We start from the raw sequence: 144,179 nt of genomic DNA, 5'->3' as shown, positions 1-144,179 counted from the left end.
GAAGAAATCCTTTCTATTCTTACAGCAGAGTTTGTACCAGCTCATCTTTGTGGAATTTCTGACTTACTCTAAAAGTATAAAAATGAAAATGCAATCAGTGGAACTGGTTCTTTGATACAACAGGTTAGAGTTTGCAAGGCCAGCTGCTATTTCTCATATCTGAGGTAGCCAGGTAAAGACCAAATAAATACGTGGAGTAATCACTCAGCAGAGAGGAGCTTGCATGGAGTGGAGAGAAATTAATTCTGGAAGAAGTCTCAAGAAAAGAAGACAGAGGCAATCAAGCCATGATTCTTTTAAGAATCACAGATTATCGTTTTGCAGAGCGGTCACAGTAAATCACTGCTTTCCCCAGTAGATATAGTGATATTAGGGGCTATAAAATTCATCTAAGAATTATGAGAGGCTAAAAATGAGGCTCCAACAGTAGTTTAAAATGATAACCTGAGCCAGACCAAGGTCTTGAGATTATGAAAATAAGAATTAGAAGGGAGGATAAAGCTGAATTATCAGAATTTAAATATAGAGGTTATAGAAGAAGACCTATTACAAAAATCATGCTCAGGAAATATTTCATACATCCAGAACATAGAAATACTGACCCTGATAAGGTATGCTAGACTTGAATCTTATGTAAGAAACCACTATTTAGACTTATCTTTTTTAACCTCAAGATTCTGTGTTTGAGGGAATTATTGTTGGCTTTTTTTGGGAAGCTAAGGTCTGTAAGTTGTTTGCAAAAGAGATTTTTTTGGGACAATATATTGCTACACTTCTATCTTAGTTTCCCTTTTGACTGATCTGCCTGTCATTGTGGCATTTAAATTCCATACACAAAACAAAAAAATCCATGCAAACATACTTAGATGGCATAGACATAGGGAATATACATGGGAAATTATGCCTTTCTGTAAGCAGAAATGCAATACAAAAATATATTTAAATGAAAAAAAATTATGGATCTGTAATTATAGGATTTATCATGTTGAAAGCTTATAATTTTAGACATTGGACTATACATAAGAAAAATACAATCTTGATTTCACATTGCAATATCTGTGAGTGGTGTTTCTCATGTCAGTATCTCTATTCCAATGTGTAAGACCTTTGATCTGCAGCATTTCGGTGTGAAACTGGGTAAACTTTGTTTAGGACAGACATCAACCTGAATGAGCAGCATATTTGGAGTCAGATTCCCCAAAAAGGGTAGAACAGTTAAAGTTATGGCCTATATAATGCGTTCAGTGTAACTGCTTAAATATGGACAGATACTTATGAATTTGCAGGAGAGAGTTATTAGCTCTAGATCTTATTTTAGATTCTGGTCCAGTTTATTAAATTTCTGGCCAGAAATAAATGCATGGTTTAGATCTTAGGGATTAATCTTGCAGATATGTAATGCAGGTTTAATTTTATCATATCTGAAAAAAGTTTTAAGGCATGTTCATATTATCAGGCTAAGGTTCCCTGGGCAAGGCAAAGCTGACTTTCTCATTGACTTCCAATTGGGATCAGCAGAGTCAGAATTTGCATTGGTATCCATGATATATGAGTTTATATCCTTGATATAAACCAAGGAATACATATATGTTTTCAAGTGTCCTTTAGGGGCTTTCAGACCACTTTTCTGTAATCTCGTGTTCTGTTTCAGACCTTGCTTTCTGGCATGCTTCTGCTCTAAAACCAAGATGCAAAAAAGTTTAAAGGAAGTTGTAGCCATCTCATTTGCAGTCTGAATGATGATAATAATGGGTCAGTGACCAGAGGAAGAGGGCCATGGTTCTTGTTCAAAGGGGATACACCTGTGAATAACATCTTAGTTGGCACATCCTTAACAGACACCAGATTGCTGATATCCACAGCTGATTGCAGTTCTAAGGCTGGAGGAGAATTAAGGCTCACTACCCCAAGGAAGATGGGGCTTCTAAGAGTGTTTTTAGGAGGATTGTCATGATTGTTTTTTTTCTCTAAAGTCAGTAATGAAGGCGATACAACTTTAACACATTCTGAAGTGTATAATAATGGACTAAATCAGGAGACATCTTCTTCTTCTCCTTGAGCAGGGCCAGCTCTGAGATCAGACCAGGTTGCTTGGAGCTTTATTGAGTCTGGTCTTGAAAACCCCCAGACTTCCTAGGTCTCCTAGGGAGTGTCCTACTAAAGAACACTTCTGTGAGGCAGCAGGAGCTGCTGAGCTGGTCTGTGTGCTTTATTGTGGCAAGCAGAGAGCAAGAGAAAATCGCTTTCCCAGATGCAGTTTTCAAGAACCAGGATGAGAAGGTCCCTGAGAGGGAAAGAGAGGTGAGTTGAAATCTGCTTCTGCGCATTCTGTTTCTAAGAGTGGTGGAAGCTTGCGTGTGGAGCGGCTGTGGGACGTGATTATTCTCTGTTGTGGTACATCTGCTTTCTTCAAAATAATTTTGTGATAACAGCAGTGTTTGTACTGTCAATTTCAAACCAATGTAATTGAAATACCTAACATTTAACAGAGACTTTAGTGGTTACTTGGTGTTAGAACAGTAAAATTATTTTTATGCAGAAAAGATAATAGGCATCTGAGTGACAAAAATCACACCAACATAGTAAAGCTAGCTGATCAGCACTCAGCTTTTAAAACAGTTGAATGCCATTCTGATAACCATAAGTTGTTTAGCAGGTCTACTGGATGGGGCATAGATGGTCTTATAACTGTATAAGTTATTATTATCTTTTAGTAGTGAGAAATGTACCAAGGATGTAACACAAAAATTTAGATCCTAGTATTGTGTCAAAACATACATACAGTACAAATAATCCTTTCAGAGCCTTGTGGAAGAAAATTAAAGGGCTTAGCAGACTTAAAATGTGCTAAATGAAGTCAGAAGTCAGTGAACTTGAGTGATGGTATGGCCACTGTACATGTTTAGAAGGGAGGCAAAGCTACCAAGCAATCTCTTAGCCTGTGAGAAAAGCTGGAAAGGCCAAACGTACATTATTTCTTTAAATTATTTTATTTTTTAACTTTTTTATTTTTCCTCCAGCCTATGGTTTTGGCAGGTTGAGTTAGAATCTTCTCCTCAGGCAGATAAGTTGAAGTGCTTTCATTGCAGGATTCCACTGACACATAAGATGTACCAAAATCTCTTTGACTGGAAATAATGATTGATGATGTGCTTATTTGGGACAGAAGTTATGATGTGTTATAAAAATCTATGCAATGCATGCCAAGCAAAAACAAAAAAAAGAAGCCTTAAATTGAGTGAGAACTAATATCCAATTGGGATGAGTAAGACTGGTTATTTAGGAAACCTACCACGATTTGTGTGTTGTGACAAAGGAATTTGACTGAACATCAGTAAGGTAACTGGGCAAGTGGAAGGACTTCAAAAGAGAGAGGCCACCCAGAAATTCACAGCCCCATTAATATTTCTAAGCAAACATATTCCCTGATTTTTTATAAATATTCCACTGGGCATTTCGCTAGGGGATGACAGTGAACACTCCTGTGATTACAAGGGGAAAGGCTCTGGGGACAGCCACAGAGGGGCTCAAACTAATTTTTTTCTGCCTAAGAAAGAGTCCAAAATGAGACAAATTCATGTGGATTAGAGGCTGCACTTCTGGAACAAGATGATCTGGGGACATATCCTTTTGACACACAGATTTGACTGTGATAGAGCAGACTGCAAAATGCAACTGCTGGTTATCGGATTGACTTGGGAGTGGTTTCATGTACAAATTTATAAATCACTTGAGATAAAAACAGACCGTATTACCACAGGAATCTATGTGATAGAAACTGCTCCACAGATCACCCTTTTAGCCTCAGAAAGTGTCCATTTATCACGAAATTGATAAAATAAAAGCCTTCCATTTGAAAAGGGCATGATTAGAATATGCATGATTATAAGAGGAAGCATGGAGTGGTCTATGAGGGCTCTTTTCAGGGAGATCCTTGCCTAAGCATAGATTTTTGCAAAGGTGTTGGAAGTGAAATGGAACATGCTGAGATCAGGAGGGTGTCACTAGGTAGTGTCAAAATGTCCCTGTGCTGACTGTTGGAGAAGTGCTAATGGAATTTTAAATAATCTTTTCTGCTCCTTAGGTCTCATAATGTGTAGCTTTCTTTGCTCCAAGGACCTGAGTACATTATCAGAGTTCAAGTATTAACAGGTTTCTAAGAAACAGAATGCTGATAAACAAACAAAAAGTTGAAACAATAGGGAAATCTTGCTTGCTTTTGATTCATCATTTTGGATTACATTGTTTTTTAATGAGAAAGGTATTGTTAAATTTAAATTGCTGTATGTTACATCTCAGAAAATAACCATTTATGAATCTGTTGTATGTTCTCCCTTCCCCCCCCATAGGATTCCAGATGAATTAATAACCAATTGTGTTCAGCAGTCCATAAATTTCTAGTTTTTTCAGCCAACCTTTTATGAATATTTGCATGGGTTAGCAGAAATAGTTTGGTTATGAGAATATATTCTGGAGCATTTAACAAATTTATTCACATTGAGCACTATTGCAAAACATCATACATCTTGCTGCTCAGAGATGATGTTAGAGACTTCAGGGCAGAAGAACAGAGGTTTCAGTGCCAGAATGTAATGGGTTTCTTGAACCAAAGGTGGTTAACTGTGGTTAGCCAGAAGTACTATACATCAAGAATGACAGATAGGGCAGAAAACAAGCTCCAAGAATGTACAATAGTTGCCATTAATGTCTCAGAGCATTTTTCAGGCAAATCCATGGGACTTCTGCTGAGGGAATAAGTTGATGATGCCCTTTCTTGTAAGCACTCACGATGGTAAATGCTCTCAGAAGAGAATTTCAGGAGTCACTGGCTTTCTGTTTCCTGAGAGCAAATATAAAGCCAATGCAGCCCTTAGAAATGGAAAGCCACAGGAATTGGCTCACAGAAACCTCCAGAAGTGATCCCACCTAAAGAGTTAGTTGGGCAGCCTCATGAGCCTCAGAGTGCATGGCAATGGTAAACCATGGGGAACACAGGTGATTACTGCTAACAGAGATCTCAAAGTCATCGCTGCATGATTGTGTATGATCGTGGGGAGTTCTGAGAGTTTATGCTGTCTTCTTTTCTATGGCTATTGATTGATTCCTTACTAATTGCTTGAATTCTTCTATGGTAGTTGTTAGTTTGGGCTGAAACTTTTGCTTTTCTTATATAATTTTCCAAGAGTAAAAAATATCTGGAGAGTAAGGGGATATAATTTAGCTACTAAATCCAGTGGCTGGGTCTTTAATGACCCAGCCCATATCCTATGGCTAATGCCAGAAAATACCAGCTCTCCTTTGTGTTACATTGCAAGGCCTAAAATGCTGAAAGAATATTTTCTTTCATTGAATTAAACAATCTTTCAACAGCTCCTCAGATAAGTCATATAAGCAGTGATTTTATGAACAGCATTAAAGGCTGAGATGCTCACTTTGCAGCTCAGAATCTTTGCCCACCTTCCAGACTCTAATAGGGCTCTTTTAGAGGGTAATCTACCGGTGCCCACTCACAGAGTACTACTGGTGTCATGTTACCACAAATATTTGTGTGAATGAACTCAGTAATTCCTCTGGCACTTCACATCCCTTTTCAAAGAAGCAATGTACCTATCTGAAGAAAAAAAAAAAAAAACAGTCAGATTTAACTCTTCAGTGGTGTTTTGTCTGTGGCAGCTCTCAGATCCAAATATTTGCTCTCAGGCAAATGACTTTGCCTAGAAATATTTAAAAAAATTTTCAAGGTATATTAGGATGTAATTATTACATGTCAAACATTCCTGGGTTATTGATCAGTATTTTTAATGTAATGAGACAGCTGCAGGATTTTCCAATAAACTTGCTTTTAAAATGTGCTTTCATGGTCTACTGCAGAACTCTGAAGTCTCATTCTTTCTGTATGTGTATACATTCACCCTTAAAGAAACACTTTATTTAAAAATAAAGGTTAAGCCTCACATTCTAGTCAAGAACTGTAGTCATTATAGTCCTAGAAAACAAAAAAGTTCAGGTTGTATTTTCTGCTTGTAAATAGAAGTGATGAAGTGGTTCCACAGTTAAATTGGACCTTCTTAATTAAAATACTTTTAATTTACTTCAATTAGTTACTTAAGACTCTTGATGACTTCTCATTTTTTCATTATGAGCAGTGGGAAAGTGACTTTATAGAAGCCCTTGCATGTCTTCCCCCCCCCCCCCCCCATTTGTCTCTTTAAGGCTGAGGAGCTATAGATTTCTTCTCAAACATAGGCTACCCCATGCTTCTAATTCTTCTAGTAATCTCTTTTTATACTGTTTCTAGTTCTTGGTTTGGTTATTTTGTTGGGATGTTTTTGAGAAGAAGTCAGGAGAAGTGACTTCATAATGTTCTTTGGTTTTGAGAGAGGTGTTTAGAGAAGCATGTTGGAGAAGGTAATTGTACAGAATCCCTCTATTCTCCCAGTGCCTAGAGCTTACCTTAGTAACAGAAACTCTTTTATCAGAAATGTCTACAGCAGAGACTAATGCAAATACTCTTATCCAAGTCCCTGTGTAGGCCTGCAACTTTCAGAGCAAAAGTGGCTGGGTATAAAAAGGAAGAAAAGATCAAGGACTCCTTAATTTAGAAGGATGAAGCACTGTGAAACTCTGACCTAGGAAGTACATTCTGGATTAGAATTATAGTTGTTGTGACCTTTTTTTTTCCAAATGTTCCTTGAGGCTAGTGGGAGATGGTTCAATGGCTGAACCCAAAATAAATAAGTATTTGCAGTCGGCCCAAAATCAAATTTTTGTGTGAATTTAAACAGCCATTGCCAGTAGGAGTGCTCAAACCCTTATGGAGAAAATGCAGTTTCTACAGTCTGATCTCAACAGCAAAGGTTCTCAACAAATATTCACCTTTTGCACCATATGCTTGCATGACCCATGGTAACCCCACATCCTGTTGCTGTGGATAAGAATAAAGGCTTTCCTATACGTGTTTTCATTTTTCCTGTTTCTGAAAGAAATGGGATGTTGTTTAACAGCAAATCTAATTTGGATGTGATTATTGCTGTTGAGAGAATAAGTGCTGGCTGGCTGGGTAGGAAGCCAGAAAAGGTTTCAGGCTACAAGCAAAGAAATCAGCAAGATGGGATCAGCAACTCCATGCCCTTGATTAAAAAAAAATACAAAGTTTTGAGAGAAGGTCTCATAGGCATAAAGACAAGACTTTTGCATGTTGGATACTGAAGTGAGTATATCACTGGGTTGTTAAAGTCCCAAAGGATCTGTAAGAAAGCGGGAGAGATCATAAACATTTGGTGTTTGCAATGAGATGATACAGTAAGAAAGGCACATAACTCTCACTTTTTTAAACTTTTGTGTATCTGCAAAAGAAGCAAGGGTTTATAGCTCTTTCTGAGGAAGAATGTTGCTTTGTTCTGTTCACTATTACCATCCAGGCTGTGCTTGATCTGAAGGTTGGGAAGAAGGACTGAGGCACTGTGTTTACAGCAATATTGCAGCTGTATCCACCTCTGGGCAAAGTATGAGAAAAGTAAATAAACACAAAATAACACAAAACGTGTTGAGGCTGAGGGGAAAGAACATGAGGGAATTGGGATATAGGCTGACCTTCCCAGGCCTCTCCATCCTTGTAGAGTACACTTCTGGAAGAGCAACCAGCCAAGCATAAGATCTTAGGCCCTGATAAGTAAATTATTTAACTCCACCCTGAAATTCCTCAGATTGCATGCAGTCCCCAGGTTCCTTGGAAATTTTCTTTGGCATAATTTTTAATGACAATAGAGAACAAGTGCAAGACAAAGTGAATGCAACAGAAGACTGGCAAAGTTTGCAGTCAACAGTTTGTATAATCTGCGTGATTCTGAAAGTCACATTTGACTTTATCTCAGAAGGGTTTGCTCTGAGTCTGTTATGATCCCTCAGAATTTCTCACACCTCCATTGTGTGCTAATATCACTACCAGCAAGAGCAGTAATTTATTTGCAAATAAACCATGGTCTGTGCAAAGCCATCAGCTGTTCCTGTACATGTCTGGAGCTGTAGTATGACTGAGACCTCTTCCCCAGTTAAGTTGAAATGGAGGGTGTTCAGTATATCTCTGCTGGGACTCTGTTGCTTATAAAAATAAGAAAGCATGACTTATTACAGAAATTGTCATTGCTGAAACACATTCTTTAACTTATAAAAGTTATCCAAAATTCACCATTGAAATTATTTAAGTAGCTCTGTTGAAAAGCCTTTTCCTTTAAAGATTTCAGGCCAGAAAATTGGATGCATTTCTAATATTTTTTTAAGAAAAAGAAAATCCTCTACAGAAAGTATCCTTGTGAAAAGTTGTTGGTTTTGTTTGTTTTCCTTGCCAAATCCCCAATTTTCTATCACATAGTTTCAACAAATCTTTTTCTGAGAGCCCAAAGACCAAGAGAGATCAAATGAAATCTATGAAATGCTCTTAAAATTGAGAGGAGGGGTAAAATCCTACAAAGAAGAAAATGTTAAGTTGTTTGGACCACAAAAGAATACTTGGGGTGATTACTAAGATTTGTCTGTGTCTTGTTGATTTGCCCTGAAACTGCTAAACAGCTAATGAAGCAAAAGTTCAACTCAAACAGTTTAATCTAGCGCTGACGGAAAAAATACTTGGAGTAAAACATTTCAATATAAAATGGCTTTTTTCCAAAACCAGAACTTTCAGGAAAAGCTTTCAGTTTCTTCTAAATTTTCTTTTTTTTTTTTTTTTTTTTTTTTCAATTGGAAACAAATATTTTGTTCTTCTATTAATACTTTTTTCCTCCCTCCCTGTACCCTACTTTGTTTTGTCTCTGAATGCAATGTAAATGCAATGTCTAGGGACTCTTCATTCCTGAAATTTTCTTTAAGATTTTCTTTTCTTTCTTGTTTATTTCTCAGCTTTGAAAAGCCTCCAACATTACAAATAGAGAAATATTTTAAAATTTGCAGATTAGATTTTCTGCTGAATAAAATTAATGTTGTCCAGAAGAGAAGAATGGGCTCAAAAATTGAAATTTAATTTAAAATTTGACAAAAGCTTCATAGGTCAAGCCACATATGAAAGAACAATGTCAGAATGTTTTTTGCAGGCCATCAGATTATTCTGTTTTCCTGAAGATTGCAGACCATAGCATGTTACCAGTTATTCCTGCTTGAGCTTTGTTACTGTGCCCAACAAATGTGGGACTTCTGGTAGTGCTTGCAGACCTCCCTTTGGTTTGTGAGATTTCAAAGGCTGGCAGATGCTGTCATTTACCACTTGAAACTTGACTGATAATCTTGCCACTGTGCAATAAGGACTGGAGAGCTATAGGAGTGCTCTGTATTTTCTTCAAACCTCACAAAGCAACATTCAACAGGAATGGCTGATTTTCCATGTAGACATACCTGGGATCTTTCAGAAACACTTGGTTTTGGCACCAGGATTTGAGGCTGCAAAACACAAGGGCCTGGGTAGATACTTTGACATTTTGTCTGTGCTGAACCTCAGTCTGCTGCAGGTGAACTCCTGCCTGAGGCACCTTGGGTCTCTGTACAGCTGTTCTCACTGTTGAACAGAGATATCTTTAGATACAAGCTTAAATATTTTACTGACTCAGGACCTCGGTTAATGTGAGATATCCGTCAGAGAGGTCAGTGCCTCTGGGAAGGCAGAATCAACCAGCATAATCCACAGATTGAATGGAAATGAACATGAATGCTCACTGCACATCTGGAGCAGCACCCCAAAGAAGGACAGCAAAAAACTGCTGGTCTTGGGTGAAAATAGGTGTCAGGCTGTGGATGGGTCAGGCTCTCCCTGAGGTCTTACTGCAGAATCTCCAGGTTGGCCAAGTTTCCTCACCTGCCAGTTGGCAAGCACCAGTTCCATCCCACCATGATGGAACCACTGGCATTGGTGTAATAAACTCTATTCTGCTCCCCCTGGCTGCAAATAACTTAGGTGCTCTTCCTTGCTGCTTTTTATTTGAGAATGGATGATGGAAAGTCTGGGAGAAGAGTCAAGGGGTGCTGAGATAAGAGTCAATGGAACTGGGTTATGATTATGAAAGAAACAGGAAAGATTTTTTGTGATATCCTGAATTTTAAAGGATGGGTGCAGGAAAAGTGTGTCAAGAGAAGGCAACAAGTAACTATGAGATTAGGAGGAAGTCCAAGAATTATTCTAGATTTTGAGCAATATGCAATCAAGGATATGAAGGAAAATTCAAAGGAGTAAGTGAATCAAACAGAGGAGCTTTTTGGTAGCTTTGAGGAAGGAGGAAAAATATGTAGGAGAGGAGAATTTAAAGCAGAGAGGCATAACATAGGAAAGAAAAGTAATGAATTGAGAAATGTATGTCAAATTTGATTCAGAAATAATAGCTTTGAGTAGGTGTGAAGAGAAGGAAAAAGATCACAGAGGAAGTAGCAGGGGCTGCAGAAAACACATGGAGATGGGAAAAGAATCAGGAGCTCAGAGAAATGTAACAGTGAATTGAGGAGAGGAGTATTTTGAGGTGAAAGGCATGCAATGAAACAAATTTTTTTCCCTTTTATTTTTCCTCTGTTGTTTGTTTATTCCACTGCAGACAATCTCATTTTTCCCGCCCTGTCCATGCTGTTGTACCTCTGGCTTTGCTGGCTTGATATCCATCCCTATCACTAGGGGATTTGGTGTGCAGAAGCTGGAAGGATGGGACTGTGCACAGTGTCATCCGTGTGTGCTCAGCTAACAGCACAGGAATCAAGCCTAGACTGACTCTAGAAATCAAGCCATGCCAGGGAATGTTCCTGAAAGCTGAAGACCACTTTTTGCTGTGACATTTTTAGCATGGATGCTGGCCACACTGTGACCCAGGTCAGGTAGCACTGTCCTAGATGATTCCCAAAAATGTCTGGGGAGCTTGTGCATGCCAAGGGCAGCTCCCAGGAGGCAGCTTGGCAGGTGAAGGAAGTGAATGGGATTGAGGCAGCCTGTTCTGTGCCAGATGGTGCTGTGGGCCAGGGAACATTCCTTAGCACATTTAGTTTACTAGCATGGATGCAGCCAAAGAGTGCATTGTTTCTTCTCTTTAAAAGAGAGGATGCAGTTGCTCCTTAGCTTGGAACAAGGTCACCTTCCTTTAGATAGAAAAAGGTGCAGAGTTAGAAGCCTTCTGGAAGAAGCATGTGAAAAGGAAGAGACAAGGTACACACAAAAGTGTAGAAGCACCTCCAGGCAATGAAAGAATGGGAAACCACAAAACTAGAAGAGCAGGTATAAATCTGGGGTGAGGAGGGGAGCTAAACTGAAGCTAGATATGGATATGCTGGATGTGCTGGAACCATTGCCCACCCTGATGAAAATATCAGGGCTGTATTTGTAGAGGTGAGAGCACATGCAGTCTTTTCTGTGCTTATAAGCAGGCAGAACATCAGACATGGGAGTGGACAGTGCTACTTGTTTATCATCCTCTGGAATGCTGGTATTTCTTATTTATCATCCTCTGTAATGGCTGTATTCAAAGCACATGTAGTGAATGATGCTGCTGTGAGCAGAACATGCAGTCTAGAAGAAACATGGATCTAGTGGGAAATGTGCATATGCTGAATCTGAAAATTGGCAGAGGATCTGATGAAGGTACTTGGATGTTAGGTACAACTAGACCTGGACGTAAATACACAGTTTTCAGGTCATTCTTCACTGCCTAGTAGCATTAGTTAAAGTCCAGATGTTGATGAAAAATGTTTTATAAAATTATAATTAATGTATTTAAAAATGTTTTCTTTTTTACTGACTTACCTAAATTGTACCCCTGTACCTAGATTCAACCAGTCAGCTAAAAGAAATTATTGTTTAAAAACACCTTTTAATGTGAATACTCTGTCAATGAATACAATCTTCTGTTGTGCCAGAAGTGTTGCTTTGCCCTGTTAGCAAGGGGAGTCCTGCAGGAAGATCCTGCATGTTTGCAGGACATTGGAGAGTTTAACAATGGAGCACATGCAGTGCTGTGATCTTGTCCAGTGAAATCCTCTGGCCTTGCGCTCTCCATCTGTTTCCATTCAGGTCAAGAGCACGAGCTCCTCATTTATTACTGTCTGTAATCTGCATGACAGGAGCACTGAGAGGCCCCACCTGAGATCAGCTCCTGCTGACTCTAGGTACTGTGCAGAGACTCATGATTACTCAGTTTATAGCACAAATGGCTGGGACAAAACCAGGGATGAAGCAAAGGGCTTCAGGTGGGAGATCAAGAGCTCCAATGAAGCAGATGAAGATGAAATCCTGCCCTCATGTCAATAAGAATTTTGCCATTCATTTCCATGTGACCTGGATTTCTACCCTGGCCGACTTGTCCAAAACTGTAGGGGAAGTCTGCATCAGAGACAGGAATTGAGCTTTGAGTCCTTGTCCTGTGACATCACCCTTCCTGATGAAGGGTGATTAGATCTGCACCATGCATGGCTCTCTCAACAAAATTAATGGAATTTTTGCATGTTGAGGGACTAGAGGCTTGATCTGTTTGCTCCTTGTACATCTTTTCCCTTCACTTCTTGGTAGAACCTCTGAGTTCTGACTGTGTGAGATGAGTAAACTCAGCAGGTTCACAAAGAAGGCACATATGAACCTTCTGCAGCCTGAATGAGAGCTTAAGGTTGGAAGGAATCCAAAACCTCAAAAGGAAATTCAGCTGAAATGACCAACTTTTGCCTGGTTTGGGGTCAAAACCTAGGGAAAACAACACTTCAGATGGTTTCTATATAAAAAAACATGAAGCCACCCAGGTTTATAGAAAACCACTTCAAATTTTCTTACTGTGCAGCCAGGTTCAGAAAGAAAGTATGGAAAATTGAGTAATACTGCTCAAGTTCCAGATTGATGGCACAGATTCAAAATATTTTAAACCTGCTGTACTCTAGGTTCATTTCACTTTCAAAGCTTGGCAGGAATCCAGCAGCTACCTCAAATGGTATAGTACCAAGATACTTACCAGACATTTGTAGTCTTCTCCACCAAACCATTTGCTAAGCTTTCTTAGCCCCTTTTTTTTTTCTTTTTTTTTTTTTTTTTTTTTTTTTTTTTTTTTTTTTTTTTTTTTTGGCATTTACATTTAAACCTCAGGGACTTGTGTTGATCCTACCAGAAAACTCATGACTTCCATGTGTTCCTTGGAGTTTTATTCTCAAGAATTTTAATTTTAGACAGGTCTGCCCCAACAAAGGAGACAAAATGCTAAGGTCTAAACTAAATACAATACAAGAGTTCTCCTTAATGATATGCCATCAGCCCACAGTGCCTGTAAAAGACAAGACTGTAGAAATGCAGCAAATCAGTAATTTTGGTAGAGCTAGACTTCATGAAGACTTGTTCTTGCAGCACTTGATAGTTGTCAGCTTCATCTTCTGTACAGAGCCTTGTTTTCATGGTGAAATTTGAGACAATGATCCTTACTGTGGACTAAAAATATGTTTGCTAAAACTTAATGGTGTTAGATAAGGGTCTGCAAACAATGATATATTGGCCACTTACACGGAGCAAAAGCCTGGAAAAGAACAAACCTCTGAAGAGAAAATGGTCCTGATTCAAATCTCACTGGAAATTTTTGCACTGCTTTCCTCATAGAATTTGGGTACTGTGCTTAAGCCTGAGCTAGATAGTCACTAGCTTAAAATTAAGTCAGGTGAAAAAATATGTTTTCAATAAAGCCTTTCTTCTTGGGAAAATCTGCTAATGATGAAACTTGAATGAAGCATTCAAAACAAAAACTAAGAATTTGAATTCGCTAGATGTATTTAGAAGTTCTTTCTTTCTGAAAGCCTATATGCACAGATGTGCTTGAAGGATCTCAGGTACAAGTTTTGTTACCTCTGGTCCCAATGCTGCCTGTTATCCATTATGAACTGAGAAAAACTGCCCTCCACAGCATCTGAGCAATGTTCTTATCACAAAAGTGATCCAGGGTAGCATCTTTAGTCCATGAATAAGACATAAAAACAGGAAACACAGAGATAAAAAGTAGCTTCTCTCTAAGACAACACATTACACTCTGTGTGATTTTAGCAGTCCTCTCGCTGCCTTTAACCTTCTCTGAACCAAGAACAAGGTTTTCATAGAAAATCATTGCTGTTCTCAACTCTACTGAATTTAAACTTTGCTAATGTTAGCCATGACATTATGTGAATAGCATTCCTTGTGCTAGTCTCTTTTATAAAGAAGAGAAACAAAATTGAAATGGACAAGAAAAAATAAGAAGGATGTAAACTGCAAGTAAACTAAATAACACCTAATCCATGAAAGAAGAGGGTCCATCTTACACCATTTTACTTATGTTTGTTTTGTATCAGATAATACAGAAGATTGTAGGATACAGATGTCCTAGGGAATTACCTGCAATTAAATCCTACCACTGCTGCAAAGGAAGAATTTTGTCCAACCAAGTGATAAGTGCTTAGATAAGAGAAGTTCTGATTTCATTTCAGTGCTACCATCTGGTGGGCAAAATGCAGACAGCAAAAATCCCATTGCTGTAACACTGGAACATTCTGATACAGTGAGTTTTTGTTTTATTTTGTGAAGGAAACATAAGATATTATTAAAACAACTTGAACATCTGGTTTGGGGATAAAGTCATTTTGCAGTGTTGCTGCCAACCCTCAGGGCCAAGTGCAAAGAGAACAGCCTTCCCTTCCAGACTCTCCATAATGCATAACACCAAACTAAAATTTCATGTCCAACACAAATGAAGAACAAAATATACTGTAGCTGTAGCTGTACACATCTAGGGAAATTCTGCTGGTAGCTTGAAAGCCAGAGAATTGTATGAGATTGAAGCTGCAGAATTTTAAAAATGAACAGCAGGGAAGAGGAGTCCTGTTTATTTTGTTATGGGTAAGTTAAAGACAGAGTTACATCAGGCATTTTGAGGAAAAGAAATAGGGAAATCACTGGGAAATCTATGTGATTATTTATTGAAAGGATCTGTTAGGACACCATAATGAAGAGCAGTGCTGTTTTCTTTGGTGCAGTTAGAACTTACATTGTGAAGGTGGAAATAAGGGTCAGAGCTGATCTTCTCCAGCTACTGCCTGAACTTTTGAGATCTGGAAGAAAAGGGAATCATTGTTCCAATTTTGTTACTTACTTTCAAACGAATCTAGCTAAAACCCTCAAATATTTATGCAAGCTTCTTGCCTGTTAAGATGTATGTAACTGTCATAACCATACCACTTTAATTTTCACAAAACTTTGAGGGAGTTTTTGCTGAAAAAACTTCTTCAGGGTAGAAGTTCTGGTTTCATTTAACCTTAGTATGGCTGAGATTTTACCCTTGGCATTCTTCAGCTTTCCTACACTGTCATTTTCTCAGATGTAAGTAAAAACTAGCCACTGATGTTTCAAATGCTTCTAGTCCCAACACAAATGCTCTTTTTGGCTATTTGCCTGCATGCAAAAATGAACTGTCTTTTAAAAAATGATTGAAGTTGCATTATACCATCAGGGATTGCTGTCACTTTTAACCTGGCAGAAATCTATTAAAAGGATACCCAGCTAGCAAAATTTAATCATTAATGAGGTTTTTGAGCAGGTGTGAATACTGGTCTCTTAGACTGATAGATTCAATCCTTTGATTTAACTTGGCAAGCTTTATATAAAAATCTTCAGTGATTAAATGCTGATATTGGTGTTTTTTTGTGTCTTGTTAATCTACTACTTCAGAAGGTCAGCCAGTAGGTGACTTAATGTCTCTGAGAACTTCCACTAATAAGTACAACAGTAATTCATGATAATTTCAACCTTAGTAAGAAGGTTCACAGAGATCTGGTCAAGCATTCCAGAACTCCAGCTTCATCAGGAAATTTGTACTGTGGTTGAATAAGAATAAATAACCTTCTCTGAGATTTGTCTCTTATATTGTTCTACTGAGCTCCTGCCAGTCTGTCAACTAGAACAAATATCCATTTCTTCCAGTATAGATTAAAGTGATTTCTATTTTTCCCTCTACAGACTTGGCCCTTGACTTAGAAGTGATGGAGATCAGATGCAAGAAATATTGAGATGTGTTACTGTGTTATATGTAAAGAAACTGAAATTATTTTTTGTCTCTCGATAAAAAATATTCCTGAGGTTTCTGAGATTTAAGCCCCTCTACACATTTAATGATGAAAAGGTGAATAAATAATAGAAATTCACAGATTTTAATTCTGGAAGAGCAGAAAGAGCAACTTGTGTTCATTTAATCAGATTTCCTACAGCAAGTATTTCAGGGGAATATGGAAGTTTGTGGAGTCTGTGGTGTGTTTTGGTTTCCTTTTCTTTTAAATGCAAGTTATTCTCTTTTGAGATACCTCTTTTTTGCAGTATCCCAGAACATCAATGATTCAAAGATTGCTCCCATTAAGACCTTCTATGCAGAGGAAATGACACATCCTAGCTCAGAGATGCTGCTTCTCGCATACGAACTGTTCTGTATTTCTTGAGGAGCAACACTATCAGAACATTTTTTTGCCAAATGCAGAGCCTAAAAGGAGCTCTGGGAGTTTGATACAGTGCACTTTCCCTTTGGTTTAAAGAGTTAACCAGGCATTTATTGTCAGAGACAGGCTACTGGGCTTGGCACAGCTTCTCTGGGACTGTGTGTGTGTTTATCAGCGCACTCATGTGAGGCCCAGTTACTGCTTTCCTTTGTGTCAAAACCTCCTCAAAACCCACGAGCCCAAAAGAAGATGTATTCTAATGTTGCACAGAGCAGCTTGGCTGCCCCTCTCCCTGGACAGAGACCTCAGAGGAATCTGGGGCTCAGGAGAAGCTCCCTCAGGCCAGAGGCCATATCCCAGCTGAGTGGTACTGGCTCTTGCATCCAGCTGAATTCAGAGTTTACCATATCCCCCAACTCTAATGGAGATGAAATCTTCCCTGTTTGAGAGGCAAATGGTTTTGGATCCCCCTTTACTGACCTGTATTGAATCTTTCCCTCTCATTTGAAGCTTCTCCTCTATGATCCCAGCCATAAATGATTCCCTAGAAATTGCTTTATTTACGATATTTCTTCATTTTGATTGCTGTGGTATCTTTCAGGAGGAGATCTAGTTCTGATTTGAAAACTTGACCTGAAAAATTTCCCTTCCCCTCCTCAACATTCAGTAACCCTACTACATATGTGTACATACATTTATTTATTCTTTGGCTTTGACTTAGGACAGTACATGTCCAGGGAAAAGACATAAAAACATGGCCAAAAGAAAAGGATGAAAAGAAAACGGCAAGGATTTCTTACTCAGGCTTTAGTGCCTTTTGAGGAAAATTCTTTTTGACATTTTTTCACAGTTTTTGGCTTGTGCTTTGTGGTAGTTTGCAATAACCATTTTGAGGTAAATACTTCTCAGAGAGCATGACTGGAAAGATCTCCACGTCACGATAAGGCACTGGTAATTCTGTAGGAACAATATTCCTTTGAGATGATCTAGGAGGTCTGCTGGGTTTTCTGTTGCATCACCCCATTTTTTTCTGATGACCCACACAGATGGGTGCATGAAGGTTGTCCTGGGCTCTGGTCTTCCATAGAAGGCATGATTGTCACCACTGGAATGACCTGCTCCTTAATGAAGATTTTTGTGGCCTTCATGATTCTCTTCACTGCAGACTACTGGCCTTGCTGTTAGTTTCTATATCATTAGATGTACTCATAGAGTAGCTTGCTTCCTCCACAAGGGATCCAAGCTGATTTTTAAACTGAGAGTAGCAAAGATGGATCCCTGCAAATTCTATGTATTTTTTGATATGTCTAGCAATACTAGATTTGAGAGAGGCAATTTCCTGTATTTAATGTTTTAGCATGCTGAGTGGTGAAGTAATGACTATTTTCAATAGCAGAAGTTGTTTTTTTTCCAGTGGAAGCTCATTCCCTTTTCATACAGCAGCTGCTTCCTACAGAGCGACTTTGGGGCTGCAGACATCACAAAGAGGTATTGAAAGTGACAATGGCTGGATGCGCTTCAAGTACATCGGAAGAGAACCCCACTGGCCCTCAAAGTGCCTGGGATGGGTGGCATGGGATTAGAGGATGGGCAATGATACTCCTATTGGATCTGAAGCTGGATCCCAAGAGTCCATCTGTTCTGGGCTCTTTGTTGCTCATCCATGCATTAGCAATAATTTCGCATACATTCTGCCAATTCCCCAGGCCTGTCTGTTTGTAGGGCTCCTTCCGCCAGATTTTTTCGCCTGTCTTCTGGAGCCCTTCTCTGGGGGATCCCTCCCACTTCCTTTATGTCAGAATGGATAACAAGGCACTTACCTCAGTGAGCCAGCAGAGTCTGTCCAACCTTTCCCTGCAGGCTTCGCCTCGGATAACGAGGGGGATTGTCTCTGGCAAAGACTAATGTCTTGTGATACAGCCCTTTTAAAAGCTGTGGTGAAACAGGGTTTACAGTGATACTGGCTATTGAGAATTTAATTTCTCTGGTGCTGTTAATAGAGTTGTTTTTTCCCTCCTTCAGCTTTTTGTCTCACAGCAGTACTATCCATTCATTTTATGAACATATGAATCCTTTCATGGCCAGCAATGACGTCTGGCACTATAATATTTGATCGTGGACAGCAGAAGAGAAAGTGAAAATGTAACCTCCCTATAGAAATTTCAGAAACTTCAGGGGAGATGTATAGCATATACAGATTAGAGGAGAACCTTCCTGCAGAAGTGGCTGGCTCTCCAGGCTTTTGTTATTGGTGCAGTATAGAATAAATGGCACTGTATCACCATTTAACTTTTTGTTGCTGTATTTTGAATAGTACCACAGCCTAATGAGTGAAATTCTTGGATTTCAGTACCAGATTTTTTCAAGACCAAGTAGACTCTAGTGAAATTGATTTTTCATTTTGTTTTTTTCCTTTTCTTTTCTATATTATTAAGCTATGGAGATAAACATCTCACCAGACCTATGGAATACATTCTAACAACCATTCTGAGTTTTACGTTACACCTCAGCTCTATTGATGTGAGGGGGTAAAAAAGCCAGTCTGTTTTAGAAAGCTTGGTAAAAACTGTTTCGGACTTCACTGGACCTGGGATAAGGATGATGAGTATGATGAGTATATTGTATTCCCAGTGTAAATCCTCCTATATACCTATGTTTGTAGACATAGTGCCTTCATTTGTACCATAGGATTACTCAACGAATCACAGATAACTGCAAGACAGACACCAGACAAAACTGCAAGCAGACAACTAAAAAAAAATAATAAATCAAAAGACCAAATCATAGACAATACATTTCTGTAAAGGCAAGATAAAGTTCAAAGAGAGAGCTCAGACATTCATTTATGAGAGATTTATGACTGTACTAGAGAAATATTTAAATATTACAATTCTCTTGTTTATGGGCAAAATAGCATGTTCCCATGCAGATAAATAAAATGCATTTCAATATTCTTACACTAGTCTTTGTTTATATGAGTTTATTCCAGAATTCAGGCTTCAGATAAGGATTTGCTACTGCAAATAACTAAAGATTAATCCTGATGTCGGTGTTGTTTCTTAGAGGAGTAGAAAGCAGATTTATTGAGAGCAGTGGAGCTGCTGTTGATGGCTTCTTATCTTTGGTATTACATTTTGTAATGTGTGACATAGATGAAAGCAGTGCGTGGAATGGATGAATGATATTTTAATATTTGGTATGAAGCAGTTAGTAAGAAACATATTTTGTATTGGAAGGTGGATAATTTTAAAGTATCCAGCCTCATCTTCAGTGCTTCTGTTGAATTATATGTCCTTCTTAAAAATCTGGTTTTCTTTATGTCTTTTTCATTGTTATAGGGAAAAACATTGTGGTTTTGCCATTAAGAGTTGTGGGGTTTCTTTTCAGGAAAAAAGAAAAGGTGTTGTTCTGCTCTGTAAATCTGAATGCTGTGTTAAAGAGTGGGTTGGAATGTGAGCCCTTTGGCTTTGCTATGGATTAACAGATAGGGAAAAACCTGCTCACCCCTAGTGCACAGAAGGACAGCTGCTACTCACTGAATGTGATTGCCTGGGCACCATGGAACCTGGAGGCTGACAGCCAGTTTTTAATCTTGGCTCATATTTACATAGGAGAAAACACCAACAGCCACTCAGTGAAACCGTGAACAGCAGAGAGTGGGAATTGCAGGGAGAGGAGCACCAAAGCTCCCCTTACTCTTACAGAAACCTGAAGCCTTTCAATTTCCAGCCTAACTTTAGTCCTAGACAATGTGCAACCACTGACATTGTTATTGTCTAGATTTTCAAATTCCTTCTCTCTGTCTAGTTTTATACTTCTTGTTTGTTGAACTTCTAATCACTGGGACATCCAGCAGCCTTTGATTTGCTGGGCTGAACCACCAGCTGGTTTAGGGCTGCTTCTACAAGGCAGGTTCTGATCAGCTGTGTGGCCATTCCCTGTACCTGCTTCATTTTCAGCACATCTTTGCCACATGTGGGTGGTCGGAATTGTATTGTGTTCAGAGGGGAGGCTTGCCAAAGCTTTCTGGAATGACAATAATGCTTCCCTTTCTTCAGCAAAACATGCTAGAGTCATAGCTGTCATCTTCTTTGTGGCTGCATTTCATTAATGACTAATCATCAACCTCTTCCCCCTTCTGTCCTGTTAGAGCTGTCCTAACAAGATCTGTAGCTATGCACTGTGGCTAATAAAATTGATATTTCTTCTTTTGCAAGACAGTGCTTGGATATTCCCATAAAATTTTCAAAGGGGAAGTTGATTCTCTTCACCCTTTTTAGGCAAAATTGTCTGCTCTCTCTGATCTCAGTAGCCACAAGATTCTTTTAATAAGTGTGGCGTTTACAGGTAAAGAGTTGACAAGTGAGGCTGGTTTTGTGGGTTTTTTTCCCCTTTTTCATGTTTTACTGTGATTATGATGAGAGATCCAGGGATTATGATGACCAGAGTCATCCTATGTCAGGTGGTCCCACATCCTCTTGATTCACAGAGAGAAAGAATTTGATTCACAGAGAGAAAGGATTCATCAGCTGGATGGCAGGACCATGTTTTTTCGGCAATTAACATTTTCCTTGGCAGTGGCACTTGGCAGCTGTGCTCATGGCCAGGGCTGGAGCCTGCCCAGCCCTGTCTGCCTTCCCTCACTCCAGCCTGGAGGAGCTGCCTGGACCAGGGGTCAGTTAGTAAGAAATACTCACAAAATCTGGCAGGTGTGGAGGAACAGAACAACAGTCAGGGGTCCCTTTGTTCTCTCAGTAGCACACATCCTGAGGCTCCCTGATATCCCAAATCACCACCTGCTTCCTAATGGGACCCAATGCCCATCTCTCAAATTGTTGCCTCCAGAATGCATATTGAAAAACTTCAGAGATCATTGAATCATATAATGGTTTGGATTGGAAGGGACCTTTAATGGTGATTTAGTTCAACCCACCTGATGTGGATCACATGTTGATTCACCATCTCTCTGGGAAACAAATTTAAATCAGCCTGTGTTGTTCTCTATGTTGTGGTCATGATAGTCACCATAGTTTGGGACATTTGAGTAGTTGCTGTGAACTTCAATCAATAGGATGCAGTCCTTGATTCCTACTTGATATAATATCCCAAGGCTGTATCTCCATATTTGCAGGGATGAAGTGTCCATGTTATTTCAAGGATTCTTGGTTCTTCACAAGGAAAGCAAAGTCAGTGGAGAGGCAAGCTGGATCTTGTCAGTTCCTAAAAACCTCCTTCCTAAAAACCTCAGAAGAGCTGCAGGCATTTCCAGGGTGCATCCCAGCCTGCTGGTATGTATTCTTCTCTAAAGAAAGTAGAGAAAAGCAAGAGGAAGCTTCTGGCCAGAATATCCAACAGCCCATGAAGCTAGGCCTGAAGATAGCAGAGAATCGGCAAAAACAGCATCCATTTTTCCTTGCCTTTGCCTAACACTTAACTGGTTAGAGGATTTTAAGAAGCCTGGATAATCCTCTGCCCCTGCTTCCAGTGTTAGAAGCTTAAAACCCTAACAAACTAAGCCTAGTCAATGACTTCAGAATGGATTAGTTGGAATGCTCTAGGACTTACTAGAACTCCATTAGGAATACACAAGGAATAGAGTTTATGTCTTCACAGCCTATTGATACATTAATGCTGCTACTGCTACTACTATAAACACCAAAATCATAAATATTACAGCTGATAAAATATCTGAAGGACAACTAAGACTGCTATAAAATACCGTGTATATTTTAGATAACACTTCATTCAATTGTTACTCCACGTTCACTTTCTTTGGGCATTTGCTGTTGACATTGGTTATCTTGTCACTGTAGCCCAGATTTCTCTGTGAGGCACAATTCTCTGCCTTCGTCTCCAGAGTAATTTGTTTTGATTTTCAGCTTTCCAGTGGGTAGAAAATATGGCCATCAGCAACAAGTGACTCTTGCATGGAAGACACATGGGTCTCTTTTTTTTATTTTGGTAAGACCACTTTGGTGCCTTAAGGTGGCTTTACTGCTCTGCTCCCAGCCCTGTGATCCCAGAGCATTTCGTCAAGTCTCTCAATGGTTTCTCCATCACCAGAGGGTCTCCTTCTTATGCTGTTCATAGCTCCCAAAGGGCTGTTTCTCAAGCTAGCAATAAGGCTGTAAGGTCTTTCCTTTCCTTTTACCTTGCTGCCCTGTCCAATGCAGGGACTTGAGCTGAGTGCTGCAGCATTCCTAAAGTGCCATCCTCTCTAGTCCAGAGCCCTTCCCAAAGGCTGTGGAGCCAGGTGTGAGGCGTGTTTATGTCCCTGGGCTGCTGCACAGTAGCCTTGCTGGAGCTGGCAGGCTGGCCTGCACCATAAGTGTGCTCTGAGAGGCAGGCAATTCAGAAACTCAGGAGCCACTTCTCTGTGTGCTGGCCACAATTCCTGCTTCCCCTGCCAATGTGCTTATGGTTTGGCATTTGTAGACACACCACAGCTGTCCAGTTGATAAACTGACACACTCTGGGTGGCCCTCATCTCTTGAGATTTTACAACTGCTGTTTGCTCCACCAGACATGAATTGGAGTCTTCCAAACTCTCCCACAGAGACTTTCCTGGTACTTTGGTGTCAAGTTCAGAACAAGAATCTGGAGCAGACGTTTTATTCCTAGTAACACTTGTTTTCCTGCAGTGCTGCTCTCTTCAGCTAACCAGTGCCTGTGATGAACACGTGTTTCTGTTCACTGGTTCCTCCTGCTCAGCAGAAGTCAGAAGTTATTTACAGAACCTTGCAATCCATTAGCCCTCTACCCTTGAAGGAAAAAGGTCTGTGTATGCACAGTGAAGCTCAGGATTACAGATCAAATGTGCTGCTGTGTGTATACATTTATATGACCCTTGTGGCTCTTTCTGGTGTTTTCTGCATGCTCGTTGTCCAGGTTAAAGAAAGAGGCATCACCTACTCATGTACAGTAAAATAATATTGAAAAGTGCCATATGTGTAGCAGTGTCCTTGAGAAATACAACTGCTGGGCTGTCTGCCTGTAATGTGAATTCTGTAGCAGCTTTCAGGGAATGGTATTTGTCCCTCATACAAGTTTTGCTTTACTCACATATTACTCCTGGAATATGTGGTTACTTCATCTAGTAAAAAAGGCAGGAAAAAAATAACACCAAAAGGAGGTGATGTTTCAATGGTGGAGAAATTAAACAGTTTTATGTTTTAGTGGCCACCATCAAAATCTTGTCAGGCTGGTTTTTTCCAGCTCCACATCATGGCATTCAGGTAGCAGTGAAATGCATTTATAGACAACTCTCATTTAAAGCCAGATTGATACCATGTTTGGAGCAACTGTTGGCTTGCAGAAAGAAGGAAAGGTATTAATTTCCTTTTGCTTCTGCAGTAGATTCATTGAAATGTGTTGGCTCAGCTGTGTGCAGATATGCTGATGTAATCAAGCCAGGTGCATGCACAGGATTTTCTAACAGGAGGTGGAGATGAGTCTGGATCATGTAAAGAGGAGCTGGAGAACTGTGCAGGATGTTTAGAGGTCACAAGGATGCTTAACATTTTGTATCACACAGGTGAGGAAGAAAGATAGCACAGGTGTAGAGTCATTAATGCACTAAACAGCAAGAAGGTACAAGCTGGGCATTTCAAGGTCCAGAATTCCTGATTAGGTATGGTGCAGGGGTGAGAGGAAGGGACTATGCTCCTGAATTTTGATAGAAAAGGTTAAAGAAGCTGGGCTTCTTACAGGAATTGTAGGGAATTGAGTAAGGATTATTTAGGGAGCATTTTACTATGCCACTTGAACCCAACCAGACTTTTCAGTAGGCAAACATTTATTTCAAGCAAAACACACCCAGAAGCAGCTCTTATAAAATCTATGTGGTTTTTTTTCCCCAGTTGTTCAATACTGCATTCTAGTTGATTGATTTTCAGAAGAATGTATTTTTTCTTTGTCTTCTCAGGAGCAGAGAGATGGGGCAAGGGTGTACAAGAGGACAGGCACATAAACAAGGCTGAATTTGTAGAGAAAGCTCTCCAGACTGATTCTTGTCACCAGAGACTCATACACCATTAAAATTCCTAGATATCTTCTCAGATATCTTCTCAGATTGTATAAGTGAAAAAGACATTACATAAACTGCCAGCATTCTTCTCCTTTTTCACTTTGAGAACCACCCTTGTGGGACAATTGCAAGGAATTTAGTGGGGTTGGCTCTAGTAAATTTCTGTGGATAGCACTCTAAAAATACAGACTCAAGAGGAAGCAGTGTTGGTTTTTTCTGGTTTTGTTTTTAAACAGTTACAGAATTCTACAAAAGGGATGCAATTTTTAAAAAAGCCTAAAAGTAGGTTACTGTGAGAAACCTTTCAGCTCTCATTGCATTCTGTTCCACTTTCAGCATGAAGGAGGGGCTGGCAGGTATTTTCAGTGGAAGAGAGTATGTGCTTTCAGTTCTCACTAAATCCCAGCTGGATTCTGTGTTTAATCCACAAAACTTCCTGTGACCTGATAACTGCAGGTTACTTCAGTTTTGCATTCTTAAAGAGTTCACTGCTTTGACAGGGATTGTTATTCCATCCCTACAAGAAATGGCATGCTGCTGAGTGCAGAAACTTGCATGTCCAGCTACAAATCCACTGAAAGAGCAGTTAAACAAGGAAGTTAGTCATGTTCCTCCTTGTTGGTCATCAAGGGTGGCCATCACAAATTATTATCACCTTTGGCCACCCCAAGCAATAACTCCCTGTGTTCACCCTTTCTTCTAGATCACAACTGCTGTCTCTTAATATTAGTGGTATTATCCCAGTAGCCTGGGATAGGAAAAAACCCTTTTTTTTTTTCTAGTTTCAGGAAAAGTTTTGCAAGAAAAAAAGAAGTCTTGCATGAAATCCAAATCCAGTTACTTTAGTTTCCAGGTTATGTGGAGGTCTGAGGTTGGCTTCTCACAAAGACCTGGGATGCAGGGCAATGTGTGGTCTCAGACATAGTTCTGGCACCAGGTCACACAGGGAAGCCCTGGCTCATACCTGTCTCTCTTCAACTCTGTCTCTTGTTCCCCCCTGGGGTTGCTCAAAATGAACTGACTTATGCAATGAAAGCTGACCGAGGTCTCTGTTGGTAAATCCAGTGTTACAGGCCTTTGCATAATAATTCCAGGATCAGTCTTTCCATCTTCCAAGAAATTTGATAGCTAAAGATTATGACACCTCTGCAGAGTGACTTTTCCAGAGCAGTGACCATTCCCTGTGAAAGTTTCTTCTGTCACTGCATGTCTACAGTAACTTTGGAAACAATTTCTTCTCTCCTTTTTAACCTACACCAGTTTGGTGTTACTAATGCTGCTTCCAAGGTCAAATCTATAGCAGTATTCATTTTCATGAGGATCACTAGTAACCCCTTAAACAAATGACCTCATAAATGACACTTTTGGTCAAAGGCTTTTTGGGGAGAACAGTACCATAGACACACGCACACACTCTGCAGCTGGGAAAAAAAGGCTCTTCTCAGCACTCTATGTATATTTTTTGTGGCCAAAAACTAGAGTGGGAAAGGAAAAGATAACATCTGAGTTGGGATGACCAAAGTACATAGAGAGAACAATTTAGTCTCTTAAAACAATGCAAGAAGTTAGATTCCAGTAGTAATTCAACTGAAGGCAGGAGGTTGGGCTGGATCCAAACATCTATGCAGTCCCAGTGACCCAAGCTATCACATGTGATATACCTCACTTCTTTATTTGCTTGTTTATTCTGAATGACTACAAGGGCACTGGATGTGATAAAAAGTGGACAATGTCCTGAGTTCAGCTGGAGTGAGTTAGAATATTATCTTTCTGGAGCTTCTCCCTACAGTAATGATGATACCCGTTTTGGGGTTAATTTTCTGTTGAATAAGCACGTCAGGTTTTAAGGCACTGGTCCAGACTGTAAACAAGTCAGTCTCTTTGGAGCCTGCTTTGGCAGCTCTGCTGAGGTTGCTATTTGTATTAAAATATTTGCTAACCTATTCTTCATAAAGCCAGGTATGTTTCCGTGAAAAGGAGAGGCAATGTTGACATCTGTGCTCCTGCCAGCAGCAGCAATCATATTACCTTGTTATCTCAGCTAGCCCTCCCCCATGCTGGTGCCCTAAATAAGGGACTGCTGAAATTCTGACCCGGGGCTCGTTACATTTCTGCTCCACACACAGTTCTGTGTGTCTGTGCAAAATTCAGTCCCACCATTTCAGTGGCACTGGGATCAGAAGAAACCTTACTGCTGAGAGAAATCAGTGATAGAAAACCCTGGAATGTAAATTTTAGATGAGCTAGATATTTTCACATGTGGCTGACAAGCAATTTAAAGCACTAAGGAGAGTTCAAGAGGGAGTAAAGTGGTCCGCATAGATATATGGATACTGGAATAATTTGGATGCATTTAGGATACAGTATAGACAAAGAATTCACCTCACCCCTGAAGTGTTTGGGGCTGCATTTTGCATTTTGGCTCTCAGGTCGTGTTAAGTTTCGTGTAGTGAGTCTGACCCCAGCTCTCACGGATGATTGTCACGGCTTTGTTCACATTGCGAGGTTGGGGAGCGGAAAGAAAACAATCTAAACAATGTAGGACCACCACAATTACTTCAGTTGTTTTTATAGGCTGCCCATAAAATTGTGGGCACTTTTCAGACACAGAAAATTACATGGACTTGGACTTAGATATTTTAGCCTAAAGCTTCAGCCCAGTGCCTATGCCTTCCTCTTTCAATGGTCCCATTGTTGACAGCAGTAGATCTAGGGTAAAATGCAGGAAGTTCAGGATTATTATTTATGTTCCAAGATTAAATGGGGTGTCTACAGAAGAAAAAGAGCTTGCTTCTGGGGACAGAATGTTGCTGTCCCTTTTGTATAAATGTGCAAACTGAAGACATAGTAGGCTTTACCTGGTTGAGGGTTTGATCCTTCCATTTGCCATTGGGTAGAATAGATAGTGATAATTTTCCTTTCCTGTTCTCCATTTCCTTTCTTTTGATACACACTTCAAAGTCTAATGAAGATATGTGAAAAATATTTGATGCTGTGTACACAAAAAAGGAGTTTAGTCATGTACTCTGGTGTTTGATTCTTCAATGATGCGCTACATCTATAAGGCACAGAATTTTTTCTTTGAAATAGGTATGATTTTTCAAAGCTGGCCTCATCCTGCTCCCACCAAAATGACATGTTAAGGTTTCCTTTCTCTTCAATAGGAGCAAAGATACATGATGAGCATATTTGGTAGCATTCCCTGTCAAGGAATTAGGACTAAGGATTGCTGCTGGGCATATCCTGAAGTGGTTTATCAGCTGATGAAATTAGATGCGCGATCACTTTACTCAATGCAGATGGGTCAATTTATATCTGACTCTTTGTTCTGGGGATTCCTAGTGACTTACTGATATAACTATGAGGGATTAAGTGTACAGGCAAAATTAATTTTGTGGGAAGTGGTGGTATGCTTGTTGTACCAAGTCATATTGTTGGAAATCCAAACAACCTTCAGGGCATTTCAAATCCGTTCCCCATTTCACACCTGAGGGTTGATCTATTTTTCTGAAGACATGCTTATTCTTTTCCTAACATTAGTTGTACTGATGTGAGATACTAGCTTTCTCAACAAAGTTAGATATGGGGATTTCTTCAAGATGTGATTGTTTGTTACCCATTTTTCTCAGGTATCAGTCTCATACACAGCTGCCTCGTTTTTTTCACTCACTACTGCTGTTAATTGCAGCCCATTTTCCTCTCTCCTTCCCAGTTCCGCCCATTCCCATCCATTATGGTTCCCTTTTGGTAATCATTATGCTGAACTCCTTTTAACTTTTTTTCCTTATTTGGTTGTATGAATGGGCTTGCTCCATGAAAGACAAAGTACTCTGCAGTATCTTTATTACGTGTTTTGGTGGTTTTTGATCCTCATGTCATTATAGGCTGAGTTACTTTGATATGGATCTGGTCCAACTTCTGAGTATTTTGTTGGTTAGCATACTCTCAGTATTAAAAATTACTTTTTCCTTTTAAAATGTCAAGCTTGCCATATTTTTCACATTTTATTTTATTCATTTTTCTTGACAGTAGGTCATGTTAGGTGCTTTGCCACCTCTGCTGCTTCTGTCGTCTCCTAATGTTGAAACTGTCTTTTACAGAGGCTATTTTTCTTATCTTTGGGCTTTCAGACTAAGGTCTTTATGTGAGGTAATTTTGTTTTCTTCTTTCTCTGTCTTCTTTGCTGTCTCTGCTTCTTGTCTTTTGGTTTGGCTTTGGCTTTTGTCTTTCTGTTTTTTGGCTCAGATGATCAGTAGTAGAGGCACAGTTATTGTGAGCTAGCTGAGAGAAAATACGAGATGGAGAAGCTCTTCCATAATTTAGCTTTATGAAAGATCTTCCATTTTAAGGTTGATTTTGAACCCCACCCTGACTTTGTCAAGCTGAAATTAATCCACCTGAAATTGCACAGGGAAACTTCTATGTCAAACCACAGTTTTCCAGGAAAACGTGACTGATACTAGGCAAAATATTTGGGAGATAAAAAAATATTTTACAAAGTGGGGTGATCTCACTTTTTGGACAATTTCCTGATGTTTATTTTAAAGAAATGTCATGACTCAAAACTATCTCGACCGAGAAGCTCCAAACTTGGGTTACTTTATTGTCCCTGGCAAGGATTGGTACTTTGGACTCGCTTTGGAAGGTGGAGGAGGGGGGAGTGTTTATAATTTAGATATTACTTACAACAACGTCTACATACATTAGAAACACGTCAGCTTTCCAAATACCACATTCTGGCTTGTGCATTGTTTATAAACCACAGACCCAGGAGCCTTTGTGCTGTTTGACCAGTGTGCAGCACCACACACTCCTTTGGAAGCACATAGCCAAAGGCTACCAGATGCCTGAACAGTTGCTATTCTATCCATTGAGCAGGATGTGAGATGCACTCAGTTTGAAGCATCTTCTGATCTCCACGGGAGCTTCTACAGAGTCTGTCAACTTCTTGGGCATCCTCAGGATTGTGCTGGCTGCCTCCCTCAGTGCCTCTCAAACGTGAGGTCTCACTGAGCTCTCCTCTCAGCCCACTGCTTGACTGGGAGCAGCTCCCTGCATTAACTGTGGCTTTTAAGAAGCACTCAAACATTTCTCTTAAGCCCCAGAATGCTGAAATATGGGCGTTCTCTAAGGAAGAATTGAGTCCAAGGAGAAAAGTGTAGTTGAAAGGGGGATGTGGAAGTGCTTGTGGATAAAAGGATAATCCTAAAATACGGTAATTATCTGAACAGCTCAGGTACTGGCAAATATCATACGGAAAGTACAGAATTAGGGCAAACTGAACCTAAACACCTTGTTAAAGAAAATGACTTTTTTATGCCTGAATTTTTGTGCACTTAAAGACAACTTGTTTTGATATGGAAGGTCTGCACAGCCTCTAAATATTCTGGTCCAGATTTCCTGGAGTCCCAAGCCTGCTTTTTTTGTCTTGTTCTGCTCTTAATAAAACTGATGTAGGTCAGGCAAGTACTTTATTAACTGGTATTAGTATGGCACATACTAGGACGTCTTAGGAGTGAGTTTTGAGTGAGCTGTGATTCCACTGAAACGTGGAGGTGGCAGACTTGGCCTGCAGCTGCAGATGAGTGCCAGCAGGGCAATTCTGGTCATGGGAGCAGGAAATTCAGCAGAGGCTGCAAAACTCTCCCAAGATGGGCAAATTAGCCCTGACTAAGCTCCTTGCTGGCACAGTGAGTCAGCTACCGGTGTGCAAGCAAGGCAGCTTAGGTTAGATAAGTTTACATTGCAAAACCATTCCATCTGCCACGTAGAGAAATGTTGAAACGTTTAGAAATTCCTCTAATAGCAGTACCTTTATTCATTATGAGTCTGGGAAATTGTACCACCTAGTAAAACCATAGTCCAGACTTATTCAGTGTGTGAATAGTCGCAGTAATTAACTCAATCTAGTGCAATCAAATCCATTTCCAAAAAAAGAAGACCACACACCTCCAAGATACCAGTTTGAATGCCTCTCTTTTGAACATCCCAGTGATCAGGGGAAAGTAGTGAACCTGAAATGCTTCTTTCTGAAATCCTCTGTAGAGCAGTGCACTGACAAGGAAAAGCTGTCCTGTTGTGGAATTCGTGCATTTTGCTATTTTGGACCCAAGACCTCTGTTCCACTCTGGAGGAATGAGAAACAAATTTATTACATTAGTGAAATGGGCAATGGCTGCCTCTGCAGTAGAGACCTTGTGTACTCCAGTGATTAGATTAGGGATAAGATGTCCAGGCAAAAGCTAAATGGAGCTAATAAATTTAAGTGCATCTTCTGAGAAGCACGAACTACCTTTTGCTCTGGGAGGATGAGATTTTGACTGGTTAGGATTTTCTAGAACACTCCATTTCCTTCAAGTAGAGCATTTCCTTCAATATCAGTCTCAACTGTGTTTGCAACCAACAGCAAAGGCACTCTGGGGATAAAGGATCATTTTCTAGAGAAGGTTTTGGTAAAATGAGGGGTCTTTAGCCAAATATGACAACAGTCAACATAGTTCCTTGTGTACTTCACAGTTAAGTAATCTTACTGAAAGTTCAAAGGATTGGATTAAATTCCTCTTGGATTTCCTGTGATAATCTCAGTTGGATCATCTGCTCCTACATGCTAAAGTTCAACAGTGTCTGAATCTGTTAAAGAAAAATTACATTTATTAGACACAACTTTTTTTTGCAAACCTTCCTCATCTGACTGGGAGAACATATGCTATTTAAAGGGCTGTCTTGCAACTAGTGAAAATTTTGCATAGATAACAAAAAAAAAAATGTCAGATGGGAAATAATGAACTCCATTAGCCCTTTACAATTAAAAAAAAAAAAAGGTGTTTTTGGGCTGGGTTTCTCCCTTCCCATGTACTAGAATTCATTTAATTTATACTGCAAATTCTATGGGGTTTTAGCAAAGGTTAAATTCATCTTGCCTTGCAAAACTGCATGAGAAGTAGTTCGGTGAACTTTAAAGAGCAGAGTCCTTGGATATAGACTTGTATTTCAGGAGATGTGGTTTGTGGGTATTGAAGGATAAAACATCAATCAAATGGACAGATACTTCTTTTGGGCAGAAGAATTATTCTTTGAATTTACTCTTTGTATATTTATTGGCAACCCCCATTAGCTATTTTTAAGGACATCTACAGTTTGGAAAGGATGCTATATATTTGTTGTGTTAAAATCTAAGTGGGCAAGGACTAATTGTTCAGCTAATATAGACTAACATAACATCACTGATAATAATTTTACTCAGCTAGTTATCTCTTCTGGTCTCTGTGAAGTAGTTGGAAATTCTTCTGTCAACTTTAGAAGAGCAGGTTTTGCTCTTTTAAGTGTTCAAACAAGTATATTTAGGAGTTGTGATGCTGGTGAGTGCTTTGAATTCACATGATAAGGAAAGTTTGTAATGGGTCGTTCCTCGTGGTGAGAATGCATACATTATTATTTTGTTTGGTTTATTTTTATAGAGTACTTGAGGAGATATTAATGAATTTTTATAGCTTATTCTATCTTATAGCTTAGCCTTTAAGTTAAATGAGAGCAGTGACCTCTTTTGGGCTAGGTCAGAGTTTCTCTATTTCTAATGTAGAATTTCTCTTATAAAGATTTACCTCTATGACAGAGGCAAGGTCGCTAATTCTGTCTATTAACAAATATCTATTTTACTTGAGCAAGGTTAAATGACTGATAATGATCTGTGTCATAGCACAAATACATGTATGGAAGGAAGTTTGTGCAGCCTTCCCTGAAAAAATGCCTTTTCAGATTTTTTAAGGATTCATCCAAAACTCAATAGGAGAACCCTTCAGTGCCATTAGAGAGGCAGAAACATTTCCAAGAAAAAGGAAAATTTGAAAATCTGCATTTTCAGCAGTGACTATTACTGGTTTTTCCTCAGTTTCAGTGTTCACAAACAGAGAATTCAAAGGAAAATTTGGAAGAAAAATCCAAATGCAAAGGGGCCCCAGTTTTCTGCTTTCCAGACTCCTCTTTTGAAGTGCCTCCACCCAGGCAGCTGAAGCACTAGTCATTTTAGAACTCTCCATCTCATTCTTCTCTTTTCCTCATCTTTTTCTCTTTTTCCCTTCTCTTTTCTATTAAGGTCAAATCCTGCTTCTCCTGATGCCAATAATAAAACTCCCATTGATTTCAACATCAGCAGGAAATATGCAGTTTGTTATTTACCACAACCACCACAATGAATCTCTGGGAAGAATTCATTTATATTCATTCCAACAATGCCATGAAAAATGGGCCCTTGCTATTTTATCACATCCAAACTGTTGCTCTAACTCTAACATCCTAGCTGTTGCTAACAAGTCAGTGATGATTTGTAAACCAACAATTTATGGTAACCACATTCCATCCCCATTATGATGTGTGGTTTGGAAATGGAAAAGTAATCAAGACCTCCTGTTAAGAGACTTTATTTCAGTTGAGGTTTTCTGTAAATAAAAGCATTTTGAAAGGATCATTGCTATATGATTCTAACTCCAAATTGTTCATTTGATCTGGGTCCCATCTATGCTCCAAATTCCTGCCAGGCTCAGTCTGTCAGGAGTGTGAGATCCCCAACAGTGGCATGAGCATGCTGGCAGAACTGTTTTTATCAGTGCAAGTATTTTCACTCAACTGGATAGTTTCACCAGACTGGAACAGCAGTTCCATTTCTTGGAGACAGCTATGTCCATTCCTTGGAATACTTCGTAATACTTTATCAGCACACTGTAAGGGTACTCTGACATAAATAAAGGCCTCCTACTACAGTTACAGTAAGAGATGAAGGGCTGCAGTCAGCCCCATGGTATGATGTGATGCCCCAGGGAACAAAGAGCCTGCGTAGCTTGTGCAAGACTTTGTCTTGGTTGTAAGGGCTGTGGGCAGTCACCATGACACTGAGGAGGACTTTCCAGCACTTTGGTGGGAGACCACCTAGAACTGCTGGTAAATAAACTCAAACAAGGGAATTTTCTTCCAGTATTACATTTTGGTACCAACCAGGTTGAAAACCTTCTTTTGATTTCTTTCTCTGAGACACCAGGAAGCCCAGCAGCCTGGCTTTGAGGCTAGAGACACCTTGTTTGGTGACCTGCTGAATTAGAGAGCAATTTAGACAGTTTAGAGAGGGCCCTACTAATCAGCCTTAACTTACGTGATATGATGAGAGAGACCACACTTATTAGGAGGTAAAACTCTCTTCCTACCTCTTTGTCTCCAGCAAAAATCACTACTTGATTCAGTTACATATCCCAGAATTGAGCATAAGTTGCTGGGGTAGGATATCACCTCAAAGGCTTTACTCTGATTTTCTATTGAACAGGGGACTGCACAAAAACACTCTTAAAATTTATTTTTATTTTGTGACCTAATTCTGTGAAGAGGATTTCAGCATGTATGGATCCTCATGAGGTGTTCATTTCCTTTATTTTAATAATGACATGAAAATGAATAGATATTTTGTTCTTAAATAACTTTCTAAGTAGTTCTCTCTGTATCATTAAGGGGAATTACGTGTTCTAAAGGGAAATTTACCTCATGTAGTAAAGCAGACTGAAAAATAAGACACAAATGCTAGCAGGAGAACTTGTTCACCGTCAGAAACTAAGCATAGGTCCATGATAAAATGGATTAATGGGCTTAGCTCTGGTTTAATGTGTTTCTCCCACTTGCGACCCTCTGCTGTGAGTAGAATGTCTACTTGTTTGTGATGGCACAAACAAAGCAGTTCCTGAACCACCATTGCACTGCTGGAATTTGGTTTTGAGGAAAAGCAGTTTGTATAATGCAGGAAATAATAATGGAGGGAATAATAATGGAAAAGTATTTTCCTGATCTGTCACAGTTATGCTGCCAGGTGTGCTGTGTAGCAGCAAGTGGTGGAAAGTCAGAGAAGGTTTTAGATGGGACTGCCTGAAACCAGTAGCAGCAGTAGTAGTGCCAAGGACAAAGCTGTCACTTAATGTAGTTTTAGAAAAGACCTCAAATATTTCACTAGAGAGATGCCCAGCTTATTGTCCTACAAGCTGCTGGACATGGATTCTGGTGGGCCTTGAGAGGACAATCTGTCACACTCAGCAAGCACCCGAGTGTGATGATAGGGACCACTGCAGCCCAGGCTGGTTCATCACCCCGGAGCAGCATTTGATAATATCTGGCCTCCCCAGCTCTGGAAACAAGTCAAAATCTCCAGGCTGGCTTACATGATTTTATCCCTATCACTCATTCTTTCCACACAGCCCTTTGGGGCATGGAATAGATATCCCAAATAGAATGGATAGATATCCTCAAATATTTATTCTTAAAGATGTATCACGCTGTTCTTTAATTAGAAAGTTAGCGAGCAGGAAGAAAATTGCCCAGATTTTATCCAGCAGCGGGGAGGTGTCAGGTGGGAGGGCAGGAGCTCAGCCAAGCCCGTGTTGACACCATTAATCTGATGCTGCGCTACCACCTTGTGGGCAGAAGGTAAATAGCGCGGAGGGACGGGCACAGGGGACACGGGGACAAACACAGCACCATGGGCACCCTGCTGCCCAAGGACGGCTCAGCCTGCATCCCCCAGCCTGAGACACCTCGGGATCAGCCAGGAGAACCGAGCAGACTGTGGAAATCTGCTGGAGCTCTGAAGTGAGGGATGCCCTGCAAAGGGATGCGGCAGTATGGTATTGCTGCGGGATATAAAGAGAAGCAAGTAGGATGAAATCATGTTCCCATTATACTGGAGTACCAATGCCTTTATATAAAGGAACTCTTCTGATCTGCCTGCTCTTAACCACGATCCTCAGAGCTCCTCACAAGTTTCTTGACTGGCTTCCACCTGCTAACTGCACTGACAAGTCCCTTGGCAGTGTGCTGCCTTGGAGTACCAACACCTCCGTGGTCTTCTCTCCACATTCCAGGATTGCTGCAGCTCTCTTGAATTTCTGTGCTGTGCTTCAGGGAAGGATAGAAATAAGAAAGCCACCTAAAAGTCAAGTTATTGAATATATTGCTAATAAGAATATTATTGGTATCCTCTTCATCCCTTCAGGATTTAGTACCCCATGGCACTTAACAGATTCCAAGAGAAGATCTATTCAAAACATTATCTCCCTGAACATCTGAGACTCTGCACAATCAGATGTAATGTCTGATGTGCCTCCTCACACCTAACTAGAGAGGGATTTGAAAAACAAGTGTTTCTCTGACATCTGTTATGTGCCAAAGACTTCCCTGGAATTGTTCAAGGAACAACTCAGCCTGGAACTTAGTGCTGTGCTTTAGTTGATATGGTGGCATCTGATCAAAGGATGAATCTTGGAGGTCTTTACCAAACTCGACCTGGCCCTTAGTGCTGTGCTTTAGTTGATACAGTGACAGCTGGTAAAAGGCTGAATCTTGGAGGTCTTTACCAAACTTAATGATTCTATGATTGGCACAAGTTAAAAGCTTTTGGGGAACTGAGCCTCCTGTTAGTCAACAGGCCAGAGTTCCAGATTTACGTCAATGCCACATTCTGGGGCAGGATGAGATGCAAAATCTTACTGAGGGTTTCCACACCCAAAGAACCTGTCCAATAAGCCCAGTTAATCTGATGTTACAGAATAAGTAACATCAATTGCTCTTTCTCAATTGCTCTTCATTTGGAGCAGTCCCCTTCAATGGTAAATTAGGTGTTTGCTGGAGCGAGCATGTGAACTTGGTTCTCCAACATGACTAGAGGTTGCCTTAGTGGAAGGCAGTAAAATCCTTTCTGCTTTCCTTCTCTCTCACCTCCCCCATCCTCTACATTTTCATAAGACAGTTTGAGCATTTAATCCAGTATTGCTACTTCCAAGCTCAAGAATGATCCATCCTGGCAGACAGGAAGCCAAGGAAAGACGCCATGAGGCCTGTATGGATGAAATAGGAGCTCCAGACAAACCTCAAACACAAAAAAACAAACATGCAAGAGGTGGAATTAGTTTCAGATCTCCCATGAGGAATACAGACACATTTTATCGTGCAAGGATGAGGTTAGGGAAATGAAAGCCTAGCTGCAGTAGGATCTGGTAAGGGATGTAAAGGAAAACAAGAAGGGCCTCTAGGAGTGTATTTACAGAAAAATAAAAAGAAAGGAGCAGGGGAGTGGGACGTAGGCTTGCTGCTGAATGAGACCTGGAAAAGACTGATGACTTTTTACCTGGAGGTATGGGACAACCAGAATCTTGGTGAAACAGTGCACCTGATGATGATTAGCCCCAGGCACGAGGGAGATCCACCAGCTGCAAAGTGGCTTGGCAGAAAGAACCTAGTGGTCTGTGAGTGCTGGGGGACAGCAAACTGACCACAAGGCAGGAATCTGCCCTCTAAGCAAAGGTGGCCAACAGCACCCTGGATGGCAGGAAGATGCAGCACAAGGAGTCAGGAGAGCTCTCCTTTGTGCTCACCAGTGTTGGAACAATGTCTGGAGTGCCACAGCCACAAGGATGAGGACAAAAACATACAGGGGCAAGTCTAATGAAGGAACATGAGGATTATCCATGGATTGGAGCATGTGATGTACAGGAAGACACTGAGAAAACTGGGACTGTTTTGAGCCTGGGAAAGAGAAGGCTCAGTGGGATCTGAATAATCTGTATAAACACCTGATGGAGACAGTAAAAAGGGTAGATACTCTTCTCAGCAGTATCCTCTGAAAGGAGTCGTGACAATGGGCACAAAAACGAAATACCTGAAATTCCTTTCAAATTTTATTTTTTTTTTTAATTATTGTGAATGGTCAAATGCTAAAACACATTTCCCTGAGAGTTTGTGTAGTTCCTGTCCTTGGAGATATTCAATGCCTAGGTAGATACAATACTGAGCAACATGTTCTAGTTGACCCTCTCTGTGTAGGGTGTTGGAGTAGACAATCTCCAGAGGTCCCTTCCAAACTGTGATTCTGTACAGTGACACATTTATTATTCCAGGCACAGTTCTGATAGGAGCAATGCTTCTGTGTACAACTTCATTTTCCCTTTTTGGCAGAGACGAAAACCATTTCTATCTTTTGATTCTGCTTTCAGGATAACATTCAGCCCACAGTTACTGTGGGACATGAGTGAGTGCTCATGCTCTCTTCAGCAGTTTTCTGTGCTCTACTTCTCCTGTTGCCCAAGGAAATGTATTGAAGCATCACAGCTCATCTCTGTCCCCAGCTTGTCCAGCAAGGACATGGAAAAGACCAAAATATAAATTATTTTTTCATGTGGCATAAGCACAGGGTATGCCTGAGGCATGAAGAGCAGAATATGCACTGCAGGCACTCTTCCACTCCAGCTGTGTGTGAGAGTGGTCCTTTAATTCAGGAACAGATCACACACCCCTCACTCTGCTCCAAGCACAGCTGCTCAGAACTCCCATTTTTCCCACCTGCTGTGCTTTTGCTTTTCTCTTCCACTGACCAACGGTGTGAAACAGCAGAGCTGCTGTGGAGTAACAGGTTGTGTAGGACACATCTTGAGGATGTGCTAATTTCATCTACCGAGATCTTGTTAGTGAAAGATTTTCATGTCATGCTCAAAATAACTCCTTTGCTGAGGGTGGAAGTCTGTTAATGTGACAAATGCTGAACCTGTTTCTCTGCAGAGAAGTTGCTAGCAGAAGACTGTGATGGTGTTGTAGGAGGAATTCAGAGTAAAACAGCTCTTGGTGGTTTTTGTTGGTGCCCTCAGCTACATGAGCATCTTCTTCCTCACTTATATGAATGCTGCTTTTTATGTAAAAAATATTTCCTCTCGCTCCATAGTTCCTAAATGACACAATTTATCTTGCTATGTGTTGCACACAAATATAAACAGGATTTCACAATATCAAACCTGTTATATTAGAAAACAAAAGACCTGAACTTCCTTGCCTAAATTCTCAGGCAACATAGCACACCATTAGCATAGCCTAAGACAGCTCTTCTGAAATTCTCTTGTAATACCACTTTTTATCAGCTTAATACAGAACTAAGCCACTGGTATGAATCATACAGGGCCCCACAGTCCTCTGTAATAATTTTAGTGTCTTCAACTGTTAGTCAACACTCTAAGGCTTTGGTAAACTTCTAGAATGTGAGGATGAATTTGCAGAAGTTCATCAGGAAATTCTTTGTAGAGCCCATATTTTCCATTTAAGCAGTAAAGAGTGATGTATTCTCTAGCTTTCTGTGCAATGACATCATTGCTTCTTTCCTTCATGTTTTCAGCCTAGCTCTTGGACAAATAGAGATGTCAAGGCAATAGGAAGTCAATTTTCTCCATGATTTTTTTCTTTTCTTAATCTATCTTTAGCTCCATTTATCAGAGTAATATAGCAGTACAGAAATTAATGATGTATCACAAAGTACAGAGAAATTGCCCACACAGCCAATATCATCAGAAGGCCAGTACCACATTAGGAATGGGCTGGAATTATTCCCGAACTGTGTATGCACATGATAGCAATATTGGATGACACATTTGTCACAGAAAACCCACTCTGGTGACCTTCAATTTGTTTTCTGCCCAAGGATAAGGATTATAATTGGAGGAAAGTTACTAAGCAACAGTGGCTAGCAAGTTTCATTTACAGCACTCCTTCCTCCCCATCCTCCCTGCAGCTCACACAGCATTTCACAAAGGGGCTAAACCTCAGATTCAGTTGCAAAGCCTGCCTTTGTAAGACACCAGAGACACAGGAATAGAGTTAAATAATTTTGTTTACTCAGAGTTAAACCAAGAAATATGAACTAATTCGAAAGTCAGAACCAAATTGAAATGTCTGAAGTAGAAGAATTAAACACTGTACAAAATTCATATCATCATCCAACACACATTCCATTTCTAACCCATCAGTTTTGGGATTCATTCAGGAAATACTTAAAACAGGCCTTTTTTCTTTTTTTCCTTTTTCTTTTCTTTTATTTTACAGGTTCTAGTGAGACTGTTCCTAACAGCCTTGTACAAAACACATTGATCATCTATGTCATCTTGTGAGATATTGAAAGACAGCATTTGTTGATTAACAGATTGAAAGATATTTTCCTTCTATGAATTCATTTTAATTGTCTGTTTATAGCAGAGTATCTAAAGTCTGCAGTCTACCACTTCAAGAAATATTTAATAATAGTGACAGTTGGGGTTTTTTTTCTCAGTAAATATAATAGGAAACTACTAAATCTGCACAGTGATATGACTGTAAATGGATCCTCTATTTTTACTTCCACATTTTAGCTATTAGCCTGCTCAACAGAAATTTAGCTGCAGAATCTGAGTCTGCAAGTGAGATCAGTCAGACTGGCTTCACTGAAGTCAGCAGCACATCCTGTTTTATTGCCTGCCATGCCCAAACTCCACAGCTCCAGCAACAGCTGAAACAGAACACACCATTGTAAATGGCATGCAAAATTGTTTTAAGGCAGGATTCTTCTAGTAACTGTACATGCCAAGGGTTAGGTGTTATGTTTTATATTTAGGTGTTTATGTTAAATCTATCACAGTTAATGCTGTGGAAGATATACCTTGAAGATGAACACCACTGGTTGTGGATGGGAGCAGAGATTTGGTTTGGATACATCAAATAGTAGCTGTCACTTTCTTTACCCAAGTGTAACCATTTTGCCAGGTCTTAATTGCCTCATCAAGGTTTGGTTTGTGTTTAAAACTGTCCATGTGTTGTTCAAGTTCCACCCAAAACGTTGGGAAAATAATATTGAACTTTCTCATGTTTAATGAGCTAATTTTCCTCTTTTGCAAGCACAAATCAAAGGCATCAATAAATAACAGTATAAACCAATGGAAATAAAAAAGCTCTTGACAAAATGGTTAAACAGGGTAAAAGACAGCATCTGGCATACAGTTACAGCAACAATAATTTTACCATCTTCTGAGAGGGCAGGGCTTGGCCAGCTGCTCCCTTTTCCTTCCTAATGCGACCTTCACTCTAAATTTAGGATTCCTGTGTCTTGCAAGGCAGCAAGGCCTTGTCAGCTTCAGCTTTCAGAGAATTGTAGAATCATAGAATTGTTAAGGTTGGAAGTTACCTTCAAGGTCATCCAGTCCCACTGTAAGCACTACCATTGTAACTCCTGAACGAATAAACCACATCCCCCAGTGCCAGATCCAGACACTCCCTGAACACCTCCAGGGACAGTGACTCCATCACCTTCCTGGGCAGCCTCTTTCCATGCCTGGCCACCCTAGCAGGGAACAAATCTTTCAGATATCTAGTCTGACTCTCCCCTGTCTCAGCTGAAGGTCATTTTTTTGTGCTCTCACAGCAGGCACAGCAGAAGGAAATAACACCCACCTCCCTGCAGCCTCTTTTCAGGGAGTTGTAGACAGTGATGAGGTCCCCCCAAGCCTCCTCTTCTTGATACTGAACAATATCATCTGCCTTAGCTGTTCCACATAAGGTGTTTTCTAGACTCTTCACAAGACTTTTTGCCCTTCTTGTTTGTGTTGTTTTCCACACACCACCTAAAAACCTCTTTTCTAAAGATCTCTTTTTCTGTTCTCTATCTTTTATATCCCATGTTGAAAGTGAAATGCTTCAGATAAAGCTAACATTCCTCTGGCAAGGTTAAAAAATCATAAGTGACCTTGAGTCCTTCACACTCTAATAGGTACAAAACTGTGTCCTTTATGCTAAAAAACTCCTGTTCAGACAGAAATGTTTCTCAAATATAATGAAACAGCCTATGCATGTTTCAGGCATATCTATGGGTCCTTTCTGTTCCTCATGCCTTTGCTCTGCCAGTTGTCAGCCTTTCTGCTCCTTTTCTAGTCTGCCTTTCTTTCCCCTGGGGAGTTTGTGTGGTGGGAGAGGGTGCCAGAGCTTTGCTTTCACTTTGGGCCTCAGCCACCAGCTTTACCCAAACCTAATGTATATTTAATATGATGCAGCCAACAACTTTTTCTGCCAACCTCTGATCATGTGCCAGCTGAAGAATGCTGCAAAGTAATGTCCTCTGACTAAATCTTGAAGCCCACGTATAAACTCCTGATTAGTGGTGGCTGAGATTACTGGGGATGTGTGTCTGTACCCCTCTGTTTCTGTGCCAACTGGAATTTCTCCATACTGTAGGATATCTAAGGAAGCAGGCTCTGGAGAGCCTTCTGTTTTTGCAGTAGGTGTGTAAGGCAAAGCTGCTGCAGAGTTTTTCCTGGTAGCTTCATTTCCTGACTCCAGAAGTCGTGTAACACTTCTGTGCACGGTGAATTGGTGGCCATGATTCACTGGGGGAGTTATGGCATTTCAGGATGGCTGTAAGGAGATCTTCAGGCCTGAAGTTGTACATGGAAGAATTTAGTGATGTAGGTTTCTTTAGGAGCACACTATCTTTTTCATGGAAGCTTGATTTGTTTTCTTCTTTCTTCATGGCTCAGCAGAGACAAAGAAGACTGAGGGTAATGAGGTTTCCTTTCTTGGAAGGTTTTTTCCTTTTTTCTTTCTCTTTTTTTTCTCTACTCACCCCTCCTTCACCTTATCCCCTCACCCTAGCCTTTCTTGAAGTGGTTAAGAAGGGTTTATATTCACCAGGTAGTACAAAGATCAAAATGCTAAGGGAACCAGAGGGAAGTGATTGAGAAGGTCTTTCTGAGGATGACAGCTCTGCCTTGTAATACAATACTATTTCTCATGGGAGTGGGTGGGAGGCCAGCCTAAATTTCCCCTTGCTGTCCTGCCAAATTCCCCAAATTGCATAACTGTGTATTCTCCTAACACAGTGGTACCCTTGGCATCACTAGCAAATCTGCAGGGAAGCAGTGAAGCAGCTGGAGGCTTGAAGGTGGACCAAAATTGGTAGAGGACAGACTTGGTTAGCCAAAAAACAAAACAAACCCAAACCCACAAACTGAATTTACTAACTCTCCCATGTATAACTGAAGAGCACAATACAGATTTAATAACATACACTATTTGGTTCTAAATGCACTCCATCTAGGAAAAATAAGTTTATCGGGATAAGCAAAGGGCCCACAGGGAGTTCATCAGTTCAGTTTCAAGTCACAAGATGTGTTTTACTTGGCTATGGAACCTTTTTTGTGCAAGATTAATATGAAACTGCTGAAATGCAAACTGACAAAAAGACATATTTGTACTGGTTGGTGCTTTTTCCTCTGTGCCATTATTTTCATCCGGAGGCCCCATCGCTGCCTTTCCCATCACTGCTGCCTTAGACTGACAGGAGGATGAGGTACTTGTTGGCTTCTGCGAGGAAATGAAAGAATGACTATTGGAGGAGCAGAAAATGATCAGTGTAACTCCTAGGGCTGTAACCCTGAAGGCTTTTGTTTTGTCGCTCCACTGAATCAAAAGAAAAGAATTTGGACCTTCTTGGGGGGGAGTGTCAAACATGGCTAGCCTGGGGTAGGCTTTGCCTGAGCAAGGAGGGAAAGATTTACATCCTTTGGAAAAATATTTACTCATCTTAAAAGTTCAGGTAGCCAAATCCACTAATTCTGCAGCTTCACCAAGTTCCACTGCAGCCTGCCTCAGCCCTGTGTGCCAGCTGACCATCACTAAGGCGAGGAAAAAGCAAGTATACCCACAGTGGTTTTGATAATCTTGCTGATAAAATTTCCTGTGTGCAGCACCTCAAACAGGCTCAGTGCTGTCGCTGGGACTGCTGGGTGCTACTCAGCATGTGTAAGGGTGGGAGAATCTGGCTCCAAAATGGTTTCTTTTTCTCTCCTTGCTAAAGGACCTGGAAAAGACAAGGATGTGTGGGCGGGCCTGGAGTCCCTCCAAAGAAAGTGTGAGGCCTTGGGCAAAACAAATCCATCAGGTCTCTCATTTCTTCCAAATATAGGTCTGTTCTGAGTAATAGCCAAACTCAAGTCTAAATTCCACATTCAGCCCTTTCAGAGGGAATACATGAAAAAGACCCTATGGCCCAGAGAGTCCGTCTATAGAAAATATTTTGATAGCTCTTCCGCTCTGGCATTATCTTCCACTTAAAAAGAAAGAGAAGGAAAACACACAGAACTGGAGCACATGATTTAATTTTCACTGTAAAAGGACTGATTGATGAAAATAATACTTCTGAAAACAATCTGTTGTGAGCTATCAAATATTTTTGCCTATGCACCAATTGGCAGGAAGCAGACAGATAAATTATTACAATATGTAAGGAAACAAATTGCTCTGAAGAGGAATGGTATTTGTGTGTGTGTGTTTATGAGCAGGATAAGTAGAATTAAACCCATAAAAGCGTGCTGAGAGATCATCTTCCATCACAGCAGAAATATACTGGAAGCAAAGGAACTCACTTCAGCTCTGTCCCTGGCTGAATTTCTAGCAAAACAGGGTTTATGATATGCAAGTGTTCTCCTGGAGTAGAATTTTTAAACAAATTAAAATAAAAAAGGAGATTGGGATGTTCCTGCTGTTAAGAGGAAGGGGGTCTCACGGCCATTTTTGCCAAGATACTTCAAAATTTTTCAGACATCACCACATTTTAATAAAGAGGAGCAGTTGCAGCAGATCCACAGATCCTGAATATTGTTGCTCATGGGAAAATTTTTGGAAGTGCTGTAGACATGGAGCTTTAAGAACCAGCATTCTATTAACTTTCAATAAGACAGTTTCTATAGAGCCTGACAAGTGGAAAAATGACAGTGAGATAAGGTCTGTATGAAATAACAGCCTGTGGATTGCTCTGTGGTGTCTGTGTACGTGTTCCTATCCCACAGTGAGAAGCTCAGGCAGAGATGGTAGCTCATTTTCTGATAACTCCTTTTCCATCAAAAGCCAAACCACATCACATTTTCCCCAGAGCTCTGTACACTGGGTACTGGGTAGCTGGTGGGTAGCAGTGGACAAGGCAGCCACATGCTAAATACAATTTTGAATAAATAAGTAGAGCTCCTAAGAGGCACAGGATAAATATTCTTTTACACTTGTAGATAACTATCACCCACCTTGAGCCATGAGATCCACATTTTCCCTTCTCATGCCTGTAACCTGCATCAACCCCATCTGCTTGCACTGCTGCTGAGAGGAGAGGGAACCCTTCTGGTCTGGAGCATCATCTTCTTTTCCTCTATTTGTGCATTGTAGAGGAAGGAAGGGGACTCAAACAGCATGAAAGTCTGGATTGGGCAATAATAAGACTGATTCTGGGAAATGTGACCTGTGGAACATAAATAAATTCCAGGTACATCTCAGGAGCTGGAGAGGGAGACAAGACAAGTTGTGGAATATACCAGATATTTTTTCTATTGCAAAGCTATATGGCTGCTAGTTGTTGATCTTAGGTTTTCCACCAGGTGTTCCATAGATTTGACCTTTTGATCATTACTGCAATCATCATGACATCAACAAGAGGCAAAGATTTCTAATGGTATCCAGGGGAATCTGAATTCCATGAAAAAAGCAATGGAAGCTGATTTGCTAAAGGGCTTTTTACAAACCTTTCCTTACACAAGAATTTCCTTCCCAGGAGTTAGATTTCCCACTCAAATTAAGCATCCTTGTATGTGACAGAGCCTTCCTTTTCTTTCAATGAAGGTACAAATATTCTGTGATCTTAAATATGACAAGAAATTATCTTGTTGTATTCCAAGGCTACTGAATGAGTACTTAATAGTGAGCAGAAGTGCTCCTCTAACAAACTCTTGTATTTGCATATTTTAGGGGACCATTCATAATTTGTGGGCAATAGGTGATGCTAATTACTTGCAGCAAGGAGCTAGCCAGCCTAAGAAGTTGTGATCATACCATTAAGGCAGCAAGTACAATGCTGTGTGGATGAAAAATTACTATGCTGTTTTCTACATAGTCTGTTTACAAGTTATCTGTTTTGTGACAGATAACTTGAAAAGGTGGCAAGGGAAGGAAAAAAAACGGTAAGAGTCCCATAACACATAAGTATGCTCATATCACCTACCAAAAATTGGAGTAAGGCTTGTTTGTGATTGAAGCATTCTAAGCAGGAGCTCATTATTTCATCTAAGTCAGCAGCCTAAATTACAGTGGAAAGATTACCTGAACTGAGCTGGTCTGTGCATTTAAGATTTCTGCCTGCGAGCACAACTTCTTCACTAAGCCTCCAAGTGCTAGCACCACCTACAAGTATCTCAGTGGCAGGTGAGATGTACTGCTGTGGTTTTAAAAGAGGTTTTCAATGGCCAAGCAGAAGTTTTCCAGCTCCTCTTTTATCTGGTGGAGTGCCCTCTTGACTTTCTGTGGTGTGTTCAAAACCTCTATGCTGCTGGTGAAGGGGTCGTAGCGCAGAGCAAAAGGCTTCTTGATCCTCATGGCGTAGCTCCTGTGGGGAGACAGGACAGAGCTTCTGCTTCAAAAGGAGCAAAACCTGCAGGACCTCATTTCTCAGGGTGCACTCATGGAGCAGAGGCTGCTGTGACACCTCCCCACTGCTTCTGCTGAGCTTTGCCTGGTGCAGCACACCCTGCCCAGGGCTGAGCCACTCGCATCCCCAAAGTTCTGCAGGGCCTGGTGTCAGCCTGCCTGGCTGAGTTTGAGCCCCTCACAGCCCCAGATCTGCAGGGCCTGGTGTCAGCCTGGCTGGGTTTGAGCCCCTTGCAGCCCCAGATTTCTGCAGGGCCTGGTGTCAGCCTGCCTGGCTGGGTTTGAGCCCCTCACAGCCCCAAGGTTCTGCAGTGCCTGGTGTCAGCCTGCCTGGCTGGGTTTGAGCCCCTCACAGCCCCAGATTTCTGCAGGGCCTGGTGTCAGCCTGGCTGGGTTTGAGCCCCTCACAGCCCCAAGGTTCTGCAGTGCCTGGTGTCAGCCTGCCTGCTGGGCCCCGTCTGTGCTCTCACCGCTCTGCCTTCACACAATTCAGAGTTATTACAACCACAAGCTGAGGAATGCAGGAGCACAGCATGTCTGCCGCCTTCACTTCCAAGAAATAACCTGGAGCAGCTCTTTCTGTGTTATATTCTAAAAACCTGTTGATACTAGGCATCCTGGGCTATATTTCTGTCTCTATTAAAAGAAAAAACACGATTGCTTGCCATTTTCTACAATATTTCCATTAAGTGCACGCTGGTAGGAACCCCCTGTACTGATGTTGCCTTATGTTTTCCGTGCTGACAGATTCTTGTGCTTTCAGTTATTTTGAGCAGCCTTGGCTGTGCAACTGCTTTGAAAAAAATGTATGAAAAAGCTCCATGCCTGAGAGTGGTGTATTCCTTGTCCTCATACGTTCTTTGCAGGTTTGTCTGAGTCAAAAGCTTTGCAAGTCCTCTCTCCTCTGCCAGGGAGTTCTCACCCTCATTTTTACACATATTAAAAATTTAATGTGAACATTTAGATTTAAGATGATGAGCCTACTTAGCCATGGCTATAGCCCCAGCAGACACTGCTTCTGGGGAAGAGGAGAAGAGAGTAGGGAAGAAGTCTGGCTCAGGCTCCCTTCCTCTAATAAATTCCTCATTTCAGCTCCTGCATGCTCCCCAGTAGCTCCACAACCAACATCCTGCCTCCAGCCAGAATTGGTCATGTTGTTCTAAATGTTGGAGATGAAGGCCAGAATTTAAACTCTGCTTATTTATTTTTTTTAAAGGAAAAAGAAACAAACATCCTTACTGCACAACATCGCACAGTTAAGGAAATGTGTTTAGAAACACCTCAAGCTACTTTGAAATAATGTTATTTAGGTTGCAGACACCTACTTTGTAGAAATTAGGTTGCCCGTGAATGCTGATTCTGGATTCTTGTGCAGATATAATCAGAGCAGAAAGGCAATCTTGTTTTCAAGCCTCCTGCTGATTCTTGTTAATTCCAGAGACTGCTAGGAAATTTCTATGTGACCTTGGGTAAATCAGTTCTTCACGACCTCCTGTTTGTATGAACTAGCACATAGGGTGGGATTGCACTCTCACAGCTCAGTTACAGAATTTACTTCAGAAGGTGCTAAAATGAAGCATTGTTAAGATGAAGCAGGGGACAGGGCATAGCAAAAATAAATTCTGACTTTCTGTGAATCTTTTCTGAGATAAGCTTTACTTTGTGGTACAAAAGCCACTATGCAGGTGCAGTGAGATAGCCTGGCATGGTTGTTGCAATAGTTTGTAAATAGAAGTATTTGAGATTAAGAATCAATCCAGTGTGCGCCCCTCAATGAAAATACCCACAAACACTTTACTTACTGAAGCTTGACCTTGGCATCTTCCAGGTTTTCTGCAATGAAATAGACAGGCTGGAAGGCTTGATCCTGATAGGGGTAAACTGCAGTCACTTCTGGATCAAAAGGCTTGTACTCTGGCTCCTTTGACAAAGCATACTTTGGAGCAGGAACAACACCAGTTAGAGCAGGTGAATGAACAGAGAAAGAATTAGTCCCTGCTGGGCAGTAAAATTCTCTTTGGGGAATAGTTAGGGGTAATAGAAAGTCCTGTTCTTTCATATGTCAGGGCTAATTTTCATAATTAGCAGTTATTAAACCAAATAATAAACATTTTTTAAGATAAAAGAATATATATATATATATATATATATATATATATATGTATATATGTATATATATAGCCTGCATTACAGTGGTGTACAACTGGATAGCACAGCCATGTCCTCTGACAGGGAGGGAAGAGTCTATGCCACCCCCAAAATATAAGTATCCAGAAGAAAAAATTATCATGCTGCTTTTTTTCAGATAGTGTCACAGAAAGTTCACAGTCCTGTCTAGCATTACTTTAGAGTCCCCTAGCCCTTGTCACAAATTTCATGCTTCCTGCTGCAATGAAGATCAGAAGGCAGAATGTTTCTGGTATTGTATGCACAGCTCCCAGGCCAATATAGCAACCTAAAATCTTCCCTGAAATCCAATATATAAATGAACACTATACTGCATCTGTACATTTGTATTTTTGAACCCATAGAGGTTCTTCTATATGTTTTTCTCCAGCTCTCTTACGTTGTCCCCCCCAGGCAAATATGAATTTTATAGAAGCCACTTCTGTCCACACTGCAGTCAAAGGTGCATCTACATAGTCTGTTTACAAATATTGGAAATGCCTTTTCAACCAGCCACCAGTTTTACTTGCACAGAGTCCTGGGAAGGCAAGGAGCTCATCCCATCAATGTTGAGACCCTTTTTCTCACCTTCAGACTGGACAGTGGGCCCCATTCACCTAGGGATATTCCTTTAGTACACACCTTCTCTGACATCTGTCTCTTTCCCTTTCTCTCTTCTTCCCCAGCCTTCAGGAGACTCCCTTCACCCTTTTATAATCCAAATGTCAACTCTCAGGGTGCTACTTGTAAATAACTGGTAACAGTGGGTGATGTTGCTCAATTCAATCTTCTAGTTGGAAAAATTCAGACAGTGCTCCTAAGCACATATTTAGACATTTCAATGAACTGGTGCAGAAATAAATACCAGGCTTTAAAAAAAAATACAAACAAACCCAAAAAAGCAAAACCCCAAAACTCCAAAGAATATATAAAAGATGGTGTTTTTCTTGCTCTTCATTTGCAGTGTGTAATTGAAGAGTAAACCTTGGATAGCACTCATACAATCTAAGATAGTTGGTATACACAAACACGAGGCTGCTCTTAGAATCTTAGAAGCTCTGGGGAACGAATGGGAAAAGATTTCAGTAACTCAAAACCTGACAAGGGTGCCACTATAGTGTCAGTGTTGAAGCAGGACTGAAATCCCATTGATTTCAGTGGAAGTTCAGCTTGAAACCGGATGGCCTTAAAGGCCTCTACAAGTTAAGTACTGGGTGTGCTGCAAGAAAAGCATATGTAGCACTGAGTGTTGCCAGAGTTGTGGTATGAGCCATAAGATTTTACAGTATGTAGGACAGAGTCCAGCTGAGTGTTAACAGAATAAGCATTTGGGATAATGTAGAACAGCTGACAGAGTATAGTGAAATAAACAGTGCAATACTGAGAGCTTTTGGGGAGGAATTCTTACAGTTCAGAGGAGGCAAGTTTGGCCAGCAGTCAGACACATTACAACTGCACAGTTTAGACTTGGGGATGGTTATCCCTCTGATACCTAGCTGCTGTTACTAAATGCTTTGTTAGATAACAGGGATTCAAGTGCAAGACTCATGCAGAGAGTGCCTAGCTCTTCCTCTCCTCCTCTGCCTTACCCCCAAATTATGCCCTGAGTTTGGGAAGGATTAACTTATGCACAGAAAACATCTACCTGAAGCTGACTTCAAACTGGTAGGAGTGGGTGCTGTGTAGAAAAGGGAAATGTTTTAGACATTTCATGGCCAGGATGTGGTTCCCTTGGTTACAGTCACACACCCACAGCCAGTCAGGCCAGGCTGCAGCTCAGGGATGTTCCCAGGCTTCTTGCTGGTGCTAAGTTCTCATATAACATCAGCTGGATGACTGCTGCTTGCCCTCTGCCACTGGTTAGTTGTTATCTTCTTGTTTTAGTAACTCATGGCCTTATTCCCTCCTTGGTGGCTGAATTTTTCTGCTGCTCCTGGCCTAAAAGTCTTCAGGTCCAAGGAAAGCCCTCCCTGCTGCAGGGTGCCTCCTTCAACACACAACCTACACTGAGATTCCTACAGGATTTGCTCTTTTCACTGCCAGCAAAGTGCCAAAACTCCACTGCCTGTGCCAAATATGTTGATCAGCTAAAAGATAGGGAATCAAGTCTGGGACCTCCATGCAGGAGTGTGTGTCTGGTCCCACTGAGAAGGCTGGCAGATAATTATTAGGTTGGATAATGGCTTTCTGCCAAGCAGCAACAAAACTTATCTAGAGCAATAAACTCAAGTCTATCATGAGCCTCACTGTCTTCCAATCTTCATCTTCTCTGACAGATGTGTCTAGACACTGCTTTATTTCTAAACAGGCACTGCACTACACATTTTCTCTCTTCAGCTGTAAAAGAAGCAGCTGGTACAGGTTTGCAATTTGCTAACAGGTGCTCAGGCATTGGATCTCACCACTTCACCCACACTGCCAGTGCCTACACTGAAGTTAGAATCACATGCACAGGCAGACTAGAATGAATAAATGGAAATATTTCTGTATTTTGGCTTTGTTCTAAATAAAAATCAATGATATTAAATCAGCTAAAGAAGGAAACTTCAGCACTTAAATTTATAGATATAATTAACTTGTGTACAACAAATTTCAGGAGCTCAAGGTGACTTGCACAGAGTAAGCCATTGTCCCAGGAGATGCACAGTGGACCTCACAAAGGGATTCTGCAGAGTGCTTGACCATCTTCTGATTTAGGTGTTACATACAAGAAGAACATGCTGAAAGGGGGATAATCCTATTCATTACCTGTTGAATATGGATGCTATCATTCCTGCATGTATTTTCACTGATATGATGGATGAACACAGAGATAGACCCAGCTTTATCAAAAGTTTATCCAGTAGCTTTACCCAATAATTTCAAGTGATAAAAGTAGTGACAAAAACCTGCCATTTTTTCAGCTCTGGAACAGTTAGGTCTTCTTTTCCCAGCTCAGAGGTAGGGAGTTTGAGATTGTAATTTTTTGTTCTATATAGATAGCACAGTTTTGTGCACAAGCAGTCCTCACCTATGATTTTAACCAAAAGCAGAAGAGCTTGTTGGTGCCTGAGGAGGAAAAGGGTGGAAATAGAGAAGACAGAGTACAAGTCTGCTGAGTTTGACTCCAGACACCAAAAGTGAGCATTTCTGATGAGATTTTTACCTTCATTTGAATAAACCTTAATCAGAAAAAGGAAGTGACCACATCAAATGGATTTTGTCATGCATATTGCTATGAAAGCTACATAAATATCAGCAATATGATTACCTCTGCCCTTTAGTATCCTGTTTACATGTAAATGAACTTGATTTAGAACCATAAAGTATTAAGCCAGGCAGAGTAGAATAAATTTGGCCTTGAATTGTGCTTTGATTGGACATTTCTGGTTTTAATGGGTAAATGAAAACAAGTTTATGTTTCCTGTTGGTTGTCAGTGAATTGTGAATTTAAGGAGTAGTGAAGGATTCCCAGATAAACTGGGTAGTTTCAGCAGCACATAGTGTGAAGTTGATGAGCAATCAGGCCAGGATCAGGTTGCTATGTAGAAAGAAAGTCATGTTTATTCCTCTAGAGGGCTAATGAACATGCAGATCTTTCAGCTTATCAAGAGAGAAAGCTCTCCACAGAGTTACCTCACAAACATCTCCAAATTGCAAGTGTTGTGAGGAAAAACAATGCTGAACTCAGCAAGTGGTAAAAGTGAAGGTTGATGTCTGAGAAGGTTCCCCTTTCCCTGTGTTAATTTCAGCTGCCCTTCTGTGGGGATTCCTACTTGAAATGCCTTGAGAGAAATCAAAATGTTGTCTTTTCCCTCCTGTCAATTGACTGGGAAGTGGGCTGACCTGTACACAACTGGGAGGGTTTTGTAAAATGTTTATTGTCATGACAACCCAACCATCTCCACTTCAAGAAGTCCAAGCTATGCTAATCCAGCCACAATTCCATGTGAATGTATCATGATCTGGCTGTTAGGCTGCTGAGTTTATGTGTTAAACATGAAATATATCTCCCATGAAAGAGAAAAAAGGTTTCTGGTTTATAAAAATGCTTGAAAGGAGTAGTATTTATTTTCCTTTGGCTCTTACCAATTTAAAAAATATCATCCAATATCTGCACAGCTTGAAGGATTAGAGCCCTGCTGATAACAGTTTAGGGCTTCTGCAATTAAAAAGGGATCATCTGCATCAGAAATCTTCAAAATTAATGAGAAATTAATATTTCTTCTATCAGCTGTTTGGTCAAAGGAGGGGAAACCCACTTTCTGTAAAAGTGTACAAATCCTCTTTCTACAGCAAACATACCTAAGCAAGGCAGTATGAAACCTGTGCTCGCAGATTTTGATCTATTTAAAACTAGAGCTTACATAAGTTCTGAAATGTGTTTAGGAATGAAAAATGCCATAGCAATTTCTTTTTATCAGTGTCCATGCTATTTCCTGTTTCTTTGCACTTCATTTGGTCCAGTCAATCGGTGCCTTTCTGGTTCATATGTATGTGAATGACAATAGCATGGAAAAATAGCCAAGCGCATAATAGGCATAATATTGCCCTCTAGTGAGTAATCCAGAAAGGAACCTGAGTCCTGTGTCAAAGTCAGCTGCATCACTACTGGCAGAAGCAGGAAGAAACAAATCTAATATTTTATGGCATGGTTGCTTCCATTGCATTTCATCTTATTAGATTAAAGACAGGTACAATACCACAGAAGCTTTTCCCCTGTGCAGTAGCTTTTGTGAAGGGAGAATTATTTCTTTGCAAAATAAAAATCTGAATTTTAAATCATACTGATTTTTGTAGACAAACATAGTTTGCTTTTACCAGAGTTCAGGAAAGTGGATTATAGAGATCTTTCACTATTTCCAGCATTTGACACATACCATCAGCTCCCCATAAGAGGAAAGCAGTCCTGCACCATAGGCTTTGATCAATCCATTTTCCTTGCAGAGGCCAAACTCCACAGTGAACCAGTAAAGCTGGGAATAAGAACAACTTGTGAAAAAGAATCTGAAAAGGCAGGGATTTTTAAGCTTCTCATCTTTCCTTTAATTTTATTTTATCCTCATTTCTTAATACCGTTGTGTCTTCAAATATTATAGTTGCATATTTTAAGAAAATAACTTTTTTTCCCTCAGCATATAACACACACTAAACTAACATGTAATTTTTCAGAACTTGTTGTCCCACTTAGAAAAAAAAAATAAATTTCGAATGATAGTACATGGGTAAATAAAATTATATTCTTTTATTTCTTTGGAAGATGTTACTAATTACCCTGCAACCCCTTAGCCCAGAGCCTCAGTGCAGTCAGTGGAAGCTGTCAGATTTCCACCACAGTCCCCAGAAGGACAGGAAGATCCTGAGAGAGGGTTCGATACCTTTACAAAGGTGCTTGAAAGGAGAGCGTCCCTCCTCCTTTGTCTGTGTGATCTCATTCAGAAGAATTGAAGGATGCCTTTTTCCATATTGTGCCAATTATATCTTAGTCATGCTCCAGCAGAAAACAAAGATACCTTTCTCTGGACATGTCTTGTGATAAAAGCATCCTTAGGGCCACACTTCCCTTACCTGCTGGACAACACTGGGATGAAAGGAACTCTTGGCTCTGCCAAGCTTTTAGTGCTTCCCTTACTATAAAATCTGAGGAAAATGACAGTGGAGGACAAGTCCTGGACACAGCCCTGGGAAGCTGGATAGGCATTGTGCAAAGGGAAAACATGGAAAATGAGGCATTTCAAGAGTATGGCTTTGTCTCACAAATCTTCAAGGTTCCTTTAGAGACACAGAGCCCTTTTCTGCCTCATACAGGTCATACCTTGGCTTCATAGGTATGGCATTCTCAGGAGCCCGCTTAAAGAACCACAGACAATTTGTAAAACTATGTAAAGTTTTATACTATTCTGTCTATTTTTCCTTTTTCATACATTGTGCCTCTTTCTCTCACCCTCTCTTACACACCTTTTCATTTTGATGAGTTAGTTTTAGCCTTCAAATTTATCACTGAAGAAAAAACATGCCAGGATCTTTCCTTCTGCAAGATCCTGAGTTTCAGAAAATAATTATGTGTTTGCATTCTGTTAATAATCTTGAATCTTATTATCTCACAATGAAAAGGCTTTTTAGTATCTCTTCATTTTGCAGGAGGCTCTTTTGACTGCAAAATGAGACATGGGAGGAGATGGAGTGTGTTAAGAGTGTTAAAAATGTATTAGTGGCACTCTGGATGAGAAGGACACTGGCAGTTTCTCTTCTCTGGTGCATGGATCCACCTGTTTAGAGAAGTCACAGGGCTGAACGAAATAATGGCATTTCAAAATTTGTCTTACAAATGTTTTAGACCATAGCAACAATTTTGAGATTCTTTAGAGAAACTTCTAAGCTAGTTACCAAAATTCTCCTTATGAAGAACAGGGAATGACAGGGACTTTGAGAGATAATCTTAGAATTCATGTTGGACTTTCATGTCAGGGTAATGAATACACTTCAGGATCTCCTCTATCTTCACTTCTTAGAAAAGGATCTCAAAGAGTAAGCCTAGATTAGGTATAGAAATATTAAACATTTGACTATTGGGATGTTAATCTAGAATATGTTTATTGCTCAGAATACCTGAATGGCACTTACAAAATTGTATTCTCACAGACCCTGAACCGCAGGGAGCCCTTTAAAAGGTGCACTTGTTCTACCTCCCCAAACCCTAGATGATGCTAGGAAACTTTCAGCCATGAGACCCTTTATCCTTCTGATCTTAACCTTATCCTTGTCTAGGCCTGTTCAGGTCAGGATCAGGAGGTGCTTGCAGAGGAATGCTTTATAAACCACAGGCCTTAACCCAGTCTCACCAACTCCTGGGGAATGATGCAAGTTCTCTGGTATTTTTTAACCCTGGCAAAAGCATGGGTTGGCATTTTTTAACCCTAGCAAAAGCATGGATCTTAATCCCTCTCTAGCCTCTCTAGACCCAGGTAGTGGAAGAGGAAATGTGGAATGTCACTGTCTCCTCACATCACCAGTCCAGGACCTGGATGAAGTCACAAAGGATTCAGCACTTGTTGCAATCTTCAGAAATAATGATGGTTTTACTTATTCCTAACCCAAGGATGGATATGTGCAGATGGATTTTAGGTGAGCCACAACCTCCTTCCTGAGTGGGTGAGGAACTTCAGGAGTGACATCCTCCTCTCATTTCCTACCTGTACTAAATGAGGTGAGAGTAAGGCTCCTCTCCTCCTCTGAAAAACTCATCAGGACTGGTAAATGGGTGCCATTATCAGAAAAAAATCACCTGGCCTCCAGACAGCTTTCAGAACAAGTTAAGATGGCAGTAAGGGGCTGTACAAATCGTTTTGATGGTTGTTGGGAGCCTAGTGACTCAGAACTGAATGGCAGTACCTGCTCCCAAATTGCTTTTAAGTGCTCACCTGTTTGGTGAGGTTAATGAATGTGGAGTGAACCAAATTGTGATGTTTCTCTGCACCTCGTGTAGGAGAAAAAACAGGTATCAGACTGGGTATCTAATGTTTTAGGTGAGTCTGGAATGTGAGTTGGGACCATCCTGTGTCTGAAATTGTAAAAACCTTAGCTTAAGAAATGTATTCTTATAAAATCAAGAAATGCAAGCATTTCCTCAGGTGGAATCACACCATTCTGGGATCCCCCAGAGGGACTCCAGTCCCTGCTCCAGCACCTTCCTAACCTGTGGAGGAGAGGGGACAATCCTGCTGATGCTCCCATTTCTGCAGTCAATCTGAGGCACAAAAAGCCTTCCCTGCACAGCAAGGGATGTGCAGGGAATCGTTTGGGGTTTGCCTCTGATATTAAACTGCCATCTGTACTTACTGTGGCCAGTTTCTCAATCTCCTCTTCAGATGATCCAAGAGAAGCCAGTCCAATATCCTAAAGCAAGCAAGCAAGCAAGCAGACAGTGTTACACCAGTGTGATTATTCAGCCCAAGGGAGAGAAAGAGGGGAAGGGGGAGGGCCCCATCATTTCTAGCATGAATAGCATGAACTATTCATTGTTTTTGTCACCCAAAATGACCTTCCATGGCTTCCAGGATGCCTACCTCTCCCTGGCCCCCAGCTACATACCACTGGGAGCCACATTAGATGAGTGATTAATCCTCAGTGTTCTCTGTGTAAAATTAACCATCTCTTGTCTTAATGCTGGGTTATTCTACACCAGGCAAAAATTTACAGGGAGGCATGAGAAGGAAGGGCAGCAAAGGTGGGTTTTGTCTTTGCCATTACCTTTCTGTCCCTCACTCTTTCTGACAGCCCTTATGAGCAGGCCAGATCTGTGCAGGGATGATTCTGTTTACTTTCATCTGTGCTCCCTGCTAAAGGTTATTCTCACAATAGGAAACTTTAGATGTCTCTTTTTTTGCTATTCCAGGAGCCATATCATGCAACAAACAAACAAAATAAGGGTATTCTCACCATTCATTGTCTCATATTGAATGGGGCAAAAAAGAATTTTCATGGGGTGAATTTCAACGGTGAAAATACTTTGTGGGGACAAAAAAGTGAAATGTGAAAATTCACTGAATGTGATCTGATGTTGTATAGTCTGTGCTATGGATAGGAAAAGAAGAAAATTGAAAGCTTTGAAATTGCTGTAGTATTTTATTTTTAATGTGTCTGAAGTTCCAGTATTGAACTGAACTGAATAGGTTTCTTCCAGAATAAATTATAGATGACTAGGCTGCTTAAGGTACTACACTTTTGATTCTGTTAATAACCAATATTTAGGATCAAAATGGTAACTGGCGTGTATTTAAGTTGATACAACTGGAAACCGCATCATATGAAGTGAACTGATTTTGTTTTAAAGATATTTCTTCAGGGACCTAGGTCATGCTGGGACCTACATCATGTTACCACTCTGATCTTATCCCTAGTTTCCCCACTGGCCACTGATTGATAAGCCTGAACAATGAGATGTCTTCTCCTCCTCTGCTATGTTTTGAGGAACACTCAAAGTTCTGAAGTCTTTAATTATAAGAGGTCGTTGAGTTCAGTTGGGTCTGACACTGATTGTTCGTACTAAATAGCCCCTTATTGTACAAAGAAGCTCTGTTTGCTTTTTGGAGCCTCCTCACCAGTGTGAGCAATGCTGTGAGAATCTGGTGAGTTGTAAAGGGAAAAACAACTCTGATGAATGGCATGGTGATGGACACAATTAAAGTTTCTTGTGAGACAAGAATGTACATCCAGGGACAGACCCAGCTCGGAGGCTCAGCTGCGTAGGTTCATGTGGTGGTGCAAAGGCAGCCAGGGGAGCAGAGCTCAGCCTCCAGCCCCACAGAGACACCCAGACTGACACAGCCCTCCCACAGAGAAGCCCCACAAGCTCTGCCTGCCCTTCCTTTCACACTGGGTCTGTAGGGAGCAGTGCTGCCACTCCCTTGGAGGAAGCATCTCCCAGGTGGCTGCCAGCCCACCATGCCTGGAGGCCATGGCTCAGGCACAATCCACTCTTAGCACTGCACTGCATGGTGAGCTGCGTGTATTTAAGGCACTCTGGCCTGCTATCCAGAGCAGCTGGTTAAAGGGTCAGCAGGAAATGTTCTTACCTGTGAGAACTGGGCAAACTCCTTGTCAGCCAGCATGGGAACATGACCCAACAACTCGTGGCAGCAGTCTCTGGAAAAGAAGTGACCTTGTTTGTTAAAAACCTCCTTTCCTGCCCTCCATGAACTCTCTGTGAGGAACTTTAGCCAGCAGACCCCAAAGGGAGCTGGTGTGAGTGCTGCTCCACAGTGCTGCCTCCTCACCTGGCCTGGCTCTGCAAGGATCAGAGCATTCCCTCCTGCCCCTGTCTGTTGTCTCCTTGGGATGGCATGGGCACTAAGCTTCTATGTCACAATAACTTTGGAAGGTCCCTGTTTTGTCCCAGCGTACAACAAAAGCGTCTGTGTGAACTTGTAATTTCTCATGAAATGTAATTGCTGCTGTCTGGCCAGCACTTATTGGGAGAGTTTCACAGCAGGAAATCAAACCCCAGCAGATGGTAACTGAAGGCAGGATGAAAAGATTAAACCAGATATTCTTTAGTCTTTTCCTTCCCCAGACAGCTTTGCAAAAGAGACAGAGCACCACACCCTCTCATGCATGACTTCCCCTTCCAACTCTCCAGCTACCAGTTTCTCAAATTGTTTTATTCTGCAGACTACTGGATGGAACTCCAAAGCCAGTCCCAAGAGAAGGATCCCCAACACACTCAGAAGGATGGAATTATGTCAGGCCATCAAACTTACGGTTCTGGGGAATGCATGGGAGAGGAGAAATGCCTTGTGTACTGTGTGCACTGGAAGACACGGAACGCCAGGCTGGCGAGGAAGTCACGGGCAGACAGCTGTCCTGCAGCTGGCCTCAGCTGGAAACCTGTCCTCTCTGCAAAGGGAAGGGACACCAAATTCAGCTGTTTCTAGGGTTAACCACACAGCAGGTTTACTTTAGCTAAGCAGTTTCAGGGATCCTTCCTGCTCTGTTGGAATAGTTCCCTCCACCATGCATAGCGGGCACACCTTGGCTTACCATGATTGATGTGCCCCTGTTGCAGGAACTGGTATAGGAGCAGTTCCTGCCACATGGAATCACCTGTCCATCCATCCTGTGGGCAGTCACACAGCAGAGTCACGAGGTGTGTGGGAGTATTGCACACCCCAATGCACATTTTTGCACAAACACACACCATTCTCTACGTTCCACACCACAGGGGTGCATCTGAGGTCTCACATGGTCCTTAAAATCAACCAGAGAACAGAACCTGCACCTGGTGTGTTGGAACCCTGGATGCTGGGAGTTTTAATCTTTCTGTGCTGAAAGGCATAGACCCACAAAAGAACACTGCATTTGACCTGAGGCTGTTTGGAGAAGGCTTCCAAAATTGATTATTGGCACTGGGATGACAGGTGTGTAGCTGGTTAGAAGTGTGTAATATCCCAGGGTGGAAAACTTGGAGTTTAGGGTTTTAGAATATAGAAATAAACATGAAGCAAGATGGAGGTTTTAGGATGGAGTCAAATTGTTCACCTTCTTTCTCCTTCCTCACAGATCTGAGCAATTTTCTCTAATTAGAATAAAGATGTCCACATTGCGAGTTTTGGGTGATCATAATCAGGTTAGAAGATAAATAATATAGATGTCAACTGTTTATTGGGTAATTAGGACTTAAATAGCCTTTAAGAAACACCATTTTAGGGCACTTTCTCAACTTGTTAGGGAGAACTCACACCTCATGAGTTTGTAATAGATACGAATAATAAACTTCAGACTGAGACTTCAAAAACATTTCCTAGTATTACTCTCCTTGACCTTGGAACAAGGAAGAGCCTAAAATTCCAACATTGGTGTTTTTTCTTTTTTTTTCTTTCTTGGCTTTTTTTTTACCATTATTTTTGTCTAGAACCTGCTGCACAGCCTCCCAGTGATGTGATTATAGGTGTTTTGCTTTGCACATGTCCACAGAACAGGACACAGAAGGATGCAACACTTTTGCACTGTGATTTCAGCTCATACATCCAGTGTTACCCCAGAGCACCCTGCATTACTGTGAGAGATAACCAAAAAAAATAACCAGTCTGGTGGCCAACAGAACACACACTCTGCATGTCCATGGGAAACATGCTGGTGGTCTGCAAAGCTAAGAAAATTGAAAATCACCGCTTTCAAAGTGAGCCAATGATAATCTTTTTGAAGTCCTATATTCAAAATCTGTGTTTCATTCTCAGCTCCCCTAAATGACATCTCGTCTTCTTTAAAGCATAAAACTGCATTTTCAAAAAAATCAGAAATGGCTTTATTCTCAATTCTTCTTCCATATTCTATTGTATCATGAAGCCTATAACCTTTTTTTTTTCCTTTTTAAAACAAACAAAAAAATCCCACCCAGAAACCAAGCCATTTACAAGATTTGTTTTGGTTTGTTTTTTCATGTTTCTTCCAGAATTTCTTGTCTTACTCTGTCAGGCTATTAGTACTTCTCCCATTACAAAACAAAACAAAACACCCAGAGAAAGAAAAAAAGGGAAAAAAGTCAAAGAAATGACAAAATGTATGAAGAAATAGAGGACAGAAAGAAGTGCTTCTTCCTGACATTGTGATGGACTAGGTGGTGGGCATTTGCCACAGATATCTTTATTGCTCCACTGAATTTAAAGGTAATTAGTACAGAACTGCCTCAAAAAGGAACAATTAAAAAAAAAGCCTGTGGGGATTATGTATGTACCATTGTCGATTTGCTGGTCCAATCCAGAGGAATGTGAAAATTTCAGAATCTGGTAATCTTTGGGGTGAATTCTAAGAGAAAATTACATTAGCTGAAAAATACATTATATGAAAACCAATACCTTAGTAACTCACTTTTGGAAAGACTATGAAAGAGTCTAGGGAAATTTATATAGCCTTAGCATCCATGTTGGAGGAGAAGGAGGGAAAATGAAAATCACAGCTTGTGTTCCCTGAGATGTCCTTTTAAACAGAGGCCAGTGAATCAGACAGTCTGCTGATGGAACAGACTTGGCCAGTTGCCTTGAAAAGCCCTAGGAAAAAGTTATCTGTGAAGGTAATATCTGCAAAACCTGAACTCCTGGTTCATGACTGCACAACAAAACCTGCAATCAGCAGAGAATTGGGGCTGTGGCTGGTCGGACCTGCTGCCCAAGGACCTGGGAAATCAAAGTGCATTGCAGAGAAGGTCTCGAGCAGTTGACCTAAAGTGATCTGCAAGGCTTAATTCTTAATTCTTGGCCCTAAAACTGGTGTATACAGGCAGCCTGTGCATTGTAGTGTGAGCTTGCTTGAGTTCACTGGCTGTAATTTCTTCCAGCTGTGGAGCACAATGACTGCCTAAATCCAAACATCTTTCCTAGAAAGAAAGATGTGCCTAGGTTCATCCAGTTAACCCTTTCAGAAAACGCTTGCCAATGTGCAAGTGATCACACTGTTAACTACTTAATTCCCTTTAAGTAATTGTGAAATATTTATGAAGTATACAGACCTTTTCTCTTCAAGCCAGCCTCACTAATAGGTAATAACAGACAGATCTCATACCAAATCAAAAGGAGTTGCTTTCTTGTGTTCACAAATACTGCTAAGTTAAAGAGAAGATGGGAGTTTATCTGTCTGTGTGAGCTGGTTTTAATATGATCACTTTCTTTCTGGGTTATCCTAATCTCTGTCTCTCTCTGCCTCCCACGGTTTGTTATTTTCAAAGCTGTACAAGGGGAGGTTCAGAATGGACATTCAGAAGCATTTATTTTTTCAGAGGGTGGTCAAACACTGGAATAAGCTCCCTGGAGAACTGATCAATGCCCCAAGCCTGATAGTATTTAAGAGGAGTTTGGTCAATGCCCTTAACAATTTGCTTAAACTTTTGGTCAGATTTTAGACCTTGCAGATGCTTCTGACTCAGACTGAGTTTGGGCCTTGCAATGATGTCAATCTCCATGCTATTCTAGAAAGTATTCTGCAAAGTAAAATGACCTTGTTAGAGGAAAGAGAACCAAGATACCCATTCAAAGCCTCATATAATGGGACTAAAACACTTTCCTCACTCTTAATTATGTCTAGCTGTTAACACAGCTCTTCTGAAAAAAATTTGTTTCATTCATGCATAACCTGTAGGCTAAAGTAATCCAGTTTTAATCTACAGTTTAATGAGGGTAGGACCAGTGGTCTCAAGTACTATGAATAATTCCACATTTTCCTTAGCTGTCCATTTCAGAATGGAATAAAATCTCTCTGGAATGCTTGATACTCATTCCCAAGTAGTTCATACAATTAGCTCATAGTAGACACTTTACGTTTATTGCAAATGAGTTGAAAATCACTGAGAACATCTTTTCAAACATTATTGGCATGCTTTTCAGAGTTGCTGTTTAGCTTGTTTTGTTTTGTTTATGACACAGGGAATGTTTAGAACCAGAGCCTGTAAAGGAAGTGAGCAGACTCCAGGCAATCAAATCCTGTCAACTAACATGAGCAATGCAAATAGGATTATGGCAGCATAGTCTCACACTGTCCTAAATTCTCCCACTTTGAAATCACCTGATACACTTAAAGGATATGAATATCTGTGGCAATCAAGTCAGAATCATAATTCCTGGAGCTCCCTGCTGTCAGCTATTGTGTAAATTAAATGAGATCAACTACTTCAAGAGAAAAAATATTTATGAGCCCAGTTATTATAAGAGGGAAGTAAGATGTGTACTTGAATAGGAGTGAGAATACATGGGAAAATACATAATGCCTACACAGAAAAGTTCCTACAGCTGGGTGCAAGGGTGTTCATGGAAGATGCTTTTCACATGGCAACCCTCCCTTCTCTCACACTAAATGTGCAATAAAAACCTTGTCATCAAACAGCTAAATCTTCATGAGAAATGCCAAAGTCTTAGAAAACTCTTCAGACACGGAAAGCTTATTTAAGCTAATGGGTACCCCCTACTCTTATATGGAGCAGGACACTTGATTTTCTGAGTATTTAAGTACAATTTATTTAAAGCTAAGCCATATTTTTTATTGCGTATTTCATCATGGTGATAAGCTGACCTCTCTCTGTCACACCTTTTCACTGAGGAGGAGACTTTAAAGATCAACTTTCATTAGCAATTCTTGATAATCAGGTGGTTTACACAGAGCACCTGCCCTTGGGAGTCCATGCAGCCTGTGGCCTCACAATGCAGGCCCCCTTGCTCTCCTGCTCCTTGCTAGCTGATAGGTCAGCCTGGCAAACCTGTGTGTCCTTTTTCTAAGGTGACCTCTTCATGCCTTTTTGGGCCAGCACCACAGCCTTTGTGCCCTCCTGTCAGCCACCAAAGGGTTTGGTGTGACAAGTGGCGCCACAGAGGCAGAAGGAAGCAGAGTTGTTCCAAGGCAGCTGCTGGTTGACCAGCAGGATCTCCTGGAAATCATCTCCTCCAGCACACATTCCCATCCTGCCTGGTGGATCAGGCACAAAGCGTACTTGAGAGGTAGGTACCTGTGCTTGTGTTTGGGTCTTGCTATCAGCATGGCTATAGGAGCATAAAACAGAGGCAAACCCACAAAAAGGCAGTGTGGAAGTCGTGCTTATCGCTGGCCAGGGGTCTGTGTACAAATCACAAAGGGGGTGGGGCTGCTGTGGAACGTGCCTTGAGCTGTTTTATTTTTCAGCATCACTCTCATTACATGGCTATACAATGGGAAGACACCATCAGCTCACATCCCAGGCAGCAGACTAAGAACTTAATGTTACAACTTACTTTATAAGTTTTTTGACCAATCACACAAAGCAAAAGCACATTGACAGTAGTTCCATCCAGCCACTATAAGCACAGGTACCTTTGGTTAAAACAATGCTTTCTTATTTCAAATACAATACCTGCTTGTAAGCCTTAAAACACAATGCACAGAGCTCCATTATTAAGCTTCAAACTTCCTAACACCTTGCTAGATAAACTTTTCTGTAGCTTAGGGAGTTATTCTAGACAAGCATTAATACACAGACCATTGTTCTATTTGTCCTTGTTTTTTCTACTTTTCAAATAATTTTTCTGCTGACCTATCTCATGGCTACTGCATAGCTCTAATCACAGTTCTGCTGTCTCTGAGGCCTGCCTTCTGCAGCTTTCCCAAAACCCTCTGATTTTGTGGATTCCCACAGTGCTGAGCAGTGTCTGCTGTGACTGCAGTGCTGCTGGTACAGGGATTAGCTGGGTAGTGCCACCCCAGGTGCTGCCTCTCACAGAACACACACAAACCTCTAGCTGGGTTTCATTCCATGTGCCTGGAATGAGTGCCCTGTGCTGGAGCTCATCAGCTCTGCTCACCAGCTTGTCTCCTAGGAAATGGTTTGTGGTGCACAAATATGTGCAGGGAACACCAGAATAAACCATGGCTTGTAATGACTGACCTTTTAAAAATCTGGAGACATCCTGAAGCTGAGGGATGTTGTCCTCTCTGTAGCCACAGTGCTTCTCCAGCTGCTGGAAAGCATCCAGGTACTGGGTGCAGGCATGGGTGGGGTAAAGGCTCCTCAGCTTCCTGTAGACTTCTCTCCTGAAAATCAAAACTGGACAGAGTGAGGCACCTCAATAGAGCAGTACTTACCTGTGCCATCCACAGAGAGAGGTAAAGCCCCAGCAGGGGGGTCATGGTCTAAAAATGTGAGCTTGGGACAGCTGGTTGCTTGAAAGCTGGTCCTGGCTGGATGTAGCAAACCATAAGAGCTTTTTGTTTCGCTTTTCCTTCAGAAGGCGTCCTTTAATATTATAGAACTCTAATAATGATGCAGAAGTGTCTCTTGATTAGGCATCTTCTTGCTGAGTGTGTTGGAGGCACCAGGGAAATCCCAGGAAGAGAGCTGAATCTGGGATACCCTGTCTCTCAGTTTAGAAAAGGAATAAATCAGGTATTCCCCTCCTTTCTCTGTTTGGGTACAACTTGACATGCTGGTCCCTCCTTTTCCACACTGAAGCCTAGATTTGCCTCTTAAAAGCCTCTGGGAAAAGCACCTTTTCTGATACTGAAGTGTAATATCTGCACAGGTGAAGAGGTTTGTATTTTTGCAGTTCCAAATGCCTGGCACAGGATATGTATTTGAAATATATGCCAGCTTTCTTGAAGCATTTATCCCACTATATAAAAAGAGACCAGCTGAAAATAATATATGTAACCTGGGCACAGGCTTTAAGCTTCTCACAAACTTGATGGTACTTGGATTTAGAGTTGTGGTTTGGAATATATTTAGCTGTTGCAAAATAAGCAAGTAGTAATAGGATGGCAAAGAACCTTATAGAAATGGTTATTTTTGTTCAGACATGGCCCTAGGGTCTCAACAACTTTAGAAACATTGTTTTATGAAAATTGAGATAATTCTTGGAAATGCTGGGTGCAGGAAATGACCTTTCATTGGTTTTGTAATTTTTTTAACCATTATTATTATTATGATTATTCTCCTTTTTGTGATGCTGTTGTTGCTATGGAGGTGATTGCCAGTCCCTGGTAATGGCTCTTTATTTGTACAAATGTCTTACACCGTGTGGGAGCAATAATGAACCAGAATGAAGTGGGGGAGGAAAACCTTAGGAGGGAAAAAAAGTTAAAAGAACAGAGGGAAACAGTGGCTGCTGTCACTATTGCAAAAGCCACAGGAGACTGGGCCATTTCCATGGAGGAATTAGGAAAAAATGAGGAGGACTGGAGTTCAAGTGTTGCCCTGGCTTATTTCCTCATGGAATGCTCCTGGCTTCGTGGGGTGGTGTGGGATTTGAACCAGCACAGGGTTCATGCCCAGGCTGGAGCCCAGAGAGAGCAGCCTTGTTTACACTTGTGCACATCTGGTCTCTTTTATCCAAGTGTCATTCTGCTCTGGGTGCCCAAACATTGGCCACCACAGAAATGCAGGCAGTCCCAGGGATGGATTACCCAAAGCTCAGTGCTCCTCTAAGACAGTAATCCAAGCAAACTCTCCAAAGCCAAGAGAGGAGCAGGTATGAAAGAACTGCTGGAAGCAAACTTTATGAAACACTCTAGAACGGAGCATCCTAACAAAAGATTGAGCCAGATGCTTGAAAAATACTTTAAAGATAATAACCTAATTTTACATAAATTTCCTTATTTTTCAGGGGGGAAAAAAAAAGTGGCACTATTCAGCTTCATTGTGAACATGTGGCAGGTGCATCCCCATAATTTTCTCCTGAATTCTCCATTTTTCTTACACAGCTTTTATCCATATGGCTTCTCTGACTGCTTAGTTTTAGGGCCTTCCAAGAAGTTGCTTTGAGAACAAAAGCCCCGATCATCCGTGCCCTCTGTTTTCTGACAGTCGTGTTTCTTCACTGCCTTGGTTTTCATTTTTATAACCACGTTGCTGCAAACTGAAGGCATCCAGCAGCTCCTCAGAGTGACACCAAGGGAATTTAGTTTAGTTTGTGCTACAAATTTCCCCTGCAATTGCACAGCCCAGTTAAGCTGTGCTGTAATGCAGCTGACCTCAGGGCACAGCCTCGGGGGCTGTGATAACCATTGGGAAGGCTGATTGCTGATTTTGGGAACAGCTTTACATAATAAAACAACCTGGGTTGCTGTTTAAGGAAATGGGCAGATACTCCTTTAAAAGTCCATTCTGTTGCCACAATGGGTCTAATTCGAGGTGGAGAAGAGCTGGAATGACGAAGGTTGGCAATAAAAGAGAAAAACAGGAAGGAACACAAAATTGAATTTTCTTAAATACAACATTCCCACATGCCAAGATTGTTGGCTGGTGGTAGTAATCATGAGCATGACACCGACCATCAATCTTTGACTATTGTAAGATGCTATAAAAACCTATTTGAGCTTAATAAAAGCATGTCCTCCTGGATGAGCTGGATGCAAGGTTTTTATGTGGTTGTGGCTTTCTGTGGCAAAGTAGATTTTACTTAAAGTATTGAAATAGATGGGATGTCAGAGAGGTTCTGGCATGAGACATCTAGCTCTATGGATTTAAGTCCTGGCATTGGAATAAACCTTGCATGTGATTTTAGGGCAAATTACTCAAGTTCTAGGGCTTTCTGTTGCACAGTAGAAAATGTGGTCTTCATTCCTCCTTTCCCCCACCTTTAGTCCTTCTTTCTATTTAAATTTCTGAACAAAGACTCTCTTCTATGTGGCACCTTGCACAATCTCAGGACTTTGCTCTTACTTGAGACTTTTGGACAAATTAATGGTTTGTAGTATCACATAAATGTGGAATTACTGCTGCTTACTGATAAACCTTAAAGTTAATGGCAAAAAAAGTGGAAACAGAGGGATTTGAAAGAAGAGTTCTGCTCTCTTTCAAATTTTCCACATATTTCACATAATGTTGAAAAAATGTTTTTAATTGAATATTTTGGTTGATTCATTGGTTTATTTTGGTTCATTCATTGGTTATGTTTTAGGGGTTTTTTTTTGTTTTTTTTTTTTTGTTTTTTTTTTTTTTTTTTTGTTTGGTTGGTTTTTGTTTTTTGAGTGGCAGTCCTTCAGGAGCAACAAAGCCCCAGTGAAGAAATGCTGTACCCTTGTAACAGCAACTTTCTATAATTCCATATGATATTTATATGTTATCTAAGACTCTTTTACAGTGTAAATAATGTGTATTAAAAGGTATTTCCTCTACCTTCAGTTTGGAAAATGATACATATTCATGTTAAAAGCAAGGAATACTTGAAGAAGAACAAGCAAGGCTCCTCTGTCCTGTGAACATTGAATTAGTCATGTCCTCTGAGTGAATTTCTGTCCTGTGAATGGGCATTTTCTCCTGATAATGAGTTTGAAAAGGTGATATTTCTGCCAGCACCGTAGCTATGGTGAATTAGAGGTCAGTCAGAAGCAGTTATTAGCAGTTATTCTATAGGGCCCAGATGTTTTCTGGCTTCTGATATCCTGATGGGATCTGCAGGCAGGAAGACAATCAGGAAAATGCCTTTTGCTCTAGAAAGTGAATAGTTAAGGCCAGGCCTGAGAATGGCTTTCTGCAAAACAAATGACCAAAAGATGACATTTAACCAAAGAGTAAAATGAGGGGTGGATGAAGAACATATTAGGAAGGTTTTAGCTGTGTCACATTGCCAGTCTTTCCTGGGACTGCTGTGGAATGGTCCAGCAGTTGGATCATAAGTACCAAACTCACCAAGTTGCTGTTTCCTGTGCTGTGTACTCAATGTGAGGTAAAGGGTCTCCTCTGTAATGAAGAGAAGAAATATGTTTTAAGATTTCAAGTTCTGTTTCCAAGCTTTTTTTTTTGCCTCCACCAGTTCTTGGACACCATAAGGCTGAAAATCCATGGTATAGGTTGTACTTATACCTTTGATTAAGCCCATCAGAAAGCAGTGTAGTTCTGCTGACATAAAGGTAGAAACATTTTCCATCACTTACCTGAGAACTGAGAGCTTTTCATGTTTTTAGGTAGTTACTGTGCATAGACATTTTAAAAAGCAAATAACAAAAATAGTAAATCACTTTCCACCATCAAAAACATGTTCGTAAATATCATTCCTGAAATTTCCTTGAAAAACATCAGCCTCAGCTGATGTTTTCCTCAGCTCAGGACCAAATCCTAAAAGGAACTTAAAAATTGAAATAAATAATATTGCAATCACTTCTGCTAAAACAAAATCCAGCAAAGGATTGGGATATGTGAATGCAATCTTAAGATTTTTCTCTTAAGATGTATTTGCTGTGTCATCACAAAAGTCTATTCCAGACGGAGTGAAAGCTTTGGTGGCTGAATTTTGTTGTCTCAAACAACATCAATCAGTGGCTCCACTGATATATGGGCAAAATATGACATCTCTGACATGTCTTGGACATGCAGTCTGACAGTGTGGGCCATTGTACTTTCCCTCAGCAGCTTTGTACTTACACTCTGTAATTAAAGGCCAGGTCAGCAAAGAATGCTCTCCGCTTGCTGTACTCCAGGTCTGAGTATCCCTGGGTTAGAAAAGAATCAGGAAAAAAAGTTTTACATCATGAGATCTGTGGGCATAAGTAGAAACCATCAGAACCACCACTGGGTCTGTGGGAAGTGCAGGATCCCCACCCAATCCTCCTGCCCATTTTTTTATTATGTTGTGATAGGGACAGACTCAGTGATATCTGTTTAAGGGGGAAGTTTACCTACAGAATACCAGCATTTTCTTTCTGCTCCTTCTGTGTTTACTAAAATTAAAACTTCAGGCAGTCTTTGCCAGATATTGTATATGCACACAGACATGGAATCACATTCCTTTTAATTTTACATCATTCATACTAGGAATTAAAACTGAAATCTGGGACTGTGTGCTAATATAACTCATAAAACAGCATTGATCAGCATCACTGTACAAATATTTATTATTCTAAAATATTCAGCATTTACTGGAACCACTTTGTGTACTGCAAGCCAAATTTGTCCCTTAGGTTTATTCACATAATTTTTAGCGTAGCAATAATACCAGCAACCCTGCAGTTAATGAGTGCTGCATGCATGAATCCGAGGGAAGGGCTGGATCCTGAGAGCATGTTTATTTTGTCATGTGTTGTGGGTAATGTGTTCATTCAGGTGCTTGTCAGTGGCTGTAACAAGCCCATGCAAAACACAGGAAAAGCTGTAGGCCAGACTCACACAGATGCTGTGACATCCCAGCTTTGTCCCTGTACCCACCCTCTGGGCAGCCAGTGGCAGGGTAGCCCAGAAATTGGTGTCACAGTGATGCCAGTTTGATTGTTTTGGCCAGCAAAGAACAAACTGAAGGTGTGGAGAGAAACAACCCAAACTGTCCATTTGGTAGGAAATGCGTTTGCAAAATCTGAGCTCCCTGTGCATCAGCTTCTTTTGTGCTTTCCTCCAGCCTCTCCATTTCTGAGCCTGGTAAATCAGCCCACACTGTGCTCTGTCCTGCCACAGACAAGTGATGCTCAGTGCCTGAGGTAACTTGTTTTTAACTTGTTAGGTATTTCTAAACTGCACTACCTTCTGCAATTTAGATTTATCCCCACTCAATACTTCATTAACTCAGCACCACTGCTGCTTTCTCTCAACCTCTTCAGTGCTCACACCTTCTATTTGGCAAAGGATGAGGGGAACTCAGTCCAGTTCAAAGAACTCCCTATGTGTGTTCATTTGTCTAATGAGAAACAGCCTAAGAGCTGGCTCAGGAAAATTACAAACACTTGGACTGTTTGTACCAGAAAGAAATAAGGAAAATGAAAGATGTCCTGGTTAAGGAGGACATGAAGCTCTCCTAGAGCATATAGTGAAGAACTGATTCTCAAAAATAGAAGATAGACTTAGAGACTTGGAAAAGTCCATTTCATATTACACAAGACTGTACATAGCTCACAGGAAAACCTGGTGTAGGTTAATGAAAGGGACTAAATAGAATTCAGCCATGTAGAGAAGGGAATGACAAAATCTTCCTTGTAGATTCTGTTGACACACATCTACATCTTCACTACATTTATCAGTGAAAAATATCTCTTCTTTTTGTGCTTTCCATGGATTGCTTCTATGTGATGCTTGACAGAATAAAATGCTTCTGTGACCTAGCTTGTGACAAATGGCCTTTTGGGGTCCCTTTTTGTCTGTGCCTAACTCACATCTCACCTGCACTAAAGCTGGGAAACTTTGATGACAAATAATTGTTAGATTGTTTGTTTGTTGGTTTGTTTGTTTGTTCCCAGTACTTTGCCTCACTATCATCTCTCAAGCAGGACTCTGCAGTGCATTTTTCTTTCCCTCTCCTGGAGTTTGTGCTTAGGGTGTGGCAAAGAGGGCACACATGAATATGTTACAGTAAAACACTATTGTGGTTCATTCCTGCAGGGACACATGCAGTCCCTAATGCCACTGAAGATGAGCTTTTATCTGCTCCTGTGGTTTTTCTTCCTCTTCTTTCATGAGTATTTCTTTACTCCTGAAGTTTCCCTTATAACAATCTCTTTTTTCATGAGTATTTCTTTACTCCTGAAGTTTCCCTGAATAACCTCCCTACAGAGAATTTCTCTTTTAAAAATGAAATTACAGTAATGTTAAACTTACAGGGTGACCATGGTCCAAGCTGGGGTCATATTTAGTGATCAGATGGTGACATTTGTCCAGATCTTGGATTTTTCTGGGGAACCAGGGCACTGGAGAGAGAGCAGAAAGAGTTAAATGAGAGAGAATCAAAGAAATTTTAGAGCGAAAATAAAAGCTGTGCTGAAGATTGCAAACTTTCTTTTTATCAATATCTAGGAATTTTCATATCTATATGTTACCATAATTGTCATACATTTCAGTAGTTGATTTGCTTCCTGACCAAACTGGCAGATTGGATGAAAAATTATCTGAAATTAACTTGCTGTGGTAATATCTCAGTTTTAATTAGTATAAACAATTTTTAAAGGCAAAAATATCTTTTAGATCAAATGTGGTTTTTGTTTGACACAGGACAACAAATTTATTTCTACATTCTGGATTTAAGAATATATTTGGATCTTGTCTAAAAGGCAGTCTTACATTTTCATACCTTTAAAAGTTAGGCAATATTTTAAAAAGAAAACATGATATTTATTAAATTTTTAGAAACTAAAGAGATTAAGAAGAATCTTCAAGTTTTTTCTTTCTGGTTCATTATTTTTTCCAGCAACATTATTCTTTAGCTGTATTTCCAAACAGCTTCTTTCTCATTAAGTGGGAAGTTTTTCCAGTGATTAAAATGAAAATAAAACATGATCATTTTATTTTAAATGCCAGCATTTATGAGAAATTAATTTTAAAAAAGAATTGCTGGAAAAACACAAAGTTGATATTGCTTTCTGAGGTCAGACTGATGCTGTAATCAGACTTTCTGTGTTACAGCTCAGAAAGGTCCATTTGGGGAAACCTTAATTTCATACTGGACACGACATCAAAATCTCTCTATTGAGTGGTAAACTTAACTTTTGCTGTATTATATTAGATCTAAGAACATCCAGTTTAGAGAAGTACAAATCTAAAAATGTCCAGGGATGTTGGGGAAATTATGTAATTTTCATGCATTACAACTAATTCTGTGATAAGTAGGAAGAAATACCAGTCTGACAGATGCCTGATGTGCACCCAGAATTTTTTTCTGAGCCTTTCTCTCTGGCTGTACCAGTGGTTCTGCATGCAAGACACCTTTCCTGCCATCTATTTCCATATCCCCTCAAAACGTACCTGACCACAGCTGCCCCAGTGTGCCCCCATACACATCTTGCCTACAAAAAAACCCCATAAACACTCCCTCTTTTAACAGTTTTTATTGTAGTTCTAAGTCCTGGCATGTCTGAAACCTCTCAAATCCCAAGGAAATCCTAAAGAAATTCTTCTCCAGCTCCAAATCCCTCTTTGGCTTTGCAGTTTCCCTGATAACAGTAATGCCCTTTTCAAATGCCCACAGATCCTGAGAGCAGCTTGACGAGGGCTGCCTCTCATGTTAGCCTGACAGAGAATTTCAAACAACACCCAAAGGTGCCCAGGCAGGACTGTGGAAGTTAAAAGTGCTCTGGAATATCTGTCTGGCCTTGGCAAGAGAAGGAAACCCCATGGCAATTCTCAGAGAGCTCAGTCTGCAAACTGGACCCTCAATCTTCTCCTCTGTCATCCTCAGGATTGTACCAAAGGTCTCTAAGGGCTGTATTCACCCATTCCTGCCTGCAAACAGGAAAAATACCCCTCTGCTCTGTGCTTGTCTTGAAGCAATCAGTTCTCTGCACAGCTCTCAGCACAAAAGGCTCTTTCCTGTCATTGAGGAGTTTCTAGTTTCTCCTCAGATTTTTTGTTCTGCTGTTCTGCCCTTCCCATCTCCCTCTTTGCTGGAGCATTTCTCACCTCAGTTCCACTGGCTATGATGAAGTGCCTCCCTTTCTGCACCAATGGCAATGGAAAGCAGCCATGCAGAGACAAATAATGAATTTGCACACTGACTGGCTTTCCAGACTAATTGAATTACTATTATGAAGCTGAAGCTAAAGCTAAAAAAAGTTACTCCAAAGGAACTGCACTAAGAGACGCATACATGTCTTACCTTTGTCTTCTCTGGTGGTTTTCACATCCTTTGCTACTCTCTTTAAGGAGGTGACAAGGATACCAACATCAGCACTGTGAACTTCACATTCAACAAAAATGTCAAGATCATCCACAGAGTTCTTGGGCTTTTTGGCTCGACGGGTTTCAAAGTGATAGATTTGAGTTTCAAACATCTGCAAGAGCCAAGTGTTCATATGATGAAGCTTCTCCAAAGACTGAAAATCCAGGTAAGTCTAGATACATTTCTACAATGTCTTTAAAAGGTGACTAAAAGAGGGATTAACTAGAAGAACATGTTAGGCAATGAAGTCCAATAACAACTGGTTTACAAAGAGATAAAATACAGACAGAGCTAAGGATTAAACACTATTGCATTGGGGAGAGAAAGAAGGAGATGAAAGATGAGATACTGTTGACTGTAGAATTTCATCTGTGCAGAAATAGCAAATGAGTGGTTGGGTAACTTAAAACCCTGCCAGAATGAAAGCAGATCTATTGATGTATAATAGCACCATAATCATCAAATAATGGTGAGAAATAAGTAACAAGCACAATACTTTTATTTGGAGTTATTCATTTTCTCAGATAAGAGTGAGCACCTGGTAGGGGCACTTCAATTGTCCAGACTATATAATGCCTGTGTGGTTCACAGCTCCCATAGCCTTTGTATCTCCTGCCAAATATGCAGAGAAAATTCACTGGCTCCTAACATCCCCACAGTCTGAGTGCTTGAAACGCTGGCCACCACAACTGCTAGCAAGAAACAACTGATTGGTATCTGCTCTAAGCAGCCCTGGCATGAAATGGTGATTCTTCTAAAAGACTGTGCCCAGGTGCTCCCCACTCCAGAGCCCTCTCCCTCTCCTCCATGAGACCAGCTCACCTCTCTGAGCAGCTGGGACAAAACCAGGAGGGGGGAAAGGGGGAAGGCAGCATGAGGTGTAAGGCAGGCAGGAGCAGGAGAAGGGTGAGAGGGGGAGAGATGTGAGACATGAAGGCAGTAGAGACAGAAGAGAGGCTCAGCAAAGAAGGGAATATTGAGGTCTGTACCTCAAAGACTTCGGCTGCCTTGGAGAGCTCAGTCTTCCTCACGTTGTAGAGCGTGAGGGTCAGGATGAGAGACTCTCCATCATCCTCCCTGCTGGAGTCCAGGCTGCCTTGGCTGTCCAGTGACTGTATGCCGCACATCTCCTCCTTGCTGGCCTCTTCTTTTGGGCCTGACATCCCCACCAAATCAGTCTTCATTGGGAGATCGGGGAGTGGATTGCTGCAGCCAGATATTGAGTGGAAGCTGCCTGAGGGCGTGGGAGCAATGGCCAGAGGAACTGGTGGGACTGGAGAAGCAGTGTGTCAGTGTGTCGTGAGCTCAGAGGTGCCAGGAGCAGGGACACAGGCTGGCTGCTCCGTGTAGGGTGTAGGGACATTTATGGTGGCCGTGCCAGGCACGTCAAGGGAAGCTGCCTGCGTAGGATGTGCGCAAGAGCCAAGATGGCCCTCCCTTTGAAGTCCCCTGGGGACTTCAAAGTGCAGTCTTCCTGCTCTGTTTGAAGGTGTCTGCAAGCTGTTCAGCCCTGGAAAGGGCTTCCTTTGTGGAGAGGCAATCGATTAGCCTGAGGTCCATTTACATCTCCCAGGCTGGACTGGCCTGCACAGAGTCTGAGACTGCCCTTCATCCCCACTCTGTCTCACCTCACTGGGACTCTCTCTGTATTATCTGCATCCCCAGTGAACCAATGGGCTTTTTCCCCAAATCATAGCCCATTCTGAGTGTTGTCTCCTCTGCACAGACAGAGATCTGAGAGTGCCAGAGAGACCTCAGCCAGAGTCAGAATCCATTGCCTGTTTCTGAGCTTTTCCTACCCACAGGGTCTGAACCTGTTTTATCCTACCCCTCCATGAGTGGAATGCTGCCCCCAGGCTACATTCCTCCCTTGGAACCTGTTTCTGTCACCATTTTCTCTCCCAGTGAAATAGGCTCTCAAAAAGACCAGGGTCACATCTTTCATGTGGGTGGCAGGATAAGTTCCAGGGGGATTTAGCTCTGCTCCTGACAGGACAGGCACATCTTCCCTTCCCTTACACTTGACATAAAAAGAATTATTTCTGGATATGAGCACCCATATCTTCATACCTCAAGTCACAGTGTGCCAGAGCCCCTGTGAAGGTCATTCTGCAGGTCCAGAGATCAGACCACCCCTCTGGCCTCCCTTTGCAGCAGTGGTGGCAAGGTTTGGTACAGGAGAAGGCCACATCTGATCACCACAAACAACCTGCTCTTTTTTTTAATCTGGTACCATTTCAGGTATCTTTATCCTGTATGAGCAGAGGGCCACTCATTTGAGATGGATGTTGCATTAATATTTTTAGTTTATTTAGGTTAATTTAGATGGTTACATCTGAACATCAAAATGTCTTTGAGAGCGGCCAGCACGGTCTGAAGCAGCAGAGGGAGTTTTAAAAACAATGCATTCCTGTGGACTGCTCCTGTGCTTAAACCCTTTTTCAACAATTTCTGCATTTTTTAGGGACTAAAATGTCCCTTTTACAAGACTGCTGTCAGATGTAGGCATCTCAAGATATCCAGAGGCGTCCGCCAGTGCAGACTGGCGTCCCTCCATCACAGCCATTGACCTGGGCCAAGGTCACTGTGAAGGAAAGGGCCTCACAAAAAGCTTCTTTGATCACCTGGAACTGAGCTGGGCATGAGGACACCAAGAAATGTGATCACAGTGGGATAGAAGTGAGGAAGGTTACCTAAAAGATTAGCTTGGGGTAGGTTAGTCAGAGCAGCACCCAGAAACTTCTGACTATGCAAATGTAGAGGAAGCTGGGCTTGGTTGTGCATGTCTAAGTAATGGCACACATCAGGGAATTTCATAATCTTGGCTGGATGAGTGACTGTCAACCAGCCCAGGAGAGCCTTTTTCTGTCCTGGAGAGCACGTCAGATGGGTATTACCTCTTACCTGAGTATTTAATTCTGGTTGATTTGGATGCTCACCATACAAGGAGGATTTACACCAGTCTGATAATGCAAAAAGCATTTCCTACACAGCTGGAACTTTAGACAAGAAAATAAGAAGTCACCCATTAAGTACTATTTAAAATGTGATTTATTTGTAGTATTTAAAGTACTTAGGTACAAGATTATTTGTTCTGCAAGAAAATCTACTTTCCATACATTTCCTCTGCTTTTAAAATGCTGAACATTTAATTTTTGCTCATCTCTTGCTGAGCAGCCATGCTATGATGCTTTGGCTGGAACTATTGCTCATTTAAACCTGTATTAAGGCACAGAGAATCAGACATGTGGCATCAATATTCTCTAACTATTCCACTTGTACATAAAAGAAAGTCATGAATCCTGAGCTCTCAATATCACTATAGAACTACTGCTGCTGTCATTCAAGCCAGAAGCAGAGGAGCTTGGAAAACTGAGGATTAGTTTGAAAGACTTTACCCTTGGGATGAAATTGCCTCTTTGTAGTATACAGTTACCTCATGGGTCCTATTATATTAAGAGAGAAAAATATGGGCTACTTTCACACTGAAAATACATGCCAAGTGGGATTGAAAGATCTAGAGAGACATTGTGATGAGAAAAAAAGGAATAAAAAGATACTGAGATAAAAAAGGTTACTTCAAAGCACCAAAATGATACCATTTTGCATAAATATATGTCTATTGAAAAGGATTCCAGCTGGTTTCCTTAAATTAATGTTATTACCTACCATATATATAATGAAAAGAACTGTATTTTCTATCTTCCTAAAGGATGATGCTTACATGAAAGCCATATTGATTTTCAAACTATAAATACAAAATTAGTACTATCACAGGTATGAGACTCGTGGGCATTCAAATCCCTCTCCATCTTTCAATCTTCTGACAGAAATGTGACCCCTGAGCCATGTTAGTGTCATGATGCACAATTGCTTCAAGCTGGAAATGCAGTTCAGCTTTGCCTTGCTCCATTCTGCTCCAATGTTCCAATGATGAGTTCCCTCCTCCAACCAGGGAGCTACAAGAATTATACAATGTGGACCAGTCCAAGAGAGCACTTAATGCTGATTGAGTGAAATTTATTGGGTAAATACAGAAAAGAGCTTCCTGAACAGCAAAACTCTTCTCTCTCCATGCTCAGCTGTTGAGTTAAGCTGGAGCCACCTTTGGTTCCATTTGCTGGTTCCATTTGATGGCACAGTTGAGATATACTCCAGGACAATTAAAACTGCTTTCACCAAAAGAAAAAAAGGAGATTAAAGCTCAGATGGGCAGTGGAGATACAAAAAGGTGTCATTACTTAGGACCTGTCTTGAAAGATAACATGTTTGGGTTGGAAGGCAGTTAGACTGGGGCACAGCTGAGCCAGGCCTTCCATGGCTTTGTGGGGACTCTAGCCACAGACACGGTGGGTGAGGAGTTGGAAGGCCCCAGCATCTCCAGCTGCACTATACAAGGCACTTCCTCTCCATTTCCAGATGCTGGTACCCACCTTCTAGGCTGTGAGACCAGAAAGTTAAGAGACACCTCTCAGGGAAGGACATTCACAAAAAAAAATGTAGCCTTCACACATCAGCCATGCACTGTGTGTTTGCCTGTTAAGAGAAATCTCCCCTTGCACCCTGACAGATCTCCTTGCATACCCTGGAAGGTGTAGAGTTCCAGATCCATGGGAACCTTGGACAACTGCGGGGCACTGAGTGGAGAGTGACTGTGAGAGAAGGCAAGGTGGATCACTCTGGTCATCACTGACACCCCATCCCTGGTCCCAGACCTCACAGGTGCAGCAGATTATGCTCTGCATGGTGAAGATCTCCTTCTGCTAACCTTTGGCACAAAACATATGCAGACTTCCCCCAGGTTCCCAGGAATAAGGTAATTTTTATACATCAGTGAGAAAAAAGATGGATTGGTGAAGGCCAGAAGAGTTGAGGGTCACCTATAGATGTCTGTTTCTCTGCTAATCTCTAATAATTAAGATCTATAACATAATTATTGATGCAGTTCACTGGAAGATAATAGACTGAGGCTAGATCAAGACTGGCAGCTTCTAGTCACAAGCAAGTTACAGCAAATCTTCATTTGATCTTCTGCAGGGCATTGCAAAGGATCCCAATCTCACCTGCAAAGGAAATAATCAGAGCAGTTAATTCCAGAACCAGCCCATTCTAACACTCCTGCGTGTTTTTTTCCCTTTATAGCTGTTCTCTTACAGAACACGGTGAGCACAGAAGGGCTGAACTGGACATGTTTATTAGGGTTTTACTGGAGCTGTGTCTGCAGAGTCATCCCTTTGCCTTCATCAGCCACAGAAGGCTGGCTCACAGCATCAGAGGAGCTGGGTCTCAGCAGGCTAGCCAATGTGAGGGGGAAAATGTGATCAAAGCCAGGCTTCTCCTTCTCTTCCTTACTGAAAACAGCCAGGATCCACCTCAAGGCCATCTGCCATTTCCTAGCAGCTCCCCCAAAACTGAGTTTTTCAGATTTAGCAAGTTACAGTCAAGTGGAAATGCTTGTTAGAGCTTGGCTAGAATTGGAAAGTAATTTTTTCATGAGAAAGGAGATATGTGCTGCCTTATCTTGGATAGGCTCAGAGCCTAAAATGCAACCAGATGGAATCTGCCTTGTGCCTCCTATTTCTGACCCAAGTTTTGAGGAATTCAAGGTAACAAATGTGGAGTTCCTTACTGTTGATCGTGTCAGCTAAGTTCTTCAGCTGCTTTGCATTGTCCAGGACTTCAATCCTCTGTGTGTAGGGATTGTACCGGACAGAGAAAGGACGAGGGATTGTTTGAGCAAATTTCCTGAGGGAAAAAGCATAAACAAATGTACAGTTTAATTTTTATTTTTCCACTAACTAATTTCTTGGCGTGTGCATTTGTTGATTATGGGGATAAGAAAATCCATGGGAAGAAATAACCGAAATTCCTACTGATTGATCTGAGACCTACAACACACTTGAAACTGCATTTGTCCTTATCACCTCTGTTTGTTTTTTTTCTGAACAGAATTAAGCTATTGGCATGGCAACACTGCTCCTGGTATAGGCCAACTGTGTAGCAACTGGGATCTACCAAGCTTGAAAAGCTCATTTTCCTGTCATTAGTGCAAAAGGTAGGAATTCTAATCCAAGTCTGAGTTTCTGGGGAATTAAGGTCAAGGATCTACATCATCCTGGCATGCCAAGGAGCAAGGAGGCACCAAACTTTTGTCATTGTCTAGCTCTTAAATTACCTGGTAGTTTGCAGGTAATTTAAAAGCTAGACTATAGTTATTCGAGTAAAGCAGCATCTTCTTCTGCAAAACAGTTAATTCCATGTCAAAAGCATTGAGATTTTGGTGTCCTGGGAAAATATTAATTTGCATAACCACAGAATTGCGGAAAGAAGGGCTCTGAATGGGATGAGATGGTCAGGGCTATTGTTCCAGGCTCCTTGTGGACCCCAGCAGGATACTGGCTTATAGATCTGCTTTGTGTTACTGGAGTTATTGCTGAAAGAGGAAGGGAAGCACGCAGGAGTTGATTATGGAGCCCCAGTACACAGACTGTGACTCAGCAGGGTAAATCCCATACGCCCAGAACTGTGGAATATGCTGGATGCCACCCTCACAGAGCTTCTTCAGTTTAAGCCTTATTATTAACCTTATTAAGGACATTGTCTCAATCAGGACCCAGTATGAACAGGCCACAAGGTGTGGCAGTGAAAAAATATTATGTTATGATGAATTGGACATGATGAATACCCAAAAATATTGGTGATGATGAATTTAGCAGCGTTGGTCTAGTTTTTCTAAGAGGAGAGATCACATTAGAAGTTGGCTTTGCTAAATCTCAGCTGAAGGCAAGATCCCAATTAGAAGATGAATTCCTTAAGCTGAGATCTTTCAGGTCAGTGTCAGAATAATTTCTCAGAAAGGTATTCTCTTACTCACAAACACACAAGTCCAGGTGCAAGCCTCTAACACAGGGACTGGACCAAACCCCAGAACTTCTATTTCAATTTAACCCCTTTTTTTCAGTTTGATCAGTGAAGCAAATTAAAAAAGCTCCAAGGTATTTTGTTGCAGCATTTCCCCCTTCCTGAGCTTGCTTACATACAGAGAAGATAGAAGCTGTGTGCTGTATATCAGTGTCACAGCCCAGAAGAGAAGAGCATCTTTCCCAGGTATTTTCCCAGAGAAAAGGGCACAAGGAAAAGCTGCAGATTTATGACAACTAAGGAAGCAGCAGGGCAGTGAGCTAGGAAGGCCTCAGAGCAGGGGAGCCTGAGGCAGGATCTTGGGATCTGCATCTTGGGATGCAGAACAAATTATCTTTGAATGGTAGAAAGACAAGGGACTGCAGGTCTGGGACAAGCCTGTGTGTGGCATCTCCAAGCGGGAAATAAGTTGAGCGTGAACCCCATAGCTTGACTAACACCCAGAAATATGGCAGTGCATTGGTGTTTTAACAGGAATAGAAATATTGTCAAGGTGAAAATTAAGCTGAACCCCAACGCAGGCTGAGCAATTCCTGTTCCAAGAATCAGAACTGAACCTGGACATAACTTCAGAGGAAAAGGAGTAGATACTGTGAATTTTTTTTTTTTTTACAAGAACTGTTATTTGTAGTAATGGTAAAGTTACTTGGTTTGCATTAATTAGCCAGATTTGACTTTAAATGTTAGTATCACTGCAATTGAACAAATAATATTTTGTTTCATTTTGGTTAGACAGATAAGCCCTTGGTTACATTAAGCACAAATTCTTGGTTTCATGCATAAGGTATATTCCTGTTGCTACTCATTTTTGCCCAAGATTCCGAGGATATAAAATGTTTATTATCATGAAGCATTGCACTGATTTTTCTAATGCCTCGCAAAACATGATTGGCAACCCAAGACCCATTATGGCAACGAGATCCTCTGTATTTGCAGCAGGCAAGAGTGAGTTCTTCTCTGGAATGGCTGGAGTACCTTAGCTTTTCTTTTGCATCTTTAAAACTTTCAGCAACGTAGTAGATGGGCTGGAACTCAGTAACACAGTACTCCTGCACAGAAGTCTTCTCCAGGGCAAGAGGCCGAATCTCAGGCTTATCTGACAAACAATACTATGAACAAAAAGGTAAGAAATTAATTTCAGTGTAAGAGTGCTTGAACATGCTGTGAAAGAAATCAAGAGCACCTCCATTTCAGACAGGGAAGAGTTTCTCCTGTGGGATACAGTGATAATGTCACTTACTGGGAAAGAAGGAGCTGTGTGTTCCCTGTGTATCCATACATTTACACATTTATCAGAAATCTACAATGAAGTGCTACATTTCATCCTACTTCTGTGCACAAATTATGAAGCAAAACCAAAGACCCAAAGATATTCAGAAAATAAATTTGAATAATTATAAACACATTTGAAATATTTTCTAGAACACACCTGCAGCTCCCCAAATGAAGACAGCAGCCCTGCACCATATGCCTTGAGGGAATCTCCTTCCTTACAAAGCCCAAACTCAACGGTAAACCAATAAACCTGGAAAGAAAATGAGACAGAAACTTATTATTACTAGATAAAAAGTACACCATTTATTTTGAATACATTTAAAGTTTTCATTTCTATATAAGATGATGTTGTGTGTCAAATTCAAGTGAATAAATGCAATAAATGTCCCTTCAGACTGAAATTCTTCTCCTAGGAGAGAAGCACAGTACTAGATTCTCTGTGCCTGAGAATCAGTTCAGTTCCATGACAAAGCTGTGTTTTACTGTGCTTATCTTTGTCAGCAGGAGCCATGAAATTATAGCAATAAAGCTTTATTTTGGCTGGCCAACCCAGTGGAAGTTTGAACCTTATTTTAGAAAAGTTTGAGTCCTGTTTCACACAGGGAATCTGACTGCAGCAGCGGCGTGACCAGGCTGTTGGTGCAATAGAGAAGGAAGGTGGTGAGCGGCCTAATTTGACTCCTGGGTCTGTCCTTTTGAAAGGATACCTGCCCTGGCTCAGAAAAAACTACGCCATCTATCACAAGTGTCAAAGCTGGTGGAATTCTTTGCCCAGGTGCCCCCCATTTGGCACTGGAAGCACTAAACTCGGAGCAACACCCCCAGTTTTATTCACAGTTTTCAACTCTGGGTCTCAGTAGTCTCAGAGTAGCTATCCAGGTGATCTGTGTTGAATACAAAGTGTATTCTGTGTTGGCAAAGTGGAAGAGATGCTTGAAGGTGAAATAGCTACAGAAGCTGCCTCTTGAAATTTCTTGTGGGGATGTAGCAACATACAATCTTTTCTTGCCCAATGTGTTTGTGCTGGAGGAAATCTTGTTTGGGCTTCTGTGTTTAATCACAACTGTCACTTTGAATAAGGGGTGCCAAAGCTATTTTTCCTTTAGTGCAACTGTTTCAGGGTAGGGTTTTCCAATCATGGTCTTCACTCTGATCCCATTCAGCTCTATGGGAGTTCTATCAGTGACTTCAGTGGCAGCAGAATTAAGACAGCACAGGGAGCTTTGGAAAATTGAGCCCTCATTTATTAAATTACCGTAGCAAGTTTCTCGATGAAATCATCTGGAGCTCCCAGAGATGCCAGTCCAATTTCCTGTAACAATAAACCATTATTCTTCAAGCTGTTTATTGCAAACATTCTTCCTGCCCATCTTATGTAATTGCTCACATTTTAAATGTTACCATTGCCTACTACCACACACAAATGTTTACAGGACATGTTGCTATCATGCAAGATCAATTTTAAACCAGAAATCTCTCCAAAAATGAACAAAGGGTCTTGTCCAAATGTCATTTACAAGGCATGATCCTTTGTGCCTGGTACAAAGCCCATTGAGGTCAAATAAAATTTTCCTCTTGCTTTGACAGGCTTTTGATCAAGCCTACAATGAATGATAGGGACAAAAGGAGGCAAATCAATCACACCTACACACCTTATGTATTTCTCTTTGTTTTGATGGGTCCTGATTAAAGGAGTTTTCCTGGAGCCTTGAATGAGCTATTTTTCCTGAATGACAGGGCATGATTTGAAAGAGCTTATTCATACCTTGGGAGCTAATGGAGATTTTTCCAGAAGGCATGCAATAGTTGGATTCAAAGGACAAACCCATGAGACTACATATAGCCAGGTTCCTTCCTTGATTTGCTCTAGTGAGGACTGCATAGTGCAGAACTCAGAGGGCTCTTCCCACACACACCAAAGGCATTAGAGCAGTTTATCAAATCCTTGTAAGCCAAGGTACAGGGCTTATCTGGGAGGAAACATCAGTTCTGAGAAAGGGCAAAGCCTAAAAGCAATACTGAAAACTTGCTAACGAGATCAAACTGACTTTTGTCTTTTGAGATGGTACATCAAGCCTTCCCTTCCCTTCCCTTCCCTTCCCTTCCCTTCCCTTCCCTTCCCTTCCCTTCCCTTCCCTTCCCTTCCCTTCCCTTCCCTTCCCTTCCCTTCCCTTCCCTTCCCTTCCCTTCCCTTCCCTTCCCTTCCCTTCCCTTCCCTTCCCTTCCCTTCCCTTCCCTTCCCTTCCCTTCCCTTCTTCAGCCTTTATGTCTTTCTCTCTGTGTATTTCCAAGTTTTCTGTTTTTATGCCTTTCTCTTTGTGTATTTCCATGTTTTCTGGTAGGATGCAGCCAAAAGTTTACTGCTTCACCAGGGTTTGGCTTCTTTTCCAGAGACATTAACACTCCCTAAAAGAATTCTCCTCTCCAGCCTTCTCCCCTGCTTACAGCTGAGACAGTTCCACACCTCACTCAGCCCCCAATGTCATTTTAACAGAAAACAAAACAGTCTCCATTTTCCCTAACATTTGAATGTCATCATGAGGTAATAATCCATCTGACTCATGAGTTATGTGACTTCACTCAGAAGGATCAACATCTGCAGGAAGGTTTTAAAATGATGGCTTCACAGGTTCTGTCAAAAAAGCAACTCACACAAGATCATGTTTGGAGTTGGACTTTATGTTTTTACCTCTGTGAATTGTGTCCAGACTTCAAGCAATAAATAAACCACCTCAGCCACTCTTACACAGTATGATTAAAGGTGAATCTGCACCACCCTTCACAGCTCTTGGATCATCCTCTAAATTACTGTGTGTTTAATTATGTACATAATATTACCACTGAATAACTTACCTGGGAAAACTGAGCAAAACTGGGATCAGCAAAGAGAGGCACGTGTCCTAGCAGCTCATGACAAATATCACTGCAGGAAAATATGACATCTGAATAACTGTGATTCAAGAAAAGTCCAGCAATGCTGGAAGAATGCCCTAGAGCCAGCACACTGTCAAGAGCACAGTGCATTTGCTCCTACCAGCAGATATCATTCATAGGAAAACATTTTGCTCTGAAATTATTCTTGTGGTGGAAATGCTTGCAAACCCCCGGGTTTTCTATGCTTTTGCATCACAGACTGTTCGATTTTTCAAATACGCAGAAGTGATTTGATGAGATGGAAAGGAGAAGGGGATAACATATCAAAAAAAGAAATAAAGGAAGAAAAAAGACATTTCAGCCTGACAATGGGGTAAACAAAAGCAGGAAAGAAAATCAGAATAATCAAAAAAAGATAAAAGAAAGGAAAAAGAGTTTGTGGAAAGTAGGAAGCAAAAAAAAAAAAACACAAGGAAGAATTGCAACAATATGAAACAGAATAAGATATCTGTTTTTAAAGTGGCAAGTGGAAAAGGACAGCGGATAGGTGTAGGAGCGTCGGGGGGTAGGATGATCGGTATGGATGGAGAGGAGAGATCTCTGAAGTCAGGTTGTGGAATTTGTGGTTTATTGCAGAGGGCCTGGGTGCAGGGCCCTGCTTGGAGCTGCCAGCCACAGCTTGGAGCAGGCCCGAGAGAAGAGAGGGGGAGAGAGGATGAGAGGGAAAGAGAGTAAGAGTGTAACAGAGTAAAAAGGGTAAGACAGCAAAAGCATAAGAGAGCAAAGTTCCCGTTACAATACCATAAATCTTCTTCTGTGTTGAATATTCTGATTCTCACTAACCAATCTAGTACAAGATACAAATCCTATAGCATTTACATACAGCCTATAAGAATCAATACATTACCATACTGTGTTACATTTTAAACCCTAAAAACTACTCTTTGGACCCCTTCTGCCAAGCTAGTAGGGTCTGCCCTGACCCTTGGGCCTGTCTGCAAGCAGAGGGTGTTGTTTCATCAAAAGGGGATTACCTTCAGTCCACCACACCATTGTTTTCCAGTTGTTCAGCAACTAAGGTGTCTCAAAGCTTGCTTTCATTTCAATCTCACTTATAGTTTCCATAGTCTCAAAATCTTTTGCCAGACAATCATATTTATACAGCTTTCCTGTTTCATCCTTCCCAACTGATAAGGACAGAGAGAAACACTCCAAAATTAAAAAGAGATGGGTTCTGAGTTTCTGAGGAGCCTGGGCTTCTCCTGTCTTACTGCCAGAAGCTTGCTTGCAGCAGGTTATGTCCTTGCTGCACTACTTGGGTGCTAATAGCTAAGTGCCCTTGCACACTGCTCTCTTGCATCCCAGCCACCACACAAGCAAAACTCTCTCGTGTTCTCCCAGGAGAACTTGCAGAAGTGGATGCAGACTGTTAAACACACTAGAAAGGCTCCATAAACGTTTCCAGAAGAGAGCAGTCCCTTGGCTGCTCTCCCTTAGCCCTGCTCCCAGGAGCCCCAGGCAGCTTTCCCAGCTGGTCTGAGCCTGCTGGTGGTGCGCAGCAGCCTGACACCCTCGGTGTGGCGGGGTACTCACGGCTCCGGGGTGTACATGGGCTTGGAGGCGTGGCGGATGTACTGCGTGGAGTGGAACACGCGGAACGCCAGCCCCGCCAGGAAATCCCGGGAGGAGAGCAAGCCGGCCACGGGACGCAGCCGAAACCCAGTGCAGCCTGAAGGGACAGACAGACAGCACCTTAAAAACAGCTCTGTGCTTGATTTATCCCCATCCAGACTCCTTAGAGAGGGAAAAGTTTGTTGATGGCTGTTGGTTTGGTTTTTTTAAATCTCCTCATTATAGATGGATGATGAGATGATTGGCTCTCACAATTAAGAGATAACTATTGTGTGGATATTAAGAAAAGCTTTAGTGCTGTACAGTTATGTTATTGTAGTTTAGATGCCCTCTGCTCTCCCCACAGTTCCCTTTCCCCCCTGTATTGTTGCCATCAGACAGCCTGGGCTGTCCAGGACAGGTACAAAGAAGCTGCACGGGTGTCCCTGGCATGGGGCAGGGGGGAACGGAAAAGCTTGGGGGTGCTCAGGGGGGGCAGCATGGCAACACCTGACCTCCAATCCAGTGACAAGAAAGCATCTCCACTGATAAATGGCAAAGAAGAGCTGACTGACAGACTTTGGGAGGGGCCAGGGCTGGCTGATGCAACCCCAGGGGTATAAAACACTGAGCATCCATCTTGAAGATGAACCAGCCACATGTCATGCACACGAGCAGTTCCCAGCACTGCAATTTTTTCCTTCTGTAGTCCTTTTGTTGTATTCTTGTTAAGGTTTAATTAACCTTTTTAAATTTTCAAAGTGAGCAGTTGTTTCTCATATCCTTATGTTAAATAGAGTTTAATTCCAGGCAATTTTCTGCCCAGGAATACCACCAGCACAGTATCTGAGCATTTGTCCCATTGTATCCCCAGAAGCATTAGAGAAAGACCTGGGACACAGGCTAAGTGACGTGCCCAAACATCTTAGGGAACCTTTGCTAAATCAAGGATTGTTTTTCCTTCTCTGGAAGCGCCACCCCCACTGATAGCTGAGGCCTTTCATTTCATTTGGTTCTTTTAGGGGCTTCAAACTTACTCTGCAAGAAATTTGAAACATCTTCAAGCTGGGGAATATTGTCCTCCCTGTAGCCACAGTACTTCTCCAGCAGTGGGAACACGTGGTTGTGTTCATAGCAAGCATGAGTTGGATACAGACTCTTCAGCTCCCTGAAGACAGTGCCCCAAGTTTTCTTTTCTTCTTCCGTATAGGTGACACGTGGAATAGGTTGGCCACTAGAAAGAAAATGGATGTCCTCAATAGCAGCCACCGAAAATGTCTTATGCCATCAACATGCTCTTTGTCCTTTCCCACTTTCCATTTTCAAAACAGTTTTGTTATTCTGCTTCATGTTGCAGCCTTACTAGGACAGGCCAGGAGCTGCTGGTGCAGGAGAGGAGCTGCTTTTGGGTTGATGTGCAAGTGCAAAAGGAACCTCACTTGTCCCTAGGAAGTGTCTGGAAAGGACTCTAATGACCTTGGCTGACATAATGGCCTTTAGACAGCTCCTTGCATTATTGTGTTAAAAATAAATCGGTGCTTATTTGTCTTTTAAAGGTGTTCTTCTAAAAATACTTGCTCGCTGTTGGTTTCAATTTGTTTTTTCTTTCTTGATATGAAGAAGCTGTTTTACTTCTTGCTCTAGTGAGCATTTCATTAATGTTTTTTGTAAAAACATGAAACCATCAGCTCCATAAAACTCTGCTGCAGTGACAGAGAAATTCTGATCTGTGCTCTGTGCCGTAACAGATGCAGACTCCAGCCAGTTTGACTTTTTATAATTGTAAGGAGCAATTATGAGTTAAATCCCACCCTCAGGCCTCCACGTGCTTAGCTCATGTTGAGGCTAACAGGAGTTATCCATCACAAGCAGTGCAGTTTGGCCTCCTGTGAACAAACAATTCCTTAGCAATAATGTTAAGGCCATAGGTGAATCCAGCAGCTTTGAGATAATCAAAGGGGTTTAAGTAACTTAATAGGTTTAACAACACTGCTGGAACAATGCTGAAGCTTTCCAAACCCCAGAGACCCATTGTTAAACTCTTGATGACACCCCACCATCTCCCACTTTCTCTTTTTTTTTTTTCTTGAGCCTCAGGGCAGCTCCTCTGGAGAACCATCACCTTCTGTCTCTCTGTATCAGCTCTCCTTGATCTGTGGAGCTTTAAACATCATGCTGAATTATGAGGATTGCCGGGTGATTTTTGTTCCTATAGCACTGCTAACTAATCCTCAACCACCTTCCAGGACTACCTGGGGGAAGCTATGACTTTAAAACCTTTCAAATTTCAATTAAAAAAATTATAGGGATCAATGGGGTCAGAAGCAAAGTAAGGCAGAGGAAGGAGGGAAGCTAAAAGCAAAGAGAAATCAGGGAAATTGGGCATTCAACAAAAAACAGTGGATTAATCTATCATGAGAGGAGGCAAAAAAGCAAAGGTAAAGTAGGGGCAAACAGCACAAAGAAAGAGGACAGAACAGATGCAAAAGAAGGGATAGAGAAGAGGATTAAATTAATGTTAGGAAGACTACAAGGCAAGCAACCACTGGCCCATCTCACTGTGGCAGCTGTGTAGCACCTTCACAACTTAAGAACCCTTTCCTTTTCAGTGAAGCCTGATAACTTTGGTTGTGCCTCTCCTCTATCTTCTGTGGGATATCTAGGAATGGACATTAGATCTGTTCACATCTAGACACAAAAATTTTATCCAAATTTTCTGGCTATAAACTGGATTTCTGACATTTTTGCCACCTGACATTTTGTACTTTCCATAAACCAATCCAATTTTGTCTCTCCTTTTGTGATTACATTATTAGCTCTTTGGCTCAAGGGCTACCTTGCAAAGATATTAATTGCAAATTGTAGCCCAAAATTTACAATATATGTTAATTTTACTTTGCAAACACAGTTTTTACCAGTCCCAGGAAGAATCAAGCCCAGTAGTACTGATCTACACACACGAGTGTCTCTGGAAACAGAATTTTTTCTCCTCCAGATCTGATCATTGAAAGCAATCAAATAAGCTCTAACTGAATTTATCATCTCTATTAATTTATTTTTCTTGGGAAATGAAAGCCTAAATTGCTGATTGCAGCTGGATTAGACATGATAAAAGTAGGGTAACAGACGCTGGATTAGCATCAGAACCATATGTTATTCATTATTTTAATAGTGTATGCAGATCCTGCTTTAATGTTAATGATAGGCACTCCTCCCCCAGCCCTGGTTTAATGGGGAATACCAGATTTATTCAATGCTCAGGCCTTTGTAGCAGCAACAGTCTGCTGCTCAATTAGACAACAAAGCTGGGAAAGAGGGGTGTTGTGGGGAGAGAAGGGAGATGATGTCTCTTCTAAACGTGTGCCTGGAACAATTTACCTTTGTTTGGCTGCGATTTGGGGATAAATGCGTGAACAGGAAGATTTAAACACATGGCAGAGAAAAGACAACAGCAGGAGGATGCTTGTGGAAAAGCAGGGGTAGGCAGCAGGGTGAGCAGCCTAGGAGAGGGCAGGAGATGAGGGCTTGGTCTGTCCCATGCCGTGGGTACTCACTGTCTGTAGTTGTAGGCGATATCCGCGAACTCCTTCCTCCGGGCCCGGTACACGGGATCTTTGAACCCCTGCAGAGAAACACTGATGCTCAGTCCATGCAAAATGGTCAGTAAAGGCAGAAGGTGAAGAGCCTTCCCATCAGTGAGCACCCACAGGCATGGCTGGTGCATCCCAGAAGGGCAGCAAGGTCAGTGGGTGTGACGGTGTTCACAGGGGCCTTGGGATGAGGGAATAGACAAAGATCTGACTTCACGTTTCAGAAGGCTGATTTATTATTTTATGATATATATTATATCAAAACTATACTAAAAGAATAGAAGAAAGGACTTCATCAGAAGGCTAGTTAAGAATATAAAAGGAAGAATTATAACAAAAGCTTGTGTCTCGGACACAGGGTCCGAGCCAGGTCACTGTGATTGGCCATTAATTAGAAACAACCACACGAGACCAATCACAGATGCACCTGTTGCATTCCACAGCAGCAGATAATAACTGTTTACATTTTGTTCCTGAGGCATCTCAGCTTCTCAGGAGGAAAAATCTTAAGGAAAGGATTTTTCAGAAAATATCATGGCTACAGGTGGGAAAGCTGCCTCTGTTCTGCCAGGCTCCACTCAGCCAGGGCAGTGCTCCTTCCTGGGCTGCCTCCCTGAGCAGCAACAGTCTCTCACCACCCCTGCCCCAATAAATCCTTTCTTTTTCTCATTTCCACTTCCTATAAGATAGGGAAACGTTCCTTTACAGCAACAACAAGGTGCCCCTGGCAAGAGCAGCCCAGAATTATCAGTACTTGGATAACCATGCCCTTCTGGTTTCCCTTAAAGCTTGTTGCTGTGCCTGGCACAGCTGAGCTGCTCTAGAGAACCAGAATCAAAACATATTAGAAACACATTCATCAACTCAATCGGACCTTTTAGGCAGATTTTCAGCGTGAACCACACTTAAAAGTGCTTATTTTCAAACTGCTGGAGGATCAGTAGCCACTTAGCAGGCCAAAACCCCCTATTTGTAGTACAAATTCAACCATTTGAAAGCAATTAATGACTACAAAGAATGTCTAATAGACCTTGTGGCTGGGAGCTTGACCTTTGCAGCTAATTAGCAATAAAACCAAGGATAAGAAATAAAACCTCTAAATCTTCATCTAGGATAACCCTTCTCCCACCCCAGTGTGCCTGCTGTTTGGACTAAAAGATCCTCAGGAGCAGGAGTGCCTTCACCACCTGGAGTGCAGAAACATCCTCCCTTCCAAGCTAGGATGCCTTTCTGCAGGACAAACAGGAACAGCTCCCTGGGCACTGCAGCATAAATGCAGTGATCCAGAGATCCATAAATGCATCTCCTAGTGGTCAATGGCACAACTGAGGGGGGGCCACAAAACACAGCCAAGTACTGGAGGCAGCTGAAGCAGAGTGTAAATTCACAAGTGTGAATAAAAAAGGGACAGCCAATGGCCAAAAAAACGCACTGTCCACGTTTAACCTGTCATGGAGGTCATTGTGATTAAATTCCATGCATCACTTTACTAAAAACACAGGCTCCTTTAATTTATCTTTTTCTGCACTCTATGGACTGTCATCTATTTACCCCAGCAGCTGGCTTGCTTTTTTTAAGGCACAAGTGCTCACTAACTAATTCTAGGAACTGGAGGAAAGACACTTCATTTCTTTTTATATATTTTTCTTTTCTTTTTTTGTTTTCTTGGTTCTTTTTTCAAATACAATCCTGGTCTATTCCCACATGACACACAAGGGGGCCATTGGCTCAGTGTACCCCCTTTCATCCTGCCTCTCATATGGCCACAGTGAACATCATGAATCATTGTGCATGGTACATAACACGTCTTGAATTAAGCAATAGGTAGTGAATGACTAATCACCCCATCTCAATTAAACTAATAGCAGCAATTTTTGGTGCACTGCATGTAATTTATTTATAATCACCCTATCTCAATTAAACTAATAGCAGCAATTTCTGGTGCACTGCATGGAACTCAGTGTGTTTTGACAAATGAAAGTAAGTTGTTGTTTGCTTGGAGAGGGAATAGAGGCAGAAAATATTCTTGTATCTGAACAAAACTGAAAAACCACAAAACATTTTTTTTTATCAGCTAAGTCAATGAACAAAACTTTCTGATGCTACCATTTAAACCATGAACTTTTTGAACCAAGAACACTTTTCTTTTGTCATGTCTCACCTTAAAAGTACCATGTCAGATTTAGTATCCACGTAACAATACACTGAGCTAAATCATGTGTATGTAATCAAGAATCAAAAAAGTCTTTCTTTCTCTGTGCTATGCCATGTTGCTTCTTTTCCTTGTTAGTGATACACAAAGTGAGCCTGGAATCACTACATCAGAGCCTCCTGGGAAGATTAGATGTGTCCTTGTGGTGGCCTTGTGCTCTGAAAACCACTACAACTTTTAAGATCTCATGGCATTTCCTCAATTATAGCAACCTTTGGTTTGATTTACTCCATAATGAGGGATTGGGCTGATTATAACCCTAGAAATGTGATAGTCTTCTTGTCCTGCACCATGTGAAATTTAGTCTACTAGATCTGTATTAAAAAAGAGCAAACTTAAATGAGAGAAACATCAGTGCCATTAACTAGAGAAATTGCTAAAAAAATTCTTACAGGATGATCAGCATCCAATTCTGCTCCATAGCTTAGGATCTGGTTGGCAAACCTGTCCAGCTCCTGGATACTTCTTGGGAACCACGGTACTGCAAAAGAGAAAAGAAATAGAGACTGGTATCCTTTGTTACTTGATTTTTGGCCTCCTTCTGATATTTTCATCTTTTCATCACATATATAAAGAAACATAGGCAAGGGGCTAAGTTCTTTCAGTCCTCTTGCCCATAATCAAAACAAGAACAAACCAAGCAAGTTGTCTTGAATTTGTGATTGTTTCACACTGTTGGGAGAATACATCAAGAGCTTCTGAATCTTGGTGCAGAGCTGGCTTGTAATGTTCATGATTTTCTGTATATTACTTCTGGTGTCTTGGCTTATCAAAATGCAAAAAAAATTCACAATAAGTGAAAATCATCCCCTTCAAAGAAACCACAAGAAACTCCACAACAAGGATAAAGAATTTTTGGACTGTCTGAAACACTCTACTTGGTGGCACCACTTGTGCTAGGATTCTGAAACAAAGCGACAAATGGCATCCTAATACCTCAGACTAGCACTGTATCACTGCAGTCATTACACAACATTGCATTTACTTGATTAACTTTCTTGGTCTGGTTCTCTATTGACTTGTAACTCATGTGCTATACCCACTGTCTCCCAGGCACAGCCATGTGAGAAGGGACCATGGTGAGCACACAGAGTGTAATGCACTTGTGACCCTCTCATTACAGGATATAAGGTGCAAGACAATGAAGAATCACAGGGATTTCCAGATGTGATGTGTTGAGATAAAAAGGGTAAGTCAAGCTTCTCCATGGCAATTCAATACAGGGGACTGAGCAGGGGCAGCCTCTATCAGTAAAATGTTTACAATTCCTCGAGACACTTTCTGGTGGACAATGGGTGTTGCTTGCCCAGCCAGTGCTTGGCAAACAGCTGATTCCCCTCTGTGGCTCTCTGCTCAGCTGGGAGCTCTGCTGCTGGGCCATACCTCCCCATCTTATTTTGGGGGCTCTGCCAAGTGAACCTGATCCTGGGCCAGCAGCTGCTGAATGAGTTCCCTGCAGTGCCCTGGTGATGGGGCTCATCCCAGACCTCGTGGACCACCTGCAGGATAAGAGATCTCTGTCTCCAGGACTATTCAGCTTTGTGCCGAGCCTCACAGCACGGAGGGCACTTGTAGCACACTGGGTTCCTGCGAGGCACCTGCACAGAGGTGCTGGAGCAGCAGCAGCTTTACAGGGCTCGATTTGGGGCCCCAGGCAGAGAGAGAGAGCCCACACCACAGATCCTGTCCCATCCAGCCTGGCTCCGTGCTGGCAGCCTGCACATTTGTTTGCTTGAGCACCCCGGGATGCAGGGACCCTTCCCTGCCCGGCAGAAGGGGGATTTGGTCCGCCCTTCTCCAGGATGCTCTCGCTTCCCTTGCCCTGAAATCCAGACCTGAGCGAGTCACTAGATGGCAGCAGCAGACCCGGGAAGGTCCCCAGATGGGTTTCTGCGCTGCTGGATGCATCGCTGGTTATCCTATTTGCTCCAGAAACGCTCTCTCCCCTCGCTGCCAGAAAGTTTCCTGCACCCCAAACCCCTTCACTTAAACTAGTCACTGGGGAGAGTAGAAAAAGGTGTGTTTGATTTATAGAGAATAGTCACTACTTACACTATGTCCTGCCCATTTTCCACCTGGGCTTGTCTCCTAGCTGTATCACTGACCCTTGTGTGATGGTGGGGAATTGCTTCACTGTTTTGTGCTTCGCACTCCCCACTACCAGCCTGGGGTGAGGCACACTGGTAAAGGTTTTATGTCAGGCACTGAGGAAAAAAGGCTGTCTGGCAGCCCCACAGCAAAGGATTCCTCTGTATTAGAGAGAAAACCACCCTTCTCAGGGATGCACCATGACCTGGAAGGTCCAAGCTGTGTAGAAAAATTGGTGGGGACTGAAGTCTGCACTGGATTTTGGCAGAGATGTCTGTAGGGCTTTGCTGTCCTGAATCAAAAAGGTCTCACTGGGCCAGGTTTGAAACATTGCTGATTTTCATTACTTTCATTAAATATCTTATTCTCAAGATTACATTAGTACTTGGTGCAGACCTCATTAAAGACTCGAGGAAAAACTGACTCCAGGCTGATGTGGTGTCAGTCCTGGGTGTGGAGATGGGTGATTTGATTTTTCCCTTAATAGGAGAAGCAACTTATCTTCCTGGCACCAAGTCCTGATCCTGCCTACCCAAACACCAGCAGGGGATAAATGAGAGCAGCTCTGAGCTTGCAGAGCTGGATGGACATGGCAGGCTGTGGAAGGGAAATCCCAAGGAGACTTAGTGCTGCTTGCACCAGCCCAAGTTGTTAGGTTGGGTCCTGGAAAGTGCTGAGCTTTCTCAGCTCTCATGGAAATAAGAATCAAAGACTCTGAGCACAGTTCTGGGGCAAACACTGCACCAAGTCCATACAGCCCTCACATCAAGGGCCAGGGTGAAAAAAGGGGACTGGTGGGTCTTCTGCCTAAATGTGATGTGCCAGGACGTTGTCCCCAGCCCTCCCAGAAACTATTCAAAAGATGAAATCAAATTAGCCCCTGGCTGAATCTATCCCGTGTTTTGTTTGCAGCATCCTCCTGCAGCCAGACTCTCTGTCTGTCTGTCTGCACAGCCATTAATGAACTGCCAGGGCCAGCTCCTGCAACACTGGGCCTCTGTCAAGGTCTGAGGAGCCAACATGGGCTGATCAGCAATAAATATTGATTTGTCTGTAAGTGAAACAGCAGCATTTATATGGGATGGTGCTGGACACCCAAGTGGTGACCAAATTACTGTGGGGTCAAACGCTGAGCAGAATGCTAATGAGCCATTTAAATGAGAGGCAGCAGAGCAGGACTTCTGCAGAATCCTCCACTTGGACCATTGTGAGGAGGGTCAAAGACAGGTCTATGCAATTTATAGCAGTTCAAGGCCCAGGTTTAGCCTTTTTTTAAACACTCTCAAATGCTCTGGCTAGCCTCAGGGTCTGGCAAACAAGGGCCCTACAGATCCTCAGCTCCCAGCTTGTTTCAGAAATGCAATAAATTGTCTGCATTTCCCTAATGCTGCAACAGAATAATATTTAATTATTTTTATTCATGGGCTCCAAGTGGACTGCAGCTACCATCTTGTTCCCAAAAAGAGCCACTAGGAGATGCACTGTGTTTTTACAACAAATCTTTCCACATACACAAAGAGCTTTTGGCTCAGCAGCTGCCAGCCCTTCTCATCTGAAGCTCCAAAGCTACATTTGGATTTAGAGCACTTTGCTGGCCTGCTCTCACCTAAAATTACACTGCTGATCCAAATCTGATATTTGTAACTATTGGAATGTGTCAATTAAATGTTGCATTAAGAAAAGATACTAAAAGCAGTTAAAGTGACAAGGAAGGGAAAGGAAAGGAAAGGAAAGGAAAGGAAAGGAAAGGAAAGGAAAGGAAAGGAAAGGAAAGGAAAGGAAAGGAAAGGAAAGGAAAGGAAAGGAAAGGAAAGGAAAGGAAAGGAAAGGAAAGGAAAGGAAAGGAAAGGAAAGGAAAGGAAAGGAAAGGAAAGGAAAGGAAAGGAAAGGAAAGGAAAGGAAAGGAAAGGAAAGGAAAGGAAAGGAAAGGAAAGGAAAGGAAAGGAAAGGAAAGGAAAGGAAAGGAAAGGAAAGGAAAGGAAAGGAAAGGAAAGGAAAGGGGAAAGGGGCCATTCACTTATCCCTTGCCCAATAAATCACATACACACCATGTTTAACATACATATAATATATGTATGTTAAACGTACATATATTTATATGTTAATATACAGAAGGGACAGAATACAGAAATTTCCTCTGAGTGCCAACAAAGCAGTGCCCCAAAAAAGGGACTGTGCTCTTTCCAGAGGAAACGGAAAACTATGTTTTTTCTTTCTCAAATCATGAGCAGGAGCAAAATGAATCCTTTGCAGGGAAGAAATGACAGCATCCTAGGCTGCAGCAAAAGAATCAGTCCCATGGGATCCCAGATTGCCTCTGCAAGAAAACCTTCCCAGCCTTTACCTGCCCACTGAGACAAGTGTGGCAACATCCCCATAAACCATCTGTCTGAGACTGTGCTCCCTGGAGGCACAGCGCCCTTGTTCTGTGATTTGGGAATAAGATTTCACACAGGCACATCTGTGGACTGTGACCAGATTTGCCAGGAGGATTCATTTGAAAGACAAGCTGGCCCAAAAGGCACCACAAGGCCTGTTATTTGTTAATGCCATCCCTGATAAAGGACAGCATCTCACCACACTTCCTACAGCTCGGGCTGTTCCCATCTCTCTCTGCCCAGGATTTGCCACCCACAGTTCATCCCCTAAGCAGGGCTCGTTTGACCTTTCAAAATATGGCCCTTGGAGGATTTCAGTTTGACTGGATCCTTATTGCTCATGAGAGGAGTTGAAATTGAAAAAAAAATGAGAAAGGGCAAGAAGAAATATCAATCTTCCTCTGTCTCCCTGGCAATAAATAGTTCCCATTTTATAATATTTCTGAATTGCTGAAACTAACAAACACAAGTTATCCTCTCAGACAGAAGAGGATCAAATCCCTTTTTGAAGCTGACAGGATAATCTAGCTAAAAAACTCCTTTGATCAGCACAGTAACATGCAGTGAAATCCTAATCCTACAGCTGACCACAGGAGTTTTGACTTCTGTGAGGTCAGAATTTCACATGCAAGTCTTTCCTGGATGATATTTAGAGCTGTATCTCTGTCTGACTCTGGCATACGCTATACACTCTGTCTATAAGTTGTTTATAGACCACTTTATTATTTCATAAACTTCTTTATTACCTTCTTCATACTAACTAGAAAAATGAATGTTAAGCCCTGGTAGGTCCTGTAGCTTTCTTCTGGAAATAAAAAAAGCCCCAAAAGTGAACCTCTTCGATCTGACATGATCATAAATCACCTAATCAACCTTTTGTCCCTTTGTCTATGAATGGGGAAAACTGACTCCAAAGAGAATCTGCCTTCTCCTTTTTCATCTTCAAATGTAATGTCATGGGTAGGACACAAAGGAAATGGTAAAAGGATTACCAGTACTGATCTCAAGAAGGTATTAATGTCCTTTCATGTTGTTCCTAGGAAGGAAGAGGAAGATCCAGGCCTAAAGTATTTAAAGTCTGAAATCCTATTAAAATCACATCTGTTATCTGAGGAGGCATTTAAGTCTGTCTCAGACTATCTGCTAGGCAGCCACCACTGCACCAAGCAGCCTCAACTCCAGAAAATCTCTGAGAATTAGGAGCAGGAGCAACTCAAAAAAATCTTTCCTTATTTCCCTCCAAAGGCAGAACTGCAATTCCCTGGGATTTCTTACAGTAAGGGAGAGTTAGTCCTGTTCCCACCAAAGTGGGTGGCAGAGCCTCCCTAGTTTCACAGGAGACTTAGAATCATGGCAAAAATTTACACTACAAAAAATCCCAAATGAAAAAGTTAACAGTACAGGAAAAATAGAGACAGGAAAAATAAGTAATTTCAGTATGTGACATAAATAGTCCATGTCAGTGTTAACCTTTTCAGCCTATCCTTACCAGTGTCCTTCTTCTTTGTTCGTGAGAGCTCATGGACTGTTGCTCCAATGTCAGTTCTCAAGGACTTGATGATCTTGTCCAGTGCTGGGACATTCTTGCCTTCCAAGTTAATGAAGAATTCATACTCATCTTTGTTGAGGCGGGAAGGTCGGGACTCAATGTGGGTCAAGTTTATTCCCTTTTCCTGTGAGAAAGAGAAATTTTGGTCCTGCAGGTTTTTGGGGGAAGGAATATGACATAAAGACTGGATAAATACATGTGTCACTCAACAAACCATACTGCACCATCCAAATAACTCAAAAGCAGCCACTGGACTTGAGGACTTTCACAACAGAGAGAGAAGTAGAAAGGAAGAATGAGAAATATGTGGGATTCACCCTTGTACAGAGCTCCAGCATGAGGACTGGGCACAGCTGAAGGCTTAGAGAAAGGTGGAAGCAGGATACTGTCACAGGCATCTTTTCATGAAAAATCCTTTCCTTAGGATTTTTCCTCCTGAGAAGCTGAGATGCCTCAGGAACAACATGTAAACATTGATTATCTGCTGCTGTGGAATGCAAAAGGTGCATCTGTGATTGGCCCATGTTGGATGTTTCTCATTAATGGCCAATCACAGCCCAGTTGGCTTAGACAGAGAGCCCGAGCCACAAACCTTTGTTATCATTCTTTCTTTTTCTATTCTTAGCTAGCCTTCTGATGAAATCCTTTCTTCTATTCTTTTAGTATAGTTTTAATGTAAAATATATCATAAAATAATAAATCAAGCCTTCTGAAACATGGAGTCAGATCCTCATCTCTTCCCTCATCCAAGAACCCCTGTGAACACCATCACAGGATACAGGCTGTAAACAGGTTTTTTATTGCAAATGGCAACTGCAGTCCCTCAAGCACATAATGAGAGCTGGTCTGTGTTGACAGAGACATTTCCCCAGCACCAACACAGGAAGAAGGCATTCCACCTGTGGAGTGCCCTCTCATGGGAAACTGAATGCTGTCCTGATGAGCATCCTGAGAGAAGACTGGATGAGCAGGCAGCTGGGCACCCTGTGAGATCAGCTTCTGCCAAACCTCTGCTCAGTCACCTGCAAAGCCACCAGGGCTGTCAGCAGCTGTTGGGAAAAGATCCAAAGGGAAGCATGGATCTGCACTAAAAAAGGCAGCCCAGGTTTGTGCAAATAAAAAGATGGATGTTTTAAATCACAGGATCACAGAGGTGGTGAGGCTGAATGGGGCTTCTGGAGATCAGCAAGTACAATGATCTGCTCAGGTTGCCTAAGCATTGCCCAGGGCTATGTCCGGTCAGGTTTGGAGACTCCTCAATTTCTCTGGGCAACTGCTCCCAAGTCTAGTCACCCTCACAGAGAAGGATTATTTTCTTTAGCACAGAAAATCAAGTTCTGTCTCACCAAATATCTTTGCTGACCATCAGCAGTGTCTCCTAGCTCTGAAGAAAGAGATCACTGGCAGCTGTAGCATTGATGACTATAGCCATTGGAACCTGACCTCAGACATGCTGCCACGTTGATCTGTAAGCAACAGACAGCTAGAAATCCTATTTTTCCAACAAAAAGCAAACAAAAAGTCCAGGAAAACCAAAAATGTTTGGGGAAAAAAACCCCAGAAAACCCAAAAGAAAAGTCCACGAACATCTACCCCTATTAACTGAACCCAAATGTTTTATTGAGCACTATAACTTGAATATGAAAATACTGCTTTGTTGTGGTTTTTTTATGGTTTTTTTTTGTTTGTTTGTTTGTTTTTTGAGAAAATCTTTTAAACGGGTTTCCATGGACATTGATTCTGCCCCCTGACCATCTTGTCAGGCTCACATTGCTGCTGCAGACACAGCATGCCATGGCCAGGTCTGGGCTTCTATCCCCTGGGAGGAATATACAAATCCCTGGAGGAAATCTGGGCCTGAGGATCACAGAATCATAGAACCATGACTCTCAGAAGAGTCTGAGGGGCTGTCACATGGTGATCAGCATCCCTGGAGAAACTTTTGGCTTTTGTCTTTTAAGCTGAAAAAGACTCCAAACGACATGGGGTGAAGTGCTGGCCCTGCTGGTGTCAATGTCAAACCCCCTGCTACACTGGGGTCAGGATTGCATCCACAAAATAATGCTGCTAGGATCTACTTTTGACCTAAAGGAAGAAAAATGGAAGATTTTTTAACTGTAAATCCCTCTTTCTGAGCCTCTTTAGGATTTTCTTTGCTCCTCTCAGTGCTTGCATAGTGCAGGAGGGCATCTGGCCATCAGCAGCAAAGGCCTGATTTATTCCTCCACAAAAGGCAGTTTATTCCTTGGTAGGAAACATATATGTCACTGCTCTGTTTCCTGAGCATTGCACACTACAGATGAACTCAAATTGTTTGGCTAGATACCAATACAATAAGTTGAAAAGGTCAAAAGCTCATTCACCAACTGCTGCTCTCAAGAGATGCCGTCCTCACAGGGCTGTCTGCCCAGGGAGAGAATGGCCAGCACTGTCCCTGGCCCTGGGGACAGTTTGTTTTAGGCCTCCAAAGCCCTGCTTCCCATACAGACTGCCCATTGTCCTGTCCCTGTGGTGAGGCACTGGGAGCTCCTTACAGAGAGCAGGCACAGGGAGCTGCTGTGCCTTCGCTGTGTCTCACCATCCTCATCCTAAAAGCTTTCTTCCTTATGCCTACTCTGGCATCTGCATATCTACATATCTGCACTCTGTTAGCTTAAAACCATCACCCCGTGTGCCGTCACAAACAGCCTTGCAGAAAACTCTGTCCCCATCTGTCACAGACATCTTTTATGAAAAATCCTTTCCTTAGGATTTTTCCTCCTGAGAAGCTGAGAGGCCTCAGGAACAAAATGTAAACAATGATTATCTGCTGCTGTATGTAACAGGTGCATCTGTGATTGGCCCATGATGGTTGTTTCTAATTAATGGCCAATCACAGTCCAGCTGGCTTGGACAGAGAGTCTGAGACACAAGCCTTTGTTATCATTCTTTCCGTTCTATTCTTAGCTAGCCTTCTGATGAAATCCTTTCTTCTATTCTTTTAGTATAGTTTTAATATAATATATATAATAAAACAATAAATCAGCCTTCAGAAACATGGAGTCAGATCCTCATCTCTTCCCTCATCCTGAGACCCCTGTGAACACCGTCATACCCATTTTTCTTTCTTACAGGACCCCTCTGAGAACTGGAAGGCCACAAGAGGTTCACCCCAGCAGCTTCTCTTTTCTGGGCTGAAGGCTCCTCAAACTGCATCTCTCTGTTTTTTGATCAGGTGACTTCTTCTGCTGTACCAGCTCTACAGTCAGATTCAGTGAGCAGTTGGACAGACAGCAATGCCCCCAAAATAAACAGAATTATGCAAGGATTGGGAATTAAGAGATAAGCTGCAGGGTGGGCATGAGACACACTTAAGGTAGCAGGAGTATCAATACTCCTCAAATATCACAGCCTAAGACAGTGAGAAAAAGAGGGGAAAAAAGAAGATGGAGGAAGGAGCCCATGGGGAGAGTTACCTCCTTTCTTACACCTGAGAGAAGCAGAACCTTCCCACAGAGTGTCAAGCTGCTTTGCTGTTTATTTGAGGGGTATCTGCCACTCAGCAACGTCCAGAGCCAGCCTATTACCTCTTTCTGCTGAGGTTTCTGGACCTCACAACAAAAGCACTGAAGGGAGAACCCTCCTGGTGGCTGTTCATAGAGCAAGAATCCAACAGCATACATCCAACTCCCTGAATTGGCACTCCTGGAGAACGTGTTCTCATGTGCTGTGCCTCGCTACTAAGCCCTTGATTTCAAAATATTTACAGTGGCTCTGTTACTAGAGTTGCTTTATAAATCTCAATTTCATTCTAGTCCAACTACTCCATCTAGTGTTTAATCCTCATAGTTTCACATTGTTCATTTTTTGTATCCTTGATGTTGCCAGATCTTGCTATTGCATCGAAGTTCTCCCAATAGATATGTTTTCTCTAGAGCTCCAAATTCTGGAGACAGATAGTTGCCTGAAAAAGGAGAATGGGTGCATTTTTTTTTTTTTTTTTGTTTAGTTGTACATTTTAAGCAGTTTTCAATCTCTGCTTTTTAATAGAGATTGACATCCTGACAATGTATGCCTTCACAAGTCAGCTAATAAAAGTTATTCCAGTTTTATGAGCTATTTTTTGTTGATGAAACCTAACTCCTAACCTAACACCTTTGGAAGATCTCAACTGTCACGTGTTTGTGAGGGGTTCCCATCTTAGCTATTAACATGGATCTCCTCTGCCTTTCCTATTTTAGAGCCCAGATGAGTCCATGGAGTGAGATTAGATGTGTCTTTGCTGAGTTCACGCCACCATCTACTGCAGCTGCAAGGAACTTGGAGAGCAGGTTGGTACTTCTCCCCTTCTCTTCAGATTTATGACCCAGGGGAGAGGTTGAGTCCCTCCCCTATAAACACATCCTGTCATAAAACCATGTGCCTGCTGTATTTTTTTTTCCTTAAACATTTCTTAAAACCCCCACTCTGAGGGGCGGAAAAACTCAGCTTTCATTATTTTAATATCCAAGCCAATGGTACCTCTATCTCTGCCTATTAGAGAAGGAAGTCTCAAGACACATTCTCAGAGCTCAAAGATGAAGAATTAGGTTGAAATGGGTTAGAATTATTCTAACAGAGTTTGAAGGGGTAGAAACACAAATATCAATTTAAAACAGAGGCAATGGTGGATGCAGGGAGGAGATTGCCCATGTCCCTCCCTGTCTTACCTCTCAGTGCTGGATCTCAGCCTTGGCTCCCTCTCAGAGTCTGTGAAGCAGCTCCAGCCCCTTGCCCAGGTTTTCCATCCTAACTGAGCACCACCTATACTGCCCCACACCAGCAGGAGAAAACCAGACTGGTGTTGCACTACACCAGCAGTCTTGCTGAGGTCACTACCAAGAGAATTTAGTCCCACCCTCTGTTTAATGGCCTGGTCACTGGAAAAGGAAAGTTTTGTGTTCATAGCTACACAGGGAAGCTTTCAGTGTGGATGGATCCTTTCTGAAAATGTTATGGGTTACTACTTCCCATGACAATCACACATCCTTCTGTTCACTAATTACTAAATACTCCTATGTATGCTTCTAAAACTAAGTACAGCTGTGAAATCCAGCTGCAGCTTGTTTTCATGACTGTTGCCATTAATGAAGTTTGGCTTCATCAGGAGACCCCACATTGTCACCAGATGAAGAATTTTCAACAACACTATGGTGGCACTAATAAACACTAAGTGAGAATTTGGGTAAAATCTCCAAATCTCCCCAGAAAAGATTTTACTTGCATTTTCTGTTACCAAAAAAAAAAAAAAAAAAAAAAAAAAAAAAAAAAAAAAAAGAGAGAAGAGAGATGAAGTGTAGAAAGTGTAGAGGACTTAGGAAGTTACAGCAATGCTTTCAGCCATGGATTCCCAAAGCAAAGGCAAAGGCAGCCATCTGATTACGCTCTACTGTCCAAGGGAGGAAAAGCGTCTCAAAGCAGGTCCCTGCCAACAAAGAGTGCCAGAGGGCAGCTGGCCCTGGAGCAGCTCCTGGTGTCCATCACTCTTTTCCATCCATGAAATTTGGCACAAGGCTTGCAGCAGAATCTGGCTGCAAAACACTTGGAGCAGGAAAACTAAAAATGTGACAGCGTGTGGCATTGCACAAGCACCTGTGAAGAGAGCACTCCTCTTTTAAACTCTTGGTGATCAATCAGATCCACAAGTCCTGCTCTTGTGGACACAGGAAGAGGAGGGATAAGACCAAGGATGTGTGTGGAAACCCAGGGCACAGGGAATGTTTCTCTGTCTGCTCTGGGGTGCCCTGACCCCCAGGGGAGCACTGACTTTGACCCTCATTCATGGAGAAAGTTTCCTACACTTCAAGATAGACTGGAATCCACAAAAGTGTGAAATAGATTATAGAGAGTAGTGTAGGTGTATCACTGGGTGAGAAATTTAGCATTTGGGATTTTTGGTATGTTGTGGATGGAAGCAAGATGGAAGGCACAGGGTGTCATCCTGGGTTTCTTCTTCATGCTTCTTCTTCCTTCTTCTCCATGGGTTTGGGTGGCATTTTGTAATTGGGCAGAAAAGTCTGCATTGCAGCTCTGTGGGATCAGTTATTGGGTTAAAAGGGAAAATAATCTAGCTGTGAGTTCTTCATTGGATAGTTTAGTCTTAAAAGTCCTTGTAACAAGAGATTGTGAATAATTTTGTGCCTTCGAAAGAAAAGCTGCCCAACTCACAGTAGTGAGACTGTTTTACTGATAAGAAATAATAAACAGCTGAGTCTTAACATGAAATACCATCCCAAATGCCTTCAATCCAGACGCAAAGAAACCCACAACTGGGATCCCCACAGATGTGGATGTGGAGCAGTGTAATGAAATGATCACTGCTGTGCATATGTACAGCATAATGAAAAAACAATCTTGTGGTAGAGGCAAGGCAGCTCACCTATCAGTGCAGACACTCCCAGCACACCCCCTGGCCAAAGTGATTTTCTTCCCCTGATTTGGAAACAACCCCATCCACCTCAGAGCCAGGGCCTTCCCAGGGCACACAGAGATTAGGGCTTTGTGTGAAATGAAGCACCTAAACAGAAACAGAGCAGAGTTGCCTCTGCTGGCTCTGAAAGTGTCAGGTCTCATTTAGCACAGCTTGTTACTCCCATCCCATCCTCCTATGGAACAGTAACTCACCCCCACGGGGCAGTAACTTACACTGGGAGCGGGAGTGCTTGGTGCAAATCAATTTCTCTTTTTTTGCTTTTGAGCTAGATCCCTACCCACTGATAGCTGCACCTCGCACTGAATCCTGCTCTGTGTCTGAGAAGGTCCCATCATTGAGGAGAAGATAGAAGGCTCCTCTCTCAAAATGGGTTGAGCAAACTTGTGATGTATTCCAACGTTTGCCTCTTAAAACAGCTGACAATCTACTACTTGTAAATCCAGCAGGAAAAGAACTTCAGAGAGGATTAGTGCATTCACAAATTAATGTGGGGAATCTGCAATTGAAACTGAAGGCAATCCTTTTTGTATATGGAAATTCTTATTTCTGATATTTTTAATGATGAATTTAACTACAGAAAAGGCAATCTTTGAGGAAGAACAATGTGGGGTTTTCTTCACTTTTTTTTTCAGAATAAACTTTGTTGTCTAAAAAAGCTTCCTCGATTTCAATAAGATTTTATCACTACAGAGAAACAAATATTTCTACCAAGTGTAACACTTAGGTCAACCCAAAGTGCTCAGTTTTGCTTTTTCAGTTTTGAAAAAGCAAAAACCTGGAAGATTTCTCTTTTTTTTGGCGTCAACTTATACCCTGAACATTTTTTATGTGAATCAAAACAGAAACACAATTTCATCATGACTGTTCAGTCTTCCTGATTTTAAGCATGATACTTTACTCATGTGTGTTGTTCTGTTTCAGATGAAGGTAATTATTCAAGTTTTGGCTGCCTAGCTGTCATCTTCTACAGCACAAATAAACAGCACAGGGCTACACCAAGGAGTACCTCAGTGTACAGCAGATCCCATTAAAATTAAGTCGGTGTAAAGACCCTGCTGGTGGATTTGTGCTGTCCCCACAGCCACCCTCAAGCCTGCAATGAGGGCAGAGGTGACAAAGGGGCTTTTCAAGTGCAAAGCAATTGGGTTTGACAAGCAAAAAGTGAATGTCTGCCACATCCCCAACATGCAAACAGAGCAGCTAGTGTGGAAGCAAAGTGGATTCAGCTTTAGCAATCTGCTTATTGCTGAGCATGACTGAGCTGCTAACACTTCCCAGTGTGAATCTGGCCCTGCAGACACATCTCTCCACAGGACAGGTGAGGAAGGGGCTGCAGGGGCTGCGCTGCCAGCTGTGGCAGGGCTCTATGCTGTGCCAGTCCAGGAGGAACGGATTCATGCAGTCAGGCAAGGGTTTGCAAACCAGAGAGAAGGGACAAGAGCCAGCCATCAGAAAAGCTTAGAACTCTGCTGAGGTCAGGTGTTTAGATGGGTCTTGCTGAGCAAACATAAGAAAAAAGCAGAAATAATCAAGTCTATTTTGGACCTAAAGCCAGCAGACAAAAAGAGCTGAGTTCATTGAGAAGATTCCTCACGAAAAAAACCCTTCAAGCTACATAGAAAAAACAAGAGTTGTCACTGTAAGCACATACTTGTGTGCAACTGGGACCTGAACAGAAAACTAGAGTTTGGGTTTTTGAGCAAAAAAGCCCCCAAATTTAAGCATGCAGTACTCTGCCAACTGCATGAGCAACCCTGAGGGATGTTTGAGTAGGACAAACATTACTTTTTCCACAAAAACACATTTAAATTGTCTTAAACTTGGGGTCTCAGTTGGAGGACATAATTCTGTGCCACGAGCCTTCCCATGTCCATACGGAAACCTCCTCTACAGAAAGACATCCTGCGTGCTGATGGCTCCTCAAGATTTCTCCTTTCTTTAGGTATCCCCTCAGTTCCCTATGACTCAGCCTGGATCTTGCTTCTCTGGGAGAGAGGGCAAATTTTCAAAGTCCTTAATATTTACAGCTCATTCAACCATCCTCCTCCTCTCCCTTTCATGTTCCACATTAGTTTCACAGACTGTCTAGAAAAGAGGCAAAATCCTCAAAGCCAGTGCTGGAGGCACTGTCCCATATCCACTCCCAAACCCGAGCTGGGAGGAGGGGGTTGAGCTGTGCCCTCTCCCTGCATTCCCATGCAGGAGTGCCCAGAGAGGTGCCAGCAGCCTGGGCACCCCCACCCCAGCAAGGAGCAGAAGGTTCAGACATGAAACATCAGCACCAGCAGCTGCACAAGGTGTGGACCTCCTCCATGGGGTGAACAATTGCAGCTCCACATCTGCTCCTGGAAACAGCCTGATCCTATTTGTGGCTTTGTCAGTTTTCTCTTTTCCGACTGCATGAGGCAATGACAGCTGGAGCAGCCACCCTCACATCTCCTCTTGTGAGGCCCCTGTGAGACAACCCACCACATTTCCACAGGCCAGCAGCAAGCTGGTGACACAAACCAGGGGACAAGGCTGGGCGTCTCCCTGCCCAGGGAGCCCACCCACAGAGAGTCTGAGCTAGCTCCAGTAGCTGCTCTCAGCTAATGCTGTTAGGCAGTGAAGAAGAGCAAGACAAAAACATTCCCTCAAGTTCTTCCTGTTTGTTTCCACTCTTCACCTGCCTATCACCACTTTCCCTGTCTGGGCTGTGATGTCAGGGAGCACAAAGTCTGTTTCTCTGAGGCACCACAGCTATGGCCAGGATGGAAAAGGGGGGAAGTTCTCCCAGCTGTGCATGTGTGTAAAACTTACACTTCTGTGCAGTTCTTGGAGTGGAGTTACAACAGCCCAAAGGCTGCTCTGGTTTACCCCAGGAATTCACTAACAATAGCCCTGAGGATCTGTGCTTGTACCATTAAATCCCTCCCATCCATCCATCCATCCATCCATCCATCCATCCATCCATCCATCCATCCATCCATCCATCCATCCCCCCAGTACAATACCAGATATGAAACTGATATAAGAGCACCAGGGCCAGGTCTCTTGTCAAGCCTTGGTGCTGGAGGATTTAGCATTGGCTCTGTTGGGTGGAAAACCAACTGAGTCCCAACCTCTCAGCTGCAGTCAGGGCCACTGGTAAAAGTGACTCTGTTGGTCTAGTTTAGGTATCTGCTTTGGGGCAAGAAAAGTCATATCCAAGAAATGGTTGCTTCTCTCTTTCCTATATTAGCTCCTCTACAAACTTTTCTTTAGAGCTGACAGCGATTTATTTAGTAGACATCAATGCATTTAATAAGAGAATATCAACAGTCTCATTAATTCATTTACAGACACGCACATCATTGACATACAGACATTTTGCAGGATTTTACTAGTCAATTCACAGATTTAGACTTGTTCTTCTGCTGTTGGTGAATTTCCTTTTATCTTAATGAATCAAATATGTCCTAAAACTCATTATTATTTTTCTTTTGTAGCCATAACACACAACCTCTCATTTCCTAGTAAATTCAATTTACAAATGGAAAATATGCAGGCCACAACTTCTTAGAGTGTTCTAAAAAAATTGCTATTTTCAGGCACAACTATTACATTAATAAAAAAGAAAAAAAAAAGCCACATAACCAATATAAAAGTGTATTTGCTTGGGAGCACAGAGTACACAGCTGCGTGTTGCAACACAACCATCCTGAACCGCAAGGATTTCGTGCTTTTCAAACAACATTCATGACATCTGGGAAATATTTCTGCAAGAATAAATAAGCACACAATGTCCTGAAAGGTAAATGGCTCCTTGTTTCCCCAAAAATTTTCCAAATCACTCAGCCTAAGTTACTGAGTCCCTTTGGGGTGAAAAAGAAGTGCTGTCATTTTTATGCTGTTCTGTAGGCACCCTCTACCCACTCTGTAGAAGTACTGCAGGTGTGAGATGGTAAAATCTTTTATATCAGATTTTTTGGGTGGGCAAGAGCTAAAAGCTGCCCCCAGCAGAAACACCTCATGCAATGTGCATTGTGAGTCACATGGCTCACATGCAAATTATATTTGCCTTACAAGTTGTAAGGCAAATTATTTGGTTATAAGTCAATCTTAGGTCACAGCCCAAGTCACTCTTACCTTTTACTAAGCAGTTATGATTAAATATTTCCCCTTTAAGTGGAAAAAATGCATTTATCCCACCCTCATGTGGGGTAGCGGTTTTAATTTACTACTTTAATTTTTAAGCTACTTCGGCCCCAAGACTTAAAGGGATTTTAAGCCCAGAAAAGAAACAGAGGCTGCTTTCCCCTGCAATAGCAATGAAATACAATCACAAACACAACCTCCAAGACCCTGAGAAAGTGTGGCTGCAATACAAAATTGTAAAGACCTGAAGGAAAATATTTACCTCAAACGTGCGCAGGACTTTAGCTAATGCCCCGACTTCTTCTTTCAGAGAGAAAATCAAAGAAATCACACCATTTTTACTGGGGGAGTCTTCAATGTAGCTAGATTCCTGAAAGGAAAGAAAAAATACACAACAAAAATTACTACAATTCACCCTAGGAGTCAGTTTTGCCTTTCTCCATGTCCCTTTTGCACAGCACCAGTGATGCAAAGGTATAAAACAGCTCTGGGGCTGCTCTGATTTCTGATGGCACAGACACAAATCCCTTCTCTCAAACTAGAACCCTTATGAGAGCAAGCTAGTCAAAAAGGACATGAAAATAAACCTAATACCAAACCTCACCCCTCAGGGATGACTGGAAACATTTCTGCACTTTGGTTTCAGCTCCAGTCCAGCAAAGTCTTTCCCTCAGGCTTCCTTTTCCTCAGCACTCAGGGTTAAGCAGAGAAATGTGGATGAGCTCTGTGCAGAGATGCAGACCATGGTCTGTGTTTCCCTTCAGTTCTGCTTGTACCTTCCAGGTATCCCCAGGAGAGAGGTGGTATCCACAGGAAGGATATGGAAGGTGATTTTGAAAGAAAATATCAACATCAATCAAATAAAAGAAAAATAAAAAAGAAAAATGTTGGAGCAAACTTTTAGATCTTCCCTAAATCCCATAATGAGTAAAGACTCAGAACAAGATGTGTTTTCTTTTACGTTTGTTCCCTTTCTCTCATTGATTTTCTGCTCTGCAAATTCCAAAAGGCAATTTTCCGTACTCTCAAAATGTTTATTTTCATTATTTTCACAGTTCTCATGACTAGAATGTCTTTGCATGTCTCTACATGTGCTTCTTTCCACAAAAGCCCTGTTAAGAAGGGAAAAGCTATTTCACCACTTCTGAAAGAGGAAACTGAGCCCTGGAGTGGAGGCAGGTCTTGGAAGCTGGGTACTTGGCATGGCAGGTAAATGCCTGCTGACATTTCAATCACTCAATTTTTCTGATATCAGAGTAAATTTCATGTACAACCATCACAAACTTTTGGAGACCACATTAATGTCTTATTTGCATGTTTATTTCATTTTTTTTAACATTTACTGGACTTGGACAAATTGTCTGTGGTTGTTATTTCAAAGGTCACACCACACATCTGCAACACAGAGGGCTAAAGAGCTGGGCTAAAGCTTGATTCAAGGTACCCATTCAAATATTCTTTATAAAGATCTGTCTTTTTGGGCAGAGCTTGCTCTTATTATGGTTATTGCTCAATTGAACATATAAATCAGAGTAAAAAGAGTTCCAGTTCCCAAATATTGTCCTCAGCAAAGATAGCTTTTGTAGAAGACAAATTAGCAATCAAAGCCAGCTGCCCTGAAGCCACGAAGCTCTTGGTGGGCCTACATTTCCTGAGGCAGAGCTGTGAGGAGCTGCCTTCTTTTGTAAAGTAAATAATTGCTGATTCTCCAAGCCATCTCCAAGGCTGCCTCCAAGGTTGTTGCTAACAGACTGGCCACACATTTTTCTATCTGGCTTTGTTTCCAGAGCCTGCAAAGGTTTTCCAAACATCTTCCAGCTTTATGAGGGACCTCTAGTGCAAACTGCAGGAGAAGTGCTGCACCAGAAGGAAGATTGCCGCCTGTTCAGCTGTGACACTTCCTGCAGCATCTCTGTGTCTCCTGGGTCCCCAGGCAGCCAGGAGCCAGCCCAGCTCCTACATGGGGAGCACCAAGAGGAACAGCAGCTGGAAGTGATGTGTCAGCTGGCTAATGAAACCCATTTACACCTCCAGCAACCACAGGGGAAAACAATGACAGGAGTCTGGCAAAAGCCAAAACAAATGTCTGTAGTACTGAAATTTTATGGTAGTGTGACCAAAACTGTCATCTCAAATAGTGCCCATGCATTGCATTTTCCTTCTCTTCTCACCCACCACAGCCAAAACTGATCTCAAGGACAGAACTGGCTCCTCCATTGTCTGTCCAATGGATCAAGACTGGTTTCGTTGCAGACAGTGAAAACTTCTGGTTTTCACTGTCTGCAATTAAACTGCTCTAAAAGACATCAGTTATATATTTAAAATATTCTTGCCAAGTCATGCTGTGAGAACCAACTTATATGACAGATTGACTTGAATGTGTGTGACAAATAAAGAATTCATAATTTGCATACTTGTAGGGGATATAATGCAAAGTTGAAGTTCTGCAAGGCAATCCTGATGATAATAATTTATCTCTTTGTACAACGAGATTAGACAAAAAATTCTTAAAAAAACCTTTCCAAACTCATTGGTCACTAGCTTTGATTTAAGATCAGGTGCTTTCAATGTGTCCTCAGTAATTTTCCCACTCTTGTAAGTTGATTTATATTGCAGTAGGGAGGAGGCACTGATGCTCTAAGCAGCCTCATACTTGCCTAACTTCTTGCACATCTGCATTTGCACTCAGCTCCCTGGAAGGTCTTTTAACAAGGATCAGCTCATGCCTGAGCCTGTCACAGAGGTGACACCTTTAATTGCAAAGGGAGAGAAGACTAAAATGATTGTTTTCCTGGTACCCAGTTCTTATCAGGGTATATGGAGCCTGCATCAATACACACTGTAGATAATAAACCTCAACACTGCACTGGAGGTGATAGCAGCCAAAACAGAGGCCCTCACATTATTGCTGAGATTTTTGTAGTACTTATGCATAGCTTTAACTGTTCAGTTTTTCCATTCTCATTTTGGACTTTAACTACTTGTCCCTCAACATACATGGAGGAATTGCAGCTTTGGGGTAGTCCTACAGTTTTGTTACTATTGTGATTATGATTCAGACTCAAAGAAACAATTTTATTGTGTTGCAATATTGTCTCTGTGATATGTATATGTGATTTATAATGTGCATAAATTTGGCTCTAATTTTCTTCCAGCTCTGTTTTTTTTTCTAGGAAATAACATGAGAACCAGTTGAAGAGCATGAACAACCATCCCTGGACAGACAATCACAAACATGCATTTTTAGTTAGCCACATTGCACAGAGATTGGTATTGCCATTCTGACAGTGGCAGCATTGGGGGTCAATGAGACATTTAGCTGAAGCCCTTCAGAGTGAATTCCAGCAGTGGTAGAGCCAGAGAAAGTTTTTCTTGCAATTTCAGGGATATAAAACTTTCACCTCACTGCTGTAAAGTTCAAATTTACTAGATATGCAAAATGGGGGGGGGGGGGGGGGAAGGGGAGGAAGGGAAAATATTTCAGATTAAAATATTTCCAAGTTACTTGTGAAAATGGAATAAGTTTCCAAGTCAAATTTGTTAAGGCATTTAAATGCTCATCATGGCACTCATCATTGGAACCAAGCAATTACACAACTTGGATAAGCAGCAAGGTGAGACTCTAGAGAAATACTGTGAGAGTTCAGCCTCAGCACACAAAGAAGTAGGAATAGAGGCTTCCTTGGCATCTCTGCTCTTATAAGAAATAGAAGCCCTTTTTTGCACATCTGATGCAGCTTGTCTCTGGCTTCAGCAGCATTGCATAGGAAAGATAAATGCAGAATTTTGTCCTAATAATTAACCATGCTGGCCTCAGGTTACATCACTTGCCCCTGCAGTAACATCAGTGCCTGTATTGAAAAGGCATGAACTTCAGGTCCTTCCTGTATTTCCCAAAGCAAAGAGTTCAAAGTCAGTCAGTCAGTAAACATTAAAAAAGAAGACAAGATAGCCCCAAATTTAACAAAAAGTTACACCAGAAGAGCACATAATTTCATCTGTTTTCCTTTAACCAAAGAAGACAGCTTTTTTTCATCACACATATTTAAGACCTCCAATTAGCTTCTGGTCTTTTCTGATTCTTTGTCTTTTTGCCATGTACACAAGGATACTGCTGCAATGTTTGTTTGTATTCTCACTGCGTTTTTGTGAGCACAATTAACAGCAGACAAATACAGAGCTGCCAAATTTGCTCAGGTACTGCAAAGCATCAGGACAGGCCACCTGGATTCTTCTCCTCTGGGGTCACACTGCCTCTCAGAGAGGGAAGGACAAGCATAGGAGTGCAGGAGCGAGGCAGGACACCCCTCAACTCTGCAAAAAGCAGTCACAGACCCCATTACTTACCTGGAAAGCGTCACCATTCATTTTGCAGTGCTGAGAGTCCATGTTGCAAAGGCAGCAATGCCCACACAGGGAGGCCCCTCCACTACAGCAGGTGAAGCCTTCTGACTCAGTGCAGTGGGCAGAGATCTGTGCAAAGGTATTTAAAGTGGAGCAGGCAAGGCAAAGCCATTCCCTTCCCCAGCTCCCTCCCCTGCACAGCATGCCAAGGGGGCGTTCTCCCTGCACGCCCACCCCACCCACCGCTGGCACACCAAGCAGCCGCTGCCGCTCTCCAGCAGATTGCTTCTGGCTGCACCCAACGTGGAGCAGCAGCACGCTCTGAATTAGCAGCCTTCCTCCTCCTGATCAACATCAGCTGTTTTCAGTTTTTTTCAAGTCAACACATGGTTTTCAGCTCAGCCTCCAGCCCGTTCCTTCCCACTGCAGCTGCGTGTTCAGCCTCAGGTGGGTTTCACCTCGGGGTCACTCCCCTTGGACAGATATCAGACATTCCCCAGGATTGCTCTTTGGATGGCAAATGTCAGGCACAGGAGGCTCTGGACAGATATCAGAGTTTCTCCAGGATTGCTCTTTGCATGTCAAACATCAGGCACAGGAGGCTCTGGACAGATATCAGACGTTCTCCATGATGTGTTCTTTAGATGGCAAACGTCAGGCACGGACGGCTCTGGCAAGGCACAGCAGCTGAGGGATTTATCCTTTACTAGGACCTCTGGGGCTGCTTCCAAAGATCTCAGAGAGCAGGAGACACCACTCTGCTCACCAGAAACCAGAGACACCCAGTCCAGGGGAAACATGAGACAGGAGTTAGCAGCATGAACCTCACACCGGGATATGAGCCTGAGCATGGGGAAAGAGAGGAAGGTAAAGGAAGAGAAGGAGCAGGAAAGAGTAGGTCAGAGCTCCAGGGCAGGAAGATGTAGAAAACTACACATGATGTACGTGTGCTTGCATATGGTGTCAGCCATGGAAAGCACAAGGGGAACAGGGTGGGACACATAAATCAGGAAAGGTTAGTAAAGTACTGATATGAAAAAGCCCAGATTTGGCTTAATAAGAGTCACCAAAGGGGGTAAAGGATATTGGAAATCTGTATCGCAATATCAGAGGGCAAGTGAAAAAATGAAGGAGTTTGACAAGTATCTATCTTGCTATTTGGGAAAATAGCAAGTCTTTACTTTGGGAAGTCTTACAAAGACAAACTGTGCCAGGGCAGGTAATCTTGCTATATTTTCATGATGAAGACAAATTCTCTTTAAAGTTATTTTGTCCTTGAAGGAAGCTCTACTATGCATAGCTGTGCAAACTCATATTGATGAACACTAGAAAAGACTTACTGTAAATTTTTCATACCTACAAAACCCAGCAGCCTTAGAGTGGGGAAACTGAGTGGAACCATTTCCATAGTTCTTACTGTGGAGTCAGAATCCATCCCACTGAAATTATCAATTATATAACATGCATCTGAAGTGACTCTGTGCTTTGGGTGCAAATACATACATACCTTTTTCAGAAGAGCTGCTTCTTTGTGCATCCTGAAACTGCTTGTAGGGTAGGAAGTTATTTCTGATGTGATCAGCAAGCCTGTGGTATGGGCTGGCAGGTCAAGATGTGATGCACACTAAACACACTGGATCCTGCTCACATGGCAGGAGGATGGGGCAAGGAAAGGCAGAGCAGTGGGGGAAAGTATCCCTAATAATTGCCAGCAGTAAAAAAACTACTGGGTTTTAGCTACTCAGCCAGTAAATTCATTATGGTAGCCAGTACTTTGTGGCCTGTGCTTGTGCAGCACAAGGGGAAAAATAACAGTGAGATGAAGATGGTGACAACTCTGAGTGTAGCCCCTGTGCAGGACAAGACAGACTCCAGAAACTAGTCTTGTTTAGCTTCCCCACAAGCCATGCCTTGCCACCTGGTGTATTTTTCAGTGAGATAAACTATTCTTTCCTCTGTTTGTGCCTTCCTGTTTCTTTCCTAACTCCTTCTCTTTTCACTAATCTTTAATCTCTCTTTTACTTCTTTATGGCTTTTACATGGTTTTGGTCTCCGTTCCTGCCCTTTCTGCATGCCTTTCCTTACATGTGTCCACTCTACCCAATGGTAATGGCAAGACAAAGTGAAATATCAAATACCTAAAATACTGCTCATGCCAAATCCTTGTAATCATCTATTTTGCCTCCTAGCCCCTGTTTTTTTTTTTTTTTTTTGTATTTATTTTGCAAGATTATCTCTCGCCCTTGTTGTTACACAATTATAATAATTTCACCAGTGTATTACCACCAGTTCACTGTTCAGTCACTCTGCACTGTCAGAGGTTGCCTGGTAGCAGAAGGCACTGGCTGAAGGAAACAAAGTTCCATCTTGCTAGGAGGAATTCCCAGTGTCTGGTGTTTTGGAGCAAAGTGGTGTGTGGGGGTGTGTGAGCATGTGTATGCCCAGTGACATTCCCCTTAGGAATATGCAGTTGCATCAGCCTCAGTTACCTTGGGCCATTTCAGAGTCCAAACTGCTGGAGCTTCCCTGTCCTCTTTGAAGTACAACTTCAGTGTACCAAGCATGGGTTCATCCCCCTGCAGTGACACTGCCAGCCAGGTTTTCCCACTTGGGTTTCAAGCTTCCTCATGTGCCTGATTCCCTGGCTGGTGTGTGCAGCTGGGCTTTAAGTCTGTTAGTCCTGCTCTGGGCTTTTGCTGCTGCACCGAGCATTCCCCTCTTCTTTCAACAATATGCACTGATGTCCAACCTTGCCTTTGCCTAAAAACACATGTTCTCGCTCCAAAACACACTTCTTTGGGTGCACACACACACATGCACACACCACATGCAGTCCTTTCTGGCTGTGCTCTCAGCCACAGCTCACAGGGCTCTTTGCACTGAAGCTGGCAAGCTCCCCTGGCCGGCACGATGCGAGTTCAAGGGGCCACGGACTTTGGCTGCTTTTCAGGCTGCTCTTTGCCACCCATTTGCACAGTGGCGGCTTCCCTGGAGCTCTGAGTCTTTGTGTCTGGGCAAGGATGTCCTTTCCTGTGCCAGGGCACTGGGCCTGGCCTTGGCCTGCAGCTCTCTGCTTCCCTGCTGGTTCAGGATGTCCCAGTGCATGTGTGGCTGCAGTAAGCAGTGGAAGGGGAATTTTCTAAGCTGGTGGTAAAAATTCCCAGATGAGGATTCCACGAGTATCTTAGGTAGTTTTTGTGTGTGTGTGCATGGGAGGGTGGCATCCCCCTTATCAACACCGTGTATGCATTTACCAGAGATCTTAGGGCATTGTAGCTCTCCTTTACACCCCATACAGACAGCATTTCCCAGCACGTCCCTCTGCATCGTGCTGGCAAAGCCACCCAGCACTGCAGAGCCGGGCTCCCCGAGACCTCAAGGCTGCGCCCCATCCCTCTCCACCCGGATTTCCCCGGTTCCTTCCCTCCGGGGCGCGGGTGGCCGGGAGGTGGCACTGTGTCCTCACGGCAGAGGGGACCCGGGACCCCGGCTGTCCCCGCAGCCTGCCCTCCTCGGGAATAGCGGGGGATCCGCTTCGCAGCCTGCGCAGGCATCACCACCCAAACCCTCTCCTACCCCTCCTGCAGGGGACCACCGCTTCGGAGGAGCCGGCAACAACCCACCCACTCCCCACCCAAAATATTCAGCTGTCCAAGAAGCGGCGCTGGGGGTGTGCGGGAGGGCAGCGCGGTGTGATTTATCCCCCGGGGCTCTGACAGGCGCACAGCTCGTGGCCGCACAATGGGGCCACCCGGCAGAGCCGGCAGCCAAGGGCTCCGCTCCGCGGGCGCGGAGGGCAGGGGGGCAGCGGGCGGGACTCGCGGGAGCTGCGGGGCGGCGAGCGGGACGGGGCCGCGGGGGGAAAGATGCTTCGGCGGCTGGTTTGGGGTTTTGTTTGTTTGTTTTGTGGCTTTTTTTTTTCCTGTGTTTTTTTTTTGTTTTGTTTTTTTGGTTTTTTTTTTATGTTTTGTTGGGGTTTTTGGAGTTTTTTTTTTCTCTGCGTTGGTTTTTTTTGGGTTTTTTTCTTTTTTTTTTTGCAGCCCTATATGCAAACTGTCACTTCAGGTTAGCACAAGACCTGATGTAGCTCATTAGCATGAGCTGTATCTAATATGCTTAAAACCTCTAATTATTTATTATGCCCTAATTGGCAGCCCAAGAAATGTCTGCAAAGTGATGAGTGCTTATCCCAAGACGCCTTTTGAGGAGGATTCAGCAGTGTCCCTGGTCAAACGTCATTTTTAATTCTTCATTGAGACACAGGCTTTATTCCTCTTGTAGAGATACAACACCAAGAAAACTCAAACTTGCTACCCCGATAACCCGCCTTCTCCACCCTGGGCAGGATGGTCAACAATTAATAATGAGGTTTCATGGTTAAGTTCTCATTTCCATAAAGGGATGTTTAGGAAGAGGCATTAAACTTTACCAACTATGCAAAAGTGCAAACACAGTCCTTAAAAATTACTTACCCGAGGGACCATCTTGCCTTTTCAGGGAAAAATCTCTTTCCTGACTTTTGAAAGTAGCAAATGTTGAAAATTATATTCACATGGAAACTGTTTCAAAATAAGTTTAACTCTCTGTGGTTGACCCCCCCACACTCCACTCAAAGTGCTTTTATTTTTTTTTTCCCCTTCCAAGTCTGTATTATGTTTCTTCAGGCCGCACCAACTATTTATTTATCTTTATTCTTTCCCTCTTTCTTTTCATTCATTATTCTCTCTCCCTCTCTTTTTTTCCCCCCTTCCTTGTGTGTGTGGCTTCTCAGTCTGATCTGTAGCTTGTTACCACCCACTGCACGCTCTCTCCTGCAGCCGAGGTGTTTCTATACAAACTTCAGCGTCCAGTTGTCATATTAATTATTACACTGAGTAATGACTGAAATAGTCAAAATAAGGGGAGACTCAAGAGAGCTTTTTCTTGCTGCTCAAAGATTCAGCAAAGAAGCCTTGCAACAAAGCACTAATTGGTCCCCAGAAATACTCTGACAAGGCATGGAAGATAGGTTTCATAAAGCCCAGCAATTGTGAAGGGGGAAAAGATCCTTGAATAGACCCCACGCTTCTTTTCTAAACTCTCTTGCTGAGCAAAAAATGGACTGCTTCTTGAATACTGGACTGATCTTGAATGCTATACCCAGCAGAGAAAAAAATGCACCATTTATTGTAAGTTTTTTTTCCAGCTATTCATGTGTTCTATGTGGAGAATAAGCTGGTTTTGTTTACCATGAAAGACCTTTTACTTTATTTTCACTCTTGGGGGGGAAGCTGGAAAGGCGAGGGGGAGGGCGAGGGGAGGGAGAGAAACACATGTGCCCAAATCCAGACGAGCTGCCTACTGTAACAAAATGGAGTGTAACAAATCCTACAGAAGTCCCGAATGTATCGATTCTTTGAAGATCTATATAGATTAACGACTTTCGTTCTGCTTTTCCAAGACAGCATTTAATCATAACGTAAATGGCCTTTAAAAAAGAAAAGAAGTGGCAAGAAAAAAAAAAAAAAAAGCATACCAGAGCTGTTTTAAAAAAAAAAAAAAAAAAAAAAAAAAAAAAGGCAAGGACTTCAAAAGGCCTCATGAGTATGGCTACAATTTAGGCACACAAAAAAGTCACTAGAAAATAGTGACAATCCAAGATTTAAAAATAAACAAATAAATAAATAAAGACTGAAATAAAAGTGCCAAATGAAAAGGGCAAGGGCTATTTATCATTATATTAGAATGAAGAATTTCAAGGCGCAGGTGCAGGACTGTGCATAGGAGTGGGTGGAGGCGGGGGACTTTGGGACAATATTTATTATTTAGGAATCTGGTCCCTTACTCTGCACAGTGAGCACACAGAGGAGCTGGTGAGATTGGAATTACCCCAGACAGAAGGGGTGAGTTCCTTCCCCGGTGGCAGTGGGGGAAAGAGAAAAGGGAGGAAAAGGCTCTGCCCCCCTCATCCACCCCCCACACAAACACACACCATGACCCAAATGGGTACAGGGCCACAGAGGCACAATTACATGAGTTACACTTGGTGACCTCTGGGACTCACAGTTTTTTGCCTTTTTAAGAGCCCTCTGAGACTGGAGAAGAAGGGACTCAGAAACTCCAGCCTTATTCTGCCACTTCCAAGAAAAAGGGCAGGAATGTCCCTATGTGGTGTTTCTACACCAGTTCTGGAAGCAGGCTGATCCAGAAGAATTAGTCTGTTTAAATATATATATAGTTTACAGGGCTGCAATTTGATATATCTGTTAGCACTTCCCAAAGTCATGATGCAGAGCTGGTGATGCAACAATTGCTTCCAGTGCAGTCTGTTCTGACATCAGACAAGGGATATTGAACAAACCATCCAGAAGACCTGGAACTGAAGAAGGAGAGCTCCCCAAACAGGAAATACAAGCAAACCTTTTATCTTTCTAAGGTCTGGCTGTCCTGCCCAAAAGTGGATAAAATAAGTTAAAACATTTCCTATGTGATGAGACAGTAGCTAGAAGTCAGAAACTGGTCAGAGATCAGTGAAGAGGTCCCAAAATAAATATGACCACACAGAACTACTTCACATTTTTCATCACACGTGCTGAAAAGCTGACATGTTCAACATGACACAGCATTAAAGGCTGACATGTTAAAAAATTATACAATTACTAGCTAGCAGGTGCACATTGAGGTTCTCCTGTGCTGTTTCTGGTTAGCATTTTTTTAACTCACACACAGCCAGGGTCAGAGATCCAGCGGCAGATGAGCAGAACTGATTTCTACAGCTCCAGACTGCTGCAATTGAGGTCAACAACAGTACAGGACTTACTTTTGCAGTCATTTCCACTGAAACCTCAACATGGACTGTGCAGGTCCACTCCTTCCATGCTTTGCAGCTGGTGTGAGTACCAGGGATTAAAGTTATCTACCAGGGACTTCCTAAAACCATAATATCACCATGGCAAGGCTATCACACCATGGCTCTGCTCTTTTTGGTGGGTTAGAGAGCACACACATCTGAGTTTACAGAGTGGAAATGAGACAGAGTAGAAGGTAGAAAATGTGCTAAAGATTTTAGAAATATGTGAAAGGCAGGAGGGCAGGGGGAGAGTGCCAAGATCAGCATTCTCCGGTGCTGAACCTGGTCATGCCTCCCAGGCTGCCTACACCCCGGCAGCCCCATGGGTCGGTGTCACCCCCAAAGCACACCAGCCTCAAACTCTAAGCACCTCAGTGCTGCTTTGCCTCATTTGCTCCTGAACCACAAGTGAGACTTCACCGGAGAGCAGTGATAATTTCCCCTGCACAGGCCAGGTCCATCCTGAGTGCACAGTTACAAGCCAATGCCATTGCTTGCTTGCAGAGCTGGTGCCCCATTTCCACTTTGCCGGGGGAGTCAGTGGCTTCCCCGGGCCCAGCAAGCAGACAATGTGGCCTGGGAAGTGGGATCTGGCAGGGAAAGGCGTGCTGGCTCCACACCTGCCAGCTCTGCCCAGCACACCCTTACTTTATGAGGCAAACCTCCTCCCTCCCCGTGCCGGACCGCCCGAGCGGGACGTGCCCGGGAGAGGTTTGTTCTTTCTCTCCTGGCAGGCTGACCCCGCGGTGATCAGCATTCCAGAGGGGTAATTCGAGGTGACTTCTCCCGAGAAGCCTCTACCCTGCTCTGCTCTGAGCCGCCCTCCTCCTGTCTCCCGGCCGGGCTCCCCCGCGGTTGTCGCTGGCTAATAGAGCCATCAGGCGGCCCCGGGGCGTGCGCGGTGCCGGGCACACGCGGCTCCGGTCGCTGCAAGCGGGGAGGGGGGCACGGCAGCCCCCGGCGGTGGGGCTCGAACACTCATGGCAGTGCTCGGTGAGCCAAGGGAGCAATACCAGCCTCCCGGTGCTCTCTAGGGACAAGGAGAAGCCGAGGTCCCGCACACGAAGTTTCCCTGAACGCGCCACGTCCCGCAATGGCAAGGGCGCTTCTCCCGCGGGCGCGCACCGCTTTGGCTGCCCTCGCCACGGGACAGCTCCGTGCCTACACATCCCGCACCGCAGCTCTCCCCCCTCCAAACCCCGGCAGGTGCACAGGGGATGCTCCGTCGGGAGTCAGCGGCTGCCTGTCCCTCAGCGCGATCCGCACCCCTCGGCGGGCGGGCAGGGCTCCCCCTTTCCCTTCCCCTTTCCCTTTCCCCTCACGCTTTCCCGCCCCCGCCCCCCCCCCCCCCCCGCGGCGCCCACGCGCGCCGCCCCCGCCCCGCCCCCGGCCCGCGCGGCGCCCCGGCGCGGGTGTTTGCTCAGGGCCGGGAGCGCGGCACGCGCCGGGCGCACGCACTTGCGACAACAAACCCGCGAGCGGCGGGGGCGGCGCGCGGGGCGGGGGAGCGGCGCGCGGGGGGGAGGGGGGCGGGGCCGCCAGCGCGTGTGCGGCGGGGGGCGCGGGGGCTCCCGTGTGTCTGTCTGTCTGTCCGTGTGTGTGTGTGTGTGTGTGTGTCTGTGTCTGTCTGTGTCTGTCTGTCTGTCTGTGTGTGTCTGTCTGTGTGTGTGTGTGTGCGTGTGCGCGTCCCGCGCTGAAAAGGCGGCAGCGCTCCGCGCATCGCGGCCGGCAAAGCCGGGGAGCGTGGAAGGCGTAAGGTGCAGGGTGTGCGTGTGTGTGTGTGAGCGCGGGGGGCGGCGGGGGGAGGCTCGTCCCTGTGTGTGTGTGTGTGTGTGTGTGTGCGTGTAGGAGAAGAGGGGGGGGCGAGCCCCGTCCGCCCCTTATAAGAGACACAATCCTCAGCCACTTTTTTGCAAAGGGGGCTTTGCAAAGCAGCCTGCGCACACGCGAGCGCCACGAGCCTCCCCGCGGCCGCCGCACGGAGGGCGAGAGGGAGGGGGGCGGGCAGAGCCGCCCGCCGTCCCCGCCGCCCGCCCGGCTCCGCCGTCCGCTCCCATCGCTCGCCGCTGTCCCTTTCCCCTGCCGTCTGTCGCCTAGCTTTTTTTCTTCTTCTTCTTCTATTTTTTCTTTAATTTTTAATTGAACGTCGCAAGTTTTCCCTTTTTCTCTTTTGATTTTTTTGATTTTTTTTTTTTTTTTGTGGTGCTGGTGGGGGAACGGGGACCGGCCGTCCCTCGGGCGCCCCCGCCTCGCAGGACGCCCCCCTCGCCTATGGCCAGCGGCAGCCCCGCCAGGATGTCCAGCGCCTCCGGGCAGCCGCCCTTCCTGCAGCCCGCCTGCTTCTTCGCCGCGGCCGTGGCCGCCGCCGCCGCCGCCGCCCCGCCGGGGCCGCCCCCGGGGGCGCCGCCGCCGCAGCTGAGCCCGGCGGGCGGGCAGCCCTCGCCGGGCGGCAAGCCCTCGGCGCCGCGGGCGGCCAAGCGGCAGCGCTCGGCCTCGCCGGAGCTGATGCGCTGCAAGAGGAGGCTCAACTTCAGCGGCTTCGGGTACAGCCTGCCGCAGCAGCAGCCCGCCGCCGTGGCGCGGCGCAACGAGCGGGAGCGCAACCGGGTGAAGCTGGTGAACCTGGGCTTCGCCACGCTGCGGGAGCACGTCCCCAACGGCGCCGCCAACAAGAAGATGAGCAAGGTGGAGACGCTCCGCTCCGCCGTCGAGTACATCCGCGCCCTGCAGCAGCTGCTCGACGAGCATGACGCCGTCAGCGCCGCCTTCCAAGCGGGCGTCCTCTCGCCAACCATCTCGCCCAGCTACTCCCACGACATGAACTCCATGGCGGGTTCCCCCGTCTCCTCCTACTCCTCCGACGAGGGCTCCTACGACCCGCTCAGCCCCGAGGAGCAGGAGCTTCTGGACTTCACCAGCTGGTTCTGAGCGCCGGCCGCCCTCCCGGCAGGTGGGTAGGAGCCCGCGGAGGGCCGGGGGATCGCGGTGGGATCCCGGGGGGATATCGGGGGGATATCGGGGTGTCGGACGGGGGGCAGCAGCCGCCGGGGGAGGGGATACAGCCGGGGATGCCCCTCGGGCGGTCGCAGCGTGTCCCGCGGTACTTACGAGCGGCTCTGCGGCCCGACGCTGCGCTGGTCGCGGCGTGGCTCTGATCTCCTCTTTCTTTTATTGTTACAGGACAGTTGCAAAAGGGAAAAAAAAACAACAAACCAACAAAAACCAAAAAAAAAAAAAAAAAAAAAAAAAAAACCGACACAAAACCAGATCACACAGAGAGAGAGAAAAATCCACGCAGAGAAAAGCACCTGTTGCGTTTCCCGTTCCCCTGCCGTCGGAGGGCGGTGCGGGCACGTCTCTCGGCGGGCGGGCACAGCGCTGCCCGGGGACCGGCCGGGCTCTGCAGTGCCCCGGAGTGCGGCCCGGCGGAGCGGCTGTCCGGCGGGGCAGCCCCGGCAAAGGGCGCTGCGCTCCTCGGCCGGCGGAGGAGCTCTTCCTCCTCTTCCTCCTCCTCAGCAGAAAGGCGGCCGGCCCATCTCCGCACCTCGCCGCCACCGCGGCCCTTCAGAGACTGGCGTTCATCACCTGTGGACAAAGTTAGTTTCCCGATGTCTGTGGAGATGCTGAAGTTAAGCTATGCTGTACTCAAAGAAGTCCCTGGAGCCCCGTCTACCTTCCGTCTCCCCGTGCCTCTCCCTCCCCTCGATCCAAGCTTTTCCTCTCGTTTCCATCATAGAATGCTTCCAATCTTTTTTTTTTTTTTTTTTTTTTTTGTGAATTTTTTTATGATAAGAAAATCTATTTGTATCTATCCAAACCCGTTTGGGGATATATTAAGCTATTTTTGTACATAAGAGAGAGAGAGATTTATAGAGGTTTTGTACAAATGGTTTAAAATGTGTATATCTTGATACTTTTTTTAATATGTAATGCTTATTACCTCTTCATGTTTAGACTCGTAGTCAACCTTACCTTACAACTGCCATTTTTGTACGTGGTTTTGTAAAGGACTTGGATTTCCTCCAGATGTACTTTAGCACCAATGTGTCTTACTTTATAGAAATTTTGTTAATGTATTAATAATGTCATTAAACAATGTTCAAAGTGAACAAAGTTTATGCAGCTATTGTCCAAACTCAAAACGGTAGCCATTTGTTCTCATGTGCTGCCTTTTGGGAAAAAAAAAAAAAAAAAAAAGAAAGAAAAACCAGACAAGCAAACAAACAACTCCCCCACCACCACTGCCTTTTCTTACTGTTTTATTACAAACTGACAAAGGTCCTGTATAACCCTATTTTATACAAACTAGTTTCATAATAAAAATTTTTTTTAATTAAAATGATCAGCTGCCTACCGCATGCAATTTTTTTTTCTTTCTGCCATTGACAACGATGAATGTAAGGACAGAATGTTAATCGATATTATAGCGGAGCTGAGCTGCATATGTTTGTACCTGATGGATGTAACATATATATCTTTATCTCTATATAAATATGCAAAGATCTAGCGCTATCACCATTGTTTCCTTGCCCTTCTGTGTTGCAAATGTGTATCCAAATCAAAAGCATGATTAATGATTGCATTGTCCTTCCTGAAATCACTGCACATTACAGAATTCCTCCTAAAGCCCAAGTCCTAAAAAAGAGGGCGCTGCATCCCGCGTTTGGGGATGCGGTGTGACCCTGTCCTCCTGCGCGGCCGTGACCCATCGGGGCAGGAAAACACGGGGATGGCACCGCCACCCAAAGCACGGGGCGCTGTGCTGCCTCTGCGAGCGCTGGCTGGGTAAATAAAACCGTGGCGGGGAAGACGGGAAGCGAGAGGCGAAGGGAGATAAAATTAAATAAATAAATAAAGTAGTAGAAATCGGTGGCAGCGTAGAGCTATTGGCCTTTCCAAACTTGTTATTCTGCCCAAATAGCGTGATCTGCTTGTAAAAGTACCCAATTACCAAGACTCAAAAAGAAATTGGACTCTTCCCCCCCCCCATTCCCTGCTTTTTTTTTTTTTTTTTTTTTTTTTTTTTTTTTTTTTTTTTTTTTTTTTTGGCTAGCCTGCTTGTTGTCAGTTAGCAAGGACGTGACCAGAATTCGCCTCCTTTTCGCCTGGCTCCTGCATCACTTGCAAATTCAGTTTGCGTGCACCAAGCCAAGCGGAAAGCAAAGCTCAAAACGCATCTTAAAAAAAAAAAAAAAAAAAAAGAAAAAAAAAAAAAAGAAAAAACCCAACAAAGAGTGGGGAGAGCCAGTGTATCGTACGGAGTTAAAAAGGAAAAAAAAAATAGTCCGCTCCGCTACAAATGTGCCGTCGAGTTGCGAGGGATGCGCTATTTTTAAAAAAGAGGAGGGAAAAACTTTGGTGGAGGAGGCTGGAATTTTCCCTCAGTGTGTGTGTATGCGTAACTATATATATATATATATATATATATATGTAAAATATATATATATGCAGGGACGCATATGCACACATGGACGCTTACACGTGTGTATTCCTGCATTGCTTTTGCCCCTTCGCCTCCTCCCCCCACGCCCTGAAATGATCAATACGTGATTTAATCGCGGGGGGGGGGGGAGGGCAGAGGAGGGGGAGGACGGGACGGGACACGGTGGGGTCACGAAATCCCTCATTACTTTAGCACAAACACTCATTGTTTTAAGCGCTCGTGGAACTAATGTTTAGTTATGAAAATAATAACCGTTATATGCCGCCATCCGCTCTCCCTTTACAGCATCTCCCTTTTTATTTACCCACTTTTGCAAGTGTACAGATAAGGTATGCAAAGAAAGTGTAGTGAGTAATTTATAGCTATGAATATATCATTAGGATAATGTTTCATTCTGTTACAAAGGCGAAATTTCTCTTCCTTGTGTAGACAGGTGTTCTTTTTTGCTCACTTCTGAATAGTAAATATCCAGACTCATTAAACTAAAGGCAAAGTTACGCTCTTGTTCGCTACAATGTATAAGACAGGCTCAGAAATTCACCACCTCCTCCCTCCCTTTTCCCCTCAGCCCCCTCCAGAAAGAAAGAAAGAAAGAAAGAAAACACACACACACAATTTTACTGAAGATAGGGAAAGGGCAAAGCAGGATTGGGGTAAATCTCATTACATCTGCTCTAATCGCTTAGCAACACAAAGCCTTTTCTTGTATTAGCGCGGAGAGCCTTTCAGCGCTGCCTGACAGACAGTATTCAGTTAGCATTAGTAAACTCCATAAATCAGGGACTTCTTTGGGCGCACTATAAGTTTTAGAACTACTCAGGATTTGCTTGGGGGGTGGGGGAAGAGGAGCGGGGAGGGGATGTGCGTGCAGATAAAGGCTGCTTGGCCACGGGTTTATTAATTTATCTACCTGTGTGTTTATTTCTCGCAATGCACGAAAACTGTCCCGCCAACAATTGCCAGAGTGAGTGCCCTCCCCAAGCCACGGGCAGCGGGGCAGCCCGGCCAGGCCAGCGGCGCTGGGTGGGCAGCGCTGTCCCCACCGGGAGATCCGGGCGGGAGCCTGCCCGAGGTGTGGGGTTCACCCTCGCTCCCCATCCCTGCTCCGCCGCTGCCCACAGCCCCCGTGATGCTGTCTTATGCACAAACTTTGCAAGCGTGAGCAGCGCCCTCCGCCCTCCCGCACAGGTAAGAGTGAGGGGGAAGCTCCCCAGGCCCTGTGTGGGGAAGGGCTGTGGGCATCGCTTTGAGCCCAGCCTTGCTCTCACCTTCCCCTCAGAGAGGCGCCGACCCGCACCCAACCCCGCTAGCACCCCGGGGGGTTCACCCCCTGTTCTAATTTCCCCCCCCCTTTTTTTTTTTAATTTATTTGTTTATTTGTTCCCCCTCCTCCTTCCTTTTTCTGCCGCGCCCCTCCCCGCGGCGGCGGCGGGGCAGGTCCTGCCTTTTGTGTGTGCGGGCCGGCCGGGGCAGGCGGGGGGGGCCGGGCAGGCAGCGGGCAGCGCTGTCCCCGCGCGTGTCGAGCCTCGGCCTTTATCGCGGCGGCGGCGGCGCGGCGGGGGCCCGGCCGGGGCTCGGGGGCGGCGTGCGCCCGCCGCAGCTGCCGCAAGCCCGCCCGCGCTCCCCGCCCCGCCCCGCTCCGCGCTCCCCGCCCCGCTCCGCGCTCCCCGCTCCGCGCTCCCCGCTCCGCGCTCCCCGCCCCGCTCCGCGCTCCCCGCTCCGCGCTCCCCACTCCCCGCCCCGCTCCCCGCCCCGCTCCGCGCTCCCCGCCCCGCTCCGCGCTCCCCGCCCCGCTCCGCGCCCCGCTCCGCGCCCCGCTCCCCGCCCCGCTCCCCGCTCCGCGCTCCCCGCTCCGCGCTCCCCTCCGCGCTCCCCGCCCCGCTCCGCGCCCCGCTCCGCTCCGCGCCCGCCCGCCCCGCTCCGCGCTGCCCGGGCACCTGCCCAAGGAGAGCCGGGCACACACACACACGGGACGCCCTGGCCCTCCGCTCCACCATAATGCAGCGCGTATTACTCAGTGCATTCAGGGATTAGCTCGGCTTGGAGTGCGGGGCGACTCTGCGCCTCTCCTCGCCTCTTGGAAAGGGGAGAGGGGAGAAGCGCCCCCAGCTCACCCCCGGTCGCCTCCTCTCTCCCCCCCACCCCGGTTTGTCCCAGCGACTTCAGCTCCCAAGCGAGCGGGCTCTTAGCGTGTCAGGCCGCACAATGCGGGGCTAATTCCTGCTGCAAAAGGCAAGTGGTGAAGAATCAATCGCAGGCTTTATACAATCCAAAGGGATGATGGGCTTGGGGTTGCAAATTTTTTTTTTTTTTAAAGTTCCCTACCCCAGCCTGAATTTCTCCTGCTCCTTACCCGCGTCCTATCAATAATCCCATGCAGGCGATTGCAGAGCGAGGTAAAGCTATCATTTGTATGCGCCTGAAGATTAATTTCCCCCATGTACCAACTCAACGGCATAGTTATCTCTTTAACAGGGAAAACAGTTTGGCTCCATTGTCGGGTTGCCAAGACTGCCTTTTGAGAAAGGGAGCCCGGCTAGCCTCTGATCAAACTCAAAGGTTAGTTAAAAGACAAAAACAGCTGAAAATCTTCATGAATAATGCTGTTTCCCCGAGCCCAGTGTAGTGCAAGTGCACATTTCAATGCCAGAGCATTTTGTTATGCTGCTCGCCTAAGTCAGAATTTCACAGAAAAGGCAGAGAAGAAAAGCTCCAACAATTAGAGGGGGCCTGTCAGAAAACATTAACGCCTTCCTCGCCCAGCCTGTCAAGCGTGCTGGAAATAAAAAACGGGCATAGCGAATCGCACCTCCACCCTCCGGAGCTGCAGGAGGGAGAGGGAGGGGGAATTAGGAACAGAGAAGTAAAGAGAGAGAGACAAATGGACAGGCCCAGGCAGTTAACAGTCCCCGTCGGCTTTGCAGTTCATCCAAAAGCTGGAAAAAGAAGGGGAAAGGACCTGAAGCTGGATGTTCTCGCTTGATATTCATCCTTCTGTTTCATGCCCCAGAATTATATTTGTTCACAGGACCATTGAATAGACACACACAAACACAAAAACACAAACATGCGTGCATGCACTCAGACTGTCCCTTTACACCTTCAGCCCTTTCCTGCATCAGCCCTGCAGAGCACACCAGGTACCTGATGAAACAGCAGCCCAGCAGAGCTGTTACCACTTTCTGCTTTCTTCTCCCTCCAGTCTCATGTCTAAGTTTCCACCTCTGTTACCATGCAGATGTCCAGGGTGGCCAACCTGCAGCTGGGCTGAAGGAGTTCATGTCAGAGAAGATGTGCCTATGTATAGCGCCAGAGCTATCTTACTCTTTAGAATTTTTTAGGAAAATGTGTTTCAAATGTACAGTTTTAACCAGCAGATCAACTACCTGTATGCTTGAGCCACTTTCCCTAGTTAAACACCTGCTGACAAGGATACTAAAATATTTAAAGCTTCCCCTGCACTGATGTTGATTTCTGTAAGTGAACATCTAGACTTTGACTTTCCTGGCCCAAGCACAGAGTTTTACCAGTAATTTCAATAACAAGAGAGCTCTGGTTCATCTCTTACTGTGAGCAAAACCTCAGACCACCACTTAAACTTTTTTTTTTCTTCTGCCTTGTTGCCTTTGTTGTCTCATTGCAAAGACATGTATATGTTAATAACTGATAAGGAGCAGATCAGCACTGAGCAGCTTCTACATTAAGCCTTCTCCTGGGTGGGGAAGAGTGGAGGAAATTACTCCTGTGCATTGTTGTATTCATATGGGGGTTGAAAAAATGAAATTGCAGCAAAATACAAAGTAACTGAAGGTTGAAGTAACTTCCAACCATCCAATCTGAGGTGTTCCAGGGGTTATATCTGTAAAGAGATACAGAAACACAGTTCAGACAGCATGAGAAAGACATCAGACCGCCCATGGTTAGAGAGCTGTGTGATTCCTATACATTCTGTGGGAGAAAACTCTAACCTTGGGGGCAGGAACTCCCCCAGGAATCCATACACACCCTGGAGCAGCACAGTACATCCAGGCAAAATGGTACTGGCTGCTCCCCTTCAGAGAAAGCAGAGATCTGGCTTTGGAGCCACATATATCCCTTGGAGGATGTATGCAAAAGAAAAGCCTCACAGAGCGCTGGGACTTTCATTGGCTCTGACACTTCTGTCCTGGAGAAACACAAGCAACTGGTAGGAGAGGGGAGAAGTTTCAAGAGATACTTTTTCTCCCTCTGTCTGGCTCTCTGGTACTTACCATCCTAATTACAGGGGGGTAAGATGGGTAAAAATGCAGGCATTGGAAGCTAAGGGCATTGATCATGGACTGAAGCTATGTAGGTTCATTGCTGGCTGTGACTTTGCCCTGACTCAATCCATTTCAGCCTGAGATCCACAAGTGCTAAGCAGAGACCACAAGTAGTTCCTCACAGATGCCTGGGGGGAACCCGAGAAAACTGGCAAGGGAGAGGGGCTCTGTGATCCAGACTCTGCTTCGTGCAAGGTGCTGTGGGAAGAGCCAGTGCATTCTAATAGTTTGCCTTATTTTCCTGGGGGACAGACAATCCATGCTTCCTTTTATCCCATTGCAAACAAGATTCAATCCAGTTTTTGGTCCTTACCTAACACCCAGAAAAGGACACTTATATATCCTAAAACATCAGACTAAACATCTGTATGTTGCACCATATGTGACCTGTGGGTTGCTTAGGAGTAAAACTCCTTTGAAAATGTTACCCAACAAACCATGTATTTCAATCTTTCCTTAGACCCTATAAACAACTACAGCAGTCAATTGCAAAGTTTTCTGCTGGTCACTGCTGCTTTGCACAAACATGTGGCTTTCTTGCTTTCTGCTTCTATATATTCCCAATAGCACTGGGGAAGGAAAGATAAACTTCACAAAGACTCCCTATAATCAGCTCCCATGGCATAACCCAGGCCTTTGCTATAGGGGAGGGGAATTGTCTTCCCAAATGGAGCTCAAACTCATTTGGTTCAATTTTGCAGAAGCAGATCACTGAGGGAGCACAGGTTCCAGTTTTGGGATGAGATCCTCCTCCCTCCCCACCAGTCACACCACTCTCTTGCTCACTCTCCCCTCCTGCTGCTGGCCACAGCTTGGAGCTATTTTAATTTGCACTTGCTGGACTGTCAGGGCTATATCACTCTGGAAGAGGAAAGGAAAAGCCCCATATTAGTAAAGTGTGAAATGCAGTTTTGACTGAAAAGGGAAGCCATTTTGACATGATTATACCGTGACAGTGCAGATTAAAACCCTGCCATATGGCCTAAGGTAGGTTTGTTCTTACTTTCAGGTAACAACGCATTGCTAATTAAGTGGTGATGACATTTCCAAAGGAAAAAGAAAAAAAAGAAAAAGAAAAGCCACTTGTATGTGAAATAAAGACAGTCAAGAGAAGGGAAGACATCAATTGGTGCTCATAATAGTGGAAATCAGCTTCCTTTTATCATTGTGGTTTGGTCTGAATAGAAGAGAATTTGTTTGATTTGTTATTGAGTAAACAATAATTCATGTGTGCCCCTGTAGATGTGAACACAGGGCTCCTGAAAGGCACCTGACTGACAGTGCAGGAGAGCAAAGTCCTGCATCACATCCAGGACAAACACAGCATGGGCAACAGCTCAGAGAGGCTCCCACCCTGCTTTGTCAAGGCCCTGCTAGAGGGTGATGGAGATTTCCCTGAGCAGGGTGGGAAGCCAGCCTGCCTCTTAAATGGCAGTCACATTTAAGCACGTACTTTAGTGTCTCTCTGTACTGGAGAGCTTTGCTTTTGCATCTCAGGGGATACAGCAGCAAATGATGGCAGAGCCAGCTGACACAAAACCCACAGTCCTGTCTACAGCCACTGCTGTGTCTCTGTGGATAGCAGTAGCTTTAAGAGAATAAATGGGATAGTATCACACTGCTGGTTTACGAGCAAAGGGTCACTTTGCCCACTAATAACCAGGCCTTTGAGACTTTCAGATGAAGGCCATTCTTTAAAGACCCACATTTTACTTGCAGTTTCTTTTACTTGTTTTACACATATATAAATGTGCATATATTCCTCCATGCCATACAGACTCCATTCAGAGCAGATGACTCAAAAGTCTGAAAAACAGGCAGTGGGACACATTTTGCTTCATCTTGTGTTATGTTTCATAGCAAACCTCATTTTAGGTTGCTCTAATGTACATCATGTGGGTCTGCCTAGTTATGAGCCCTGACTTAGCAAGGACACTTACAGTGCCTATCCTGTCAAACAGGAGCTACGATCAAACAAAAAAAGAGGCACAACTTCCATACTTCCATCTCTTCCTGACTGTGTTGCTGCTCAGTTGAACTCCAGAGCTTCATGTGGTTCACAGATTTTGCATGCTCAATGATTTGAGCCAAACCTAGCCAATTAAGGTTCTAGAAGATGAAGATGCCCCATGGACAGGTCTGGCAGCACTTCATCCTTTCTGCTCTCAATTTTTTGCTTCTTTCTCTTCTACCTCTTTAGTCTCCCAGTTCTCATATCTGGGATTGCACCATCTTGAGAGTTATGCCTGAACCAACTCCCAGAGTAAATACTCATTCACTTGTAAACCTCTTCAGGCAGACATTCTCACATCTCTCCCTAGCACAGTATATTGAGAATGAGTGTGGGTTGGAAGGAGACCAGCAAACCAAGAAGAAAGCACAGATGAAGCCTTCAGAAGAATCTGCTAGCTGGTACTACGTACCTTAGTCCCAAATCCCTCTGGTCTTCACCAAAGGTTTGGGTTCTGCCCCTTAGGGACTCTCTGGTGAGGATGGTGGCCAATTTCTTCTGGCTCTGAATCCAGCAAGCCTGTAGGAAATAATGCTGGGTAAAAATGCTGGCAATTGTCTCTACATGTGCAGGAAGGAGGATGGCATGGACCTGCAGTGCCAGAGGATGCAGTGCAAGATGCTGTGGCAGAAATCATGACAGGGAGAGGGGCCCTACTGAACAGCAGTGCTGTGTACAGCACAGAGCAGGGCTGTGATGAGTTAAATGGGAGCATATATAGGAAGAGCAACGCTGAGCAGATCCTCCTGATACCCAGGCAGTGGGTGTCAGATCCTCCTGCCACCTAGCCCCAGGAGATTATTCCATAGCAGCCAGTAGCACCCCAGGGCTCCCACAGGTCCCTCTTCTTGTGTTCATGCATATGTCAGAGGAGATGTGTTTGTGCAGGTAGAGATGCTTGTAGAGAAGGCTGGCAGGGGTGTGAAACAAACACAGGATAATAATGGCTTTATCCTTACTTCAGCTACTTGGTCTCTATCTGAAGGCAGATGTGTTTTCAGATCTATTTTCACTTTCTCCAAGATCCTGTGGAAATCACTGTAAAGAGATTACCCTGTACAGAGAAAAAGAAACAGAACAGCTGCTGGAGAAAGCAGTGAGCAAACCTCCTTCCCTCCTCCCTTGCTCCAAGTTAAATGCCAGAAGACCAGTGCAGCCCCAGGGCAGCTGAGGAGGACAATGACACATCCAAGAGGGCCACTTTGCTCAGTCTGGGCTGTCCCTTGGCTTCTCTGCATGGCCAACCCCCATCTTCTTGGCACTTCACTTTTAGTTACCACTACTCCTCTCTCTCTGTGTGGGGAACTGCTACTGACCAATGGAGCATTTATAAATAGAACAATGTTTAATTAACACAACAGTAGGACAGACTTGTTGAAATACTTCCCAGACAGCAGGCAAGAGTCCTGACAAGAAGACTATTATGGGAATTTTAATGAATCCTTCCAGAGTGGGACAGCTTCCATACACCTACACTGCAATGACTAATTTTGTTTGTGAAAATTGTATTGGTAAATGATGCAGAGTGACAATAACGTTGGGGACCAGCAAACAGAATAAAGTCACTGGGTGACTGTGTGAAATACTGCCTACAGACAGAGTGCTTACTAAATGCAGTGCAGTCATGGGTCCGAGTGCCCAAAAGCCCAGCTACAAATGGAGTTTGCATAAGGCAGGCAAAGAAGCAATTAAATAACCCAAACAAGGATTTAGCTGTGCCAGATGACACCACAGCATGAAAAGAAGCAGGGGCTGAGCAACCACTTCTGTGAGACACAACCAGGAGCATGTGCCTTATTAACACCACTGTTAAATGCATGCTTGCTAGCTGCTGCTGCTGTAATTGAGACCACTCACAGATATCCTTGCCATCTCCCTTTCTAAGAAAACAGGAAATTAAAATCGTCGGCCCCAGTGCTGGGCCTCTGTAAGGTTCCCACCTATGATAGAGCAGCCTACTTCTTCTAACAGGGATGTGAGAAATGTGAATCTGGGGGCACTGGAAGGACAAAATATACAATGTCAGTGCATTCCCATGAGATCACCTCCGCCTAGCTCTGGAAAATTTTCTTACTCTAGCAGAGACATTGTATACCATCAGTAACCCAGTGGCTGTAATCAATAAGTACTAACAAGCTCAGAATTTCAGAAAGAGCTTTTTATCCTTAAAAATCTTAAGAAAAAGCTCCCAGGAAGACAGTCTGCAATGACAAATGTGTTATATTTAGATTTTCCAGCTCAGCTCTCCACTGCTGTGCTGTACAGACAGTAGCCAGCAAGGGACTCTCTGCAGGCCCTGTTCTTCTGACTTCATTGTTATACATCTGAGGTTCTTTTTTCCCAAAGATCTAGATTTTAATGAATGGATTCAAGATATGCCTTATCTATCCAGGGAGACTAGGCACCATCAGTTTTCTTCTCTGATTTTGCCATTTTCTCTTCCTTACAGGCATATCACTTTTTTTTTTTCTGGAGTACAACAATTAAGGTGAATGCACATTGACTACTGAAACATGTTGCAATGCATTCCAAACAAAACAGTGTTGGAAAGTGAGTTTGGAATGGAAATGTATGCTAAAATAGTGACAAGAGCAGTAAAATACATATTTAGGTGCATTACTTCAAAAATTCAGGAGCAAATTAATTTCTGAATTGTTGGGCTTGACAATGATGTACACAAAGCTGACCAAGAAAATAAACAGAATTATTGCTGAAAACTTCAGTAATACATAAGGATTTCACAGAACTGGAGTCAAACTCTGCAAACTGCTTACCATAAGCTTTGATTTGCTGAGAAAAAGATATGAGGGAGGATAAAATATATTCTTTTTCCTGCTACAGATGCTGCATTCAGAGGTGCAGTCGCAAAAAAACATTGATTAATTTTTATCCCCCCGCATCTGTTTCCTGTTGAATTCTTCCCTTTGCATAATGTGGAGCCTTGCCTGTCAGATTAACGCAAGGCTTCACCCCCAGACAAAAGTGCTGGCCTCTGACAAATCCATCTAGAGCACACCTAGCTCCATCGGTGGGCACATTATAAAAGGTAATGAGCCTGACACCCTCCAGCTCCAGCTGCTGCAGCAGCGTGTAATGAGCGCGGCTCTATGGGCTCCGGCGCTCGCTCTGAAACGCCATTGAGAGCCCAGACAGCATGCCACTGAATTTAATTTACTGCTTAGCATCAGCTGGCCCCAGATGATGGAAGGTCATCTGTATGGAGGGTCAAGTGGGATAAACAGCTCCAAATCTCCCTTCTGCCCAAGGGCTCAGAGCTGGTAAGCCCCAGGGCAAGCAGGCATGGACCTGATGGGGGCATGTTGGCTGAGCAGGCTCCACAGGCAGATTCCTTTGGAGCATCTGTTCTCCCAGATGAGAAATCCCTCCCATTGACCACATCCCACCAGCATTTTCACAGAAATGTTGAGAAAATCCAGTGCAATAGGCCAGGTTCCTTGGGGGAGTTAGTCTGCCATTGTAGGTATTTCTTTTCTGATAGAGTAACTTTCCTACGTTCATAACAAGACATCACACTGTATTTTGCTTGTAAGGTATCAAGAATTTTCAGATCATAAAGTACCATCATTCTGTTTCACGAAAGCGAGGCTGGAAGGAAAGTTTGAATAGCCCAGAAAGAGCCAATGCCAGAGATAAAAGGAAAAAAAAGAAAAAAAATGGAAGCGCATGGTGATACTACCTTTAGTGTTGTACAACTCAAGGATGTGAAGAGCCAAGGCAGTGATATTGTATTTAATTCCTCCCTAGGACTTTTTCTGCCATGCCATAAATATGTTGTGACTCTAAGCTTTGTGTGTATATAAAACTAAACCCAGTCAATGAGAAAATGTAAAAGTTTCATTTGTAAGTTCAACCTAAGGGCTGGACCTGCCTCTGCTGAGAGACTAACAAATCATCCCATGCTACAAAAGATTATGATCTTGGAAGAGCAGGACTGAGAAATGCAGGTCTGGCAGGGAAGAGGGGCTATTTCCCAATGAGAAGATGGGTAATGCTCTTTAAGGATGTCCCAGACTTAAAGCCATAGATGTGACTATGCAGTAAGAATCGGCACAGCCAGATTCAAGCTCTGAAAAGCGTAAAGATGCTAATGGGAATGGGGGCCTGGGGCCTGGGGCATGGTGTGCTCCAGGCAATTTCTGCATCTGCTCTTCAAAGACACAGCCATTGAATCCAATGAGACCACCTGAGGAGTAGGAAACCTTCCTGAGAGAGCAACACAGGCAGAATCAGACCCCCAGGGAGTGTAATATAGGTCTTTAAAAATTTGTCTCACTGTGTGGTGGCAGGTTTCTCGCTGGCTTCTCTGCCTGCATGCCTGCTCACATGTCCATACGGCACAGTGTGTGTGCTTGGCTTGATGCAGCCCTTACACGTGCATGTTCTTCCTCTGCTCACAGGACACCAGGGGCTTGGGACAGTCACATGTGGGGCAGGCAGGGCCCAAAAGCAGAGCTGCACAGCTCCCTCCATGTGGGCAGGCTGTCCTGCAGCACAAAGGCAGGTACCATTGCTCTGCCTGCACACTGGTACTGCACAGATATAATTATGCCCCAAACATTTCCCTTTCTTTAGATATTGCCATCTCTTCCAGCACAGACAAAGACCTCTTGTGAGGCTGTGCTCCTTTTCTGTGCAGATGACAGGTGGGAATGAAGGTTTGATATAAATATGCCCTGGTCTGAAGTGGATGGGGAGCAAGATCTGGCCTAATTTTCCACCCTGAACAAACAATTTTGCTTTGCTTGAAACTTTTTCTAAAAAGAATAAGCTCAATTAAGAAAACCACAACAGCACAACTTTTAAAAAATACCATCGTTATTGTTCGTGTGGGTTTTGGGTGGGCTGTGGAAATTGATTTACGAGTCAACCACTTTTCTCTTTTCTTGCCATCTCTCGCTTGAGTGGTTTGTAGGCCTTGGCCCTTTCTTTCACTCAAGGAGAATAAGGTTGTCTATGGAAGAGGTCAGCATTTCAAATTGGTGGAGTTCAACTGCACAAATGACATAGAACTGACAAGAAAAGACAGGGGGTTTGGAGGTCATAGACTGCATAGGTCCTGGTTAGGGTTTTCGCTTTGTGATGGGACCTGGCACCAAAATGAATTAAATAACAGGCTTAAGGACTATTGAGGGAGGGCTGAATGCAAATCAAAGATAAGTAGAAGTTTTCTTTCCTAAAAGGGGAATAATTTTTTTTCCTTACCTCCCCCTTTCCATATCTGCACAGGCAAGGTCTGCATGTTAAACATGATTTAGCAGGCATTATTCTGGAGCCTTTTCATCAGGTTTCTGCAGTGATTGCCTATCTTGGCCTATGATTAATGATCTGCTGTGCAATTTGGAGGCTATAATGACTCAACAATCCACACACAAACTATATAGTCGCATTCCTTTTGCAGATTTGCCAAGCTGTTACCAAGGGGCCCACAACCAAGCAGGATTGTTAGAGAGATAGCTAAACATTTCTGCAAATGCCATTCTGCCCTTATCTTGCTGAGAAGTGCGTTGGGCAGCAGGCTCATTTACAAAATTCAAAGCCTAGATTTTAGCGGTTCCTTTAAAAAAAAAATCTGGACTGAAATAATCATTAAAAAGGCTGGTAAGAAAAGATCCTGGTATATGGCCTCTCAGTGATTATACAGACAAAATACTTTCTTTGTTTCCAAATTTTGAATCTGATTAATCGATGCCTAATGCTATTAATGCAGTTTGAAAGCAAAAAAAGTTAATCTTAGGAAACCCATGCCATAAATGAAATCTGAAAATCCAAGCAGATTTTGAAGTGAAAGCTTTGTCTTCATTTCAGTTTCTACACAAAAATAGGCTACGGGATTTATTTATAGACTTCAACTGGATCTGTATCCAGTTAAAAACTGTCTGTAGAAAACTGCTTTACAAACATTTTTTTGAAAGCATAGGCCTTGATAAGCATGAGTTTGGAAAATCCAGTTTCTGTTTATAAGGTTGTTTTAAATAAAAGTAAATGGAAAAAGGAAAAGTGAAGATAGCTACTGATGGAGTCTTTCAGACTTAAGTTATCTTTAAGTTATCTTAAGACATAAGTTATCTTTCAGACATAAGTTATCTTTATCTATATATGAGTTTCAGACATAAGTTATCTTCTGAAAAAATAATGTTAGGATAATACAAATATGTTCCCGTTTCCATTATTAGTTATTACATGATGCCCAAATAATTCTACCACAACTGCAAAGATTTCTCATACTGGCTGGGTTACACTCACATTCAGTTTAATAATTAATCTAGTTTTAGCTTCTGTCTTTTCTGTAGGCAAGAGGGACTGTGAACTAGAGGGGCAATATAGCATATCCATGCAGACCCATGTCCATCCATGTCCATGTTATTGCTATTGTTGTTGTCGTTTTTATTATTATTAAAATGCCTGGGAGCTTTAAACACTCTGCTAATATTGAAGCCTCATAACAACACTGAGTTCCATGAGAACACTGTCTCCCAGTCTGGTTCATAATGCCCTGAGACCCTGGCTGCAGAGAGGCTTCATGGTCCCAGATTTCAGTACAAGTGTAAGTGATTCTCTGCATCCAGGCTTAAGCGAGTAAACCACAGTTTAGTTTGTCCAGAGAGAAGACAGAGATGTCTCCAAGCCTTTGGGAAGAAGGCCTTTCTGATTCCACTGTAGGCAACAACAAGCCTCAGAGCCCAATGTATTAGAGGACACCTGTCTAAAGAAACATTTTTAACACTATAGCACAAACAGGAAAAATACAATATGCAGTTTGAAGACTCAGAGCACTTAGAGTTTCCTAGTCCTTTCCTACTGGTAGTGGGAAGGAGTAAGAAACACCCAGCTATGAGCACAAGCAAGTAAAGCAGCATTTGCCCTCTATTTATCCAGGCTTTCATCCTTATGCTAAGAGTCAACCCACAGCCATGCACTGTGGATATCCTACTGTTTCATAGGTTTTAAACTAATCTTTGCCTCAAATATGTACATAAATAAATAAAATCAGCTGTGAGCAGACTGCTGTACAGCCATGATAGTGTTGCTGTGCATGTAAGTCTATTAATCTCTGAATGGTTGTGTAGCTGACACTGCCTTCAGGGCAAAGGATTGGGCTAGATGAGGGTCAACAACCTTTCAGTGCTCTTCTAGCCTATGGTTAGGCAGGACAGACAGACACCATTGCTAGCTGGAAGATAGTGCCTCAGAGAGGCAAAAACCTGCTGCTGCAGTGGGATCATTGGTCTGTGTGAGACAACCACTCTCCTGACTTTGCTTCATAAGCAAAGGCAGCAGCAGAGAGACCTTTCACTCTCAGCATGCCATGGCCTCTGGCTCCCAGCCTGGCCTGTGCCTCTGAAAACCAGGGACTGTCCTCGCAGTTAGATGGACTCTCCAAGTCTGTTTGGGACTCCTCTGACTTCACTGAAGTCAAGAAGCAACAAAGAAACAAGAAGCACTTTCCACATGGTAAAGATAGGATCAGAGCAGGCCTATATGGAGGAATGATTTTGTCTGGGAGCCCACAGGTGATTCTGAGAAAGATGGAAAAGTCAAGAAAAAATTAATGCTAATTTAAAAGCATCTTGGGTTGCTTCCTGTGTGTGAAAGTTCCTCGGCATGTTTCCATCCATATGGATAATAACTTGAATGGGAACAAGGCCAGGGTCCCCACTGGCATCAGAACTCCCCCATCCTCTGTAAAAGATGGCACTAAGAGGGACATAGAGTCTCCTCTACAGCCATGTCCTTGGCTGTTCCACTGGAACCAGCTGTTACAGATGTGGGACGTGCTTCCTGTGAGACAGAATTGCTTACTGGGCAGTGTGATGAGCTCAACCTTATTTCACACCTCTCACCTTCTCTGTTTCTTTAGTCACCTTAGTTTGAACTGCTGCTTGAAGGTGAACTGGATGGAGATTCCCAGAGATCTTGGGTGGCTGCAGACCATGGTGTCTGGGTATGCTAGAAACACACTTTCTATTCCAAGAATGACTTGTATACAGATACAGGAGAAACAAGAATCACTCCAGCTTTGCTCACCTTTTTGTAGTCCAGGTGCTTCAGGAGGAAAGACTGTGGTCTTCAGTGATGCCTCAGTATTCCTGGAGGGCTAGAGTTCAAGAACTGGGATTCATGTCTTAAGGAAGTTAAAGACTTTTACAGGTGTCTGCAAGGCACAAACTAGTGTGTTTTGCAATCTGAGAATCATTTAAGGAATACTTCTCCTTTGATGAAAGTAAATTTTGTACCCTCAAGAATTTGGGCAAGTGTGTAATTTTACACATGGCAGTGAAACAAGAACACTGAATTTCATCAGAAGCTGAAAAATCTGCCCCAGATTCACCCAGAATCAATTCAAGCACTGGCATATATATCAATGAGTAGTTGCCAAACTAATACACAGTGACTATCTCAGCTAGTAGATCATTGATTCAAATGGTGTAAGAGACAATTGTGCTGGCCACTGGCAAACAGTGGCTGACAATGGCAAACACCAATTTATGGGTTGTTTTTTAAGTGAAAATTATATCATTTGAGACAGGCAAGCAGGGATGACCACAGCTATTTCCAGGTAAGCCTGTCCAAAGAAGAACAGCTTTGTTGTATACAACAGAGTTGTTGTATCCCTCTGTTCACTTGGGAACCATCATTTTCACCCAGCTTATAGAATCACATTTAGGATGCATGTCAGCCAGTTGCAAAGGCAGGAGCTAGAAGTTAACCCTTTTAAATAAACAGAAAGTATTGAGTGATCAGTCCCTCTATAGAGAATCCCTTTCTCCATGCCTTTTTTAAAGTTATTCGAGCACCTTTATGTGCTAAAGATGGGTTAAATGGGGTCATAGGGCTAAAATAGCTAAGAACTTTGGAGAGAATTGGGAAAGGAAGATGAATGCCTCTTTCCTACACTGCCTCTGGTCATGCAGAAGGACAACAGTGAATGTTCCAGAAATAAAAATCTCGTCCTTCTGGAAAATTTTGCTATATAGTTGCCGACTAAACTCAGGGCAAGGCAGAAATCTCTATTGTGTCTTGTGTACTCCATTGGTTTTAGTAGGAACCATAGGACAGACTTTCCACAGACCAAGCTGGTGGGTTTTGATGTATTTGCTCTAAGACAAGCAGTGTAATCCAGAGATGAATAGAATAAATACCAAGAGCTAAAACACAGTATTTTTCAAAGCTAAGAACAGTTGTGTTAGAGGGGCTGGACCAGAAATCTGAGGTTCAGATTACCTAGATAAAGGATCAGAAACACATAAAGGGTTAATATCTGCTCTTCCAGATGTGAACTTCATTAATTTAATCTAAAACATCTTAAGAGATAATAATACACATATTTCCAATTACAACAATTATTTAAACAGCCCTAATCTTGCACTTCATGAAACCATTTACATTCACTGTAATGTCAAGCTCTGCAGGGGAACATGTTAACAGAGGAAATCTAGCATCTTCTAATTACAGTACTTCTATGAAACAGAAACAAAACTGAGTTTTGATGATTGAGCTGAGAGGAAGAACTATTCCATGGCAGATGGGAATGCAGAAGCACCAGGGCAGATAGATGAGTATACCATACTTATTTCACTTCTCTGTGGAGGCACTGGCACACATGTCTGGGAAAAGATGTATAATCATAAAACCTGCTTGTAATTTTGGAGTAAGAACACATTGTCACTGACTGAGTAGCTTCTGTAGTTATAGGTCACGAAAGAGAACTACTATGTAGTTAAGTGCCCTAATCTTTCTAAAAGCCTGACACAGATGATCAGAGAGCCACAACCCAAAATCATTTACAGAATGAGTTGCATCTATGCAATATTTTCAGATTCTTGCTCAGAACAAGAAAGGCAACTTTGACCTTAGCCATCTACTGGGGAGAGAGAGCAGCAAACAGCAGCACAGCATTTCTTTCCCTGTCAGTCAGTCCCGTTTCACTCCTGGGGCTTTGCTTCAGCTCTGAAGGCCTCCATGGTGCTCCCACCACAGGCAGCTGCCTCAGGCTGCCCTCCTGCATGGCCCTGGGAAGCTCAGCCCTCAGGGCCACCACGGCAGCAGGGAGGGTAAGAAAAAAGTCCCAGATAACAAAAAAGTCCCAATGTCAGGATGTCACGTTAATGTACCGAAGCTTTCACAGGAAACACAGTGTGAATTTGCAGATGGGAAAAATTCAGATTATTTCTCCTGACATGGTGCTGACACTGCACCAGTGTGTTGTCCTCCACAGCACTGGGAATGCACCACTGCTATCATGGATATGTGGGTGGGCAGCTCAGAGGTGCTCATGGTCCACTGAAATTCACAATGGGTTGGGCGCAACAGTGCTACACCTGTCTTTGTAAATCTTGGTCTTGCTTACATTATCTGGTAATCTGATAAGATTTCCCCAAAAGTGTCAATGCCTTCAGTACTTTATAGCAGTAAAAATCTGCAAGTAATGTGATATAGAAGCAAAGACATCAATTTATGCTGGAACTCTTTGTATGACATCACACAAAGAACAAAGACTATTTCTATCAAGTGAGACTTGCTGTAAAAAGCTTTTCTCTCACATTATTACACTTGATCACCAAAATATGTACACAACTTTTTTGGGATGCAGCAGCTTGTTTCCTCTTTGAACATGACTTAACCGCTGACTGTCTGCAGTTGACAAAATGACTGCAGAAATGCAAGCACAGGAATACGTAATTCCTGAAATAAATCCACAGGTGTGTGCATCCACTGCATGGGATTACCTCAACCATTCTGTGATGTGACTTGCTGATGCCATGTCTGTGCTGTACAGTTATATTAGTGACCTCCTTCCCACCTTCCATCCCCCTTGGCAACTGGTCATTTGCTGGTGGACAACACAAGAAGTATGGTGGTTCTTGTAAGGGCTCTGGCACACACAAAGAAATCAAAATCTGTCTCAAAATAATGAAGCAATCTTTTGTGCAAAAAGATTCAAAGTGTAGCAAAAGCTCATCCATCTAATAAATGACCCCCACCCATCTGCCAGTGGAAAGGCTCAGCAGTGCAGGGGACAGGGGCTGCGAGAAGGTGATGGGGAGGGATCTTTTTTTTTTTTTTCAAATTGTGATTGTTTGGGTTTCTGATCCAAGGTAAATGACAAGAGATCGAAAAACACCCCCAACACACATATTTCAACTAAAGCAAGTGCTTGGGATTACTTTTTCCCCCTCTGTGTCTGTTTGAAGGTATTCTCTGAAGTTGACAAGCACGTGTTTTGGAGACCATTGAAAAGTTTCTGCCATAAATAGAGGAGGCAGCTTGGCTTAAGTGTTGCTAGGGAATACCTGGCAACAGGCAACAATAGTCCTTTTAGAGAGCCCAGGGCAAACAGTGACCGTGGTAATGGGGTGGGCTTAAGGGAGGCTCCTTGCCCAAAGCCCCTCCACTCACACTGCGCCTCCAGCCCTGGGCTGTGTTCCGGAAATTCCCTGCACAAAGCCCCCCATTCAATGGGAGGTGGGCCCGTGCGTGTGCTTTTCTGGCAGGGAGGGGGGGCCGCAGAGGGAGGGGGTCTGCTTGCCAAAAAAAAAAAAAAAATTCTAAACTTTTTTGTTGGTTTTTTTTTGGGTTTTTTTTTTTTTTTTTTTTGGAAAGGCTAAGAGAAGCACAGAAAGTGCTAAGTTTGTAAAAGAAGCTGAAAAGGTTCAGAAAGGAGCATAATGGGGCCAGGGAATGCCCCATGAATTTTGAACAGAGAGCAGAAAAGAGACCCTAAAAAGCAATTAGTGATGCTGCTTGTCGCTGAAGAGGGAGCTTGAAGGAGGTGGGAAGGCGCAAAAGGAAGAGGGCAACTCCAATCACTTAGTAAAGTACGAGGGAAAGGGGGGGCAGGCTCAGGGACAGAGGGAGACCGGCGCCTTCGGGAATTTTTATAGTAAAAATAGATGGAGGCACACGGCAAGGGCAGCGTCCAAGGAGTGTCTAGAGCCGACGGCACATGCCAAGATGCCTTTTGGCTTTGCCTCCCCTGCCCATTTCTTCAAAACCAGGGATCAGCAGGACTGGGCTGCTGTCTGTGCTGGCCCGATGCGTCACAGGATCAGCCTCAAACCCTCACCCATCCCTGCGAGAAGGATTCCTCAGCCAAGGCTCTCTGCCCGACAGATGAAGGCGATGGGGACATTTCTAAAAGACCTGCAGTCTGCCTTGCTCTGCTTCCCTCATTCCAATTTCCAGAACCATGCTCAGACACCTATTTAGCCATACATTCCCCGCACAAAATAAAAGTAACGCTGTCTGCTCATTAGCTGGGAGTTGTTAGGGGGAAAAAAAGGAAGGAAAAAAGGGCCGTCTGAACAGAGCTGAATAGCTATAACCTTAATGGGTTGTCAGAAGTCTGCAGGCAGCAGGGTGAGGGGAGCCAATCCCCCTCTAGTCTTTTGTCCCAGACATTGTTTAGGATCAGTGGTAGCTCATTAGGTCGGGACAGTAATATTCCTAACGATCCTGTGGGGCTGAGGCTTCAGAATGTGTCTTCAGCTGTTTCCCTGATGTCAATCTGATTCATGGAGAGGCATTTATCTCGACAGAGATCTTTGGTGGAAAGCGTTATTTACCTTTCATACCCTGATTACCAACCTTTGACAGGAGTTGCAGCTGGAAGGGGAAAAGGGGGAAGATAAGAGACTCCTGTTGGCATAAACTGAGGTGTGTTACAGTGAAAGGCAAGCTGCAAAGTCAAGTAGATGGGGCCTTGGCCTCCAATTTGACCTTACAGTTTGCCTCCTTGTATTTCAGATTCCATTGGTAAAGTAAGGATAATCACCCATTTTGTGTTCTGGTGGTGGTGGAGAAGAAAACACTGGAGTGTGGGGTTTCTAGGAAATGGGCCACATAAGCAGCTAAATTAATACCTGTCCTGTATTCAGGGATCCTAGAAGAGCTGGGATTTTTTTTGTTGTTCTTTTGGTTTTTTCCTGTTTTCTAACAAAAAAAAAAAAAAAAAAAAAAAAAAAAAAAAAAAAAAAAAAAAAAAACAACAACAAAAAACCAACAAAAAACCAACTGAATTAAATTGTAAATCAGAATGGATTTTTCAGTTTTGTATGATTTCCCTTACATCCTCTACTTGTTTTCAGCCCAGAAACATGAATCTGCTGAGGAAGGGAGCAAAGTTTAACTCCCACCTTGCCTCAGGCATTTCTGCAGGCATGAGGCTGAGCAGATGCTGTTCACTGACACAGGCTAAATCCCCCTCATTGGTCATTTGTGTTGCCCAACAGTGTCACAAATCCAAGATGACATATTATTAAAGTGATGAAATTAAAGAATAATTGATCACACAGCAGATTTCCTTGTGATTAGGCAACACATTATATATCCATTTGCCAGTCCTGCCAAACACAGAGAGCAAAGTACATTGTCATTCTGTACCCTCTCCAACAGTTCACTTCTTGTATTTAAGGCCTGGGGTTTTCTAAGGAAACTCTCAAAGCTCCATGCAGCTGCCCTACATCCCCATTAAAAAACAGCCAAACTAACAAGTAATGATGAAATTATTTCCTTATTTATTTTGTGTTAGAAAACAGAGTGGACAATGAACTGCTCTCTGAAACAAAGGGGCAAGAACTACTCGTCCCTTTCACTCCAGCAAGAGGAGGGTAAGTACGCAAAGGTCAGCGTGCAGACACTGAAAGGTTCAAACCAAGAGCACGAGGCAATGGAAACAACATCCCCAGATCCTCAGGGAGTGCAAAGCA

At 43.0% G+C, this 144,179-nt stretch overlaps 3 protein-coding genes across 3 annotated transcripts; 1 reads left to right on the top strand and 2 right to left on the bottom strand.

The window, feature by feature from the left end:
- Window positions 1-45,532: 45,532 nt before the first annotated feature.
- Window positions 45,533-73,643, bottom strand: LOC131082672 (tyrosine 3-monooxygenase-like). Its single transcript, XM_058022754.1, has 12 exons — window positions 73,449-73,643; window positions 72,397-72,571; window positions 70,407-70,495; window positions 68,250-68,317; window positions 67,518-67,568; window positions 63,777-63,922; window positions 58,138-58,273; window positions 57,454-57,523; window positions 55,718-55,774; window positions 52,759-52,854; window positions 47,536-47,669; window positions 45,533-45,692 (listed from the first exon to the last, which is right to left on the bottom strand). Exons 1-12 carry the CDS (start codon window positions 73,641-73,643, stop codon window positions 45,533-45,535), a joined length of 1,377 nt encoding a protein of 458 aa, XP_057878737.1.
- A 3,765-nt stretch (window positions 73,644-77,408) lies between these two features.
- PAH (phenylalanine hydroxylase) lies at window positions 77,409-111,981 on the bottom strand. Its single transcript, XM_058022512.1, has 13 exons — window positions 111,872-111,981; window positions 107,787-107,894; window positions 96,898-97,081; window positions 91,335-91,423; window positions 88,695-88,762; window positions 86,178-86,374; window positions 85,123-85,258; window positions 83,509-83,578; window positions 81,911-81,967; window positions 80,810-80,905; window positions 80,356-80,489; window positions 78,089-78,204; window positions 77,409-77,522 (listed from the first exon to the last, which is right to left on the bottom strand). The coding sequence occupies exons 1-13, from the start codon at window positions 111,911-111,913 to the stop codon at window positions 77,479-77,481; spliced, it is 1,341 nt and encodes a 446-aa protein (XP_057878495.1). The 5' UTR covers window positions 111,914-111,981; the 3' UTR covers window positions 77,409-77,478.
- An 8,953-nt stretch (window positions 111,982-120,934) lies between these two features.
- On the top strand, window positions 120,935-123,198 carry ASCL1 (achaete-scute family bHLH transcription factor 1). The gene is made up of 2 exons (XM_058022862.1): window positions 120,935-121,647; window positions 121,878-123,198. The coding sequence occupies exon 1, from the start codon at window positions 120,969-120,971 to the stop codon at window positions 121,623-121,625; it is 657 nt and encodes a 218-aa protein (XP_057878845.1). The 5' UTR covers window positions 120,935-120,968; the 3' UTR covers window positions 121,626-121,647; window positions 121,878-123,198.
- Window positions 123,199-144,179: the final 20,981 nt, after the last annotated feature.

The sequence above is a fragment of the Melospiza georgiana genome, chromosome 4 (genome assembly GCF_028018845.1).
Source record: "Melospiza georgiana isolate bMelGeo1 chromosome 4, bMelGeo1.pri, whole genome shotgun sequence".
Classification (NCBI taxonomy): Eukaryota; Metazoa; Chordata; class Aves; order Passeriformes; family Passerellidae; genus Melospiza; species Melospiza georgiana.
Note: the sequence above shows the minus strand (reverse complement) of the source record. Positions and strands in the feature narration are given on the sequence as shown.

Bases quoted from the DNA above. Each gene is read 5' to 3' on its own strand.
- LOC131082672 (XM_058022754.1), bottom strand. From the start codon at position 73,643: ATGAAGACTGATTTGGTGGGGATGTCAGGCCCAAAAGAAGAGGCCAGC. The intron at 70,496-72,396 runs GTAAGACATGTA...CTCTCTCTCCAG, and splicing joins AACCACCAGAGAAGACAAAG to TGCCCTGGTTCCCCAGAAAA. The intron at 47,670-52,758 runs GTATGTGTCAAA...CCTGCTCCAAAG, and splicing joins CCTCTTATGGGGAGCTGATG to TATGCTTTGTCAAAGGAGCC.
- PAH (XM_058022512.1), bottom strand. From the start codon at position 111,913: ATGGACTCTCAGCACTGCAAAATGAATGGTGACGCTTTCCAG. The intron at 107,895-111,871 runs GTAAGTAATGGG...CTTTCCTTTCAG, and splicing joins TGAATGGTGACGCTTTCCAG to GAATCTAGCTACATTGAAGA. The intron at 77,523-78,088 runs GTAAGGAACTCC...TTTCCTTTGCAG, and splicing joins CTTAGCTGACACGATCAACA to GTGAGATTGGGATCCTTTGC.
- ASCL1 (XM_058022862.1), top strand. From the start codon at position 120,969: ATGGCCAGCGGCAGCCCCGCCAGGATGTCCAGCGCCTCCGGGCAGCCG.